General features: G+C 46.5%; 1 protein-coding gene, 1 long non-coding RNA gene and 1 pseudogene across 2 annotated transcripts in view; 2 read left to right on the top strand and 1 right to left on the bottom strand.

Moving 5' to 3' along the window:
• LOC120842149 overlaps nt 1–1,127 on the bottom strand; it is a 7,006-nt gene extending 5,879 nt beyond the window's left edge. The window contains exon 1 of the long non-coding RNA XR_005715880.2: nt 1,093–1,127. This is a non-coding gene — a long non-coding RNA (uncharacterized LOC120842149). The remainder of the gene's footprint in view (nt 1–1,092) is intronic.
• Nucleotides 1,128–46,975: 45,848 nt separating this feature from the next.
• Nucleotides 46,976–47,641, top strand: LOC120842148 (annotated as a pseudogene).
• A 10,132-nt stretch (nt 47,642–57,773) lies between these two features.
• Nucleotides 57,774–133,083, top strand: LOC120842158 (neprilysin-4-like). Its single transcript, XM_040213186.2, has 9 exons — nt 57,774–57,821; nt 91,051–91,177; nt 99,367–99,520; nt 103,136–103,207; nt 106,357–106,483; nt 111,465–111,530; nt 111,627–111,713; nt 117,526–117,602; nt 132,984–133,083. The coding sequence occupies exons 1-9, from the start codon at nt 57,774–57,776 to the stop codon at nt 133,081–133,083; spliced, it is 858 nt and encodes a 285-aa protein (XP_040069120.2).
• The last annotated feature ends 11,096 nt before the right edge of the window (nt 133,084–144,179 follow it).

The following is a 144,179-nucleotide window of genomic DNA, read 5'->3' as shown; positions in this document are numbered from 1 at the left end:
CCCTTCTTCGCTCATCAATTTTACATATAAATGTACTTTGTGTATTTTCTAAGATCCTACAAAATTTGGGAATGGGCGCTTAGTGTGGTGTGGGCGGATGCACAGTATTCTACAGTACTTGCACTTTTTCGGATGCTTCGTATGGTCTCGAAAAGTTACTTATTCATCTTCGTTTGAAGTGCAACAAAAAACAAAGATTAATAAGTTACTTTTAGAGCCCAAAGGAAGCTCCTGAAAAAGCGCAAGCAGACGTAATAAACCTGTGCACCGGTAAGATGACGGCGGCGGCACCCCAGAGCACACAAACTTGCACGACGACGGCGGCGCCGCCGTGCAGAAATGCACTAGCGCGGCAGCGCACAGTGCTTAACATGCGGCGGCAGCGGGTCTCCGCGGCTTCGGCGACACAGCGCGGCGGTGCACAGGTCTAACACATGACCAGCGACGGCTCTCACGGGCGCCAACTACAAATTCGTTTTGCGCCATAAATATAGCTCTAAAAATTGTATTTTTTCGTTGTAAATTTGTTCTAAAGCAAACTTTTTCCATCAAGGCTGTTTTAAAAAAAAAAAATTTTTTTCCTTTGCATGTGTTTTTTAAGGGTTTAAGGAGCTGCAGTACCTTCCATGTCATTGAATCTTATGTAGTAGTATATGATTCTAAGTCACAAGACTAGGTTACAGAAAGTAACAAGAAAGAGGAAGACAGGACGTCATATTGTTTCATATTCTAATTTTTTCATCAGTCCCGTATTAAAAGGTTTTCATAATAAAACTTGCACTTGTATTTTATCTACACTTCTCTTTCTCACAATGTCCTGTCTACCAAATGGACCAGCGAAGTAAACTCCCCCCACCCCCCCCCCCCCCCCCCCCCAACATACACACAATGCACAATTGAAATTTCTGGACACAATATTCCACGAATGTATTGGGCATCTGAACCAAGCTGAAGAAAAATTTTTGGTCTGAGGAAATAGAGGGTTACATAACTGAAAAACATAGCAGTAGCATACTTCTCACTTTAGCACGTGTAGAAGAACCATTCATTTCTATTAGAAAGGTAGAAAAGACAAAGGCTCAGGTTACTCACCGACAGCAACTACCAGGAAAGCAGGGGGGGGGGGGGCATGATTGTGGAGGCAGCTGGTCTCCAATGCTTGTGCCTTTCTGAAAATTGGAAGTAAGACTTTTAAAGCAAAATTACCCCAACTATTGCCACAAAACATTCTTTCATTCCATTTCTCATATCAAAAAAGTTGGTATGAGGAACTTTGCCAAGCTGACACAATGCAGATTCTGGTATTCATCTGCGTCAAAAAGCTTCTGTCAAATCGTGTCTAGAACGACGGAAGCGCTTTGCATCTCCAATGAACCGTTCAGCCAGCAAGACCTTTCTTGTAGGGGTGTCACAAACCAGCCGACGTTCGAGTTTGACCAGGTTCGACTTTTTCCAACTTCTTGCGAAAAGTTAGAAAAATGTTCGACTGCTGTTCGCACGCGCGACATGCTGGCCAGTTGGCTTCGGATTGGATGGTGATGGCTAAGGGATGAATTAAGGGCAGCACCTATTGGTTATTCCAGTTAATACAGTACAAAAAAGTAAGTTATTAACTTGTTCAGTAGTTAGAGTTAGTTTCTTTTATTTGCAACTGTTTATAAAATTAAAATAACCTTTTGAGTGAAACACAATTTTTGTAGACCTAGACATGCTTGTATCATGGTCTTGCCACGCTGTCCACAAAGTCGAACAAGTCAGATCTGGTTAAAAGTTTCGAAGGTTTGTCGAACCGGTTTGACCCAGTCGAACCCCAACTGCTCGACCTAAAAATCCGGTTTGCCAAAAGTTCGCGGCACCCCTACTTTCTTGTGGCTGTGCTGTATTGAGGGCGCAAGCACGGAGTGAGTGAAGGCGTCTCCAAATGCCCCGTGGCGAGCCCAGGACTTCGTCGCTTCTACGCCAAAGTCTCCTCGAGTAGGACTACGCTTGTGTTTTAATCATGACTTTGTTTAGTAAAGCTAATGGTGCTTCGCACTAAGCCTATCATTGTGTTAAGTCTCCCTCTGCACATAACAGTGGCGCAGAGTTCTTTTCTTAAAGTAGAAAATGTTGATTTCGATTTGTGACAACTGTGTCACAGTGTGATCGCACAATGTTAGAGTTTCTCAGCAGTGTGGGGCCGCGAACATGTTTGGTACGTCCTGCCTGTCGTTTGTGAGTGTGCTCCTTTGTGTGGATCAGTTCGTCGTATGAATCAGCCATCAATGAAGAGTGCTGTTCATTTTTAACTTGATATAAATTAACTGAGCAGCACCATTTTGTAGGATGGCTAACCCGCCTAAAACCCCCTGATGTGTTTGTGTTAGTTTTGGAACTGGCGTGTAAGTGCCAGTGCACGAGGCCCATGCAGCACTTGTAAGCAAATGGCAATATAGCCCTGAAAGGAGAGGTACTTAGAAGTGAATTCTTTGCAGCTCGGCATAAAGCATTCTCGCCTCTGCCTCCTTCATAAAGTCGACTATCATTGCCCTGACCTCAAGAACTCTTTGTTATCACCTCCGGAATAAACATCATCTTGTATTTCCATTCCACAAACGCATTCAATCAGTCTTTCCTTTCCCAAGCCATCTGCGACTGGAACAGCCTACCATCCACCATCGTAATCCCAGAAGTATTTCTAGCAAGCTTACGGATTCATTTTTCGTGTTAAAAGTATTTTATTGCCACTGTGTATGATTAATGAGCTTCCTTTTCTTGTTTGTCTTTATTTGTATAACAATGGCACGTAAGTGCCAGTGCACGAGTTGCACACTGCTTGAATCCTGACCATGCCCTTAAGGTGAAAATAAATTAAATGAAATGATTGGCAACACAGCACTCACTCGTGGCACGTCTCTCTCGCATTCGCACAATAAAGGCTGAAACGCATGTAAGCGGTTTAGCAAGCAACGAGACGAGCAACTGAGACTTGTCACTGTAGCTCGGTTTCTGGATTTCTAGAAAAAGTCGCTCAATTACTTGACTGCTTGCTCCCGTCGCTTTCAAGCGATTACCTTGTCGCAAGACTGACTGAGTGATAGCAAAATGGTTGCCATTGCTTGTCTCTTCGCTCGCTCAATCGCTTACACGTAATTTATACTTTTTGGCTGTTGGTGCTTGAAAAAATGTAAAGCGTGAATTTTATCAAAGGCTTTGTTCTCGCTGACTCTCAGACTGCTGCGAAAACTTTGGGTTCCAGTGAAATAAGACCACGTGATTTCTTACTTTGCTTATAAACTGAGGAGGAAAGCTGAGGAGGCAGTAGCTTGAAAATCAGCTCATGGTCTCCTCAAGTTGTTTGGAACACCTTTTTTTCTGTTTTCTTTGGCACTACTCAATGCGCGTTTTTTTTTTCTCCCGACCTTCACAATAAAGTATTGCCAGAGGGTTAGTAAATGAGCGCTACATATACAGCACTTTGTATAAAAAGTCAGTGCCACAGTCGAAAAATAACTCCTTATACTCTTCGCAAGCAACTTCACCAATACAGACGGTACTTCCAAAGGCGCAGGTCACGCAATATTTCGAGTAGTTTCCCAGGACGAAAATCGAACTTGGATCCGACCTCCCACAGTGGAAACAAACGGGGTGCAAATACGAGCGCTAGGACGCAAACTGGTACCTTCAGCAGTCATGGGTTCCGCAAAACACACCGCCTAGCTAGGTGGTACCAAGCCGCCACCCGATTTGCAGGACTCAAGCCTTGAACACCGATCTACGAGATAAAGCTCCCCGATCACTCACCAAGCGCCTCGCTCGGCGCCCCACGCCCCCGTGGGACCTTGCCTCTGGGTCCGTTCCCGCCATTTGACTGCTCGCTCAGTGACAGGTCGGTTCCGGTACTTCCTTGGAAAAAGCTTGAGGGTCATCCAATGCGCAAAGAATGTGTGCGACAAGGAACCGCACACGTCCGCTTTCACGCTGCCTGCACACACAAGAACACGCCATACACGCTCCGAAAAGAAAGGGCTGGAAAAGTACTCACCAAGTAGACTGAAACCCACAGCTGGCTCTATGGGCACGCCGGCACCTGGGACACTTTGTTTCTTTCAGAACGTTCTTCGATGTTTTCCGTAAGCCTAAAGGCCTGAAACCGCCCGAAATACGGTGGCCCGAGAGTTTGCAGCTTGGTTTGTTTTTGATTTTGGTGACGATGGCGATGGCGATGCGGCGACGTTCGCTGGTTTGACGACAGGTGTTACGACGAAACTCATTTGACGCAACGTAAATGTTCCTGTTTTAATCGACTTACATTACAAATTTTAAACATAAATAAAAACTGTTTCAACATTTATATATTTATTTGTAATAAAGTATGCGTGTACTAAACTAAAGCTTGGCCTGGCTCAGCCTCGTTTTATTTTAACAAGGCGGCGACAATCGTCTCTGTTCGTGCTCTGTGCCGTGCTGGTCGTCCTGTTATCCACCTCTTGCGATCCGCATCAGCCGCAGGCGTGCTGTCTAAGTATTGTGTGCCCGCCGGAAAGAATATCCAGTCTTCTCGGAGGCAAGGCTGCAACTAGGGCTTCTCGGATAGTGGCTCGGACTCCGCGAGCCTCACGTCGTCTGCTTGGTTCCTGCACGTTTCCGGCGTCAAATCCCCCAGCCTCGGCCTCAGACCTACATGACCTAGCTGGTGAAAGACAATCTACGACAACCCGGCGTCTTTGGAATGCGATTACTACGATTAGTGGCTCTTAAAAACTCGGTAGCCCCCCTTCAGTGGTGAGCTCTTCGATGTGAATGGTGTTACCTTCACAGTGTCCCGACGCTCCGAACGGTCATTCTACAGGTGACGCTGCGAGACGCGAGCCTTCTGTGTTGCTTCAACTCTCAGTGTAATTCTCAAAATGGGCACTTGGTCCCGAATAAGCTGATGCACCCTTACTCACTCTCGAGACTCATCCCACGACGGTTCTAGCGGTACGTAAAACGTGGATGCACGATTCGGTTTATGGCGGTCACCTTGTCGATTGATACGGTGCTTACAGAAAGGATCGTTCTAAGAAGTGTAGAGCTGTGCTGGTCCTGGTACCTTTCCGATTACCCTTTTGGCGACGCCGTAACCTGGAGTATGAACCTCCCACAAGCATGGCAAGGTGCTGTTATGCTGCGAGTTCTGCCCCGCCTTTCGTGAAAGCTGAGTCCTACGGCTTGCCCAGCGAGCCACTGGTGCTCATTAACGTGAATTAAATGTGTGCATACTAGAAGTCTTGAAGTTGAGTCGCTCAGAGTGCAGTACATACCATGGAACCATTTCCAGTGGCCCAAGTGCTGGACAGTTCCGTGAGACAGTGTGCACAGTCCAATTGTTCTCAACATATTTATTAAGCATAATAATGCCTCTCTGCAATCGACTCCACTGCTGTTACGGACAACCGGATGTTGGTGCCGCTTATCAGGTGGCCCCAGAAACCACGAGGGTTTGCAGAACAACATTGAGAAGGTCTGCAATAAACATTCAGCTACATTTCTTCTCACAGCATGTCAACAATTTTGTCCAAAACGTGTGGAACACTGAATTTTGTACTTCGCATGCCTAGTAGAACAGGCCATAACACACTTAGGTGCCTTTCACAGCCTTGGTCCTGCAACACCTAGAGTACTGCAGCTTCATACAAAACTCCAATGAGGTTTATCTTGTAAGATCAGTTGAAAGTGTTCACCAAAGGGCAACTACGTATGTTAAAATTTCTTTACCTTGTATATTGTATATTGTGCTTGTGTCCTGTGTCGTATCTATATGTGGTATACACTGGATGCCATATTTGAGGTGACTGCTCGTAATGCATGCACGGCAGGGGAGGGAGGAATTATCTTCTCAGCAGGGCTCTCCTTTGTGTGTTCCAGACTCGCCCAGACGGTCCTATTCTCTTTTTGAAGACTAACCTGTCACTCAAATTTCGTACAAGAGCAGCTTTCCGCTCTCAGTCTTCCGTGGTGGTGCGAAATGGATGATGCGACGTCAGTGCAAGGCCTGTAGGCATGTTGGAAGCTTGCCAATAGTGCAAGCTCAGCATTAGCGAGCTCAGCTATGACCGCTAGTGAATAACACTTATTGCATATTGTCAGCATCCCTTCTGTCATTCTTATTAGCCTCCTGCCGTCCGTGAGCATGCCGAAGTTCCTATGCACATTGATTTATGCATTGCGAGTGTTCTGGCTTCCAGTAATTGTGTAATATAATAATTAGCTAAATATTGAATTTCAAAATAAAGTGCATATTTTCATCCACCTTAGACTACTTCTTTTTTTACTAACTCAATTTTGTATATGGGTGCTGATTTAGGATTTTTGATTAAGCTTATTTCTCATTTATATTTACATATATATTTTCCGGCCCTCCAGACAGCAACAGATTCCCAATCCTTAGCCAAAACGTTTGGTTGTAGGCCGATGAAAATATCGATGGGTCGTAGCTTGGGTGGGTGACCTTGTTCTGCTTCTCCTTCCTGGTGAAGTGTTTGCTGCATATTTTGGTTTGCTGTAGGTGTCCTTGTTCCATTGTCGCTAGAAACATTTTATTGTATTATTGGTCAGCAGCTTATAGCAAGACGTGAACTGCAAGGTGAGAAACGCTTCTTAGAGTAGAATAGAATAGTTTATTATAGGTTTCTTTCAAAATACATTTTCGAGAATCGTTGCATTTATGCTCAAGTCGCACCCAGCCCCAGGTCGCGCGGCACTCTGCCACGTACAGCTTCGAAGAGAAGCTGGGAAAGCCATAAAACTTTGTGCCGTGCTAATTTTTGTATCTAGTGTTTCATCTAACCACGCAGCAACTGTTCTGGCTTTTTTAGTGCGGAATAGCCATCTCAGAAACTACACCGCTAATCCACTACTACAGCTGCCGCTGCAATGTACAACCAACACAGCGACTGCAGAAGCTTCCCGATTAAACCGACCTGTTTGCCGCTAGGGGTTCCCTCCGTGGTGGGGGCTTGTACATATTATGTCTGCTCGGTTCCTTATGTATCCTCCATCCCTAATGTGACAATATTCAAAAATATTTTTAAACCTAAAAGTACAGGGAGATTCGCCGGTGAAAGTGATTTAAGCGGCGACATTGCTGCAATTTCTCTCATTCGTAACTGACTGCTTTTGTCAAAAATGCTCTGCTGGTTCCCCAGTCTAAACCTTGCCCACGACATGGCATATTGGTGTGATATTGATGTTTTAGATGAATGAAAAACGTGCCCCCAGTAAACTACCAAGATGCTGCTACTGTAGCCAATGTACTATATGGGTCTTATGGTTCTCTATGGTTTTAACATATAGAGTCCTATGGGTAGATAGAGTTCATACCGGTTATAATGCCACGAGTGTCACCGACGAAACGCACTCATGGCCGAATGGTTATCGTCTTTGGCTCCTATGCAAAGGGCTCAAGGTTCAATGCCTGGGAGTGGACGCACCTTTTCGTTATATCTGTAAATGTTGAGTTCTGGTAAATTCGAGAACCCTGTTGCTTATTCGAGGTTAGAATGTTCTACGCACCGAACCTTCTATGCCAATTTTCCCAGACCGCAAGACATTCTTCTTCAATTGAGTCATTTCTCTCTGCCTTGGACAGTGTCCGACTTGCATAGGCGATGACTCGCTCAGTGCCTCCTTGCACTTAACCCAGTACCGCCCCGAGTCCTGCACTACTAGCTTCTGTGTGAATCTTGGTTTCTGCGTCCTATTCAAAGGGTCTAAGAACAGGAGAAGTCTAGAGTATTCGCTTCAGCCTGCAAATGCCTGCTGTTGCTCCTCGGCCCATTCAAACATCTCGGCATCTTTCGTAAGGTTTGTGAGCGGTGCAGAAATCCTTGCGAAATCCCAAACAAACGTCGAAAGTAGGCACAAAGTCCAAAGAATCTTTGCATGGCCTTTTTGTCTGTCTGCGCTGGAAATCCCGCGGCTGCACGAGTTTTCTTGGGGCCTGGGCAGACGCCAATGTTACTAACCATGTGGCCTAGGAACATCAACTCGTCAGAGGCGAAAGAACAGTCTGACGGCTTGAGTGCGAGTCCGGCGGACTGCATGGCTTGGAGAACAGCTCGGAGTCGTCGCAAGTGCACGTCGAAGTAACTTGAAAACGCTATGACGTCGTCGAGGTCGACAAGACTGGTCTGCCACTTCAGTCTCGCCAGTACGGTGTCCATGACACGCTGGAAAGTTGCTGGCGCCGTGCATAGTCCGAAGGGCATTACTTTGAACTCCTACAGTTCATCCGGCGTGACGAAGGCTATCTTCTCTCGGTCGTGTTTGTCAACTTCGATCTACTAGTAGCTGCTCTTCAAGTCCATCGATGAAAAATACCGAGAGTGACACAGCCGGTCCAGCATTTGGTCGATGCAAGGAAGTAGATAGATATCTCTTCGTCACTGTGTTCAGCTGCCGATAGTCCCCGCAAAACCAAAGCGTTTCGTCTTAACCAGTACTACTGATGAGGAACACGGATTGCTTGAAGGCTGGATTATATCGTTGTTTCGCATTTTCATGTACTTGATCCTGAATGACCCCCTTTTCTTTTATGGAGACTTGGTATTGTGACCGATGCACAGGGAGCACGTCATCCTCGGTAATGATGCAGTGCTTCTCAACGGTGGTGGCTTTGCTCACCTTCGATGACGTCGCAAAGCAATCCCGGTATTCGGCGAGGAGGTTAATCAAGCGCCGTCGTTTCGGGTCTGGAAGCTCGGGTCAATGTCGAGCTGTGCGGGAGACATACTGTCTTGCTGAGGTGACGAGGACTCTTCAGTTTTTGCGGTGATTTCGGCTTAGTTCCAGAGTTTCTCGACATGGCCCACAGTGATCTTTCAAGGGGTGTTGCGTTTCTTGTCGGAAGTTCGTCATGAGGACCGCAGTGCGCCCATCCTGAAGTTCAGTTATTTCTCCTGTGATGCCTATTCGTTTTCCCAGGAGCAATTGAATGTTGCCTTCCAGAACAACTTCTCCGCAGGTAGCTGAATCTGCTACGACAAGTACAGCAACATGATAGTGGCGGCAGGTTCACGTGGTCGGCAGATACTCGGATGGTGGCTGACGCTGTTTGGGGTTTTTCTGAAGGCGGAACAGGTGTCCGCAACGTCAATCTGTTCTCTCCAAGGTCGATGACGGCGCCGTATTCACACAAAGTCCATGCCGAGAATGACGTCTCTGGCACAGTCTTGTAGAACGACAAATTTTACAAGACACGTCTCGCCGTGAATTTTGACGCAAGCAGTGCATCTTTTGACAGGCGTGATGTGTCCTCGAGCGGTTCGTATCTGTGACCCATCCCACAGCATCGTCACTTTTTGAAGGCGGTGAGAGAGTCTCCCACTCAAAACTGTGTAGTCTGCTCCGGTGTCCACAAGTGCTGATGCGTCGTGGCCCTCAGTAACGTTTAGGTTGTTGCGCACTGTTGCAGGAGCGTCATTGCGATATGTGGCTTCGGAAGAGTGGATGTGCTCCTGCATTCTTGGAGGCTCTTGACTTCAATCGTCTTCGGCAACACCACCTCCAGGCGTTGCCGCAGCTAGTTTTCCTGGCTCCGGAAGTAGATTTTGAGTGGGGGGGCTGAAGTCAAGCATTTTGTTTTTGCATATTTTATTATAGGAGACAAGGGCTGCAGCCAAATTTCTGTAATTTTATTTTTACTTACTGTTTATTAAAATATCAAATATTATTTGCATGACGTTCCTTACTTAGCATGTGCAATCACTTTTCCTTCCTGCTTTATAAGAACAGTAGGGAGTTTTAATGGCTCATACGGAACACAGTTGTGGGTCAGAAATGCACACGCGTAGAATGCAATACAGTTGAACCTCGATTTAGCGAAGTCGCCGGGACCCCCTAATTATTTCGTTAAATCGGGAACTTCGTAAAGTCGAGAAAGACATTCTTCGGGATAGGCTGTGCGGGGAATCCGAAATTGCTCGTTAAATCGGGTTTCGTTAAATTGAGGTTCAACTGTACTGCTTTTTTGCGCATGCACATTCTGACCCTCAAAGCTTTTACGTACGATCCACCAAAACTCACTAATATGGCAAAAACACTTACGCACAGTGCTTCAGACAATTTTAAAATTCCTACGGGGATACACAGCATTGCAAAACTGAGTTTGCAGAGAATCACGTTTATTATTCTTGAAATGCTCATTCAAAAAGACATCCACACTATGAAATGAACAAGTAAACCAAGATAATTACATATATACAATGACATCTTAATGCATATTTTGAAAATGTGCACAAAAGCGTGCTGAAGGAAACAGATCCACATGTAGGCCCCAAAGCCACGTGCGTTGATCGTCTCGAAGAAGACTAAAGGTCGCCAATCGCTCGGCGGTCCTGGAGACAAATTTTTTGATGATGTCGTCCAGGTTGAGCTCAACACTCTTCCTTTTTGAATGCGCAAAATGAGGAGGCATGTTAGCCTCCCCTGAATCATGCGGCTGCATAGATGCATTTTAATGCGGCATAAGGCACTAAACGAGAGCTCCCCCGAAGCGACAGATGCAGGCTCAGAATGAGGAAGTTTCATATATTTTACGACTTGGTCCAGGAGGTCACGAATTTCGTCGGATTTTGCCTGTAGTGTCCTCAATATGAAGTCAATTGTGAGGGAATCAAGGTTGCTTAAAAGAGTCGGCAAAAGTAAAAACTGCGCAGAGTTGGGCCAGGTCAAATCACATGCATGCAGCTCCTAGGGCCTTTTTCAGGTCATCTGTAGTGAACTGTCTTCCCCCATCAGCGTTAAAATGCTCTCTAGTTTTACTAGCCTGCTTCATACCAGGCTATTCAAACCGCCGTTGAGTTTCACTCGGAATGCAGTCTATAGCCTCCAAGTACTCCTTCCGTAACGCTGCCTTGCAATCGAGTACAACTGGTAAAGAAGGTTTGTTGCTCATTTTGAGCCTTTTTGGCGTTTTTGTTGGCTTTGCGCTGCGCAGGTCCTTCAAACTAGCCGCATTGCAGTTGAGCTCGCGCAGTCCCACAACTCTTCAAACGCGACATCAGACCGCAGATGGGACATTGCCTCTGATACCTGCGGCGCAAAACGTTGAACGTTGCAGTACCCTCGCAGGCTCTTCGCATGGACCGAACATAGCTATAGAAATGTTTATTCCTAGCAGTGTTTCAAACATTTTCAGAAGCCTCCCATAACTGTTCAAAATGGCCCTGCTGTTGTCTGCAATCGAATATTCTGTTTGTAGCAGCTCGTTCAGTGTCTCCTGAACTACGTTTTCAGCGAACCTTTTCATTGACTTCATTCTGACAGTCCACCTTGTTGGGCAAAGCGGAAGAAGGTTATTTGGCGTTGATCCGGCCTCTTCTGCCGCCTCGCTGACTGGAGTAATTACAATAGATGAATAAACAGCTTTGCGTTTCTTTGAAGTCGGAGGGGGGGCCTCAGCCCCGTCCTGAGAAATCTTGGGGGGAATCTGGACCCCCCCTGCCCCCCCCCCCCCCCGGTTCTGGAGTCCCTGGGATACAGGCTCTGTCGTCGGGGTCGTGGCACTGGACACGCTGAACGTCTTGGTGATGGTGAGCGGGATTCACAACAGAGAGGCGGTGGATTCACAACAGAGAGAGGTGAGGATGGCTAACATTGGAGGTACTCTTGGATGTTGTGAGGGTGTTCGCCGTACCTCGGGCGTGGTCGTCCAGGTCGAACCCACGCAGCCCAAGTCGGCAGTAGGAGCATCCACGATAGATGTGGTTGGCTTCCTTGCAGATGTAGCAGAGCGGGCGTCGGTCGGCTGTTCGCTACAGGTCAGTCTTTCTTGACAAAGCTTGTTCTCGGCGGACGTGCGCCCAATCTTCCTGGTGTCGGGGATACTGCGTGGCGAGGGAGCTTCATGTCGGGGGGCTGCCTTGTACGGACGCGGAGGTGGTGGTGTTCGGCAAACCACTGCGGCGTAACTAATTGATCAGTGATCTCCTCCGGTGCTGATACGGTGACAGGAGCCTAAGGCTGGAATGCTTGGTGAACCTCCTTTCGCACGACTTCGGTGAGTGAGAGAGAGGACGGGCGATCAGCAGCGGTCTTCCCGGACGATGTCGCAGACAATTTCCCGAAGTCTGTCGGCACCGGTACTGGTTAGGTCCAGTCGGAAAGATGTTACGATTGGAGAAGCAGTCACGCCAGCAAGTCGATGGTAATGGCTTGCACAAGACGACAGCGCGCGCTCGATGTTGCTGGCTGCAGTCACAAGACCGTCGACGGCTGTCGGGATTGCGAACGAGGACTTTGAAAATTTCACCCTTCACGCCATCCTTAAGGACGCAAAGTTTCTTTCCCTCAGCTGCCTCTGGATCGGCTCGGGTACTGAGGCCCATGACATCTTCAAGAAAGCTGGTCATGATATCGTTGAGGCCCTGCACCCTTCTATTTGGAGAAAGTCCTCCGTTCACTGTCGATGGTGGTGGTTGATGAAAGTTTGCTTCAATTCGGTGGGCAGGACTTCCATGTAGTGAAAGAGGCTTCGTGGTTATCAAACCAGTGCCTCGCAGTGCCTTCAAGCGAGAGGTAGAGGTTGTGGAGGCACTGCTCAGTCATCCATTCGTTGTGGCGGGCTACGCTTTCATAGTGTTGCAGCCAATCCTTGATGTCCTCTTGGACCTCACCGAAGAAAGGCGTTGGAGTCCGGGGTGCGATAGGCACGTATACGACGGCGGGGCAACCGGGGTCTGCAACAGCTGGTTGTCCATCGTCGGCCTCGTTGGTTGCGTGTTCTTGAGTGGCAAAAGTCAGAATTCCGGGGTTAGGCCTTGGGTGCAGCGGCTTCCTTGGGTCTTGGTAGTTTGTGCGGATGGTACTCTTGAGTGGGGGACTGGGCTTTGGCTGTGAAGCCTCGGAGGGGTACGCTTCATGGGCTGCGTTAGCCCGCACCTCCACCAGAAGTTCACGAATGACGATTGATGTGGCGATGAAAATTGAAGCAAACTAAACGATTAATGGGGCAAACTTGTGCCCAAAACAAAATAGAAAAAGACTAGCGTCGCAGGCGGCGATGACGGAAGAACCGCAGGATCAAACGCGGGTGGGGCTATTTTGCGGCAGCTGGCACAACAGCCCGGGGAAAAAATGCCAGCAATTTCGGACGGCGCGTGTATCACTGGAGATCGTGTTAACCCCCCCGCCTGCGTTCGCGCCGCTTCGCAGCGACAGTCTGCGGCTGCTCATTAGTGGGCGTTCGCTAAAACGTCATTCGATCAAGTGAGTGCCTCCCGTCCTCCACTTACCGCTTAGTTCAGCAAAGTTTCGTAGACAATATTCGTTTTTTTTTTTCATTGTTAATTGTAGAAAACAAGTGCTGTAAATATCGCCAAATGCCTCAGCAAAAAAAAAAAAAAAAAAAGAAAGAAAGAAAGTTAAGCGTTGCAGGGGACTCTAAACCCTGGCCCGCTGGCCAAATCCGGCCCGCGGAGGCTTTCTGACCGGCCCGCGGCTGGCCATGGTGCTTATATTGAGCTCCGGCCCACGGCCCGCTACCAGTATAGGCCCGCTGCTACCAGTGCGGGCAGAAGTGCGCGTAAAGACGCGACGGCGCGACGAGCACCGAACATACCGGAAAGAGAGAACACCTCATCGTATTTCTCGCTCGACGCCGAAGCGAAAAAGGCATTTTGAATGCTCGGTTCACACGAAAACTGACAGTGCGGTGGAAGCTGCGTGTTCGCCGGACCAATCAACTGCATGTCTCTTATCGCCAGATCTCGCTCTCCACTCGTGAATAATATGCAGAAAGGGTGTGATCACGTGGCAAAAGACCGGGAGTTGACTGGTTTAGCGGGTATGCAGCTTTCAGTGCACTGTCAGCTTAGGGGAGGACGGAGGATAGAAGAATCTCGAACGCGGCTCCAGCCGCGCAAGCGGTTGTTGGGGGGGGGGGGGGGGGGGAGCTGTACGATTCTTCAGCAGGCACTCTGTGGGAGATATGTGGACATGTCGTGTGTTTTAAAAGCTGTGGTTTTAGCCGTGAATTACATAAGGTCGCATGGGCTTAATCATAGCCAGTTTCGTGAATTCCTAAAAGATGGTGAATCGGAATTTGTAGACGTTTGGCGTGCGATGGCTGAGTTGCGGTAAACTGCTTTCGCGTTTTTTCAACCTTAGAGAAGAAATAAGGAAATTTCTCGCAGACAAGAAGCGGCCCCAACCGCTGCTTTCGAACAGTAAGTGGCTTTGGAAATTGTCGTTCTGTGTAGACCTGACGGAGCACGTGAATAAGCTGAATGTGAGATTGCAAGGCGAGACACGTCTTATTCATGACGTATCCATGGATATTAAAGGATTCAGGGTACATTACAGCTCTTCGAAAGACAAGTGTGAAACCAGACCTGGGATCATTCTCCTGTTGTGCAAAGCTCCGTACAGAAACTGATGTGGAATTCCCCTCATTCTTCGCAATGGAAATCCTCAGATACCTTCAGAGGCAATTTTTCGAACGGTTTTCTGACTTCGACAGGAGAGTTAGTTTGTAGTTTGACTTACAGTTTGTAGTTTATTCAGAATGGTAGTTTGACTTACAAACTACATTCTAAAGGAAAACTACAAGGTAGGAAATTTTATACAGTTTTACAAATCCTTGGGCTCTGAGCAATTTCCAAACCTGAAATAAACTGCTTTTTTGCACTACATACCTTTGTGAGCAGACATTTTCAAGGATGAAGTACGTAAAATCCAAATACAGGGCTAACGTGTCTGTTGAACACTTGAAGTCCCTCCTAATTATTGGCTCATCAAGCTTGAAGCCGCAGTTCAGTGAAATAATAAAGCCGAAGGATCAGCTACGCCGCTCACATTAGTCCTGCACCTCATGTCCGAGTAAATGTGTCGAAATTCTGATGCATTCCGGCTCAAATACTGCTTGGTGTTTTGTGGCATATAGTCGTATGTTGTCATCATCAGGTTCACCGTGCTTAGTCTCCTGCTTCATATCTGTAACTACGTTAAAATTCCTTTGCGTTCTCGTGTATATTGTGATATGAGTCATGTGTGATAACTATTGCATATTGTCATCACAGTTTTACCGTTCTCGTTAGTTTTTTTATCTGTGCGAATATTCCAGAGTTCATATGCGCTTTGATTTGTGCCTGGTGGGTTATCTGGGTCACACTTGAAATAAAGTATATGTATTAATCCACCCTTGATTGCTTCTCGTTTTTACTCTAACTTGAGTTCCTCTATTTACATGCTCGTCAGGGCTTATTAATATTGTTTTTAATGATTTATAACATGTATTTGTTTTCCGGCCCTCGAGACTGCGAGAGGTCCCCAATCCGGCCCCTTGGCCAAAAAGTTTGGAGACCCCTGCGTTATAGGGATTTGTCACAGAATTCGACTATTATTATTATTATTATTATTATTATTTATTTATTTTTTGGATATCTCGCGAGGAAGCGCATCCGATCGCCGGACGCTCCTTTGCCCCGCGCGTTGAGCGGCAGGGTGGTTCGGGTCTCGTTCGCCTCGCCCGCTTTCTGTTTTATGGACCCCTGGCCCCTCCCTCGTCCCGAAGACATTTCTCGCGAGGTTGCTCCGTTTCACCTTCCGCCCGAGCACAGGGAACGCTAGGAGCCATCCCAGCCAATGTGGCGTTGAGGGAGATTTCATGCGACCTTGAGCTCCCTGTGTCGCCCCGCCCCACCGGCAGGTCACGCGACTTTCTCCCGGCGCCGGATCGGCTGGGATGGCTCGTGGCGTCCACTGCGCTCGGTCTGAAGGTGAAACGGAGAGTTGGTAGCGATGGGCGACTCGCTTCCCGGAATGTTGGGAATAGCTTCCAGATGTCGGAGTGGGGGTGCTCTTTATGGTTAGCTGGGGTAGGCTCACTGCGAGGCTTGCCAGTGTGACGTGTTTCTTTTTTTTTTTTTTATGTATTTTGTTGTTACAACTGCAGAAAAACATTTTTTTTTGGGGGGGGGGGGGCGAGGGAAAGTGGGTTCTGTAGCTAGAATTTGGGAAAGTGAGGACCTCGGCTTGATTCCGAGCCGAGTCAAGGGAGTGTGCGCGAAGACTTGGCCGGGGGGTGAACGCAACGCGAAGTTTGGGCGGGACTGCTGTAGCGACGGAAGGCTGAGCGCGGGAGGTGTTTGGGCTCCCTGGTCCAAGCGCTGCTTTGGGCGCCCAAGTGTGTGTGCGTTCGTGGGTGAGTGCCTGCGCCGAGGAGCCACGCCGACAGCACCCAAGCGCACATCGACCTCCCGAGTTCGGTCGACATCGCAAGAGGCCGCGTCACCCCCATATCACTCACTCACCGGACTCAGGTTCGCGCCACTCACCCCCATATTACTTTGTATAGTTTATCGCCCTTTTAATTGTTTTTTTTTTCTTCCTTTGAGTTTGCAGAAAATGTTCTTTGAACGAGCGCCGTGTTTCCATGATAAGTCGCGCCTGAGCGCTTTCTCTGTGGGGCGGTCCGTTGTGCCTCGCTGTCGGGAGTTTTGTTTGTTTTGTTTTGTCTATCGGATTTTCAGTAAACCTTCCTGTGGTTGGAAAGAAAGGAGTCTGTGTTGTTCCTTCTTCCCTCACTGTGAGTCCGTCACCAGGGCGTAGACCTATCGTCCGGTTAGCGGTCCTATCAAAATTATAAATTTGTTTGCATAGGATATCTTTTTTTTTTTTTCACCGAACCTGTAACAGGATTGAACCAGTGTCGCCAGTGTTCTACTGATTATGAAACAGACACCTTACCACTGCGCCACTTTACAACTTCGAATTGCTGTTTTCACAATTTGTTTTATACGAGACCGATATGGGACAACGGCCGGCATTTCTTTTCCCTGGTGTGCCAGCTACCAGCAGAATATCCACTTCCAATCAAATGCTGGGGCGAGACTTGTTGGGGAGCGAATGACGCTGCACGCGCTGCGCTTCACGCGGCTGACCGAAGTTGTTTTTGTTTTCTTCTTTTACTCTAAACCGCCGATCTATCAAGATCGGCCACGCCGAAAAATAAGGCACAACGACGACGACGACGAATAAACGCTCAGTCTTGTGCCAACCAGCTAGGCGGACATGACTCCTTCATTTTGTCTTCCGAATTTACTTCATTGGCGACGAGGATGAACCCAATGTCTGAAACCGGTCAACCCACCTCGACCAAGCACACCATGGCCTTCTCTGTTCCCCAGTTCAACGAGGGATCAGATAAGTGGACCACCTATTTGACACGCTTGGAAGCGTTCTTCGAGGGGAATGCAGTGACCGACGCGGTGCAGAAACGAGCGTTGCTCGTGTCCGCCTTAAGTTCGAAGACAATTGAAGTCTTGCAAGCGTCCAGTTCGTCGACAGCGGTCAATTCGCTTACATATACCGAAGTCGTGGAGCGCTTAGGAACGTACTACGCACCGAAACTGAACGAAATCGCTGAGAGCTTCAAGTTTTTTAAAAGAGATCAGAAGCCAGACGAGACCGTCCCGGAATACTTCGTCGCGATTCGCCGTCTAGCCGAGACCTGCAACTTCGGGGACATTCGCGAACGCCTTCTCCGTGATCGCATCGTCTGCGGAATCACCAACGAAGATGTAAGGAAGTTGCTGCTCACGAAAAGAGACTTAACGCTACAAGTGGCCGAGGACATAGTGCTCGCCGCGGAATCCGCTACCGTAAACATCGCAGCCATGAAGCCGACGCCGGAGTCCGATATCAACGCGGTTACACAAGGCCCACATCGCCGATCGCCACTTCCTCAGAGCTCCCGGAGGCGTACGACGCTAGCCTGCTCACGCTGCGGAAGCTCCACGCACGACGCGGAATCGTGCAAATTTAAGAGAGCCTCGTGTCATCACTGTGGTCGGGTTGGGCACATTGCCAGGTGCTGCCGAGACCTTACTACTCCCAGGAAAGGGGGCCGTGGATTCAAAGTCAACCACGAACCTGGAATGAACGCCGTCGAATACAGCGACAGCTTATCAGGCGAGGAAGGAAGCTTGTTTACGCTCCAATGTTCTCACGCTAGGTCTGACAACTTGGTTGGTTTAGTAGAACCAGTAATACGAAAGTTTGTTTGGGCTGGCGTGCCCCTCAAGATGCTCGTGGACACAGGGTCTCCCGTGAGCGCAATTCCCCAAGACGTCTACCACAAGTACCGAAACTCGTGGCCGAAACTTCAGAAAACGTCTGTTCGTTTGTCGTGTTTCCTTGGAACATTGCCCGTGTTAGGCGAGCTGAACATGCGCGTGAAGTACCAGGACAAGACTACAGAGGGTAGTCTTATTGTGCTCGGCTGTTCAGGTCCTTCTTTGTGTGGCCGGGACCTGATTACTGACATGAATGCTCGCGGAGTTCCTGTCCTTAGTCTTTCAGGCGCTAGAACGCCTACTTCCACTCCTGCCGCCGGACCCGGAGCACCAATGGACGATCGGAACCTTCAAAAGCTACTCGAGGAGTTCTCGGATCTGTTTGAGCCTGGACTTGGAACCGTGGAAGGCCCGCCGGTGAGTCTGCTCGTACGCCCAGACGCGCAACCCAGGTTCGCGAGAGCAAGGCCTGTACCTTACGCGCTACGCGATAAGGTATCCAATGAGTTGGATCGCTTAGTGGCCGAGGGCGTGTTATCTGCCGTGCCCTATTCTGCTTGGGCTGCCCCGATAGTGCCGGTCGTTAAAAAGGGTGGTGACATCAGAATCTGTGGGGATTTCAAGCTCACGGTAAATGCGGCATGCCATACCGAACAGTACCCATTGCCTGTTATCGAAGACATATTTGCATCTCTTTGTGGTGGTGAGGTCTTCAGCACGTTGGATTTGAAAAACGCGTATCACCAGCTTTGCCTTGACGAAGACGCGAGACAGTTGGCCGTGATCAACACGCACAAGAGGTTGTTTTGCTACAATAGATTGCCATTCGGCATCGCATCCGCACCGGCCGTCTTCCAGCGCAGAATCGAGTCTATTTTGAAAGATCTCCATGGAGTACAAGTTTACCTGGACGACGTTCTGGTAGCCGAGAAACATGGCGAGTCAACGCTGCGGCAAGTGCTACAAAGGCTGCGGGAGTACGGGGTCAGGTTGAACAGGGACAAATGTAAGTTCCGTCAGAAAGAGGTCAATTACCTGGGTCACAAAATAGATGCCGCAGGTCTTCATCCCAAGGAAGAGAACATGGAAGCAATCATGCAAGCCCCTAGACCGCAGAACGTTATGGAACTGAGGTCATACCTCGGTCTCATAACGTATTACAGCAAGTTCCTGCCGAACATGTCGACCCTGTTAGCTCCGCTTTATGCACTGCTAGTGAAAGGCCAAAAGTGGCAGTGGTCTAGCGCCGCCGACAAGGCTTTCGAAGGTAGCAAAGCAGCTTTGAAAAACGCAAATTTTCTTGCCCACTTTGACCCCAGCAAGCCTCTAAGAGTGGAGTGTGACGCCTCGCCTTATGGCATTGGGGCGGTATTGTCCATTAAGGTTGGAAGCGAGTATCGACCGATCGGGTTTCGTTCACGTACGCTATCCGTAGCCGAGCGTAATTACGCTCATCTCGAAAGGGAGGCTTTAGCTCTGGTTTTTGGAGTAACGAAGTTCCGGCAGTACTTGCTGGGCCGCCATTTCACGTTGGTCACCGATCACAAGCCGTTGATTGGCCTTTTTCGTCCGGATCGGCCAATCCCATCGATGGCCGCCGCTCGCATACAGCGTTGGTCGTTGTTACTGCGGGCTTATTCATTCGATCTGGTGTACCGAAAAGGAACTGAGAACCTGAATGCAGATGCCCTCAGCCGGCTGCCGTGCTCAAGGGAAGGTGAATCATCAACCGAGGAGCTGTCGGAGTATGTTCTTCTGATGGAGCAGCTCGATGAAAACTTCGTTTCAACGGCAGACCTGCAGCGGCTGACGGCTGAAGACAATGACTTAAGGCAGGTCCAAAAGTGGGTTCAAAGTGGGTCCTGGCCTCAGAAGAGTCATAACGGGAAAATGACCCTAAAGCCATTCCTGGAAAGGCGGAGCGAACTAACCACCTCGCACGGCTTGGTATATTGGGGATCTCGAGTCGTAATACCGCAAAGGGCTCGGAAGACTGTACTTGCTCTCTTGCATGAAAGCCACCGCGCCGCATCGGCCATGAAGGCGTTAGCTCGGTCCATTATATGGTACCCCGGAATTGACCAAGATCTGGAGCGTATGGTCAGTCAGTGCACGAAATGTGCCCAAGTTTCTCCAGCCCCACCGGCCAGAGATCCTGTGCCATGGCCGGAGACGAACGAGAAATGGTCGAGAGTGCACGTAGACTTCGCCGGCCCAATAGACGGGTTCATGTTGTTAGTTCTCGTTGACTCTCATAGTAAGTGGATTGAAGCAGTTCCACTCAAGTGCACGTCAGGGGAAGCAACCACGTCCGCGTTACGCTCTATCTTCAGCCGATTCGGAATACCACGGACTGTGGTTTCCGATAATGGGCCCCAGTTCGTAAGCGCCGAGTTCCAACGATTTTGCGAGCGGAACAATATCCGACACATTTTCTCGCCTCCCTATTTCCCCCAATCAAACGGACTCGCGGAGCGAGCCGTCCGCACTGTAAAAGAAGGGCTCCAACGGCTTAGCAGGGGCAGTATGGTGACACGATTAGCGCGATTTCTGCATGAGTATCGTCGTACACCCGGCAAAGACGGTTGTTCCCCATCTCAGCGTTTACTCGGCTACGATATACGTTCACGTCTGGACGCCGCCTTGCCTCCATTACCCACTCCTTGCAGTCAATCGGAAGCTAGTCCCTTTCGCCCAGGTCAGCCAGTGTGGTTCCGAAACTACGGTCCTGGCGACAAGTGGAGCCCCGGAATCGTAAAGGCAACAACTGGTTCCCGCCTGGTGCAAGTTCAGTCCCCAGGCGATGGCAAGGACCACCGGCGCCACGCCGACCAGCTTCGCCGTCGTGATCCCGGTGACGCAGCTACTGAGCCTCCCGCGCCAGCACCCGCTTCCGAGACTGTCCCACCTGAGGCGGCTTCCGCGCCAGACCCCGCTCTTGAGACCGTCCCACCTGAGGCGGTACCAGCATCCGTGTCTCCAACTCCGCGACGATCAACGCGAAGTCGTCGCTCGCCATCACGTCTCTTCTACAAGGGGAAAGGAGTGTTGGGGAGCGAATGACGCTGCACGCGCTGCGGTTCACGCGGCTGACCGAAGTTGTTTTTGTTTTCTTCTTTTACTCTAAACCGCCGATCTATCAAGATCGGCCACGCCGAAAAATAAGGCACAACGACGACGACGACGAATAAACGCTCAGTCTTGTGCCAACCAGCTAGGCGGACATGACTCCTTCATTTTGTCTTCCGAATTTACTTCAAGACTGACCCCGGCTCGCAACACGGAGCTCCTTATGTACACAAGTGGGCTCCTGAAAAAATCAGCGTAGGAGGTTCGGCCCATAGAACATTCAAACAACAAATAAGCAACAGGGTTCTCGAATTTACCAGAACTCAAAATTTACAGAAATCAAAAACAACAAATAAGCAACAGGGTTCTCGAATTTACCAGAACTCAAAATTTACAGAAATCACAAGAAGGCGCGCCCGCTCCCAGGCATCAAACCTCGAGCCCCTTGCGTAGGATTTAAAGATGATAAACATTCGGCCACGAGCGCTTGGTCGGCGACGCGCGTGACAATAAGGTGGAATTGTTTGCAGTCATATGAACGTAAACGGTTGAGTATATAGTACTGGTGCGACCATATGAATGAATATAGTTTTGTATGGGCTAGACTATACAACCATACGGAACCACATGTGTATGGTATGGCTCGGTATGGTTCAGTCATATCCAACTATACGGAACCATATGTGTATGGTATGGCTCCGTATGGTTCAGCCATATCCAACTATAAGGAACCATATGTGTATGGTATGGCTTCGTATGGTTCAGCCATATCCAACTATACGGAACCATATGTGTATGGTATGGCTCGGTATGGTTCAGCCATATGGAACCGTATGAATCCATACCATGCCATACGGTTGGCCATATGGAACCATATAGATCTATACTATTCCATATGGTTTGCCGTATGGGTTCATATAGTTTTTTTCAGTAGGGCAGGAACGCAATTTACCATTACCTACAGGCTTTTACAATTATTTTGATGAGTTGCTGTGCTGCGTAGATGCAAGATAATCGCACTTGATAAAATTCAAACTAAACCAGATGATAGAAGAAAAGCAATATACATGAATGGCGCAGACTAACAACTGTGTAATTTCTTTCTCATCTTTCTTCTTCCACACCGTATTTTGACAAACAAATTGGCCGTTAGTTGTTTATACAGCAGGAGAACATGCCAGAACATTGCGCAATTGTCACCTACTGTAGATAAGCAATTTAGCCAGTGCAGTATGACTGCTAGCCTAGGGTCTTTAACGTACACCAAGTAGTAGTGATACACGACCGCATGCCGGTACGATGCTCATCAACATCGAAAAGGGCAGGGGTGGGGGTGAATCCACGATCCTGGGTTCTGCAGCGCGAGCTTTCGCTCCACCTGCACCCTATTCTGAAAAAAAATATATATATATTGTGGCTGTGTGGCGGTGTGGGGGGAGAAAGATGAGAAAGAAATTACACACTTGTTAGTCTGCGCCATTCCTGTATGTTGTTTTTCGTCTATACTCTGCTTTAGTTTATATCTTTATCAAGAACGTTTTTCTTGCATCTATGTGGCGCAGCAAACCATCACAATGTCTAGTCAACTAGCCCACATACAAGCAATGTTTGTATAATTAGCATGCCTGCTGTTACTATTCTTATTTGTCATTTACGATTTAATAAAAAATTAGGCTGTATGTATGTTGATACTGCCTAAAACTTGGTCTGCCTCAACGGGGAAGATTCTCCCAGGTGTAGATGAGAAATTTAGCCATGCAGTGCCGTACAACCGCTAGCCTGGGGTCTTTAACGTCCATCCCGCAGTAGTGTTACACGACTGCACGCCGGTACGATGCTTATCAACATCGAAACGGGCAGGGGTGGGGATTGAACCCAGCATCCTGGGTTCTGCAACGGACCTTTCGCTTGACGTGCTCCGAGCTGGTGTGCGCTAGCCCAGCCGGCCACCGATCCCCCGATTCAAATAAAATATAAAAACCCTTCACTGCGGAGCGTAGGGAAAAATCGGAGCTACGCTGGGGAACTCGCCGCCGCCGGGGGGGTCGGAAATGTAAGAGGGGGAGTGGGAAACTCGCCGGGGCGGAGTCAAAAGAAGCTCCTCCCCTCCCTCGTGACGTGGCATCGGAGAGATTCCCGCCGGAGGCGAGCTTAGCCCCCCTGGAAACGGTCGTTGCCGGAGAGTCGCAAGCGTCATGCTGCTCGTTTGACTTCCTTCGGGTGAGTAATTCTGTCATATTGGCGCTTTTGTTTTGGGTGCATTGCGGGTGGGAATAACGAGCCATCAATATTTTCACGCCGGCTGTGAGATGCACGAGCTTTGCATGTAGAGTGGGAGTGTTCAGCTGTAGTCCGCGGACGCGGTCGCTTCCTGGATCTGCTCGTTCAGCTAGGACAAAGCGTCGCTAATCGTTTGCCCTGCCGTGAGCCGCAGGGCTGTCTTTCGCACAAAACACTTTTAGCGGGTTAGGGTGTCCCAATGTGTACGCGTCTGTCTTAAGCTGGTGATATCAGACCATTTTCTGTCCGACGCTTTTGTCTACTTTTCAATTTCGAACGCGCGATCGTTCTTCTCCCAGCTCGAGCTGCTAACTTTGGCAGCGCTACGCCGGCATTTTATTACCGGCAATTTCCTGGTATTTTATTCGTGAGCGTACACTGTCGACATCGAGTACTACAAAGGATGGCATTACCCTCCCTAAGGCAAAGCCAACATAAAGGCACCCTAGCTGGGGCAGTCAGTGTTTGTAAGCTTGGCTCGCCGATCTCTTTCTCGGTGTGCACTCTAAATGCTTGAGGTTGACCGCCCGAGAGCGTTGATTGACAGAAACAATGTTGGCGATTTTGCGTTTGTTTGCCTTCACAATTCATTACAGCAATTTACACTGCAACGTTATGTTGTAGACATCGTTAGCGTTGCAGTGATTATGAACATTTTTTTCTCAGGTGGGCGGCGAGTAAAAACCCATAATGTGTGTGTATGTTTGTGAAAAGGGCAGGGGGATTGGACGAGCACAAACAAAAAGAAGAAATAAAGGTTTTTTTTTCTTCGCGTGTTCGCGTTGCGTCGGCGTCGCGGCGTCTGGGGGAAGGGTGTAGCGGCGGCCAGGGAGTACATTTTTTTTTCTTTTGTATTTCTTTGGCGTACTGTTTTGTTCGTTATATTTTGACGGTCGTGCCGGCACAGCTACCGGCTTTTCTTTTCTTTTTTTTTTTTTTTGGCACCGACCGTGTTTTTGTTTTTGGAGATTTTATTTATGATGTTTATTATGGTCTTTGTTTTCTGTAGCTGGCTGAATATTTTTTTTCTGTGTCGTGCATCCGCGAAAAATATATAAACAGAAGTTTGCTTTTTTTTTTCTTTTCTTTCTTATGCGCTTTAGGGCTAGTGCGTTGACTGTGGGCGTTAAATGACTGACCGTTATTAACAATCTTGTTTTCAGAGTGAGGCAATGGCAGCGAACGTTGACATGAAGGGAATCAGGCGGGGGTTCCGCTCGGATTGCTCGTGTAAAGAGCTCTACCGGTACCCTCTGCACGGTGGAACGCACCACCCTGAGTGGTGAGCCTACTGCGGCCACCCGCACACGGTTCACAACGAACTCGGTAATTATTAACTTTTTGTATTCCGGTATGTAGGTAGGCTCTATTTACGTTCTGTTGGCATATGCACTGCTTCTGAAAAAAAAAAAAAAAAAAAAAATGAATGGCTTGCGGCGAAATATTTACAGAAATGTAATTTTTTGTTTGATTATGTTGCTTTCTAAAACATGCGCTAGATCACTTCTGCAGCTTCGAGCCGCAAATGCAATCCATGCTTTCCAAAGCACATGGGGCTTCTAAAGTTCATCTACTACTAAATGCGTTTTCGTTTTGTCTTGGTAATACAGAAACAATTGATTCTCGTAAATTAATTAAAACTGCAGTCTATTCTCGTACCAAAACTTAATAGTAGCAGAAGTTGCGTCATAAGCTAATGTCACTCGCTATTTCATCGCATACAGATTGGGTTCCGAATCTTTGAACTGTTTGCACATTATTTTCGCATTTGTTTCCTATCGCCTGCTTGATAACAGGTGAAAGCGCTTCATTACCTTTATTCTAATTCCCACCCTCTGTATTTAAAGGAAAAAAATATGGTCTTTCATTCAGCTAAAGGTGGATGCACAACTTCGGTTCCATAACACGATTGTCACCATGCTGGGAAACCTGGAGGAGGTAAAAGGGGCCTTCTGCGGAGACAACCCAACAACATTCTTGAACATTACGACCATCCTCCGGTCTCGATTGGCCAGAAGTTCTTTCATCACCTATGGTATGTGAAAAAGCGAATGCAAAAATAAAAATCTAAGTTTGACGCTGACGCAATTTTTTTTTTTTTTTTTTTTAAGAATTGTTGTTTGCAGGACGATTTTACCCCTGGCGAAAAAGTTCCAAGACCCAAGACTTTCTTCGGTTCGGAGAAAGGGTTCGTTTCTGGGAACTGGTCAGTGAAACTCACCGCTAGCACGACTATGGAGGGGGCACTAGTCATGTGCTTATGGGTGTATTACATAACGGGACTCTCCTACCCCGTGGCATGTGGACAAACCCTTGGACTCCTCTAGGGTCTGCTCGTTGAAAATAAACTGTTTCGATTCAGTTTATGTCGGAGAAGCTCATAAAATCGCTTATGGCCGTTCAAAAACAACAGAAATTCTGAGGTTCTGCTGATGGCAAGAGACGCCGAATAATTAGTTTTTAATGCTATGAAGTAGGTAACTACGCTCTAAAAAAAAGCACAGGAATCTAGTTTCCCGAGCCAGCACTTGGAAAGTCAATCACCGTAACTCACGGAAGCAGCTCAGCGAATCACGATGTCGAAACATAAGATTAGACCAAAAAAGCCAGTCCGAGTTGTGACATTAACCAATGCAAAACATCACGCTTGTTGTGCTTAATGTCGCAACTCATTCTTTTTTTGTATAATCACATGTTTCGGCATCTACATTCGCTGAGCTGCCTCCGAGAGTTATGGTGATTGTCTTTCCAAGTGTTGTGCGGGAAAGTAGACGCACGGGCTTTTTTTTAGAATGTACTTTTCTTTTTGTGCTATCCGCTAAAAAAAGTTTTTTTTTTTTCCAGCACGATCGTATTGTTGTTGTTTATGATAGGCAAAATGAGTCACTCTGCAGCACGAAATTTTTTGTGGGATAGCTTCCAAGAAACGCCGATTTCTGGCGTCGTTCTAAGTCTTTTTTTTATTCGTAAAAGCTACCAGAACATCGTTATAGAATTATTATTTTGATGAAGACATATCAAAATATTTTCTTGTCTCATGGCAAATAAAACAGTGTTTACTCTTAAAGATTGTTACTGTTTTCTTTAACACATTGATTCCGTTTATCAAACAAGATATACAGATCAAATTTCAATTCTGCTACGCAGCACAAAATAACTTTGGTTAAACCATATCAGCAAAAGTGCGAGAAGTGCAGTGCAGCATGTCACCTGACACTCAAAACACGAAGGAGCAGAAATTGTACGATACAATAACAGAGGTAACTTAAAGCCGGGGTCACGCTGCTTATACATCATTCAAAATACATTCTGCAGACATGTTCCAATGCGAGTCACCGCGACATCCGTGCTTTGTATGCCACGTGACAAAGTAACCTCTTGATTGGTTACCTCGTGGCGTACGAAGCGCGGATGTCGAGGCGACTCGTTTCGGAACATGTCTGCAGAATGTATTTTGTATGAAGTATAAGCAGCGTGACCCCGACTTAAGGGGGACTATGCCCCTGCATTTTAAGCGGGCCACCGTCCCTCCGAATTTAAGAAAGAAAATATCTAAAAACTGTCCCTCTTAATTAAGGGACTCTGACCTCAAATTTAAGGGAGACGCCGCCTCGCTTACTTTAAGAGGGGTGGTGTCTCACTTAATTAAGAGGGAGCATCTCCATGTAATATTAAGAGGTCTGTCGCCCCCCTTAAAGTTAAGTGGGAAAAAATCGAAGAAATGTCCCTCTTACTAAGTGGGACCGGGCTTAGAGTGTGAGCGACGATGGTTGTGCGTGGAGAAACAAAAACAGGGCGAACATCGGCTGATGCACTAGGCAAGCACGAATTAAATTAGGCGTTCATACAAATAATGGGTCTGAGAGTCGCTGCTACGCGATATTCATAATCTCAGCTCTCGAGTCTTGGACGTACTCGTATCACCGGACCTACGGCTGCCCGAACCACTCGCATGCTACAAGCCGACGCCCAGCTGGCCTACAACCGCCAGCACTGCAATGCCCAGTGTACGTAGCACGACTTCGGAACTTCGCTGTGTATATGATGTCGTTGTTGACTGATGTTCCCAAATTAAAGGCAGAAACGGTGCAGCAGGCAAAATGAACGAAGCAGCCAAAATGCTTGTCGTCCTTGGAAGACTTAGATACAGGGTTAGCTCTTGGTGTTATCCTTTAACTATATTGGGATGCGTGGGTGCAAAAATTCTGCTTATCAAACTGCGCGCAAAAGGCCTCCCTGTAAAAAAAAAAAAATTATGCGCGACGAGGAGACATTTTTTCATCAGTCTGAGAGGGAGGACGTCGTCCTATTGCTCCCATGCTTCTCAAATCCGCTTGGGGGCGCATCAATAGAAGGGAGGAAAGCGCGCCTTTGCTGCCTTTTTTTTTCCTTTTTTTCTTAGAGGGTCGGAGACATGAAGGCCTGCTTTTACGAAGACCGCCGTCCGGCAAACGCCGGCGCCAACCCCCGGAGTTCCACCATGGGGTCGCCTGACTCTCTGCATCACCGGAAATTTGGTCGGATCACCTGCATGCTAAGCAAGCAGGGAGTCCTCTCTAAGCACTCGTGTCTGGCCTGCTAGAATTCAGAAGCCCATGGCGGCCCCACAAAAACAAACAGTCACGAAGACCGCTGACAGGTTCTTTAATCATTTCTTTGCTTTCACCTTGTATACCGGGTGATTCAAGGAGACGGCAGGCTCTTTAAATCGACCGGAATATTCGGTTTCCTAACCTATCGCGCTACGACTTTGTGCAGCGTTGCCCACAGATGCTGCATTTCTTTTTGTAAAATTTGCAAGAAGCGAACTTACCTGAAGAAAAAGTAAATAAAGAAAAAGGCTCAGCTCCTATGGAAACGCAGCGACGCCACCGGTCTTCAAACAACACGGCGCCGTTTCGCACGGAACACAAGAGATGGCGCAACGAACGCCGCCAACGAACGAGCATACGGCGCCGAGAGCCAGCGTTTCAGCAGACAATCTTTTCGACTCAAAAGCGGAGCGTGTTCCGCGGGCGGCGACAGTCGCAGAAACAAAAACAGGCGCGATAACCACAAGAAACTGCAGTTCCTTGTCTGCTAAATACGCCGGCTCTCGGCGTCGTCTGCTTGTTCGTTGGCGGCAGTTGGCGTCGCGACCGCTTGCGCCATCTCTTGTCTCCCGTGCAAAACGGCGCCGTGTTGTTTGAAGACCGGTGGCTTCGCTGCGTTTCCATAGGAGCTAAGCCTTTTTCTTTCTTTACTTTTTCCTCAGGTAAGTTCGCTCTTCGCAAATTTTACAAAAAAGAAAAAAAAAAAAACACCATCTGTGGGCAACGCTGCACAAATTCGTAGCGCGATAGGTTAAGAAACCGAATTTTCTGGTCGGTTTAAAGAGCCTGCCATCTCCTTGAATCACCCGATATTTAACCTATACTCGGCGGTAGGCAAGCAGATGCATTCGAGTAAAGGTTTTTAGCTCTCTACTTTGCCTGGGCCACTGTCGGGTACGCAGTCACTACTGTACAAATAAATCACATCACTTATCACTTATTAGTCTCAAAGTCGGAACCAAGACTGAAGTTGCCGGGATGCCTCTATCTCGAAGTTAGAATCGAGATCCTGCTTAATTTGCCTCCAATGTATGATGTCGGCCATCTCCGGGCAACTGATGTCAGGTGAGGTCTGTCTATGCAGCTGTTAGACGTTTACTGATCACTCTGGTCAGTTTGATTAAGTTTTACGTCATTTTCTCCGAAATTCACTGACACTCGGTATGACCCATAAAAGAATGGGCCGAGGGTTGATGAACGGGATCCCAGTGTGCAGTACACTGTCACCGATCTTGAAGTTTGGCCGTTCTGCACTTGTCGTCGTAGTGTTGGTTGGCTCAATCCTGGCTCCTTTCCAAGTTTTTTCGTGCTCTAACTTATTTTCTTGCGAGTTCACAGAACCTCGACGCTGTTTAGCTTCTAATCAACGTCGGGAAAAAATGGTTGATCGGGTAGATGAGATTCATATCCGTGCATCAACTCGAACGGAGCGTACCGAGTTTCGTTGATAATGCAATTAATGCAAAGGTGCTAGCGAGCTGGACAAGAAGGACGAAAACAATCCCTGGAGATCATTGTTTCGGTCGCAAACCAGTCAGCTAGCTATGTTTGAAGATTTGTGTTTGTCCTTTGTCCCCCTTGTTCCCCTTCTCGAGGCATTATTTTCGTCATTCGGCTTACCGAGTCGAGTTTTGCCTGACAACGTTAGCAGCGAAGACTGATTCTGGGAGTATGTTGCTCCAGTCAGAGTGTGGCGCGATGATCTTTCGAAGTACATTGTTTAGTACTCCAACGGCCAGATCCACCAATCGGTTAGCCTGAGGCCAGTACGACATAGAAATCGCATGTATGATACCGGAGCGTTGATGTTCTGCAGCTTTCCTCTTGTTGACAAATTATTCGGCTGGATCAGTCACTATCGCCTTGGGGACACCGAATCTCGGTATCCACCGGTTCATCGAGAAGTCCAGGTAGGACACTGTAGTTGCCGAGGGCACTGCAACTGCGTCTACGCAACGTGGGGTGTGGTCGATCTTGGCCTCCAAGAGCTTTCGCGCGCTCTGCTTCGGCCTATCCAAACGCTCGGCTGCCTAGCAGAAAAAGTGAGCCGAACCAGTTCTCCAGGTCTCCCTCCGCATGCGGCGCTTAGAACCAAACCAGAAACGAAAACAGAATCACCTCAAAGCATGCATCAAAGTGTGACCTCGGGGCATGAAGCTTGCATCGTCATTGTTCTCATCAACAGGATAAAAAAAATGTAAGTCGATGTAGCAGTAGTAGTAGTCGTGGTTTATTGTAAGGTGAGAAGGGGGTAGAAGCAAGGCGGAAGGGTTAGTCTCCCAGCGGTGGGGTCAGCTCAGTTTGCTAGGGGGGTAGGGGAAACCAAGAGTGGTTGTTGGAGAGGTGGCACAACAAACACTATGATACACTATAATACATTATGATACACTATTTACAGTGTGATGTAATCATAAACAAATTGCGTGGTTACTTTTGATCTTAGTCCTTTCCTCACGTATTAAAGGCTGCTATAGCCTGCGAATTTAAATAGTGAACCAGTGCTCTTTAAGCTTTTGATCTCGAATGCCGCGAGCCTGTTGGGACCAGGAGTGACTTGGTGTGGGTAGCTGAAATATTAAGCTATTTGAGGGTGGTCACACGTGTCTTTCGGTGGTTGTTCACCGCTCTGCAATGCTAGAGAATGTGTTCGGTGTCCTCCGTGGTACCACAGACATTGCAGGCTGAGGATGTCTGGCGTTTGATGAAATGCAGCCGAGAAACGGTTCGGGCGCAGCCTACCGTTATCCGATGAAGTAGTGCGTGTTTGAGCCTGCCGAAGCTTTTCTTGGGGATTGTGCGCGGCGGCGTTTCAGCCGCAGTTTCAGTGTCAAGGTGAAGTTTCTGAATGGCTTTTTGAATAAGGCTGTTTGACGAATTATATGGATGTACGGAGATTGTCGGTGTGACATCCGAATGAACAGCACGTGCGAGAGCATCCGCAGTCTCATTTCCTGCAATACCAACGGGGGAAGGGATCCACTGAAACTGAATTGATGCACCTTCCACAGCTGCCTTCTGCACTAGGTGGGCTATAGTGCGAGCTAGCGGAGATGCTCTTTCTAGGTTCCTGAGTTGTCTAAGAGCTGCTTGGGAGTCGGAGGAGATGACAAAATGGTGTAGCTCCGCACGCTTGAGAGTTTCTTGTATGGTGTTCAGGCAGATATCTAAGCGACCTTTTGTGTGAACTCCGAGTTGGGAAATGCAGTAGGCAGCTGTTACGGAATTTTCATGTATGCTGCCATCTGTATGTATATGCGTTTTTCCTGCGTGATTTGTAGTTATCAACTCTTCAGCCATAGACCACGCTACGCAATTTGCGACCCTATCTCGCCGAGCCAAGTGACGAATACTGGCCAGTATTTGCTGATGATCTTCGTCACAGTGAGGCGGAAGTGTCTCGGCAACGTTAGAAGGATAGCCGATGGTTGAACGAAATGATTCATCCGTTCTTCCAAAATAGGAATTATGCGTCGCTATGACGCCTTCGATGAGTTGGGTTGTATTATATGCACTGTGGAGGCTAGTGAAATGTCAAAGCACGCGCTCGCGTGCTTGATGCCGTAGTGGGGAGTCGCCGGCTTCTGCGAGTGCGCGCACATTTTGTGATGAGCAGGGCAGGCCAAGGCAAAACCTTAGCGCCGTTCGGTGGAAAGTTTCACGAGATGTCCATTGTGGCCTTGCTCTGTGAAGTAGGGGAAGTGCGTAGAACACCCTGCTTACCATGAGACCCCGATAGAGCGTCAACAGTGATGATTAGAACGGACCCCAGCTTTGACTCGCAATGCGGTGAAGAGCACCACATAGTTTACGAGAGTCTTTCATGACGTGCTTAGCAGCAGGGCGCCAGCTCACTATGTCGTCTATAATGACGCCAAGGTATTTAGCTTGTGTCCGCATTCGAATCCGTTCTCTTAGCACGTGAAGTCTTGCGAATTCGGAACGTAATCGCCCTAGTGGTCTGTAGGTGAGTGCGGAGTTTTTAGCAGTAGACAATATTAGGCCAGTGTGAAAGAGGATTGCCGAGGTGGTGTTGAGAGCCTTTTGGAGTTGTGCTTCAACTGTTGCTGAGAGGAGCGTTGGACCAGAACACCACAGTACGACGTCGTCGGCGCATATTGCACATTTGACTGGAAAGATAGTTTCCTTTGGAAAGCAGGTGGGAGTGTTGCCATGACAACGTTGAAGAGTAGCGGGCTGAGGACACTTCCCTGTGGCACTCCTTGTGTGTACCCGCATGGCATACTGAAATGCCTGACCAGTCAAACTTCCAGCGTTCGTTTGTTTAGAAAAGATCGAACAAAGGCCAGGCCTGACCACCCACCCCGATTAATTGCGATCTTTATATTATTAGGTCGTGACGAAGAGCAACAAAAGCACGATGCATGTCCAAGAATACGTCATGTAAAACATGTTTCTGTGCTTTGGCCTGTTCAAGAGAGGAGGCAATGTCTCCGGTGGCATCTGCTGTGGATCGACCTCTTCTGAACCCCTAAAGTCCGAATGGGAACGCGTTTGTATGTTCAAGTTGCCAGGTGAGACGTCGGTGAAGCGTTCTTTCTATTAGCTTGCAGGTGCAGGACGTCCGCGATATTGGGCGATATGAGGACAAGTCATTCGCGCGTTTTCCTGCTTCCTTTACAGCTATCACGGTCGATTGCAACCATGCATCGGGTAGTACTCCTCTTTGCCAAATGTTGTCGAAGTAGGCTAGTAGTTTGGGTCGGTCTTCTCCCTCGATGTTTTTTAGGGCCTGGTTAGTTATACCGTCAGGTCCTGGGGCACCCCATCGACGGCAGTTTGACAAAGCGTAATTTAACTTTAATAATGTGAAGTCATCATCAACTGACACTTTTGGGAAGTGTGAAACGGCAGGCCTGGGTCCAAGAAAAACTGCCTGTGGTGAGTTGATGTGACCGGTGTGAATTAATTTACAAATCGTTCTCTGAAAGCAGTGAATGAGATTTTGTTTTGATGTCGATTGCTGCGAAGTGGTCTTTAGGTGGGACTGCAGTGAGTAGGCATTCGACTGTCGTCCATGGAAGGCGGGATCCAGCGTCAGTGTCTCGAGAATTTCTTCTCTGTTGTCATTGATGATGGCCAAGTTGTACGGTATATCTGCGAAGCTTGGCCTCAATTCGTCGTGATGTTGTCCAGTCTTGTGGTCGCTTACTACGCCTAGCTATTCTTCGAGCTGGCCGGAATGCGGCGCGAAGGTTAAGATATGTCATATCTGGGACTGGTTTTGTTGTTGGAAGTGTGGTGAAAAAAACAGGCCGGAGACGGACGTTCCAAAACAACGTTCTATTTCAGTGGTGTCTCGTCAGGAACTGCTCTTCGTGAGCTCATGAGCGTATAGCTAGGGCGCGCGTCTTTTTCTCTTTTTCCAGTGCCGAGACTGGACTCGCTTTTTGGTGTGTCCGGTCCCTACAGATATGCCCCCATTTCAGAGGAGGCAGGACGAACGATCAAAACACACAAACATCCGGGTGCCAACGAAGCTGGCTTTTATCTGTCATCTGGTCGATGTCCGGTAGCGGTATTTGCTGCACAAGCACTTGCTCAATATGTGCCGGCTTTATTCTTTCCGATGCAACGGTGTCGTTCTTGCCGTTGGCACGCAGGACAAACGTGTCGCTTCTCTTTTCGACGACTGGAAAAGGTCCGATGTAATGTGGGCGCAGTGGCTTCTTTTGCGACTGTCGTACGATAGTATGAGTGGCGTCTTGGAGGTCCTGGGTGACGTAGGGAGACTTTGAAATTCTTTGCCGTGTAGGCACCGATCGCAAATTGATAAAAATTTGCTTCAGATCTTCTACATAGTCCAACTGCCTTTGCTGTTGAAGCAGTTCCATTTAAAAAAAAAAAAAAATCTGATTGCAAGTGAAGTGCAGTGCCGTACACAAGTTTGGCGGTGCAGCATCTGATATCCGCCTTTAAGGCTGTCCGGATACCAAGAAGCGCAAGGGAAAGATGACAGACCCAATCCGAGGGACCGCCCTGAGCTGCAAGGGTCGATTTCAAATGTCGATAAAATCGTTCTACCATCCCATTCGACTGTGGGTGGTAGGCAGTTGTTCTCAAACGGTTGGTTCCGAACAATCGACTGAGCTCGGCAATGAGTGCCGATTAAAATTGTCGACCCCTGTCGGTGACAATTTCTGAGGGGCATCCAAACCGGGTTACCCACGTAACGATAAACGCCTCAGCGACGGTGGCGGCGGTGATATCGGGCTGTGGGGTTGCTTCTGGCCATCGTGTGAATCTGTCGAAACACGTTAGGATGTAGCGCTGTCCCTGAGAAATCGGTAGGGGTCCTTCCAGGTCCAGATGTATCTTGTTGAAACGGCTGTCAGGCTGTAGAAATTGTCGACTCAGTGGTACCAGATGCCGTTGTACTTTCGCGCACTGGCATGCGATGCAGGAACGCACCCATTCACGAACATCGAATTTTATCCGGGGCCAAACGTAGCGGTCGCACATGAGCTTCTGGGATGCTCGTACACCCGAGTGCGACAAGCAATGAATGCTTCGAAAAGCTGCCGTCGCAGTTCACGTGGTACAAAAGGCCTAGGCGTTCGTGTTGACAGGTCGCAAACCACGGTGGTGCCTTCTGGAAAGCTTACATCCCGCAGTTGCAGTGATGTGAATAAACTGCGCAGGGCATGCAATTCCTCGTCGGTGGTCTGTAGACGGGCCAGCAACTCCAAGTCTGCAGCAGAACAGGCTGGGTGTTCACGGTGTCAATCCGGCTGAGGACATCAGCGGGGACGCTGTCTACTCCTTTAACGTGCCGACTGTCCGTTGTGAATTCGGCCAAGAAGGCTAGCTGGCGAATCTCATGTGGTGTGTAATGGGACCCGGAATCGCTGATGCCGTAAGTTAGGGGCTTGTGGTCAGTCCAGATGGGAAATGACCGTCCTTCGATGAAATGTCGAAAGTGTCGTACAGCCAAGTAGGCAGCCAATAGCTCACGTCCGAAAACGCTGTAGCGCGTTTGCGCTGGCTTGAGCTTCTTAGAAAGAAACCAATCGGCCGCCACTCTCCGTCGACTTTTTGTTGTAGCACCGCTCCTACGGCTGTGGCAGATGCGTCAGCCATCAGCGATGTTGGGGCACCATGCTTAGGATGTACGAGCATTGTTGCTTCTGCAAGTGAGTTCTTTACCTTGCCGAAAGCGCGTTCTGCATCTTCGTTCCAAGGATGGGACGACGTTTTTCGCTCTTGTTTCGTTAGGAGGATCTCAAGATGTTCGAGCAGTTTGGCGCAGTTTGGACCGAAGCGTCTGTAAAAATTTACCAAACCGAGAAACTGGCGAAGTTTGGTGGTCGAAGTCGGCCTCAGGAAATCTTTGATGGCTTGTACCTTTGATGGCAATAGACGAACGCCCGAAGAGTCAAGCCGATGACCAAGAAATTCCAATTCCGGAACTTCGAGCACACTTTTCGCGGCGTTGATGACAATGCCGTGGCTGTGCAGTCGTTCGAAGAGTAGGTCTAAGTGCGTCGTGTGCTCTTCCGGTGACTTGCTAGCTATGAGCAAATCGTCTACGTACGCGAAGACAAAAGGTGACCCTCGTGTGACTGCGTCGCTGAACCGTTGGAATGACTGAGCCGCATTTCTGAGGCCAAAGGGCATGCAAAGAAATTCAAAAAGTCCAAACGGTGTTGTGATCGCTGTTTTCGGGATATCTTCGCCGGCCATGGGAATTTGGTGGTACGCCCGCGTCAGATCAATCTTCGAGAAGATCTTCGCGCCTTGTAGGTTCACCGTTAAATCCTGGATGTTAGGTAGAGGGTACCTGTCCGGTGCAGTGTTCTTATTTAGGGCACGATAATCGCCACATGGCCGCCAGTCTCCATTTTTCTTCGACACCATGTGTAATGGAGACGCCCAGCTGCTAGACGAGGGTCGGATGATGCCGAGGTCTAACACGTGCTCAAACTCTTGGCGAGCATCCCCGAGTTTCTCTGGAGCTAGGCGGCGGGGACGACAGTAAACCGGTGGTCCTGTCGTCACGATGTGGTGCTGTACGTCGTGCGAGACGGGTTTGGTCCAATCAGATAACTGAGTAAGGCTCGGAAACTTACTCAGCGAGGTCTTGAACGCTTCTTTCGGCATCGTGCAGGCAGAGGTGTACACTGCATTGTCGTCCGTTGCGATACCCTGGATGGAAAGTCGCGTGGTGGAGTCTATCAGTCGCCTGCTTCTAACATCCACGAGGAGCTTGTAGTGGTTGAGACAGCCCGCGCCGAGAATTTCTTGACTGACGTCGGCCACCAGGAAGATCCACCGGAAAACCCGTCGGAGGCCGAGGTTATGGGTGATCGACCGTTCTCGGTAGACTGGGATGGCGCTGTTGTTCACTGCGCGCAGAAAATAGATCGGTGTCAAGGAACGGTCGGAACGCGTTGCTGGAACTGCGCTGATCTCAGCTCCGGTGTCGACGAGGTACCGGTTCTTGGTGGCTCGGTCACACACGTAGAAAAGGCGACTTTCGTCGAGGCCCTGACCACTCGTCGCCTCTAGAGGTCGGCCGGCCTGTTTCCCTGCCATGAACAGGGGCGGAGGCAATGCCGGGCGTTGGCACCAAAGCGGCGGTGGTAGTAGCAGACCCCGCAAGGGCTCGGTAATCGCGTGTTTTCGACGCGTGTACGACAAGGTGTCGATTCGCCGCGTTTCCGACGAGACGTCGAACGTCTGCGAGGTGACTCACGAGGGTGGGGGGCGTGGCCTCGTGTAGCTGCGACGATGGTCTCCTCTAAACGTTGGCAGAACTGCTCGATGTTGGTCTGGGGAGGCTGGCTGTTTGCGGCCGATCCAGTGTCCAGGAGTGTTGGTTGCTGTGGAGCCACGGTAACATTGGCGGCCGATGGAATGGTTACCTCAATCATGGCGTCCGCCAACGCGGCAAGTCCGGTGAGGTCCAACGTTGTTGCTTTTGCCAAAGCCATCTGAACATTCGAAGGCAGCCTTTGCAAGAACAGCTAGCGGAGGAATACGTCGTCCAGATTGTTAGCGCGCTCTCCAAGAAGCTGGGTCATACGTCGCAGCAACTGACTTGGCCGCCGGTCCCCGAGCTCTTCCGCCGAGAGAAGCTGCTGCACGTGGGAGCTTTCCGAAATCTCGGTGCGCTGGAGCAGTGCATTCTTCAGTCGGTCATACGTTGTTGCTGGAGAGGGATTTGCAAAAAAGTTTAGACTTCGTCGGCGGCCGCTGGTGAAAGAGCCGAGACGACATGGCGATACTTCCGACCTTGTGTGGTGACCCCTGCGAGGTGGAATTGTTATTCCGCTTGCAAGAACCAAACTCGCGGATTGCGGTCCCAGTATGGTGGAAGGCGGACTGCGGCTGCTGCAACAGTGGCTCTCGCGGGTCTGAAGGCTCTCCTTGCTGCATTTCACCCGTTCTAGTTGGCGATCACGTCCGGGTCACCAAATGTGGTGAAAGAAAAAGGCAGGAGACGGACGTTCCAGAACAACGTTATATTTCAGTGGTGTCTCGTCAGGAACTGCTCTTCGTGAGCGCATGAGCGTATAGCTAGCGTGCGCGTCTTTTTTTCTTTTTCCAGTGCCGAGACTGGACTCGCCTGTCGGTGTGTCCAGTCCCTACAGGCGCAATATTTGTTTAGTGGCGACTTTGAAGGCGGTGATTAAGGTGTCCTCGATTGCTGGAGGATTTTGGCTTGTTAATATCGTGCTAAGAGTTACGCGATAAATATCCCAGTTGATAATGTGATGCGTTCTGATGTTCCGTGGGATGGCCATGATGGGGAGGATCAATATGGGCACGTGGTCACTTCCCCATGTGTCAGGTTCTGCATTCCATACCATCTGTATTCCGGGTGATATGAATGTTAGATTGAGAACACTTTCTGTTTTAAGGAGAGGACGAATGAATGTTGGCGATCCGTTGTTCAGGCATCTTAAGCCTGGATATTTTGTTACATCAATGAGCGAAATTCTCCTTTGCGTGGTTGCGTCACTTCAGCAAACAGGTTGGTTCGCATTAAAACCTCCATACCATAATCAGGGCCAGGACAGCGTTTTCTGGTCTTTCTTATTTCATCTACATCCCATCGTTGGTGAGGACGTATGTAGCTTGAGAAAACAGTAATATCATGCTTGTCCATTATTATCGCTATGGTTTTTATGTTCATCGTAAAGAGTGTTTAAGTCACTAGGGTCAATTTCCATTTGCTTGAGGCGACTCTGCACGAATATAGATGTCTAGACTTCTTGTCGACGTGCGGTGTCTCACTGTGATATTGGACGTATGGGGATAATTGATGAGGTCCTGGTTGCAAATACGTTTCTTGAAGAGCAAGAACATTTGGTCGACGCTCCAGGAGGCCGCGACAAAGTTGGGCAAGTCAAGGTCGAAGAGTATTAACATTCCACTAAATGATCGATGGAAGCATCCTGATACGACCTAGCGCGACCGGCGCGCGCGAAGGGGATCCTGCGGCATTGCTATCAGACATCGCTGTGTTGAGAAGTTTTCACGATTCCGACGATAGCTATCTCAAAGAGCACCACTCCTTGTAAAATTGTCTTCAAGGTGCTTGGCGGAATTTGTGCAATGGCGTTCCGCAGTGCAGAGAAAACAAAGCATATTATGCTATCGGCGGATGTGGCTGATTTTTGCGCCTGCTCCTCAGACACACGCCTACCAGAAAGTACATCATTGTAGGCAAGGTTTCTCTTTGGTCTAGTTTGGGTCTATTCTTGTTGATCCTTCTTCGCATCTGACTTTCCTGAGCTTTCTTTATCAGTGGATGGAAAACGTTAAGAAGGGATATGCATTGACCCCAATGTAGCTCTTTTTGACGAGCCTTAGGTTGTTTTTTTTTTCCTGCTTGCACATGGGAACGATCTGCGCGCGTTGTTTATTTTTGGAGCGCAGGACATTCTCTTTGAGCTTCAGGCAATTTACGTTGCGTTTCAACAAGCTTTGGTATCTGAATGAAAAATTTTTTTCTTGAAAGCGCTGCCAGGAGTACCTTGCAATTTGCATAAGAAGCAGGATGGTCACCGAGGCAGTTTTTAACATTTGGTGGAAAGTGTACCAGGGCATTTTTTGGTCGAGTGCAGTTCTCCACACCTCTTGCATTTTGTTTTCCCCTTGCAGCACTTTGCAATGTGGCCGAGGGCCTGGCAGTTGAAGCACCTTGGAGGTGCCTCAATGTACTGGGTTACCTCGTGCTGTGTGAAGCCGAGGTTGACCTTGCCCGGTGGCTTGGTGTTTGGAAGGAATGTTAGTACTCCCCGCGGTCGGTTTGTTGTGCCACGTCTGTTGCATTTTGGCGTCGCTGGTAGAGCCGACGAGCGGCGATCGCACCAGTTGGTCCCAGAAATTCGTTAAGATCATTATCAGCGTGCCACTTTGGTATCTCTTTGATAAGTCTGAAGTTTTGTGGGTACGCTTTGGGTATTGTTGCTTGTACTGCGATTGCTCAGAGGGAGTGCACTTTGAGAAGTCGATGCACAGTCGGTACTTCTGAGACATCAAGTAAAAGGCCTCCCCTCGTTGCAAAACGATGTCTCACGATTGGCGTGCCAGCCAGTGTCTCTTCTTCAACAGACAATTTCAGCGAGTTTTGTTGGTGCAACCGCTTGTCCTCCTGCACGGGCGTTAGAAGAACTGGGACTTGTGTCGTCCTCTGTCGACGATGTTGCACTAAGGTCAACTCAGAGTCCTCTCTGACTTCTGTCTCTTCCAGTTTTTCGTAGTGGTCGTTACAGATATCTCCTCATAATCACCGTCTGTCTTACGTCATTTAGTGTGGGGGCTTACTTGTGTTCCATTTTAGGTATGGTCTGATTCGGTAATATCCGAGGTCGGGGGTGGGGTATGTCCATCGGCACAGGACATACCAGGTGTACTCCTGTCTCGAAAGGCCAAGCTTGACTTGAATGGGAGACCTAAATTTTCGCTTAGTAGAAGAGCGTGTTGGTTTAAGTAGTTGTGTTGTCCCTGTTTTAATTGTTTATTCTTTCTTCATCCATGACTAAATTTTCGCATCGGAAAATTTAACGAGAGAAGAAAAAATGGCGGCCTAGTCAGATCAGTCGATGCCTGTTGATTCGTAATTTTTATTCGCTGCTCCGGTCTTCGTGCTTTTTCGCGGAATGATACCTTACAATCGAAAACATGGTGTGTGCCACTGGTCCGGCTGACTGTCTGACGGTGGAAAAAACACGTATTACGCCCAGCTCTTCTTCCGATCTTGCATATCTCAGAATGCAGGATTGGAAGAAGAGAAAGCCAGCTGGACGTGAGACGTGTTTTCCCCACCGTCAGAGAGTCAGCCGGACAAGCGGCACACGCCATATCTTCAATCGACAGGGTGGCCACGGTGGTCACGGTGCTCGGTTACGAGCTTGACCACAAGCTGGGTGACTTCAGATCTCACTTTCGCGAAGACCGCCGCCCGGCCAACTCCTTGCGTCGCCGGAACTTCGGGCAGCTCGTCTGCAAGCCGGGCATGCAGGGGGCCCTCGCCAGACGCTCGAGACAGGCCTGCTAGAACTCAGCAGCTCATGGGGGCCCTACAAAGACCACCGTGCTAAAAGCCGCTGTAAGTCGAAAGGTCCCTACGCACATTTGCATATCAGCGCGGTGCGTTTCTTAGCTGCAAGCGGACTCGTTGCGTTGTGAAGAGCGTTTGCGTCATGCTTGTACACACAGTTCCGTTGACACGCAGTCAACCGCAGTCAAGAGCCAATAAGAACGCGCTATCGTCGCTAGTGCCTCTCTAATAGCGATCGAAATTCATGTCAACATGGCGGCGCCCGGCGACAGTGTTGAAGTGTTCGATCTTGGGACAATCGCGTTGGCTTCCTGGACATTTTGTCAAGCTTGAACCGTCGCAGCCCTGGGAAAAGCAGTCCCCACTGCTCCCCAAGTTTTACGAACGGAGAACCGGACACGCCTCGCCGAGTGGCATGGGCGAACACCTGACCCTCCTTTTCTTTTTCGGCTTCTGGTTGGTCTGACACAACGCGCTGCCGTTACTGCCGAGTCAGAAGTTGAACCGGTCTCTACTTCCATGCGGCGCGTTGCGAGGCGTTGTTGTTGTTGTAGGCGTCGTATGGAAAAATAAGGGGGGGGGGGGGGGGAAGAAGACGGCCAATTGTGTACGCGTACGAGGCGAATTTGTCACTGGCTCTCCGGGGGCTGCGCGACGAAGCACTCGTACCGCAAACAAACGCTTTTCAAACGCGTTCAAACGCGAATGTGCCTATGGGCTTTAACGCTCTTTACCCTCTTGAACCGCAGCTTAAACCCCTCACCCTCGTCCACAAGCTCCATTTAAACCATCGTCACAATTTATTTTAAAAATTTATCCCTGGAGTATTATCTCATCATCATTTGACCTGTGCTGCAGGAATTCACACAGGTGAGTTGCCTTGCTGCGGTGCTATCACTATTTAGTGTGAGTCTATACTTTGACGTGCCTTCCCTAGTTTGATTGACTCGCCTTCCTGTTTTTAGATAACAGCTCTTACGCGCTCGTTCCCGTGTTTCGCGGTGCCGCCGTCGCCGTCGGCTTAACCGTGCGCGTTGCATTATAGGGTCGTCACAGACGTATACACCAATTCAATTCCTCGCTGAATTTAGCAAAATAAACTGAATTGGTGTGTAGGCCTGTGACGTATCATAATGCAACACTGCGCATTCAGTTTCCCCGCTAAATATAGCGTGGAATTGAATTGGCCACGGGATATCAATTTACCCGCTAACGATAGCGCAAAAACTAAAACTGAAAGCATTTGCGATCCTTTGGATTGTTGGAGTACACTATTTGTGGCTGTGTAGACCACTGGCTGGGCTGACGCTGCACAATCGGCTGGTAGGTAGGGGACTGTTTCGGTTCGGTGGAGGATTGAACCTCCAAGATTCATCGCTCGGTCGATGAGCTCGAGTACAGACGTGCACTTCTGGGTAGCCAGGGGCGCGGTCCATTTTTCGTCTTGAACCACTGAGAATCAAAGAAATGCGCTCTTCGGGTCCGAGTTTCCGCGGGGCGTTCTCAAGCATAGCGTTTTTCGCGTACATGCGCTGTACAAGCGTCTCGTTTGGTCGGAGCTTGCGCTCGTTCTGATAGTCCACAAACTACTGGAGCGTCATTTTCCGTTCGGATCGTTCGGCTATAACGTGCTTCCATGTGTCCCAGTCGTGAATGCGAGTTGCGTACGACTTGTACGGCTTGCCAATGTTATTGATACCAACTAGTGTGGGAGACAACGAGCCACGCTGAACGTGGATAGACGGCCCCGTGAGCGGCGAGGAAGAAGAGAAAGGGACGCTCGTGGTAGGTGCGCGTGGACAGAGTTCGAGGGGCCGTGACGAACGAAAGAGGCGGTGCTGAACGAGCCCAGGCAGGACCCGGACCACAGGGCAACCGTGGCCTTCCACAGCATCGACGGCACAATTTGAGTATTTATAAAGTGTTTGTCTATCATAGCGCTCTTTGTGTGATTTCCTCGGAGCGAGTAGAACTCGGCGTGATCGGGAATTGGCAGGCGACCCACATAACTGGCGCCCAACGTGGGTCCACGTTGGCATAGCATGCCAACGTGGACCACCGTTGGCATGCATACCACATAACTGGCGCCACTCCTATGCATAGCAATGCATAGGAGTGGCGCAACTGGCTGTGCCCCGCGCCTTAGATCCCTCCGCTTTTGAACAGAGGCGCAGAGCAGCTAACGCAGGCTCTTCCAGGGCGCGTCCCCGTAGGGGAGGCGGCGCAGCCGACCACCGCGGAGTTGCGAATCATTACGAGGGTTGCGGGAACTACAATGACCCCCGGCGCGACACTGCTTCGCGTGATGGTAGCGGCGGACGCTCAACACACAATGGCAGGAGACAGGTCAGGTGCTATAAATGCAATCAGCTTGGGCATATCAAGCGTCAGTGCGCATGGACGGCAGCTCCCCCGCATGGGTCTCAGGGAAACGGGAGAGGCCGGCGCCACTAATTGGACTTCCCGACTCGCGGTTGCCGGCCGCTGCCGAGGCCCCTCATCAGTCTGCCAACGGGGCTGGAGTTGCGGTCAGCGACAGGTCGGTGTATGCCCCGTCGGCATGTCGAACTCAGGGTTTGACATCTGAGAAGGGGCCGTACGTGCGCGTCGAGATCGGTGGTAACATTTACTACGCACTAATTGACACCGGTTCGACTCTTTCCCTAATCGGCGACAGAGTCTACGAAGACTGCCGCCGACGAGCACATCACGTGAGGGAAGTTTCCACCACGCTTCGTTTAGCAGCAGGATCGGCTAGGGCACAAAGCGCTATACGCCTCCACCTTAGCCTCGACGGCAGTCGAAGGAGGCAGCGTTTTCTGTATCTGCCAGGCATGCAAATCCCTGTGATCTTAGGACAGGACTTCGTCTGCCGGGAGGGGATTATCATAGACTTGAAGAATAACGGGTACCACTATAATCCGTTGACTCCCCTTATCCCCTTTGTCGTCCCACCGAGTTTCGGTCAGGACACAGAAAGCTCACTCGTCGGATCACGAGAGGAGCAAACATTAGCTGCGCGAGTCGTATCGGGAAACGTCGAAGCGATTGTCGCTTCTTACAACGGGCCGGTAGAACAACGGCGTAGGTTAGCAGACGCCTTGCATCGACACGCAGCTATGTTTACCGAGAGGCCAGGATCGACACAGCAGATGCTAGACCATGGGGTTGTAATCCCAGACCGCTGAGTGCGCACAAGCGAGCTCTCCTAGATAAGGCTCTCAATGAGATGATAGACACAGGGGCCGTGAGGCCGTCACAGAGCCCCTGGGCTTTTCCGGTAGTCTTAGCGCCAAAAAAAGACGGTACCGCTCGTCTCTGCGTTGACTACCGCCGACTTAACGAGATAACACGAAGGGATTCATATCCCTTCCCATCTATTGAGTCCATCATGTACTCGTTGGGTAGCGCGAAGGTTTTCACTACCTTGGATTGTAGCAGAGGTTTTTTGCAGATCCAGGTAGCACCACACGATGTCCAGAAGACGGCGTTCACCTGTCACAGGGGTCTGTTTGAGTTTATTCGCCTTCCGTTCGGATTGTCTAACTCGCCATCGGGTTTCCAACGGCTTATGGACATCGTGCTGGGGGACGCGAAATTCAACTTTGCCATGGCATACATGGATGATGTCGTCGTATTTTCAAGGTCATTCGAGGAGCACCTAGCACACCTTGAGATTATCTTAAGCAGAATGAGCAAAGCGGGGTTAACGATTGATCCAAAGAAGGTCCAGCTCACGGCGTCAAGGGTCAACCTCTTGGGTTTCGTCGTAGATGATGGTACCTTGAGGCCGAACGAGGATAAGTTGAGGGCCATTCTTGATTACCCACCACCGCGCGACGCGAAGAGCCTTCAAAGGTTCCTTGGAATGGTCGGTTTTTATCGGCAGTTCATTCCAGGGTGCGCTGGACTCACACGGCCACTGAACCTGCTGCTCCACAAAGGCTCGAGATGGGCCTGGGGCGGAGAACAAGAGGTAGCTTTCTCTTCCCTCACGAAGGCGATAGCAGCCACGGCCAGCCTGTGCCTGCCAGACCTTAACCGTCCGTTCGCGGTACAGACCGACGCGAGCGACTACGGGGTCGGTGCGGTGTTATTGCAAGAACATGACGGACAGCTGCGCCCGGTGGCATTCGCCAGCCGAACCCTTACACCGCCAGAACGCAATTACAGCGTGACGGAGAAGGAGGGGCTGGCCGTCATGCTTGCTCTAAAGAAATTCGACCTGTATTTAGACGGGACCACCTTCGTCATTCAGACAGACCACGCCGCTCTCACCTGGATTCAAAAGTTGAAAGAGCCGGCGGGTAGGTTAGCTCGGTGGCCACTCACTTTGCAGCGATACTCCCATACTGTCGAGTACCGAAAGGGCTCCACCAACAAGGTTGCAGACGCACTTTCTCGGGCGCCCCATGATAGTGGTTGGAAGGAGGAGACGCAACCAGGGGATTGCGAGAGACAAGCTTCCCGCGCGGCCGCTTATAAGCGAGACAGCGGGAAGGGATCGTGCAACAGGAGCTCGTCGCAGTGTTAGGAGGCCGCACGAGGGAACAGAGGATCGTGGCTTGGGGTGAAGTGGTGAGCAAGGAAGAGCTTGTCGAGGCCCAAAAGGCAGATGGTTTTTGTCAGCGGGTGTTGGGGAAAATTGCGGAAATAGCAAGCAACACCGGAAACGCTGGCGGTCAATTTAACGAACATATTGATTCATACCTGCTGGGTCAAGACGGCTTATTGCTCCGCTACATTCCAACAATCGACGACGAGGAGGGGAACGACTCTCCGTTCAGGGTGGTGATTCCTAGGAGGCTACGGAGGCGGTTTATCGGATACTTCCACGACTCGGCTTTGGCTGGTCATGGCAGCGGCAGCAAGACTTTTCAAAAGTTATGTCGCGTCGCGACCTGGCCGGGGATGAGACAGGACACACTCCGATACGCCCGTAGCTGCCCAGCCTGCCAGAAAGCGAAGCCGCGAGGGGGAAAGCCCCCAGGCCTGATGCAGCCTGTAGTGAGTCACTACCCGTGGGAGATGGTTGCTTGCGACATCATCGGCCCACTTCCAAAAAGTCCCCGTGGGAACCAGTATTTATTGGTAATAACCGATCATTTCTCAAAATGGGTGGAGTTACACCCGCTGAGGAAGCTGGTCTCGGAGCGCATCTGGGAGAAGTTGTTGGAAACTTTCATGCGCTTCGGTACACCCACGTGTCTCATCAGCGATAATGCTAGCTATTTTACCAGCAGAGTGTTCACTGACTCCTGCTTGGCGCTAAACATAAAGCACAAAAGGACGACACCATACCATCCTCAGGCTAATATCACTGAGAGAGTGAACCGAAACTTGAAGAGCATGCTGATCACACTAACGGAGAGACACAGGGACTGGGACGAACATATTGTCGAGATGGGTTTTGCAATCCGTACGACCGTGAACAGATCGACTGGGTTAACGCCTGCGCTTCTAAACTTGGGTAAGGAGCTATCGTCTCCGCTGGAGAACGGGTTACGAGATAACCAAGGTTCGACAGAACGCCCACTCTCTAAATACGCGGCGGAGTTGAAAGTTCGCCTTTCGAATGCGTTGCACGACGCCAGAGAGAACCTCGTTGCAGCAAGGATCGAACAGGCGGCCCAGTACGATAAGACTCATCGTCACCTGGAGTACAAGGTGGGGGACTTGGTCCTCAGGAGAACCCATCCTTTGAGCAATGCAGCGAGCGGATTCGCAGCCTCACTTGCTCCGAAGTGGGAAGGGCCCTACGTGGTAAAGGCACGACTGTCACGTCTTACCTACAGGCTCGCTCAGGAAAATGCGAGCGAGGAGTCTGGCCCGGTCCACATCACAGACCTAAAAAAGTACCATCTTCGTGATCGGGATGACGATGAACGAGAACAAAACGAGGAATCCTCCGTTCCGCGTGACTCTCGCGCGCGACCGGCAACGCGGCCTAAGCGCGGTAGCCGAACAATGCGCGAACCCGTCGGTGAGAGATCCGATAGGTGCTCTGCGCGGCGCTATAATCTGCGGCCTAGAACTTGATCTAATCTTTGCAAGATGTTAATAGAGCTTGTTCTGTCCAGAAATGCCCCCCGGAGGAACCAGAATGGGCGGCGCCATCCGGGAAGGCGACCTTCCACTTCCCGGGATACCGGCGGAGCCAGCCGGCCCAACTCCCAGGGTGGTCAGCCCTTCCGGCAGAAGACCAGTCAGCCCAACGCACCGGGTGGCCAACCCGTTCGGCAAGAGAATGGCCAGACAAGCCGACAGGGTGGTCAACCCGGTTGGAGGGGGAACGGCCAGACCAACCAACAGGGTGGTCAACCCGGTTAGCAAGGAGCAAGACGAACCAACCGTCAGGGTGGTCAACCTGGTTGGCACAGACAGGGTGAGCAATCCCGACGTCGACCACGTCAAAGAAGGCCGGGCGGCGGAGACGCGGAGGACCGGTGAGTCCCAGGGACACGCTGAAGGACGAGGTGCTGAAGATTATGCCGGTGCAGAAGCAGACGCGTGCCGGCCAGCGCACCCGCTTCAAGGCTTTTGTGGCCATTGGGGACTTCAACGGCCAGTCCTCCAAGAGCTCCAAAGAGGTGCCAGTCCTGCCAAGTGCTCCAAAGAGGTAGCCACGGCCACCCTTCAAGCCATCATCCTGGCCTAGCTGTGCGTCATCCCCGTCCGTAACGGCTATTGGGGAAACAAGAGTGGAAAGCGCCACACCGTACCGTGCAAGGTGCGTGCTGATGCGGCTAATCCGGCGCCCCGCGGCACAAGCATCGTGTCCGCCCCAGTGCCCAAGAAGCTGCTGCACATGGCGGGCATCGAGGTCTGCTACACCTCGGCCCGCGTCTCGACGGCCACGCTGGGCAATTTCGCCGAGACCACCTACCTGGCCATCCAGCAGACGTACAGCTACCTGACCCCGGACCTGTTGCGGGAGCGAGAGCTCATCAAGTCCCCCCACCAGGAGTTCACCAATCACCTGATGCACGTCCACCGCCACCAGCAAGGCGGAGATGGGCGACTTGGAGTCCAGTGACTCGGTCCAGGGACTCCGGATGCTCCGGACCCCCCCGGAGTTTGAGGCTTGAGGGGAGGGGAGTGTGGGAGACAACGAGCCACGCTGAACGTGGATGGACGGCCCCGTGAGCGGCGAGGAAGAAGAGAAAGGGACGCTCGTGGTAGGTGCGCGTGGACAGAGTTCGAGGGGCCGTGACGAACGAAAGAGGCGGTGCTGAACGAGCCCAGGCAAGACCCGGACCACAGTGCAACCGTGGCCTTCCACAGCATCGACGGCACAATTTGAGTATTTATAAAGTGTTTGTCTATCATAGCGCTCTTTGTGTGATTTCCTCGGAGCGAGTAGAACTCGGCCTGATCGGGAATTGGCAGGCGACCCACACTAGGTATCAATAAAATTGGCCACTGCACATCATATGAGTACCTAGGACTTCATCTCTGCAGGGATCTCGCATGGAACAACCACGTTAACGAAGTCGTCCTAAATGCTAACCGCACACTTGGATACTTAAAACGTAACCTCAGACTCTGTTCCACCCGAAGTCAAAAGGCTAGCCTACACAACCCTGGTTCGTTCCCAAATGGAATACGCATTATCGATTTGGTTACTATTTCAAAATTATCTCTCTAACAAACTAGAAAAAAATCAAAACAAAGCGCTAAGGTACATTCACTCTGACTACTCCTACTACACTAGTATCACTTCACTTCGTAATCGGTCTGATCTCAAAACACTTTCTTTTCGTCGAAGGCTCTCCCAACTTGCCCTTCTTCATAAAATATATTATCACAATCCGCAGATAAAAATGGCCCTTCTCAGCGTCCCAGATCGAATTTCCTCTAGGGTTGACAATGTGTGTAAAATCAAGTTCATCTGCCCATCTTCCTTGTTTTTCGCAAATTCCATGCTACCCCTTGCTATTGATGATTGGAATTCATTTCCCAACGATATTGTATTGGAAAATACCACATCTAAGTTTTGTGAACTTGTCAGTGTTTTTTTGCATGAAATTAACGAGTTATAAATTTGTAGTGTGATTTGGTAACTTATTACCATTTAACATTTGTACCATGTTTTATTCTTTTGTTTTTGTGATTTTTGCTTTTGCGTTTAAACAAGTGTCTTTTAACTTACCCACCCTTGTGTAATACCCAGACACGGGTCCTCAAGGTAAGTAAATGAAATGAAATGAAATACCAGATGGGTTGTTTTGTTACCATATTTCCTTCTGCAATTTTGTTAAGACTTCTGGCACGCGTAGAAGACGTACATTTACTGGATTTTTTCGCACTATAAATTTAGTAGTGAAGATAGGGAAGTTTAATCCCACACATCAAACAACAAAATGGCCAGTTTATGTCATGCAAATATCACATGAATTGACTGCTAGGAGATATCAATTTGCCCAGAATAACATTATTTGTAACATTGACTGTCCGGTGTACAACTTCTACAGAACATGTTTTTGTTGACCACACTTATCTTTACATTGAGATCTGCATCTCAAAAAGCAAGAATGTATAACTCTTATCATTGGCGATGTCAAGGCCGTCACCAATAGGTGGCGATACCTAAGAGATACTTTTGGCGAAAAGTGAAAATTGCGAAGATGAAGAGTGGTGGTGCAGCTGGGAAACCGAAGTCCCCACGGATCCACTTTAAGCAGATGCTCTTCATAAAAGATTTCGTGAAAGGACGCACGTAAGTATAGTAATGTTTTTTTTAGTGTGGTTGAAATACAAAAGCCCATGCCAAGAAGTTGCTTTTTAATCTTTCTCTTATTTGAAGCAAGATATTCAAGGTACCCACCTACTTGTTTCAATATTTTATATTTCTCTAGCACCATGAGCAATATGTATGATTTAAGACCCGCAACACCCACAGCTCCCGAAGAAAACTCTGTGGACGAGGTCCTGAGAGGCTACGATGAGGAGGAGGAGGAAGAGAGAGACCCATCTGAGCTCCTCTTGACCATGGTGTCTTCTAACAGAGACGGCAATACCTAACCTTTCTCCCATTTCAACCCTCCCTTCCACTTCGGTTTCTCAGTCACGCAACACTCAGTCTGCCTCTTCTGCTCCCGGCCGTTCCCTGCCTTCCCCTCAATCCATAGCTGCTGCTCTTTACCAACCCAACCCAACTCCACCACGCAATGCTCCACGTAGAAATAACACACCTAAACGAAGACACAACAAAGATGTCATCATTGACAGCATATATAAGCAACTTGAGAACAAAATCAGTTTCACCGAACACTTTTTATTACCTCTTACTCCCCTCGTAGACAAAGTGTCTGAGGACCTACACGGGCACTGGATGAAGCATCTTGTGGATGTGATCACACAGGACCAAAGGGGAATGGTCCCAACTACCCTGATGCAGGTTCGAATGCCTGAATATGACACTTAAAATTATGTTCAACACAACTTTAAACCCATGTTTATTGTAGAAGAGTAGTAAGTTGGGCGAGTTGGTAAACGTTGAACATGGTTAAAATCGCGCACAAAGAGACGAGGACAAACGAGGAAGGAACACAGAACACAGACAGGCGCGCCTGTCTGTGTTCTGTGTTCCCTCCTCGTTTGTCCTTGTCTCTTTGTGCGCGATTTTAACCATGTTCCCATGTTTATTGGACAGATACAAACACATACGCACCTCTCTTAGCCTCGTTGCCACGTGCACTGGTCATATGGCCCTAGTAATGCAAGTTACATATAATAAAGAGTGCTTAGGATGATAGCATCTGCTGTTCCCTCGACTGCTTTGCATGGCGGGGATTTAGCACTCCTAAGGGAGAAAAGCAGGTGTGCATGTGTGTTTCAATGCCCAATCCATCAACTCATTCATTGATGGAAGACTTCACTGAAGAGCACAATATTTATACATGGCACCGCAATATAGCACACAAACAATGATCGAGTTTGCCACAGCTTTCTTTAATCTTTTCCTAACTATTTTATGCAACAGATGCGCAGAAAATGTCCAATAAAATCTTCGACTTGAAAATAATTGTTTTGAGACTAACATTGGAACCCCAGTAAAACAGACCTTTGCAGAAGCAAAAAGTGACATATTCGTTTAAATTACTCTATTTAAATAGCACAAAGTTGAACTGCTTGTTGCAATTACAAAATAAAGTAAAAAAGATTCTGGCAGTAGAAAACAGCACAAGCAATGATAAAGAAATGGATTTTCAACTAGTGTTAAGTGTAAAGAATCGTAGTGAAAGGACTACATAAATATTCAATACATCTTAAAACACAAGGCGGTATGTCGTGCGCAAAATCCCAAATACAAAAAAAGGCCCTTTCAACTGAGCTCGTCAAATTTGCAATGAAATATTTTACCCCTACTGCTAGATGACCTACTCTGAAGCCCGATGGCTTCAATACATATCACAATTTTACATCACTCAACTTCATTAATGACTTGTCTTCATAGCGTCGAATGGCACAGTAGAGTGAATCTAAGTAAACCGCTGACTCCAAATATTAGTTGAAGTGGATTCGGAGCAGATCGGCGACGACGATGAGAAGGGGGAAGCGATGGAGAAAATGATGAGAACGATATACGGGAAAATTGACGTTTTAGATTAACCAACGAGTTTGTTATAGAAATCTAGGAATCATTACAACAGTTATAGCTTTTAACTACAGGATTTCACCGTACAATGATATATCTCATTATCTGGAGGTTGATATGCCGTGCCGTACAAATGGCAACCAGCGTATAGTTTTGAAACACCGCTGTTAGAGGGCACAGAATTGCTAGAAGGATCTATTGCATCGCAGAGTGCACTAAAAAAGTTTGCAAAAAAAAAAAAAAAAGCATGAACATGGCCCGAATTGCTTAGCGCTGCAGTACAGCATCTTGCCAAGAAACATTACCTGCAGGACTATTGAAGTACTGCATGTAAAGGTCCCTGGCATAACGGGCCGTGCGGACAAAGTTCCGAGCTAGAACTCTGACCACTTGCATCGGTGGCTGCACAAGGAGCTTGCACCACTGGCCGCCTTTTCTTTGTCCAGCTGCATTGATGTAATCGGCGTAGCTTGCAGCGCAATATGTGTCGTGTCGCGTATGTTGACCTATGAGAAAATTGTGCGGGACGCAGAGAGTTTTCACTAGCTCCTCTGCATTCCGCGGGTTTTTTCCGAGCCTCCTCTCGAGAATCTTGCAGCGAGTCACCAAGATGCCAAAAGCATTCTTGGCGCATGTCCTGTTAGGTGTGACAAAAGCAAAGACCAAGGTCATTTATTCAAGCACCGTTTACACTTGGTGATAACCAATTTTTTGCTATGTAGGGCGAGGCAGGCCAAGCCTTCCAAGTTACCTAACGAGAGCTGGACAACAGAAAAGAAAGGGAAGGTAGAGACATTATCCCCTCCTCTTCTCTTTCGTTTACTTGCGTTACAATAGATGAGCATCAATGAGGAGTAAGAGCGAAGGGAACTTTCATTTGTCCAACCCTCCTCCTCCCTTTGCTGTCAGTCGTACAGGGTGTGGAGCCTTCAACGCTGTGGAACTACGCTAGCCTTGACAACGTAACACAAAAACTTGGCGCCATTAAAGACATGTTAGCATACAAACAAACCTTCCCAAAGATTGTGTAAAGAGTTTGAATTACGGACTTATACAGTTTACAATGTTTGCATTAGAATTTAGAAGTAAGGAATTGACCTCGAAAAAATCTGGAAAAGATAAACAATTTTTTGAATCAAAAGGCGGTGCAAGGTATTACATCCCAGATTGTGGGTTCCCAAATCGGGTTTAGAGGAACTCGCGTGGTTCCCTAGACTGCCCATATGTCCTAGAGTTTCTGACTTTTCTCGAATAGCCCCACACCCCATGAAGTGTATTTTAATACGAGTACAGTTTAAGCATAGCTCGGTTGCGCAGTGAGCAATGACGATGATGCAGCTACTTTTTTTTTTCGTTTATTGCAGACCGTATTTGCACAATTCTAGCTTACACCTTTTTTCACCTGTCTGAGTTCAAAATTGTGTGCATGTTACAATCAAAGCTCAAGATTAGAAAAAGAAGAAACTTGTTGCAGGTCAGTTAGCGACATCGCCATGGATACAGCGCACTTTTATTCTAATTTTGCTTGTCTAGCGGCCTGCGCGCTAGACAAGAGAGAATTATGAACATTGGAGTTGGCAGGTTGGCATGTAGGCACTAGTATCACAGCAACTAGCCTTACTGAACTTTAAGTTTGTGTGCACTTGCTCGGCTGAGGTGTTGTTTGAAGATTTGCTTTTTGACATCAACTCCACGTCCAGGGTAAGGCCTGAGAAAATCCAGCCTGAGCTGGAAGTCTTCGTCCCCCACGAAGACACAAGGTGCAGGCTGCCTTGCATTGGGCAGCAGTAGATCCCTGGGCAGCCCCAGACGGCTTTCCTCGAGTAGTCCAAAAATGGACTGCTTGAGGTCTCCTCCATCGCTCTGTTTTACGTAGGCACCGACATCCACGATCACAAACTTGTAGTCGCTGTCGACTACGGCAGGCAGCACGATGGAGTAGGTCCCCTGAAATTTATAGTGTGTTATTCACAGGCAGTGTGCGTAGCCATGAAATATTTAATAAAAACAAAACATTATTTTAGGCAATGTAAGAGACAATAAACCTCCGAAATTGTTTTCCTAATTTTCAACAGTTCGACAGTAAGCAATCAGCAGTTCGAATTGAGCCACATTATGTCTGCTCTGTACTGAAATCGTTAAAAATCTCTGTGATCCAGTTGACTGCCTTTAGGATTGGGAAAAGTACAGAGAAAGGACTAGGAACTGTCTACAGAAGACACCATGAAACCTTCTGCTGCATTACACCAGTAGGCTTATCAATAACTGCATTTAAACAAGTACCAGGCTCAGGGGTTTATGCAATAAGTAGATGCTAAGAAAACTGTAAGTATTGCCACAGGTCATGCAAAAAAAAATATGTGTTAATGAAAAAAAAAATTTTTTTTTGCAAAGTTATTTTTATTGTGGAGCAAGTACTATGATGGATGTACCGTAAAATACCGAGCCTGTGCCCTCGCTTGTGTGAGCACCCCCCTCCCATTTTACGAAAAGTGTTATACTTTTGGCAATAACTGCATAAGCACCCCCGCCCGCACCGCCACCGCCCTCGGTTTCCGTCGAACAAACTGACCGTAACCCAGCGGTGGTTTTTTGTTCGTTGATAGATTTCTTTTGGTAACAGGATTCTTTCATATAAAATAGATATATATGTGATAGTTTAGCTTTGCCCTGGGCTCTTTCGCTGTGGCAGTGCTTTGAGACAACATGAAGTCAAGCGAATCCAATCCAAGACGGAAAGGAACCTGACACCACACCGCCATTCTCTCTTTGCCTGCGTCAAGAGCTCTGGTCTTTGTGCGCTATGCCTTCGTATACAGTGCAGAAGAAAATCGCATTCGTGGAGTGGCATCAGAAAAATGGCAGAATGTGTATTTGACTTTGTACCATTTCAAGCTGGACCGTAAGAGAATGCGCGAGCGGGAGAAGAGGTATGAAGTTTTATTACAACAAAACTTTGGAAAGAGTTTCGGTGCAACATCGCAAACATGAACCAAACAATGGTTCGAATGGACACGCCTGCGAATAGAACCAATAACTTCATGGGAGCCAGAACAGTGCTAGGCAGGGGTTCACGGTTGCTTTGGGAGCCTGCGCGTATGGCCACAAGCTACCAGTGTTCGTCATTCCTAAAGAGCCAAGCAGGAATGTCCCAGCAAGTGCCTTGATCAGCCTCCCTATACCAGGTGGGAGCCTTTTTGCTTACGACTTAATGATTGAGGAATGCTACGCATTGAGAGGCGCGGCCTCACAATGCGTAGCATTCTTCAATCATAAAGTTACAAAAAGGTGCTCACCTGGTATACGGAGGCTCATCAAGGTTCTTGCTGGGATTTTCCTGCTTACCCTTCTTTTGCTTCGTTTTTTCATCCCTAGCGAACGTGTGCGGTGCGTCACAGCTTCCAAGAACGGATGGATGACAACCGCAAAGTTCCAGGAGTGACTAGGGAGGATATGGGTCCGAAACATTGACGACGTGCTGCGACTGCTAGTGTTAGACCAGGCGTCCAAACGTCAGACCCCGGCGGCTCACAATCGAGAAGTGCGATACTGACGTCGTGTACGTGCCAGCTGGATGCCCCAGTCTGCTTCAGCCCGCGGACATGTTCTGGAATAAACCATTCAAGGCCAGTCTTCGAAGGATCTGGAAGGCCTTTATTAAAAAAAAAAAGGACTCCAAAAGGCAAAGTGCGACAGCCTTCATGGCAGAACGTCCTGGACTTCGTAGCCGAGGCGTGTTCTTCCGCCCCGTAAGGACCTGCCGCGCGTTTATTCAAAGGGTGTGGCATCGCGAACGCAAGTGACGGGTCCGAAAAGGGCGATCTGCACGAGCGGCTCTCTGACATTGGCGACGTTGTCCCTGAAGACCCCGACCAGTTGAGGACCCAATGTCTGGATCTCATTTTTGGCTCGAACTCCGAATAATCTTATTGCGGATTCGACAGCGAATGATGCGAACGGCAGACACTCTGTTATGAATCTTTCGCAGATTAAACAATGAGCGTTATTAATTAAACTTCTTTCTCTTTTAGATAATGCAGACTGGCCGTTTCGGTTTCTGTTTTACTGGCCGCCATTTTGCGAACGCCATTTTGAATTTTGGTCTCAGACCAACCAGGGGCCCCCTCCATGTTTCGGAGGAATTTATCTCTAAATATAGGGGGGGGGGGGGGGGGGGCGATTGCCCAGCATTTTACGGTAATGTAAACACAGACAGCAAGGAAAAGCATTAAAATTCTATCCCTACAAAATGATATGAATCAAAGAATGTAACATTAAAATTGAGGCATACCTTGTAGTTGAAGTACATGCTGCCAGATTTCACAGGAACTTGTATCATGATGGGCTTCCCATCAACAGCGCCAAGGCAATCCTAGAACTGCCAGCTCCTGCTGAACCCCTCGGCAACCTGAAGCCACGCATTTCTATCTGGTTTCTGGAAAGAGACGATATACAAAGAAATTAAAAGGCTCAGTTGGAGTTCCAAAAGTTTCCATGCTTAATAATATACACACACTGCCTATTCCCCAGCAACGGGTTTTTATTATATAACATTATTGCAAAAAATTAAAATCGCTGTAAAAAGAAGAAACCTTTGAAGTCAAAGAAAACTAGTATAAATACTTTCTCCGACTATTGTTTTTCTTTTCGACTTGAGAAGTCCTTATTTTTTTTGCTCCAAAATATTGGGTGTAACACTGTGATTAATTATAAGTAGCTCTTCTACACGCTTATTGTAATTTCATAAAAAAATGTCGCAATTTTCAGCCGCTGAGAGCGGATATTGAATTAAACACGTGAAATTAATTGGAGCTCACGTTTCAATGTAATATTAAATATATCTTGCGACTTCATAACTATATTAAAACAAGGACACTTATTATTTTGGACAATATGGTTGTATCGTAATTCATGTCGTCATCGCAGTTAACGCACACATGCAAAAGAGAACATATATTAAAAACACCATTAAAATTTTAAAAATATGGCCCAGTTTGTTTGTAGTTTCGATACATAGCTGTAGATATTATGAGTTAGCTGCAAACAGAAGGGTTACAGTACCTTAAATTTCTTTGTAGGTTCGCAGCTGCGTGACTAATGATTCCTTAAGTAAAATATTTCACTACATATTAAATATGCAATTTATAAGCATATATGTGTAATATGCTAGATATTAACGCGTTAATTTCAATATTAAATATTTCTCAAGCTCAAATTCAATTTAACTGGGTTGGCCGAAACAAACTGATTAACCAGACGACAGAAGTCAGTGCGAAAATATTGGTGGCATACAATAAGCTCATTGCGGAAACTGCGAAGATCTTTATGCCAAACTTAACGAATGAGAAGCTGCAGCAATTTTCTGAGACTATATTGCAGTTTGAGGCCACACTGGCAAGGGTAATATATAACGCCTTTCAGTAGTAAATCTAAAGTGTATCACTTATCTTCCGTTGAAGTAAATTATTTGTTATTCAATTTGAAATTTCGTAATTGAGCCATGTGGTTTTATGCTTTTTCTGAAAAAAAGCCTTTAGATGCCAGAAAATTTAGACGGATTTTACACTTTTAATTTTTGTCTCTGTGTTCAAGACATTTCACAAAGCGCTTACCTCTGTGCATTTGGGGAAGTTTTAGAACTAGGTATCCAACGCGATACATTTTAGCTTGAACAAACTATCCATAATTTTACTTTTTTTTCTTTTCAAATTGTCTCTGCGACACACAAAAAAGCTTGTATTAAAACAAACGCTAATATTTAGGGCTGTAGCCGAAGCTATAACAGTTGGTACTTCTCAACAGTGTGCCTAGGTAAAATGCAGCGAAGCGTTGTTGTTGAGTTCGTGTAAACAGTGTTCCGCAGTGCTAAAAAACTAGTCCAGAAGTATGATATTTCTCGCCAGTCCCAGTAAACATGTTTATCAAGATGTGAATTTAATTTAAAAAAAGCTTTCTTCGTAAACTAATATTTATATTCACGCCTTTTTGATGAAGCTATTATACGAAGTGGAATGTATGATATTTTTTGACTAACAAACAAAATATTCTTCCCTTAATTTAACACACACTTTCTTATCCCTCCTTCATAAAACTTTCCTCCGTTTTTATATCGCCACATGGCCTTAAACACATTATATTGACAAGTGAAGGGGAACATTCATTAGGTAAACATGCTCAGACAAAATGTTTATAATCATTTTAAAGCGTGGAACACTTTCTCACAGATACCTGACTACTCAGAAAAAACAATTCTTCTATTCGCTTTATTATTCAAATGGATATTACCAAAAAATCAGCCAGACGGCAAAAAAAAAAAAAAAATAGGCGAACATTTACATATATTAGTGCGGCTTACGTAGGAAACCTCGTCGGAATTTTACATTCACTCCAATAATCCCCCCTTGTTGTGTGTGAGTGATCTATGAAATTATTCCTGCGAATTCCAATCTTAATTTTTGGTCAAAATGTTCCTGCGGGCCTATTAATGTGATTCCATGCCCCTAGCATGATATCACAAAAAGACAAATAAAAAAAAACACTTGCAAAAAAAAAGAGAGAAAATTCGGGTAGATCTCGAGAATATAAAAATAAAAACCCTTATTCGCTTGCTTTTTTTAAAACTTTCTAAGCACTTTAAGGCGCAAGAACACAGGCGTATCTTCTCAATGTACAACGAAATGAACATCTCCATCTTGTCTGAAAAGTACCGAAAGGTAAGCGGAAGGCGAACTGTAACCACCTTTTTTCACGATAAAGCAATCTCAACCTTCATAAAAGTGTAGTACACTGCAGCGCCTCTCCTAGCAATAAGTTTATTGGAATTAGCAGGAAACTACATTGTACTTGAAAAATTCAATCATTGATCAGCATATTGATATTGCGCAACAACGTGTACTTAACTATAGGGTGTTTAAACGTCGGACCGTGCTATGATAATTCATTCATTCATTCATTCATTCATTCATTTATTTTTCGTGCTCATGAACGGCGAGTAGCCTATGTAATGATGCACAGAGTCAAAAGAAACACACATAAGAAATCAACAGCACATGCAACAGCTAATATCTATTATGGGGGAACAGGAAATAGGTAACAGTTAAATATCAACCAGAGAACACCTAAACGCTTGAACACGAGTTGAAAATGTCGATGTCGATGCTGGTTGTACTGAACCTGTTATAAAAATGTTGGATGCGGTTCATGGGACTGGAGAGGTTGATTTTTTGAACTGAGAAAGTGGGATTAACCCTCAAAAGCACTCGCGGTACATATATGCTAATAGCTGATGTAAGGGTCGAACAGTCAATGCAACCATGAACACATTTATACAAAAATACTAGATCGCGCTCAAGTCTTCTCGAGCTTAGTGTGGTACAATCACATCGTCGTAAAAGCCTGTTATACTCATAATAAACACTGCGGCCAATATAGCGATCATATACAATACGGAAGAAACGTCTCTGCACGTTTTCGATTTTTGCTTGGTTTGCATTACCAATACAATTCCAAACAACAGAACTAAACTCAAGCTTGCTACGTATTAATGAAAAATACAAAATGAATATGCAAGCTGACGAAGGGAATTCACGTGTTATTCTCGAAATAACACCTAGCGTCCGATAGGCAGCATTTGTGATGTTGGAAACATGTTCATTGAATGACAAAGATGAATCAATATATACTCCTAGATCTCTTGTGCATTCAACCCTACGCAGAGGTAGGTTCTCAAGATAATAACAAAAACTTACAATTTCCAGTTTCTTAGAAAAGGACATAACTACAGTTTTTTTAGGATTTTGTGTTAACAAATTGCGGCAACACCAATGATGCACAGCATTAACATCCTCCAGTATCATTTCACAGTCATAGATGGATGAGACCTGCCTAAACAATTTGATGTCGTCAGCATATTGCAAAATATGTGAATGGCGGACACAAGAACCAAGATCATTTATAAAGACATTGAATAAAATTGGTCCTAGTATGGACCCCTGTGGCACACCCGAAAATGACACATAAGGTTTAGAATGATGTCCCATTATACGAACGAAGTTTTTTCTTTCCATCAGATAGTTCAAAAAAAATTTGCAAATCTGGTTATTGACTCCATATGTCCCCAATTTATGGACAAGAATTGAATGATTAACGAAGTCCAACGCTTTCGATAGATCAAAGTATACGGCGTCTACCTGCCCACGCTGATTGGTAATCGGCGAAACGAAGTTTAAAAATGATATTAGATTGGTCTCTACAGACCTGCCAGAGAAGAAACCGTGTTGTGAAATGCTAATTTTACGTTTAAAAAATTGTGACAAATGTTCAAACAAAACGATTTCATAAACTTTCGAAAATGCACAAAGCAAGGATACCGGCCTGTAATTCTTTACGTCATCGGTCTTGCCACCTTTGTGAACAGGCACAGTGACAGAATTTTTCCAAAGCTCAGGAAAAGTAAAACTTGACAGAGACAAGTTGAAAATATGAGTTAATATCGGCGTAAAAATGGAGGAACAACCTTTAACAATAAAGCTTGGGATGCCACCAAATGCCATTGATATCTTGGGTTTTAGTCTTTTTATCGCAATCTTGATTTCAGCGCTTTGAAAAGACGTTATCGAGAGGTTATCATTAAAATTGCTACTATCATCTGGCGTGCATGGCGTAGCTTGGTTTGAGGAGTAGACAGATTCGAAATAATCAGCGAATGCGTTTGACACACATGCAGGTTCATTCAGCACTTTACCAGATGCGTCACATAGGCTTATCGCAGGAGAGGACGTGGTCATGCGATCATTGACATACCGCCAGAAATACTTGGGGTCGCGGTTTAAGCTGCGTTCAACTGACTCTCGATAAGATTCTTTGTCCCTCTTGATTAACACTTTAGCTAACGCTCGTGATTTGGAAAACTTATTATACCAAAACTGTGTTTGTTTAACCTTATATTTCCTATGGTAGTGCAGTTTTTTTCTAAGCTCGGACCTAAGCTCGTGCGAAAACCAATGAGGATAGCGGGATGAGTGACGACACTTTTTTGGAACAAACATTTCGATGGCGTTCGTAATACAGTTAGTAAGTAACTCAACAGCGCAATTTACATCGGTTGTTTCATATACTGGTGCCCAATCAACGCTATCTAAAAATCTGAAAAGGCCAAGATAATTACCCCTATTAAAAGCGAATGATTCATAGCTTGTATGCTTTGATGTCCTGAAGGAAGCGTTGAAGGAAGCGGAGAAGGGAACATGCCACTCATCGGGGGGAACAAGGGGCTTAGAGACCGGTACGAGGGTATGAACATGAAAGTTCACTAAAGCGAGGTCCAGTACGTTTCCCGCCGGGTTCTGAAAACTATTTAACTGATTCAATCCTAGATAGTTCACAGAATAGAGTAGAGTATTCGCCTTAGATGTTACACAACCAGAAGATGAGAAAGGGTGCTCTAGATTCCAGTTTATATCAGGGACATTAAAATCTCCTAGAATAAGAATACGGTATTTGTCGACGTCTAATTGATCACAAAGCAGGTTCATTTGTTCCGAAAATCCGGTGACATCAAGGCTCGGCGGGAAGTAAAACGTGCCAATGAGCAAGTTGGAGCCGGCAAAAGTTATTTCCACCCTGACAGATTCACCGCTAAATTCAAGGTCAAATCTCCGTACCGCCTGCAAATGTTTTTTAACAGCAATGAGTACACCACCCCCGAAGTTCGCCGACATGCCTTCATAATTCCGATCCCTACGAAATACAGTATATGCTGGAGGAAAGTAATCAGATGATGAAAAAGAGCAGTTCAACCATGTTTCGCTTAATGAAATTATGTCGTAATCACTCACTGCAACATTTGTAAAACATGTATTGGCCTTAGTACGTAGTCCACGAACGTTTTGATAGAATACAGAACACTTCATAAAGAAAGAACACTTTTTTTTTTTTGTTAGGACGGCACTGCAGCTGGAGTGTCTTCATCAACCCGTAATGGCCCAAAAAATTGTCTGAAGAACGAACCCATGGGCCAAACGTCATCAGTATTGATCTTTTCAAAATCCTCCTCATTTACAGAGATGTGAAACGACGAGTAGCTGTCATGTTTGGCTTTCAATTGAGTACACTTAAATGACTTATCCTCTAAGATGGGAGCAAGCACTGCCTCAACATCACTACACACGGTAGTTGGGTGAAGGCGTGAAACAAAGAGTGCTTTACGCCTTTGCGGCCTTGGAGCGGAAGCCAGCTTACTGTTTGTACACGATCCCGAAGAAGGCTTGACCCTCCGCTTTCGTTGAACAAGTGTGAATCCATCAGCATCTGTTGCTGCAGTATCCTCGGTCGTTTGGCGCGATGGTCGATTGATGGTTGAAGCGGTCGGGTAGGACTGCACAGGTTCGTTGCCACGCGTATGTCCGTTCTGGCTTCCTGGTTTATCGCGAGCGCCCTGTAAAGCAGCGATGCTAGTCGAATCTTTGCGGGCGGCATCAGCAAAACTTGCGGCGCCACGGGTTTGTTGGGAAACCAGTGGTGGTGTGACGTCTTGGGTGGTCAAGCGACGCAGCAGTTCCGTGTTCCTTGCGAGATGGATCTGCAAGGACGCGTTATCCGCCCTGACAGACGTAACTTCTTTCACAAGAGCGGTTAATATTTCACAATGCAGTTAATATTTTTTTATATTTATGTGAACATATTTGTTAAAGCCCTATTGTAGGAAAAGCGTTCAGCTGTATGTGAAGGTCTTAAAGGGATATTGCAACAAATTGTTGACGCTTATTTTTTATCTATGTGTGTTCAAAGGAGCAGTGTCACATCAGACACACCATTTCCTTGTTTAAAGAGCCATGAACAGGAATTTTAAAACAAATTAGAGGAGTAGCAAAGAGCACCTGGTGGATGTCACTAAAGCATCGTTTGTAATGCCCGTCTAGTAACCTTGACAGGTAGTGAAGATAACTGTCTTACCTAGAACTACATATGCTTTGAATCTGACGTCATTCAGACAGCTCTGCGGCCAGCACAAGAGGAGAGGGGAGGGAGGAACTCCCCACTCAACGGCACTGTCTTTTGTGCGTCCCAGACGTCGCTAATCTCCATCTGCAAGATTATAGAAGATTAGGCCGTCACTAAAAATTCACACAAAAGCAGCATTGCGGTTAGTTGCGGTGGCCCGATCGCTGGCGTGCTTCAACCACTTTGGTGGTTGGAAAGGCAAGAACATCCTGAAGACGTCACCCTCGCCGCAGTTTTGCTCTCCCGATATATACTACGTCGTAATTGCGCCGGATGAGGCGTACTCGCCACTGGCTGCTCTCCCAGCGCTTGCCAGGGCGGGCCGTTTCAAACGAAAACTTAAGCCATTAGGCTCAAAATACAAGCGCGCGATAATCATTTACAGATATTGTGGATCATATGCAGGCTATTTCTGAACACGACGGGTATATTTCAAATTTCGTAGAAGTATCCCTTTAACTAATTTTATTACAGATATAGAAAATTTTTCAGCTCGAAGGGTGAAGAATGCCGAGGTTTGGCTATTGTAAATTGTACAGCTGTCCGTTTAAAGGGATACTTCAACAAAACTTGAAATATTCCCGTGGTGTTCGAAAATAGGTTGAATATGATCCAGAATATCCGTAAATGACAATTTGAAGTTTGTGTTTTGAGCCTAATGGGCTGTATTTTTCGTTATAAACGGCCCACTCTGGCAAGCGCTCGGAGAATAGCCGGCGGACACCATGTGACATACAACGCAATCATGACGTAGTTCATCTCGGGAAGTGTAAAGCTACGGCGAGGCTGACTTCGATATGATGGCCTAGTAGTCGTTTCAGCCACCGAAGCGGCTGCTTTTGTACGAATTTCGAGCGACGGGCTAATATTCTATACTCTTGTAGGAGGAAAATAGCGACTTCTAGGTCACACAAAAAGGATTCTCGAGAAGAGGGGAGTTCCTCCTTCCCCTCTTCTCTCGTCGTGGCCGGAGGCGAGACACTCACCGCCACTAGCTGTCAAGGTTCTTAGACGGGCATTACAAACGAGGCGGCAGCGACAACCACCAGGTGCTTTTTGCTAATTGTTCAATTCGTTTTAATATTCCTTTTCGTGTCTTTACTAACAGGATAGTACTGTCTCTAATCTGATACTGCTCCTTTGAGCATATATAGACCAAAAAATAAGCGCCAATATTTTGGTGTAATATCCCTTTAATACCGAAGCATGGACGTAGTAAATATGTTTCTCTTCTTTTGTGAAAAGTATGCGAAAACTAGGTATACAGAATACCACAAACGGCAATAAAAGATGTCCATGCAAAAAAATGAAAATGATCTTCCTTAAATACGCTTTACGAATATATATATATATATATATCAGTGTGTCGAACCGAAAAAAATACGGGTTCGGTTACGGTTCAGGTTAAGGTAAATTAATTTTGTTCCGGTTCAGTTCCGGTTCGATTAATTCAATCCGCGAACCGGTTCGGGGCGCTGAACCGGTTCGGAAATTATAAATGACAAATTACAACATCAAATTAAATTACAAATAAAGCATCTGAAATCAGCACATACAAAACGGGATACATCGTAGTATAAGGCTCAGGGATTTCTACCAGGAATGGTTTCTTTATGTGCACTCAAAGGTTACCTCACCGACGTTTACGCATTCGGACTTCATCTAATTGGGTCCGACGCAGTAGCTGTAAAATCCGCGACCTCCTTACAAACACACTTACAAGTAGAACTCGCTAACTATCCCGCTACCTCGGCGTGTAAGCAATTGAAGGAACAGTGGGGAGGAAGTACAGCTTTCTTTATTTGAACTAGCCTTCGGTAACTCAAATTAGACCCTTAAAGAAGTTTTCATTAAACAAGATACGAAATATGAAAAACACTTCACCGAACGCAACGCCAGAAGTACGTAATAGGATAAATATTAAAATAGAAGAGTTCGCTGTCTCACAAATACATTAGCTTCTAAGTGCCTATACGAAACCGGATGCATTATTATCAAACTCCACAGCCTTTTCTTTTCTCATTCCGATGGAAGCAAGCTTCAAGAACTCGCGCGTTCTAGAAACGTGTTATGAAATGAGCACACAGCAGCATTTAGGATTTACGAGATTGTAGAAAAATGAAATCCCGTGACGCGATTTTTTTTTTGCACAGCCTTTTAGATCTTTTTCTTCCGTGCAAGCCGCGACCAGCGCAATACTGGTTCATATGTCAAGATTCATGGATGCAGCGTTTCTCAAGATTCATGGATGCAGCGTTTATATTCCTAAGACTGAGTGGAGAAGAAAAATAAGTAAGCGTGGTGTGAGTCAGTTGACGGCACTTAAAAAACAAATGGCATTGATAGCACATTCATTGTCAACAGCGCGTGGCCGAACCGTTTTGACATGAGCCGGTAACCGTTATTTTTTTTTCCGGTTCAGTTCCGGTTCGGGTTCATCGCGATAACAATATAACAGTTCGGGTTCGGGTTCAGTTCCGGAAAAAATACCGGTTCGGTTCCGGTTTTCGGTTCGGTTCAGTTCCGGTTCGACACCCTGATATATATATATATTGTCACGGGTGGTGACCAAAAGAACAATACATAAACAGAAAGAAATAAACGTTTAATATGGCCAACTTGTGCCAAAAATAAACGGGTACAAAAGATAATAACAAAGCGTCGCGGGCGTCGAAGTCGGCGTAACAGCAGAGTCGAACGCTGGGGCGAAACTGACTCCGCTCGCTTTGCGGAATCTCTTGTGTACCCTCGTGGGTTCCTGGATCGTTCGGTGTAGAAGGTTCGGCGCGTAGAACATTCTAACCTCGAATCAGCAACACGGTTCTCGAATCCACCAGAACATCACATTACAGTGTCAACAAAAATTAGTAGCCGCAGCCAGGAATCGAACCTTGGCCTTCTGCGTGGAAGGTAAGCGCGATAACCGTTAGGCTTTTTTTTTTGTCTTTTTTTTAGCTTTTTTTTTATTAAATAAGATTCATTTATTTACAAAGTAAAAAAAATGGGTGAGTCGGCGGCTTGCGACTGCCCCATGAGGTGTAACAGTTCCGAATACATTCACAGTCACATACACTTGCATGGGCAGTACAATTCAACAGTGGGCCAAAGAATAATAACAACCGACAATACTAACACAGCACTTGTTTTCACTGACTTGTTATGTGGTCATCTCGTTATTTTTAATCGGGATTTAAGAGTTTCTCAAACGTCGCTCTCAGGGAACTCTATCTCCTTAACTAAAGAGGTGACATAGTTAATTCCTTGAATCAAATACCTCCAACCCGAATTCTATTTTTCTTAACCCTGTAAATGAAAAAGAAGTTATCACTACAATTATAAATTTAAGCAACAACAAGGCTAAAGACGCTGATGGATTTCAGATAAAACCAATTAAGCACGCTGTTGAACTTCTTGCCCCTTACATAACGCATATATTTAACCTTTGCCTCAGTCAAGCTGTTTTTCCTTGAAGAATGCAAGTTGCCCATATAAATGTGTTGTATAAGAAAGGCGATAAAAATGACATGGGAAACTACCGCCCCGTGTCGATACTTCCAATTTTTTCAAAAGCGTTAGAAAGAACAATTTTAAACCGTTTTATAGACTTTGAGCAGACGCATAACCTTCTAAATGAATCTCAATTTGGTTTCCGTAAGGGACTCGGTACAGAGTCCGCACTGCTCGCGCAGAAAGAACTAATCTTGACCGCACTCGAGGAAGGAAAATTGGTTCTTGGTATCTTTGTAGATTTAACTAAAGCATTTAATCATGTAAATCATACATTGCTTGTTCAAAAACTTCAACGTTATGGTTTTAGAGGGAAGGCTGCATCCTTAATCACCTCTTATCTACTTCATCGTTTACAAACAGTCTGTATAGACGATCATTTCTCCGATCCACTTCCTGTTTCTTGCGGTGTACTACAGGGGAGTATTCTGGGTCCTTTTCGTTTTAATATGTATGTAAATGACATCGTCTCTGTTGGATCAGATGTTAATATGATTATTTACGCTGATGATACCAGCATATTTATAACCGGAAATGTATATAATGAGAGAGTCGATAAAGCAAATTCGACGTTACAAAAACTAGACGAATGGACGTGCCAAAATAGCTTAAAGATAAATATAAACAAAACTAAGGCCGTCTTATTTCGTAGTAAAAATAAAAGTGTCATGTTAAATCAACCAATAATGCTAAATTCGACACCCATTGAAGTTGTTTCTAGTTTTAAAGTACTAGGGGTTGTTTTTCAAGAAACTTTGTCGTGGGATACAGATATTAATTCCGTAGTCGCTAAGCTGTCCCAAATAGTCGGACTTGTTTATCGTAATCGGCACATTCTGCCACTAAATATTATGATTTTAATTTATAATAGTTTGTTTTCATCTAGGCTTAACTACTGCCACTTAGTCTGGGCATCCACAACTCAAGCAAATCTACATAAAATACGTCTCACAAAAACGGTTCCTAAGAGTTGTTGAAAATATTCCGTCTTACTTTCACACGCATGAGTTGTTCGTAAAATATAATGTATTGCCAATTCATAAAATGTACGATTATCGGCTTTCTAAAACTTTTAAACAAGAGGTAAAAACTAAATCATCGTTTTTAAAAGGACTAGCTAACTTACAAAGCAATACTACCGCCTACACTACGCGCCATGGTGAGCCTTGGAATGTTAGCACTTACAGAACAATCTACGGGCAAGATACGTTGAAAAACAGACTGCCAAGGTTACTAAATAGATTAGCTGCCGGAAATGTCGAGCTTTTAGATATTACGTTTAAAGCATTGCGTCGTTATTTCAGCCCCCAGTCGACTTTCCTTATGTAAAAAATGCTGCGTAATATTATTAAACGTGAAACTAGTTGGGCATGTAAGTAATCTTTTTATTTTTTATTTTTTTTCTTGATAGTACCTTTCAAGATATCCTACAATTGCGTGGTTGTTACGTAATTTGAGTGTGTTCATTGTTGCTTCTCTTATTTATTCTGTTTATCTTGCTTTTTCTGTTAATGCTGTAATCTGTATGGTATGTTGATAATTTTCTTTTTATAGTGCTGCAAATGCCAATGTGGGGGCCTGTGGCTTTGTCAAGCTGGTCTTGTGACCGCTTTATCCACAAGCCTCCAGTATCATGTACTCTGTATTTGATGCAAATAAAATATCAACAACAACAACAACAACAACAACCTCCATGCGGGTTGACCACCTTCTCTTACCAGAGTGTGATCCATACGAGAACTACAAATTGCGTGTAATCCAATTAGAGTTAATATTTCAAGGCTGAGGCTATGCTGTTGCTTCCCGACATCTAGAAACTTCATGCTACGCCATGTAGGATATAAAGAAATTCCTGCTTCCGCTCGCAGCCTAACTTTGTGCTGTCAAGGCTGACCCCTAAGTAATTTGACAACGAGACAGTCCATGGGATTCCCATGCTTAAGCCGGGCGTGGACATCCATGGCCCCAGCCACGACCCTGAGGATTTTTTCGTGTTGATTTCGCCCCCCGACACACTACAGAACTCTTGTATGTGCCGGAGTGCAAGCCGTAGTTCTGGCCGCGACGTATATACTACGCTCACATCATCTGCGTTGGCTAAAAGTTTGACATGCGACACCGCCAGGCCGGACCCTTGTATATTAACGTCACTAAGAACTGCCCTACAGAGAGGCTCCAACTACAAAGCGAAGGTGTTGGTGACACCGGACACCCCTGTCTGACCGATGAAAAGACTGGGATTGACGTGGTTTTACGACCGTTTACGAAGAGGCGCGTCCTTATATCCTTGTAGCATAGCTTTACATACTCCAATAGTCGCTTCCCTACACCGCAGTGCTCTAGCAATGAGAATAAAAACGAGTGTGATACATTGTCAAATGCCTTTCTTAAATCGACTTGCAGCACAGCTATCGGCATTTGCATTGCTTCTGCAGTTTCCGCGATCATACGCATTATATGTAGATTTGAGCCAATCGTCCTCTTTTTAAACCCGTACGTTTGGTGCTCCCCTACGACCGTTTGCAGGGCGCTCTCGAGGCGCTTGCTTAGTATCTTGGCGAGGATTTTGTAATCAACCGTTAGCAAACTTATTGGCCGATAGTGATCGGCCGATCGAATATTGTCGGAGCTTATTTTCTTTGGTATTAACACTATTACCGACTGTCTCATGGAGGGTGGGAGTAGTTGTCTTTTCAAAATATCTGCGTAGACCGCCCACAGGATCGGCGCTATTTGCTCTGAACATGTTTTGTAGAATGCCGCTCAAGCCCGTCCACGCCTGGTGACTTACGAGGTGCTAATTCTTTAATTGCTTCGATTACTTCTTCAACTGTGATATCTTGACTTACCAGTTCTGATGCTGATTTTTCTACTTGCAGCTTCATTTCAAGGAACTTTTTTGATAGATGTTCATTGAAATTTCGCTTTCCTTTAAATAGCTCCTCGTAAAATTTGACGAGTTCTCGTTCGATATCTTCTTGGCGAGTAAGAAGAACTTCCCCAACTCTTAGGGCCGTCATTTTATTGTTTGTTGCTCGTTCACGTTCTTTCGTTTTAAACACTTTCGTAGGCTCTTCGTTTCGCTCTAGTGTTTGCATTCTACGCCTAATCATTGCACCTCTGTATTCTTCGTCTAGCTTAGATAGTAGCCTACACTTGCATTCTTTTATGTCGTCTCCAAAAGATCCCGGAGTCTGATTTTCGGCGTGAATAAGCGTTTTTAAAGTTTCCGTTAGAACTTTCTTTTCCGCTCTTTTTTCTTCTCGCCTTTTCCTGCCCGACTGATATCAGCTTCATTTTAATCTCCTCTTTTAACGTACAGTTCCCAATCCACGGCATCCATTGCTTGTTTCTGGGTTCCATTTTTGATAAGCCCTTTCACTTCGTTGACCACCTCGTCATCGTCAAGCAGACTTTCGTTGAGTTTCCACGATTGCCAGCAAGGCCCCTGTCTCGTTAGTGCTCTCCTTCCGAAGCGCACGGCGACCAATGCGTGGTCGGAAAAGGCCAGTGGTTCAACGTGATAAGCTGCAACCACCTTTGCTATATCGCTCGACGCGTAAACCCGGTCTAAACGCCAATGACAGTTTCCTTGCAAGTGCGTATAGCCGGGATCGGGGGCGTTTACCGCCCCAGTAACATCTTGCAAGTCATGCACTGTAAGGAGTTTCCGAAGCACCGCCATACTCGAGCCCTGCCTCAGGCCCTGCCAGGAATCTTTTGCGTTTAAAATGCAATTAAAGTCGCCGCCCACTATCACCTTGGCCGGTGTGTCAATGTACTGCGCTAAGTTGTCAAAATAGACCTTTCGTTCTGCCGGATCATTCGGAGCGTGCACTGATACGACCCGCAGCACATCGCCGTGGCACAGCAAATCCACTCCGCATACTCTGCCGCTGCGATCAGTTTACCATTCTGGAAACACCGAAATTTCCTTATCTTTGCGAATTAGAACTGCTGTGCCAGCTCTATGTGAGATAGCGTTAGAGTGCCGGAAGTGCAAAAGGCGCTCAAAGAACTTAGTTGCGTGCTCTACATGTCGGGGCGTGAGCTTCGTTTCCTGCAGGAGCGCAACATCCGCTCGTTCTTGGAGGAGGGTATTCAGGAGCCATTGCTTGCGCCTCTGGAAAATCAAGCAGACGCAATTTAGCGTTACAACTTTCAGCTTATACATCGTTGAGAAATAATGTGAGCGTTAAAAAGGACTGAGGCAATCAAGAATATAACCTACAGTAAGTTGGGCTAACATCGGTCATCTGTTGGTCCTCGGGCTTTGATGATGCGACTTTTTCTGGCTTTTACCGGTTGCCATGGCGGACGCTGGATTGGCTCGTCTGAGTCGTCCTCGCCCTCGGTGCATTCACTCTCTGCCAGATCCAGGGGTCGCTTTCCAGTGGTTCCCTCTATAACGTCCATAGTAGTTTCGTCATTCTGTCCGTTGTCTCCGCCGCACTTCGTCAGCGATGACTTGGTATCCTCCGCTGCCTGCATCAGGTGAAAATGGATGGTTTTGCTTTCCTTCGTCACCCCTGCCGAAGCTGCTTCCGTTGAAGGCACGGTGAGCGGCGGATACATGTCGCTTGATTCCGCAGTGCTTGAGGATGGCCGCTGAGCGGGTGCAGCGTCCGTGGACTTTGTTTCTCCCACAGACGCCTCGGCCTCAACCTCGTCCATCAAAAGTTCAGAGTTGGGATCCTCGGGCTCCACGTTGGTGACTGTTGCGTAAGTTTGCACGCAGTCCTCTTTGAGGTGGCCAAATCGTCGACACGGATCATAGCGCGGCGCCCGACAGTCTCGACGAACATGCCCATTCCTCCGGCAGCGCAAGCACACAGGTGCCCCACTTGGGACGATGACAAGCGTGTTGGCGTTGAGAATCCGCAGCTGGTGGTGCAGTCGTTCTGTCGTCACGCGGTCCTTGAGTTTTAGGCGCACTCTTCTTGTGGTCGTCTCAACACCACTGAAGTCTTCTTCTCGCCAAGTCTCCCTTTCCACACCTTCCACCTTTCCGAACGGCTCGAGTGCCTTCCGAACGAGGTCGTCTGGGACTTCAGTGGGCAGCCAATGAAGTTTCAGTCGCACTTCGGCTCCGTTTGGATCCAGAACAAGGCAACGCCTACCCTTAACTTGGAGCTCCTTTGCCTACAGTAGCTTGTGCTTCGATGCCAAGGAGTGGAATGTGACCTCCCAGAAGTGGTTCATCTGGTACGGTCCACATGCCTTCAGGTCCTGCAGCACACCTGTGGTCTCGAGTCGTGTCTTGAAGTCCGCAATCCTATACGGCCGTCCGGCGATGTCACAGTGAAGGAACAGGGTGTTTGAAAAAGCAACGCCCCTTGGTAGGGCAGGCATCACAATCTGATAATCCTGGGACACGTCGTCAGCAACAAAACCGCGGCCCGAACGGGCCGTTATCTTCGCTCTATCGGAGCGAGCCATCCTTGAGTCCGTACTCGCTGAGTGCCGGACACAGAATGATGCGATAACCGTTAGGCCACGCGCGCGCTGCCTACTTGGCCAGCTGGTCGCGCGGCATTACTCCCCCCCTTTAAAAGTGCATCGTCCCGATGCAACCCAAAAACAAAACAAAGCAAATAAAAAGGACGGTAAACTAAAGAGTCACTTCGAACACATGAGGTCCACAGTCCTATCGAGCGTAGTACGGCTTCAGTCGCACGACGTGGACGACTTCCGGTCGTGGAGGTTGGCGTGACGAAGTCCGTGTTCCGTCGGGCATCACCTCGTAGTTCAGATCCCCGAGTCGACAAAGCACTTTGAAGGGTCCAAAGTAACGTTTCAGGAGTTTCTCGCTGAGACCGCGGCGGCGAATCGGTGTCCACACCCACACCCTCCATCCGGGCTGGAAGTAGACGCCCCGACGACGAAGGTTGTAGCGGCCAGTGTCGACACGTTGTTGAGCCTTAATCCGGAGTCTGGCGAGCTGACGGACTTCTTCTGCCCTTTGGGCAACCAACTGGGCGTCGTCGCTTGTGTCGACAGCCGGTTCGTGGGGTAACAAAGAGTCCAGCATTGTCGTTACCTTGCGCCCATGCACCAGTTGAAAGGATGTCACTCCGGTGGTCTCTTGTGCGGCCGTGTTGTAGGCAAATGTGACGTACGGCAACACCTCGTCCCATGTCTTGTGCTCCACGTCGACGTACATGGAGATCATGTCGGCGATGGTCTTGTTGAGTCTCTCCGTTAGCCCGTTGGTTTGCGGGTGGTACGCCGTGGTGCGACGATGGCTGGTGTGGCTGAAACGAAGGACTTCTTGCGTCAGCTGGGCCGTGAATGATGATCCACGGTCTGAGATCAGGACTTCGGGAGCGCCGTGCCGGAGGACTATGGACTCGATGAAAAACTTCGCGACTTCAACAGCCGTTCCTGATGGAAGGGCTTTTGTCTCGGCGTACGGCGTGAGATAATCGGTTGCAACGATGATCCATCGGTTTCCTTGCCTCGACGGTGGGAAAGGTCCGAGTAAATCCATACCGATTTGCTGGAATGGGGCAGATGGCGGCGCAATAGGCTGAAGAAGTCCTGCCGGTACTTTTCGCGCATCCTGGCAAGAGCCCTGCTGTAACCAAGGTGTCCCGCCATCGGGTCATCGTGGCAGGCTTGAAAAATTTCTTCTTGAAGACTAGAAGGGACCACAAGCAGACACGCCGTGCTGTTGTCGCTGAAGTTCTCCTTGTAGAGCACACCTTGTCGGATGGAGAAGGTTGGCAGTGTTCGTACAAAACCGCGGGGAACGGCGCTTCCTTGTCCCTCTAGGTGCTCGATGAGTGCTCGCAGCTCAGGGTCGTCTCGTTGGAGTGCTGCCATGTCGCTGACATCCAGAGCGCCGAGGAAACGCTCATCGTCGTCCTCTTTGGTGCAGGAAGGTCCGGCCTCGACTGAGGCCCTCGACAGGCAGTTGGCATCGTTGTGCTTCCGGCCGGACTTGTACACCACGGTCATGTCGAACTCTTGCAGTCGTAGGCTCCACCGGGCAAGGCGTCCGGAGGGGTCCTTCAGATTCGCCAGCCAGCAGAGCGAGTGGTGGTCTGTGACCACGCGAAAAGGACTTCCATACAAATATTGGCGAAATTTTGTTATTGCCCAGACGACAGCGAGTCACTCCTCTTCAGTCGTTGAATAGTTCCTCTCCGCGTTAGACAGCGTCCGACATGCGTATGCTATAACACGCTCTGCTCCGTTCTGCACTTGGACTAGTACCGCAGCCAGTCCGGTGTTACTGGCGTCGGTGTGGATCTCGGTTTCAGCAAACTGGTCGAAATGGCCACGAATCGGGGGCGTCTGGAGTCTTCGTTTGAGCTCGTCGAATGACCTCTGGTGTTCTTATGTCCACTCGAACTTTACGGCGTCCTTCGTGAGGTGTGTCAGCGGCGCGGATACTCTAGCGAAGTCTCGAACAAAGCGCCTGTAGTACGCACAGAGTCCGAGAAATCTTCTCACTGCCTTCTTGTCAGACGGCGGCGTAAAAGCAGCTACGGCGCGTGTCTTCTCGGGGTCAGGTAGGACACCTTTGTTGTTCACGACGTGGCCGAGGAACTTTAGTTCCGCATAGGCGAACCGACATTTTGCTGGCTTGAGTGACAGGCCGGCGGTCTTGATGGCTTGAAGCACGGCTCGAAGTCGTCTGAGGTGTTCGTCGAAATCTCGTGAGAATACCACGACATCGTTTATGTAGACGAGGCAGCTCTGCCATTTCAGACCTGCCAGCACGGTGTCCATGACGCGCTGGAAGGTTGCTGGTGCTATACAAAGTCCCATCGGCATCATTTTGAATTCGTACAGTCCGTCGGGAGTGACGAGGGCAGTTTTCTCCCGGTCACGTTCATCGACTTCAATCTGCCAGTAACCACTCTTCAGGTCCATCGACGAAAAAAATCGGGAGTGGCACAGTCGGTCTAACGTATCGTCCATGCGGGGGAGCGGATAGTCGTCCTTCTTCGTCACAGCGTTCAGTCGACGAGAGTCCACGCAGAACCGCAGGGTTCCGTCATTCTTCTTTACAAGGACGACTGGTGACGCCCATGGACTTCTTGGGGGTTGAACGATGTCGTCGTCGAGCATCTCCTGGACTTGATCTTGAATCACTTTCCTTTCCTTTAAGGAGACTCAATACGACGACTGGTGGACAGGGAGTGCGTCGTCGTCAGTAATAATGCGATATTTCGCCATTGGTGTTTGGCGAACTTTCGATGTCGTGGCGAAACGGTCACTGTATTCGGTGAGGAGATCAACCAGTTGCCAGTGCTTCGGAGGTGGGAGCTCCGGGTCGATGTTGAGCGGCGGCGGCGTCGTGCTCTTCTGCTGTGGCGACGACTTTTCCTCGGAGATTGCGGTGATCACGGCTGGCGCCTGAAGCTCCTCGACGTGGCCCACGGTGGTACCCTTCGTTAGGTGCTGCGGCTCCTCTCGAAAGTTGGCCACAAGAACAGTTGTACGTCCTTCTTGGAGATCCGTTACGCCTCTTGCGACACCAATTCCTTTTTTGAGGAGCAGTTGGACGCTGCCTTCTAGAAGAACTTCACCGTGCATGGCTGCGTCGGTTTTAACGGTGACGAAAACACTCGACCGTGGCGGTAGGTTCACATGGTCGGAGATAATTCGGATAGCCGTTGACGTCGTGTTGGTCTCTACCGGTGGAAAGGCAAGCTTTCGAAGCGTCAACTGGTTTGCCGCGAGGTCGATGATGGCGCCATACTCGCAGAGAAAGTCCATTTCCAGGATAACGTCCCTCCAACAGTCTTGCAGAACGACGAACTTCACAGGGCACGTCTCACCGTGGATCTAGACGCGAGCAGTGCACCTCGCGACTGATGTGATGAGGTGCCCTCCGGCGGTTCGTATTTGAGGTCCATCCCACGGCGTCGTGACTTTTCGAAGGCGGCGGGAGAGCCTCCCACTCAGGACTGAGTTGTCTGCTCCGGTGTCCACGAGTGGTGATGCGTCGTGGCTCTCGATGACGTCGTCTAGGTTATTGGACACCGTTGCAGGGGCGTCGTTTCGATCTCTGGTAGCGTTCGAGTGGGTGCCCTCCGACGTTCGTGGAGGATCTTGGTGTCGGTGGTCTTCGGCAACTCCACCTCCAGGGGTTGCCGCGCCTAGTTTCCCCGGCGTGGAGCGAGGGGTGACAGGCTTTCACGTCGGGGTCGGTGCATCGGCGAAGCTGGACGTCGTGGCGACGGCGATCGGAACTCTCGGCGGGACGCAGGCTCGGGGGACTGAGGTCGTCGCAGGTACTCGTGGATCTCCCGAGGGCGTTCACCATAAGGGGGGCGTGGGTCATTCGGGTGGAATCTGCGCAGCCCGAGTCGTCGGTATGGGCATCGGCGGTACACATGGTCAGCTTCCCTGCAGTGGTAGCACAGCGGGCGTCGGTCGGCCGTCCTCCAGACGTCTGTCTTCCTCGGCGCAGGCTGCTCTGGGTGAACGTGCTGACGTCCATCGTCGTTGCGTCGGGGGTACGCCTGCGTTGATGGGTCTCGTCGTGGCGCCACGGGGTAATGTTGAGGAGTTGGCGGCGGTCGTCGGGCCACTGCGGCGTAGGTTAGCGCCGGCTCATCGGCTGCGGCCACGGTGACAGGGGCTTCCGGAATGAACGCTCACTGAACCTCGTCCCGAACAACCTCAGCAATGGAAATTGAGGCCGGGCGCTCAGCAGTCGGCAGAAGCTTCTTAAGCTCCTCCCGGACGACCTCGCGAATGAGCTCTCGAATGCCCGGGATGCCGTGGGCAAGGTCGCAAGGGACTGCTGAACTGCGCTGACGCCGGGTAGTCTCTGGTAGTGGCTGGCTCGGGCCCGCAGAGCACGCTCGATGTTCGTCGCCTACGTAACAAATCCTTGAACGGTCGTCGGGGGCTTGCGTACGAGTCCACCAAAGATGTCGTCCTTCACGCCAGGCATCAAAATGCGCAGTTTCTTTCCCTCGGTGGCCTGAGGGTCGGCGCGGGAGCTCAGGTGAAGTACGTCTTTCGCAAAGCTCGTGACGCTTTCATTGGGGCCCTGGGTTCTCGACCGCAGCAGGTCTTCGGCTCTGTCCCTTCGGTGTTGATTGGCGAATGTTCGGGTGAGCTCGTTCTTGCAAAGGTCCCACGAGGTCAACGAAGCTTCATGGTTTTTGAACCAGCGCCTTGCAGTTCCTTCAAGCGAAAAATAGAGGTTTTGCAGGCGCTGTTCGTCACTCCACCCGTTGTGGCGAGCGACGCGTTCGTACTGGTTGATCCAGTCTTCGACGTCCTCGTAGATCTCGCCGAGGAAGAGAGCAGGTGTCTGCAGAGCGACGGACAGGACGACGACGGCAGGAGCGGCGGGGGTCTGCGACTGGTTGGCCATCGGCGTCTTCTTCGGCTTGGGCTTGTCCAGCAGCAAACCGTACTCAGGATCCTTTCTCTTGGTGCGGCGGCTGGTCCGAGTTTCAGGTTCCGCGGTGAGTGGTCCTCTCACCGTGCCGGGAATCGGACTTGCACTGCGGGCCCTTGGAGGGGAACGCTGCACGGGCGTGCGGTACCCCGCACCTCCACCAAAATGTCACAGGTGGTGACCAAAAGAACAATACATAAACAGAAAGAAATAAACGTTTAATGTGGCGAACTTGTTCCAAAAATAAACGGGTACAAAAGATAAAAACAGAGCGTCGCGGGCGTCGAAGTCGGCGTAACAGCAGAGTCGGACGCTGGGGCGAAACTGACTCCGCTCGCCTTGCGGAATCCCTTATGTACCCTCGTGGGTTTCTGGATCGTTCGGTGTAGAAGGTTTGGCGTGTAGAACATTCTAACCTCGAATCAGCAAGACGGTTCTCGAATCCACCAGAACATCATATTACAGTGTCAACAAAAATTAGTAGCCGCGGCCAGGAATCGTACCCTGGCCTTCTGCGTGGAACGTAAGCGCGATAACCGTTAGGCCAGGCTCGCGCTGCCTACCTGGCCAGCTGCGCGCGCGGTAATATATATATATATATATATATATATATATATATATATATATATATATATATATATATATATATATATATATATATATATATATATATATATATATATATATATATATATATATAAAGTCAAGCATGCGTACTGCTGGAGTTACTAATTCGAAGGTTATTACGACGGTTCGAGCAGGAACCGCTCTTCACCTGATGACGAGCGGTCCCGCTCGAAATGTCGTATTAAAACTTCGATTAGTTTGTTTTTATATTTACCTTACTTCACCTACATATATATATAAGATTATGCTTTGCTTTTTGTAGTTATATTATTGTTGCGCAAACGCAGCTCATTTCTCAAAATTTCGGAAGATTGCACGTCAATATTTAAAGAACTCCACTTTTTTTTAACTCTCATCAACGTTTTACAGTAACTTGAACTAACTTATCATGGGAAGAAAATCAATATCATATGACCTCCCTAAGCGAAGAAAGAGAAAAGAAAACATCACTCAAATTGTGTTACCTTGTCTTCGTAATCGCGGCTTCGACGCACGACGGCAGCTCTTAAAGCTTGTTCACACTGGCAAGTGGCAGCTGTACCGCGACAACTTTGTCACAAAATCGATAATCACAAGTCGCGAGAAGACAGGTTTGGAGCAGTCGGTTACCGGCTGATTTTGGCGACCGGTCGACGAGTCGCGTGGTGGCTGAACTAACCAGCCGCGCCCCGGAACTGATGTGAGGTGCACCTCGCGTTTGTTTACACTCGGTACGCCATACTTCTCTGGGAGAGGCAACCAACATGTCCGTCCAACGCCTCGGTTCGCAGCCCTGAACAGAGAGCCACAGAGGTCTCTGCGGTGACTCGGAACAGCGCTATGAAAAAATACCCATTTTTTTATAAAAGCGCCACCCCAATTTGAACAAGCGGCCGAAAAAGAACGTGGCCTGGCAGCATATCCGTGCCACTTTTTTTCTTGACAGGTACGTATACGACGCGGTAACTCGGGGGAGTGCACACCGATGTAGTAATGTGCTTCTTTATGCGGTTCAGAAGGACCCATGTCAGCATAACGAGTCTTTTCTTTTTTCATACAGGAAAGACGACGTATTTGCAGCTGTGAGACAAAGAAAATGGGAAAGCAGCGAAATGCGAACCCGAGCTATGGCAGAGAGGACGGAATCGACGGTGGTTCCCGATAACTTCCGTAAAGCGACTCTCAGTCTCAGGTACTGGCCATGTACACAAAGCCATGAAGGTCTCTGCGCCGTGTCGTATCTGCTCTGATCGGAGTATCTATTTCTTTTTATAACAAACAGCACCCATATTTGAACGAGCGGCCGAAAAGGAACACTCCACTCTATCAAAAGGGTATATCCTTACACCACTTGTTAGATATACGACACCCCAAAAATTCACTTGGATGAATAGGCGCACTGCCGTTGTACCGACGCTACCAAATTTCACGAGCGGCTTGACAGCCGAGTTGTACAACTTATTAAAATAGCTAATCTAAGTGTGACTGACTGCAAAGCGTTATCGAGGTTTCGTTGGCTCAACTGAAAAAACAGTTTTTTTTTTTTAGATTTTAATACGTTGGTTGGTTGCGGTTTTAGGGCGCAAAAGCATCTTAGGCAATGATGCGCCAGGTACAAGTTTAATGCGTAACTTAGTTGTTTAATATGTTATATCGCACCGTCATCAACCCTCTTGCTAGAGCTCGGGCAGTCAACTGGACGTCAGCGGGCTCTACGTTGAACTGAAGTTTTGGGGTGTTGTGTATGGGAAAAAAGATGTAAAAATATACTTTTTTGTGTGTATCTGCCCTAAAATCCGTGGCTTTTAGCTCGGCAGGTCCGCGGAAGATCAAGTGACTGAAGGGTAGTGTAGCGATATGAAAGTATACATCTTTGACAGAAATCTGTCTGGTTTGGGCAAACAATACAAAACTAAGAAACCTAACCTAAGAGAAAAAGACCCAGGAAGACGAAGCGCTGACACAGCCAGTTTGGTCACGAACCTGTCTTTCAGACAACTCTCCCCCTACCAGACTAAAGTTTTGTGAAAGGGCCACGGCTTCAACGTGATCACGACACGGGCGCCTATGCCAAAAATAGTTACCGCGCGAAGGGGGGCATTGCGCGCATCGACCCTAGCGTACGAGAAGGTGTTCAACTTAAAGCGATAGGCATCCTTTCAAAACCTCCCCTACGGCGAAGCCACAGTCTATCACGAGATGAAACTGCTGCGCTTCGGAAGCTCCACAAAGATACAGAGATCGTGCTCCTGTCAGCAGATAAAGGAAAATCGACCGTCGTCCTCGACCGGGAAGGATACGAGCAGTAAGCACAGGATCTTCTCGACAGTCTAGCTTATGAAAAGCTTAAGTAAGACCCAACATCCCAAGTTCAGCGGAGCAAGAACAAGGTGTTGCCTGACATTTTCAGGCAATACCCAGAGTCCAAGGCTCTTCGCTTGCGGCTTATATGTAGGAATGGCTCTGCGCCAAGCTTTTACGGACTATCAAAGACCCTCATACATAACGTCCTCTTGTGACCTAACGTAGACATTACGACCTCAACGCGATGAGCGCTATCAAGTTAACTACACGGGACTATAACCACCCTCGTTGGAAACACGCGACCCATGTGCGGAACACCGGCCGCTTCTTTGAACATGACTCGTAAGTAAGACTCAGCGATGATGACACGATGGTGTCTTTTGACGTTGTGTCACTCTTTACCAGCGTCCCAGTTTCCTTAGCAGTTGCTGCAGCCAGCGACGTCCTCGAGAAAGCCGAAACATTGGGCCAGAAGCCAGCCTCAGTTTGGAAGAACTATGCGGCCTTCTCGAGTACTGCCTTGGCAGTATGTACATATATACTTCAGTTTCAAGGGTGAGCTCTTCAAAACAAGTCAGTGGGGTGGCAATGGGCGCTTCAATTTCTGTCACGACGGTAAATCTCACAATGGAAGTGGTTGAACAGATGGCGTTAAGCACTCTCGTCAACAAGATAAAAGACTTAAGGCGCTATGTGAATTATTGTTTTTTCCATTGTGAAGCATTCAGATGTGAGCCCTTTCCTGGCACACCTAAACCCCAAAACACATTCCATCCAGTTCACCGTAGAATACGAGATAGATGGAGTGTAGCCGTTCCTCCATGCTCTGGTGAAAAGGCAAAGAGAGAAGCTGAGATTCATGGTTTACAGTAACCAACAAACACCAGACGCTACCTTGATTTTGATTCGAACCGCCCAGTGAGTCATAAGGCGTCAGGGGTCTCTACTTTCTTGTCTAGAGCAATGACCATCTGCTCGTCGGAAAAGGATGTAAGAAAGGAGGAACAGGCCATCCTTTCTGGCCTCCAAAGAAACAGTTACACAATAACCTTTGCTCAGCGCGTCGCCCGTCGACAGTGTTGCACGCGCCATAACCATGAATCACCGGGTGACACACAGCCCTCCACATCATGCGCATCAGCGTCCCATATGTAAAAGGAACCAGCGAGGCTCTGACGTGCGCGCTTCAAAGAGAAGGTATTCAAGTCGCGCACAAGCCAGTGTCCACATTAGGACGGCTAATGCCAAGGCCGAAGGATCGCCTCCAAAAAGAGAAAGAACAAGTCGCAGTTTACAACATACCGTGTGTAGTGTGACCCGCCGCCTACGTTGGCGAAAATAAATATTTTCCTGAGCACGTGCGCGAGCACGAGAACGATGTGCGCATTTTCGATCGTGAGCGCAACGCCGTCGCCGATCATTGTGAGGTACTCGGTCATCGGATTGACATTACGAACGCGCACGCGATAGACACGGAGCCACATATCCGAAAATGTCTGTTCTTGAAGCCGTGGCTTATTTAGAACAGGTCAGGGAACTTTGTTCCCTCGGTGCCTTACCATCTATTTACGTCCACGACCTGCGTCACGTTAGCAAAACATCAACTATGTAGAAGAAGAGGTCGAAGCTTTCGCTCTCCTATTCCATTTAGTCCCCCCCCTCCCCCCCTCCCCCCTCCCCCCCCTCCCCCTGAAGAAGTCAAGTCGACACCAAAACGTTTGGAACTGATTGTTTCTGAGCTTTTGGTTTAAAATGTGATTGTTCTGTAGTGGAGCGATTGTGCTTGCTTTGTACGGTTCCCAGGGTCCCAGGCCCTTTCCATTGTAGCGAAAACGACGCTTGCGAAAAAAAAAAAAAAAGAAAGAGAAAGCAGTGAAACGCGAAACCGAGCTGTAGGAATTGATGGCGGCTGCCGAGAGCTTCTGAGAAGCGACTCGACGGTAGCGACTCGCCGATCGCTCGCAGTGTGAACGTCGGTGGTCGCTTGTCGCATGTCGCTAGGCGTTCGATTGCTGTCGTTAATCGCCAGTGTGAATGCGCTTAGAAAAGATATTTTTACAACCGCCACAGGCTGCACAGCGGTGCTGCGCTATCCTACGGTATATAACGTCATGCTGTCCCTAGTGTAGCTAGCTTTATCCTTGTGATTTCTTGCGTTATGTCCTAACCCCTTCCCCCCTTCTCACACCCACTTTCACGGGTCATTACCTCAGGAACGACCGTCGGCGGACTCCACCGCTGCCGGCACTTGAGAACTGTATGCACAGCATATCACCCTGAGGTTCAAAGCCCTCACACGAAGAAGGTGTATAGTCGCAAAAAAAGCACGGCGAGGGCATTGGTATCTGGGGACTCGGTATCTTGGTGTTCAAAACTGTGTGGCGACAAACAAAGCAGCTTACCCTTTCCAATGGTGAATTCCCATCGCAGAATTGGAGCGCTCCAAAACCGCCCCTCTGGAGCGTGCATATTCCAATCGCAGATCTGGCTCAAGTTGGTCATGTTCCGCTCGCATATTTGTGACAGCTCAAGCTCTGTGGAACGCTTCCAACCGCGCCGAAAACGCTCCTCAACTTCTGGAGATCTCCCCGAAGTCGACGGCAGCGCGTCACTGCACATGCGCGTCACGGGCCTAGCATGTCCGGACTTGTCTGGTCGGTTGGTTGTATACGCGGGAAGTGACGGCCAGTGCGTGCGGTATGTACAGTGCATTGCGTGCCGTAAGCTGCTACCTCGCATGGTCTAGTGGGAGCAGAGAGGGGACTGGAGGTTGGCAAATTGTAAGCGTTGGCATCTGCGATCCCGAGAAGAACAATAAAGAGGACGTCAGAAACTTGATAAAGGAAGCAGAAGTAGCTTTAGGCGTGTTCATTTAGCCTCAACGAGCTGTTTACCTTTTTACACAGCAGGCCACCGGTGACTCCTTGTGCAATATAGAAAGAACAGGTTAGGCAACGACCCTGCAAGTGATGGTTTCATACCTACGCGTGTATAATAATGCCTTAGCAGCGATCTTCGCTCAATGATATTTTAGTGAGTGCGCAGGCGAGCTGGTGGAAATTAACCATTCTGATGTTAGCCTGAGACTGAGGCAGGAAAAGAGGAAGTTTCAAAGTAGAAGAAAAAGGAACAGTCGAGGATACGTCTCTACTTAGAGACGTATCCTCGACTGTTCCTTTTTCTTCTACTTTGAAACTTCCTCTTTTCCTGCCTCAGTCTCAGGCTAACATCAGAATGGATCTTCGCTCCGCGGCTGGCACTCTGCGTGCCCCGCAGCTCCGGGGAGGTGAATGTGGATCTATTCCTCTCTGTTTCTGACATGGACTCCGTCGCTTCTCGCTCGACTTCTGCCGGATATTTCGTCAGCTGGTGGAAAAAAAGAGTAGTAGTTGGTCATCTGATATTTTATTCAGCTCGTTATGTTCGATCTCAGGCAAGTTCAAGCGCGGCCATTTTATAGCACAGATCGTCTCCGGCGAGTCGCTCCAAAGGTGCCACTTTATCTTCCACTCGCCGCCTTGGAGTGGGTGCCACGGAACGGTTTTTTTCGTCCCTTGCAAATTTTGCTAACCGATACGGATCTGCCAGTGGAATTCACTATAAGTATCCGTACGCACCCAATGTATTACAGACATAACTTGATCACCACAATTGTTTTGTTTTTTGGGGTTTCCATGTCAGTTGATACGTTGATGGTCCAGGTCATATTTTGTATCTTTCTGTATAATATCTACTATATGAAAGTCATGTCCCTGCGAGAAGCACTCAGCAATGCATAATGAGTGTTTCAAGAAGCGGAGGCCAAATAATTCCTGGGAAAGTACGCGTCGCACAGAAAAAAAGGGTTGATGTAATATTGCTTCCTGCCAACGTGCAAATTTAGTACAAAGATAAGTGGTCGATCCAACTAGTTAAATAATTATTTCAATATTTCACTTTATAATAAATAATTTAAGTGTAGCATTTCAATTACTAATATGGTCGGCATAATTGACGACTATGAAACCCACCTACGGTATAAAGATATCAGGACTGCGCTACCTTTTACGGCGCTCCGCGAAATACACTCAATTTGGACGTGTTAAAAAAAGAAACGGGGGGGGGGGGGGGGGGGGGACAACGAAAGGGAACAAAACTATAGAGCGGAACCACTGAAAACGTCACTTCTTACAACATACGATAAACCGGCACGACTACATAGCCCTTTGTCGGTTCTAAAAAATGTTTCTTTGGAGCCGACGTCATGCGGCGAAGCCCTCCTAACGAAGACATGCTAGTTCACTTTGAGTAAAGGTTTGTGTTTGTTTTCTTTTGAAGAGGTAATATTACTCAATGTGTTTCCATCAAAAGTTAGTTGAAGTCATTGTAAACGGTTAAAATATGTTTAGAAAAGGTGATTTTTTTTTAACCATTTCGTCGTTTACCCTGAGACTGGGGTTTTTTTTTGAAGAGCAGAAGAAACAGAAAAAACAGACAGGTCTCAAACTCAGCTACACGTTTATTTCAAAAACTTCCTCTTATATAGTTCGTTTTCGTCGTCAACAACCAATCACATACGACTTGTCCTTTGCACCGTGACTTGCACCGTGACAAGTCGTATGTGATTGGTTGTTGACGACGAAAACGAACTATATAAGAGGAAGTTTTTGAAATAAACGTGTAGCTGAGTTTGAGACCTGTCTGTTTTTTCTGTTTCTTCTGCTCTTCAAAAAAAAACCCCAGTCTCAGGGTAAACGACGAAATGGTTGACTTCCACCAGCTAGCCTGTACTTTGACTCTTTTCTGATTTTTTTTACTTTCTTATTGAAAAGCAATCTTGACACATTTGCACATTAGATAAATTAGCTGCGTTTATGCAGTACTAACAAAGCTACAAAATGACTAAGCATATTATTCTTCTATTTTTGTAAAACGAATTTAAATATTACCATTTTGGTATATTTTACGTCGTTTTATAAGAAGCAGTTCTTTGGTAAACGATTTGTGAATGTGACTCTAAAACTTGTTGATTTGACGAGAGTCTCCATTTGTTGCATCGGAAATGTTTATTTCGGAAATGTTGATCGTAATTTCTTTTTTTTTTATATTCTTTGTACATTTTGTAAACCTTTTATAATATAAGTAGAAAAATATTTACGCGCATGGCTTTGGTGTGAAATTTACGGCTGTGCATATTACCATAGCGAAACAATGGCAATCTACTCCGACTCGAGCTTCTACATTACATATATATTCGAAAGAAAATTAGCCACGGCTTTAGCATATAGCTGAATGCTCTTCCCAAAGAACATGGCCTTGATATATATGTTTTACATTGATATACAAAATATGACCGGGACCATGACTGGAAGGTCTGACGTAGAAACTCCCAACACGAAGGTGAATCTGCTTTCACGGACTATTGTGCAAGACCTTAGTAGATCAGTCCTTAGATCTATCCGAATATTTTGGAAATTAATGACACTCAGTAGTTTTGAAGAATCCCGCGGATAAGCGTGGCTTACATTTACATGGCATACCTATTTAGCCCAAGAAGCTAAAGGGTTTTTCTTGAAGCTTGAAGTCAAGAAGCTGAAGGGTTTTTCTTTTTTGTGTACTTAACATGCAATAAAGATTATTATTATTATTATTATTATTATTATTATTATTATTGATGTTGGATGAACACCCCAAGTTCTATATCTTATTGCCCCAAGCGATGGAAACTACTGCCCAAGGATTATGATCTATATTTAAATAATGAAAAAATTGTTTAACTGCCACACAAAAATTTAGATTTCTCAAATGGGTATTTGTGGTCTCACTACACCAAAACGAATGCGTGGTAACACGATAACGTACGAGCTTTTTCTCGTTATCGCACCGTCAAGATCTCTGTCTGAAGTGATTATTTTGATCGTACATCGTTGCACGCACAAAACTCTTAATCGAGCACTGAATAACACTTTCCTCAAAGTGGTTAGAGACGCTCATGTAAGTCGCCGCAAAAACATCTTCAGAGTATTGCCACTGCTCATTGTTCGCTCACTCATAGTACAGCTATGTAAGGAGTCGAAAGTCGCCATTATGGGAAGAGTTGCAGGAGACAAGGAAAGGCGAAATTCTCATGTCTGAAACTTGAGGGCTCCGTCCACGATATTTTTAAAAGTCAAGTGGCATGATGCATTCGCATAATTCAAAAAGCATGAGTTTCACGAAGGCCATCACTACTTGCTTAAAAAATGTGACTTGTGAATCCTCACAACTTATTCGCCTATATGTGTTATCACATAAGCACAAAAAAAGCGCTAAAACGCGTGCTAAATATGTTTTTCCAGCTTAATTATTTTATGCAAAATCTTTTTGACTAGTTGATGCAAAAAATGGGGTTGTAAGAGCCCTTTTAAAAGCGAAAATGAAAAATCCATGTAACATATCTACTCCCTCCAAAGTGGTGCTAGGCTGGGGCTTACAGGAGAAAACGGAAGACGTCTCACATTTGGAAGGCAGTAACTAAGTTTGGCACAAACTTATTTGTTCTATGCTGTGAACGTCAGTTTGTCTTCCCGGGTGCTGAAGCGCCGGACATTGCGAATGCACGTGTCGTTTTGCGCCTCATTCGCACGCCCTCTTCTGCGAAGAAGATTCCAAACGAATCTACGCGCTCACGCAGGTAGATTTGACAGCGTCAGACATCCTAAAACAAAAAAGTGAGAAAAAATAATTATACTAACTTTCTACTTCTATAAAACAGAAAAGGTCATCTAAAGTGTATTTTTAGTGTACTTATGTGTAAACCGGATATATTCCTAGTGTACTTCGGATTGTAGTGGTATGGTTCACGCTTCGACCCTTTCTGGAATTAAAGAAGTCAATATAATCTAACAGTATAATTTAGGTATATTCTAGTTTGCTAATTGCTATTATTTTAGTTTGCTTTATTATTTGTTGCATATTTATTTTATTATAATCTTTGTTACACTTTAGGACGTGTTCAATACAAGTCAAATATCCGTTTAATGTAGGTATAGTTTATTTTTTTTTCTTTAAATAAATGAGAACTGCCGTAACCACGCTAGCCTCGACAATGCGGCACAAATATATTATCGCCGAGTACAGAGCAATGAACCGCTATGTGCAGGACTTCTGTCTGATGGCTATGACGGAAACAAGGGTTATCAGCGTTTTCTTGTACATATTATATTTCGTTTGCTCGTTTGTGTTTTCTGCTCGAACATGCTGTTGGAGGCCGGCTGCTCAACAAGCCGTTCCATTTGACCTGTATTCTCGAGAGCCAGAATCGCGCGAATTGGGAAATCAGCTTATTATTAAAGGTAAGCTCTGAAACTTCACAATGTGAAGCTGCCCAAGTAGCACAAAGTAAACTCCAAAAGGGAGGCCATCCGGGGTCCCACGTCGGTTTTGGAGCTCTGGCCCATGTTGCGCTTACTTGGGCAAACCAACTGGGCTGCCTTGGGGGAACCCCAGGGGGTCTCTTTGGGCAGCCCACATGGGCTTCCCTCTTGGACCCTCAGTGGTTCTGCTTCGTGCTTAGTGCCTTATGATGAGTAACACCACTTGATGAGACTCTCATGAGCCGGGCGCACTTGTCCTTCAAAATATCGTTTGGATTTGTTTTCTCTATAATCCGTCGTGACCTCGTCTTCAGGCTGCTTTTGTTTTTCCTGGAGGTACCCTCGCTCCCGGTCTGCTGACTTGAACACGTGCTTGGTCGCTGGCTGATGTCTGATGTTCGAATCAGGTGGTATGCATTTGACGGGAGATATTCTGACCCTATCCTCACAGCATAGCACTTATTTCCTCATCTTGCTTGGAATCACAAAATTTCTGACCAGACGTTTTCTTTTTTTTTCTTGTACGGTAAGGTTTTGTCGTTCTTGAAAATAAGGGCTGATCTCGATAACCACTTGGTCCTGGCTGGTTGGCCATCCATTTTCGGATTACTCTTTCAATTTTGTATAAACTGGATATTCCTCTTGTATCGTTCTCGCCTCGTTCATGTACTCGTGCGGTGCAGACTGACCAGAAAACCACTTGCACGTATGCTTCGTTTTCCTCTTTTATGTTGCCTGGTCGTTTGACAGCGACCTCGACAGCGTGTCAGCTGTTCAGAGATCAATACCAGGCACGTGTGAGATTGTGTAACTAAATCTCATCAGTCGTAGCTTGAACTGCTGCAACTGTGTTCCTAGAACTCCTTCTGGGAACACAGTCTCAACATTTCAAGCTCTCAAAATTTTCACATGCCAAAATCACCGTTTACGTCTCTTTCTCAATCTAAGCGTATTTTGTCTCCATGATGCTCAGTCTTTTCTAGCAGAACGCTACTGGTCAAATGTCTCCCTTCTTCTCCTTTTTCATTAGCACGGCACCTAACCCATATGTTAAACCATCTGCTGAAAAAACATTTTCCTGTTCAAGATCATGCAATGTTAGGGCCGGTGCCTACTGAATGTCCTTCTTTTCCGCTTTCAATGCTGTTTCTTGCATAGTGTCAGATGACCATTCGTTTTTCTTTCTGAGAAGGCCACGCAGAGGCTTAAATTTCTCGGACAGGTGGGAGACGAAACGCCCCGCTTGGTTTGCCATTCTAATGAACTGTCTCACTTCAGTCACTGTCATCGGCGATATGGTGACGATGGCCGTGACCCTCTTTTGGCCAACTTGACACTTCGCTAGCTGATATGCCCCAAGAACATTATTTACTTCTGCTTGAATTCCCATTTGACGTTGAGTCGGACACCTGCTGCTTCCAGCAGCTTCCAACAGCTCCTTAATCCTCTGTTCATGCTTTTCTTTTCTCGTGTCAGTGACCAGGATGTCAGTCATGTCACATAGGACTCCCGAGATTTTTTGTAGGACCTCATTTATCCTTCACTGAAGGTACTCAGGCGCAAAACAAAGAATGAATGGCATTCGTTAAAAGCAAAATCAACCAAGAGGCTTGATGAGGTGGTGAGAGTTTGAGACTCCTGTCCCAACCGGACTTGCCAGAATTCAGACTTCGCATCTAGTGCCAAGTACCACGACGTGCGCGACAGCCGTCTCAGTGCTTCTTTGACAGACAGCAGAAACTAGCTTCTCTCGTTTATTGTTCTGGCTCGGCTGGATTAAACCCACGCAGATGCGTAGTTCTCAGTTTGGTTTGAGCACTATCACTATTGCAGAACACCAAGGTGTAGGCTCTTCAGCTTTTAACGCGATAGCGTTTAGGAGACCGTGTCGCGAAAATCCGGCGGCGGCGTCAGTGGGAACAAAAAATCCCATAACGTAAAGCGTGCTGCCAAGTGTGACGTAGCGTGTGACGTCGCAGGTGACGTCACGTGCGTGTGGTCACACGCGGTTGCGAAGTCATGACCCTTCCTATCGACCCGCTAAATTTGTCGGGAAAATATTCTGCTACATTTGGTTCGAATCCCCCCCCCTGTTTATCCTAACATTTTCTCGCAGAATTTAGGACGTTGAGAGGGTCATGATGTCACAGCCTCATGTAACGTCATGCGCCACGTTACAAGAAAACAGACGTGACACTGCAGACTAGGCCACGCACACACGCTCGCACGGCTTGAAAATGAGTGCGGCTTTATACGAGAAGCCTTTGCGAACAGGAACCGATAACGCTATCGCGTTCCGCTCTTAGAGGCGAAGCTTAAGCATCCCCTAAATTGTTCCTAATAATCCCTTCTTTTTTTGTGCCGCCGACCTGCTCTTCCACTTTCCTCATTAGCTCTAGGGGCACTCGCCGCTATGTGTGGATGGAGACTAGGTTTGCGTCTTTGGCAAGCTTGGTTCTGTATTCTCGAGCCATCTCACCGATGCACCTGAACAACTTGGTATTGCTTGGCCACCTGGTCCGAGACTGTGCACAGGCGTTTATTGAGTATAAAATGGCTGCTTTAATTTCTTTACAGGAGGGGCTCTTCAATGCCTTTCGACCCATAAACCTCCTGTTGTATGGTCTTCTTTTGTTGTACTTTTAAAACACTTTGAGTGGTTGTTCGTTTGCACCAGAGATTTTAGCAGCTGTCTGCCCGAAAGGGTTTCTTCGTTTAGAACAAATTTTGGAGGCATATGGCACTCACGTGTGCACAGTCAATTTTAAACTGCACGGTCTTTCCGATAACTCGCAGTTTGGCTTTACGCGTAATTTTGTCTGCAGTTCAGATGCTTCCAATAATTAAATTTGGCCCTTTATCTGTGTCATTTAGAGTAACCTCTTTTAAGGTGTTCTTACCTTCATTATCGGGCTCCTTGAGGGAAATTTGGTGCCAGTGATATATTTTTCGGCAATTGCCACATGTTGAACCTGCTGCAGGAATCTTTCATAAGCACTGTGTCAGCATCTTCCCAACGTCTGCGATCGAGTCGAGTACTCCCAAGCATTTTAAGGTTCATCTTCCCGCCGCCGTGCGCCTTTCTCATTTTTGGTCGCTCGTTTGTGGAGTGCACCCAGCGTCAAGTTTTTGTTTGGGACTCGCCTCTGGGGTTCGTTTTCTGCCGATGACCGCTTCTTTTTGTCGGTTTAGTGTGTACGCAGCTTTGAGGGTGAAATTCCGGTCACTCTGGAGCTTTTCCGAAAGCGAAAAATCTTGCAATCCGGCGGAGAAACTATCTCGGACAAGTTCTTCCTTCAATGCGCCGAAGATGCAACGCGTTACTAGGCGATGTAGGCTTGTCATGAGCTCTCGACAGGCTCCCCAGGCTCTTGATTTCTCCGGTGGAATGCGACTCGTTCGTAGATGACGTATTGCTTGCCGACAATAATGGCTCTCGAAAGGTTCCGCAACCGCTTCGAACTCTCGAGTTTCGGCGTCGGTCGGAGTAAAGGGGGATAAAATGTCTTCCGCACCGTTGCCGACACCCTACGGAACCGGTTGAAGCAGATGATCCATCTTAAACATTTATCCTGTCGCTTGAAATCGAAGGTTGCCGGCGTCATTAACCCTGTCGCCGGCAACGTAGCTTGCGCCGTTACGACGATTTTTTGGTTCGAAGAGAGTCCCGCTTTTGACGCCATGCGGCATTATTTCGTGATGGCGTTTCGCAATGAGTAACACCACGCGTTACTGACGGTTGCCATGGTGATTGCCATTTTGGACCCTTTCGAAGCTTCGAAAGGGTCATTAAAACAAGTCGAACAAAGATCGCCACGAAGCATCATCGTACTGAATGCGTTGCTCGGCCAATGTGACTTTCATGACCCGGGCGGCGTTGTCCGCTTCTCCATCGACGTGCTGCGCCCCATGGCGACGCTTATTGGAACTTTCGAAACATTATCATTACAGGACACCAGTGGCGTAGCCAGGGTGGAGGCTTATGGGGCTTCAGCGCCCCCCCCCCCCCCCCCCTTCCCGCCCCCAAACCCAGCCGACCGTATTATCACAGAAATTTATTTCGACCCCACCCTCCGCCCCCACAACACGTCATGGATATCCCAGCCACCTCAGCACCCACCGAAATAAATATTGCCTACGTTGTGTGGGCACCTCGTATAGGGCATGTCTACTCTGCGCCCGCGTGGGACCAATGTGGGTTCCGTAGGGGCTACCCCAGCACCCATTGCTGACATGGGCTCCACATGGGCCCCACCACTTGTGCTACCTCGGGGACACACCAGATGAAGCTCAGAACGCACTTGCAATGGAGTGGAAGTATCTACATTTTTTTTCAGGCTCATTAAACGACCATTCACTATTGCAAAAAAGTTAGAGATAAATTTTCTATCTTGCAAACCTTGTGCAAACTAAGTCGTATGGATACATTAAAAATATCACGAGATGTGACCTCCACACGTGATGACATTCCTTTTATATGTATGACATTGAAAATATAGATTCCAATTATTCTGATTCCCAAATTATAGCGATGTGAGCGTTTCCTTTGGCGAAACTTCAATCGAAAATGTTCTTTAGACGGTCGTAAAAGTTGGTACAGGTTCATTTAGAATCATTTGAGCTAACAAATATTTTTCTCATAGCAAGTTTAAAAAGCTTAGAGGGGACAAAGCCCCCATATAATTTGCATATTGGTGTATTTTTTTTGTGGGCATTGTGATATAAGTTTAATTCTTTTTTGGACATCATTTAGACATTACTTTGCAGATATGTAATCTTCACTCTATGTTGCTGTTTTGTTTTCTTATAAAATTTCAGATTGAATGGCTAAAACTGCTCAATAATGAGTTTGCACTTGCCAATATGACACTCAAGGAGAACGAACGCGTGATTGTATTGGAACCTGATTATATCCAGAATATTGAAAAAATTCTGCAAGGAACAAGTATGTAAGTCGGATCATATGGTTAAATTATTATCATGTTTAAATATTACAAAATTACGTGCAAAACAATATGTGTTCCAATTCTCCTTCGGTTTATAATACTTTTTAGGGTGTGCAGCATTTAAAAATATCAGTAGCCTTTATCTTTAAAGTCTTACAATGCATGGAATGCAGTATTTAAGGAGGGATCGCTTAAATTTCTGAAACCAAGTATATACTCCAATAATTGCTTCCTCAAACATAGCTTGAAAATAGTCATCATGGTGTTGATTCGTGGTGTCACCTTGTGCCAAGACGTCACGTGACATTAATTGTCCCACTAAATTTAGCGGGGAAACAGGCCTCGCTTGATCTTAGGTCACAAAACCCGGTCACGTTGCGTGACGTAACGGTGTCACGTGGCCTGATGTCACATGACGCCGGGTCATGTGACAAAACGTTTCCCGCTAACTTTAGTGGGAAATTTGACATCGGAGTTCTAACTTGAAGTCCCGGGATGCTCGATCCACACCTTGGCACATTTCATTTTGTATGAGCATTGTACCGGCGTTGTGGTCGTCTAGCACTGATCTGTGATGCACGTTAAAAAACCCAGGCTTAACCGTAGTACTGCACTCAATTAATTTTTTATGTACAGCGCAAACATCAGTCGCTTATTGGGGTCACCTTTCTGCTGTATAAACAAACGCAACACGATTAAGTGTCATGTAATGCCACACAAGGTGAATTTTCCCTCGCTAAATTTGGCGGGGAAATGTACGAACGAATTAACGTACGGGCGAAGAGACAGATCAACACACTTTTGGAATCAGGGGTTCGGACAAAATGCCTTCCATATTCCAAAAGGGCATGCCTTGATCCAACTCACCTGTACGAATGTAGACTTACCATATGTTTGACAGAGTCGACAGTGCGAGTGGCTGTCACCTGAAGGAAAAAACGGGGAAAGTGCAGGCGAGCTGGTGTAAGTAATACATGATGATTGAAACCTGAGACTGTGGGAAACTCGTGAAGTAGCAAGAAAAAGGACAGACAACGTCTTAAACTCAGCTAAAAACTTCATTGCCTCTATGCCTTATATACCCCCCCCCCCCCCCCCCAACGTCGCCACCACCACAACGGTCGATCATTGAACTACAAACAATACACCAGAATCACAACATGCCGAAACGCAAAAAAATATGTATATAAAAAGAGACGCGTGCCCGCTCGTTTCCATCTTCACCCGTCCACTACAAACAGAAACACAAGGTCGTTACCACCGCGCCCGGAAAGACTTCGACGCGGACAAAGTTACACAAGCACTGGGAACACGGAATGACCGTTTTTAACGTCTGTCCCTTTCCCTTTCCCCTGAACTGAAGCATGCTTTAGTTCAGTTCAGGGTAAAGGGGGGATGGGGCGGTGAAGTTAAAAACGGTCATCGTGTGTTCCCAGTGCTTGTGATAATGATGAAAATAATCCATGGAGAAGTTGAATAAGAGGGACAAAGGACAAACATAAATCTCCAAACACAGCTAGGCTTCCCTCCTCGCTCACCAGTCACCTATCGAACCCGGGACCTCTCCATTACAGGTGGAGCGTTCTACGAACTGAGCAAACCAGGGTTTAGACGTCAGTAGAGCAAACGGGTTTTATCAGCTGCCACCAGTCGTACACCAACAAGGTGAAGCTTGCAATTTATGGTTATAATTATAATTCAATTAAGTGCAAAGGTGCAAGCGAGCTGGACAAGAATGTTGAAAATAATTTCTGGAGAAGGAGAACAAGAGGGACAAAGGACAAAACCACATCTCCAAACACAGCTAAGCGACTGGTACGTGTGTATAAAGCTTGAGGCAATGAAGTTTTTAGCTCAGTTTGAGAAGTTCTCTGTCCCTTTCCTTCCTGCTTCACGAGTTTCCGTATTTAAAACCACGGTCTTAGGTTTCAATCGTCGCATATAACGTGACGGAAAGAGTTTTAAAACCTATAGAACCAGTTTTTTTTATATTTTGTTAGCATTAGTAAACTGGTACATGCTCTGACCTTAGAGTTGTTTGAACTAACCACAGCTCGCAAGGTCGCCACGAAAGGGCGCCTGTGAAGTCACGGTGTTTTCGCCCCTGTATGCACAACACACGCGGCAATGTAAGTCTCAAAGGGACCGACGACGCAGTTTTGTACGATACTGTCGTGTCTCCGCCGTAGTATTAAAGGAGTCATGAAACGATTTTCCAACTTTTTCCTGTTTAGCTTTCCTCCTAAACTCTTAAATCGCGCATTGTACAAAGAGTTTAAGAAAACGGAAATGGAGGAGCCCCCTCTTGCTCAAACTGTCGTTTGTGTACCCGGATACAGTCATTCTCCCCTAGAAGATTAGCCGGTCACTCAAAATTCAGGCAAAAGTCGCTTTCCCCATCCCGTTCATCACGAACCTGACAGTGCTGTGGAAGCTACGTGCTTGCTGGGCCAGCCACACTTTTGACACGTGATCACGCTCTCTCGCGCAAACACACGCGCAGAGAATGAGGTCAGGTGAAGAGCGGGAGGCGAGATCACCCGGCCATTAATCACGTGTTTTTGTATTTACAGTCGTCTGCCATCTTTCATTCGTGAGAATTTAAAATATAATTACTGTGAGCGACAAATACATTTACATAAAATCTGAAGATTGTAGGAAGACTTGCTCTTTCGCTTTTTAATACCAGCCAGTAGACACGCAAAAGAGGCAATCATTATTGGACCTACAGAGGCACCCCTGTGGAGTTCTTGCAGCATGCCCGCGTTAGCAAAATAAATGCGTTTTTGGGAAACACTAACCAGTATAAATGTTACTCAGCGTAACTTTTATATGAATAAAATATTGAACATCATACAACAATATAAAATATAGCAACACGCTCTTTACATTTACATTACATTTACATTACATTTTACATTACGCTCTTTACAGAAAATTAACAACGTGGTGTGAATCTTGGCTAATGACGATTAATCTTGATCAATCTAAAATTATGTCGTTCTCCAGATCAAAAAATAAAGTCACTTACACATACTCTATTTCATCTTGTGAACTAGAACGGGTAGCCACATTTAAATATTTAAGAGTGTTCCTTTCTGCAGACTTATCGTGGAAGTGCCACGTCGACTTTATCTGCTCTAAAGCAAATAGAACATTAGGATTTTAAGACATCTTTATCTCGCAGACCCATATGTGAAACGTTTAGCATACACTACGTTAGTTCAGACGAAACTAGAATACGCGTCCATCATATGGAATCCTCATCAAGTGTATCTCATTAACCAACTCGAAGCTGTCCAAAATCGCGCCACTCGTTTTGTTACTCGGAATTATTCTCGAAAAAGCGTTTCCTGTCTAAAACAGGCCATATCTCTCCATACACTCGACACTCGTAGAAAAAACGAACGGCTCTCTCTTATGCACAAACTATACTACAACCCATGGTCACCTAAAACATTTATTTTCCCGGCTCATCATATTTCCTCTCGCCTAGATCATCCATGTAAAGTCGAACCCATTTTTTCTAGAACTAACGCCTACAAATACTCACCTCTCCCACTATGCATTTCTGAATGGAATAGCATGCCCTCAAGCCTGGTGACGATACGTGACCATAACCATTTTACGCAGGAGCTTGTTAAGTTGTTTGAGTAATCTCTGTATAATGATGTTCTCATTCAATGTTTCCCCCAATTGTTGTGTATTTTTGTAAATTTGACGCACCCCCCTTATGTAATGCTTCACATAGAGGCCCTTAAGGTAATTAAATAAAACGAAATAAAAAAAAAACTCTCGTTGGCCCACAATATGCGTGCACGTCGCGTTAATGCGTTAATTAAAATTAGTGAGCTCATTATTACAGATGGATATATACTGGCGTGCTGCGTAATTGATTAGTGATCGGGCCATGGATTGCAGTTTTGTAATTTTGAAGAACATTCTAAACTTCTCTTTTTTTACAACCTTCACGCGTTTTTACTAGCCGAATAGACATCCCTCAAACGGGTACGGACACGAAATTCCAGTGCTGATTTTCTAGCTCAAATGTGTTGCTTGTTGCAGAATTACCTCAAAAACTGCAGTTTGTTGTTTAATTGAACGATCTTTCAATATGCACCATTATGGATGCATGCGAAGCTAAGTTGGGATGTAATCTGGCACCGTTAAGGGTCAGGCTTACGTACGTAGGTCATGACGTAGCACGTTTCACACTAAGCATCGGAGCAGTGCCGCTCTTTGGAAGTACGCTCAACTGTTTAATGGTACGTATACACCTGAGACGAAATTCGCTGCCGCGGGAGCGCATTCGCTCCAGGCGGCGGCGGCGACGAGCGGGTTGCGTTTACATCTACTTCCTTAGAGTGGCGGCGGCGGCGCCGCCTGCGGCAGCTGTTCTCGTGACATCCCGTCAAATATGAGGAGAAAGCGCGAGATTTTCCGGATTCCGGAAAAAATATCATCGGAAAAAAACGTCCCCGGAAAAAAAATTCCCCGGAAAAAAGTCCCCGGAAAACATGTCCCCCCCCCCCCCCCCCCCCATAAAAAAAAAAGGCTCCAGGTGGAAAGCAGAGAAAAAATGTCCCCCGAGGTTTCTCTATCGCTGGGTTTCCCCTGACTCTCATGGCCTTCGGGCAGTCCTGTCATTGACCGGTCACAAATGGGCTGACCCACCTAGAGGTAGAAAGGGAGACTGGAAGTCAGATAAATCAACCGAAGTTGTCTGTTGTGGGTATTTTGGAAACCAAATTATCGTGTTTGTAAAAACCAACTTACTCAGTTTTTTCCCTATTGTTAAATAAGAATTTAGAACACTTCTAGCCAAAACCAAATTATTGTGTTTGGGGAAATTTGAGAGGTACTTGTGTGCCATTTCCAAATAGGTAAAAAGCGCGACACTGTTAACACAAACAAGCGATCGCTAGTTTTTTTTTTTATTATAGAAACGAAAGGGTTGTTATCACAAATATCCTAGGTACTGAAAGTGCTCATATGGGGATATAATGCAGACGGTAAAATTTTGTTCTCACCAATACTCTTTCTAAGTAAAATGCGAAAATGCGCCGATATCGTGTTCGTGCGAACAGTGTTGCGATGTGTACCTCGGAGAATCGTATATTTCCTTTTTTGAACTCCGTTTTTTCTTACTTGCCACAGGGCGTCTTTTTTAGCAAGGACATATGACCGGACCACCCGAAGGCCATGAAGATCAGGGAAACCCAGGGATAGAGACTGCTTTGAGGACATTATTTCCTTTTTCCCACCTGAGGCCTTTCTTTCTTTTTTTCAAAACATTTTGTTCGTTTTCTTGTTTTTTTTGGGGGGACTTTTTTTTTTTACACCCAGAGTTCCCACCTCGGCTCACTCTCCTGGGCGTTGCTGGTCTTGGAAGAACGCTTACTCGTGACGTAGGCAGCCTCGCGCTAAGCAAAGATGTCACTTCCGGTCAGCGAAACGCTTGGTAGCGGCAAAAATAGGTCCTTGACTTATCCGGCTCGCCGCCGCGTTTTTCGCCCAACGTTTCGCGCCAGTGGCGAAAGCTGGGCGGATTCGCTGGCGGATCCGCAAGTGTAAACGTGCCATAAAGCGGTCATGAAACAATCTTTCAAGTTTTTTTTCTTAGCTTTTCACTTCAACTCACAAATCGCGCAATGTTCCAAGCAGTCCAAGAAGACGGAAAGGAGGGACATCGGACCGCCGTTTGTGTAGCCGGATACCACCATTCTCCTCCTAGAGGATTAGCCCGTCACTCACAACTCAGACAAAAGTTGTTTTCTCTGCCCCGTTCACCCCTAAGCTGACAGTGCAGTAGAAGTTACGTGTTCGTTGGGCCAGCGACGTCATTGCCACGTGATCATGCTACCACGCGCATACCCATCCGCAGATAATTGATATCAGGCGAGGAAAGGGATTCGGCTGATTGGTCCAACAAGTGCGTAGCTTCCACCGCACTGTTGTCTTAGGGGTGAAGGAAATAAGTGAGGTCCGGTCACCGGTGTCGTGTGACGTGCGGTTGGGCCGGTAACGCGCTTTGGTTACAGCGGATGTATCACGGCGAAAAAGAAGAGAGCTTTCGAAGTGAAGGAGGTACAAAATGGCCCGCTGTGTTTGAACATTTTGGTGCCGAAAATCAGGCTTTTGACTTTCTACCTTCTTTCTTTTGGCCCACTAAACGATATGCTATTAGTACAATCCCAGTCTAAATTAATTTATCCCAGCCCAAAATTCGTTTCAGGGGCCCTTTAATTCAGTCGTTAATTTGAATTGGTGTTTAGGTCACGTGACGTCAATTGATATCCCGTGACTTGATGTCACCTGATATATACACGAATTAAGTTTCCCCGTCAATTTCGGCGGGGCAATTGGTGTCCCGGGACATCTGGCATCAAGTGACCTGTATGCGAATTCTGTTTTCCGCCTAAATTTAGCCGGAAAATTTACTTCACGTAGCCTGATGTCATATGACCTAGGTACCAATTCCCTTTCTTCGCTAAATATAAAGGTGAAACTGGTGTCACGTGAGCTGATGTCACGTGATCTTATGTCACGAGGCCTATTCACCAATATAGTTACGCTGCTAAATTTAGCACAAAAAAGACGTCATATTACTCGTCTCGCATCGAAGATTTGACCTCGAATGATATTCTGAATGTGTTTGGGTTGAAATTAAGGCCAGTGATGGCTTCAATTACCTAATAGGTACCTATTACTTCCCGCCCTTTTCAGACCAGACAGTTTTTATCGAGCATTTTGAAGCAATTAGTAAGCAGATTAATTTCGAAAAGTGTCTTGTTCAAATCTACGGCGATTTTAATCTACCGGGCGTTGACTGGTTTGTCTAAACGGTAAAAAGCAACACAAACACATCTACCAAGGTGCATTCTTTGTTATCTTTTATAAACTTCTGTGGTCTTCAGCAACACAATACGATCATGAATAAGGCCGGAAATGTACTAGAGCTTGCTCTTTGTAACATGCCAATTTTAAGTGTACAGCGTGCTGTGAATCACTTGGTTCAAATTGATGATTTTCATCCACCTTTCACTGTCGAGTTTTCCCTCCCGTACAAAGCGAGAGTTCCGTGTAACTCATCAAATTACTGCTTTTCTAAGGGTGACTATTTAAGTCTTTATAGACAGATTGAACATTTTGACAGGGGTTGTGTTCTTTCTATGTCAAATGTTGATCATGCCACCGAAACGCTTACTACAGTTGTAAAAAGTGCTATCGAAAAAGTTATTCCTAAGTGCAAAAAAAAAATTTTGCATGGCATTAAAACGTGGGTAAAACGTTATTTGTTTTTGTTCTGTAGTAAAACCGAAACATTTCCTAAAAATTTCTGGTTTAAAAAAAAAATGTTAAGATATTTTAGCATTTGCTCCGCGCAGCAAGTTTAATGACAACCATCGATAGGTTATAGCCGCCGGAAGAACCAAAATATTCTCTCGAAGCGTTTCTCAGCATAAAAGTAACTGAGGGAGGCGCTCAGCCTTATTTCTCAAGTGAGGTAGTCCCACTGAGCATTGCACGATTGCTGGAAGTGCTGGGTAAGGAGCCACGCCCTCGAAGAATCACGAATATATTTACACTTTATGAGCAATGAAAGGAACACTAACGGGAACTGTACACTTGAGTGCACTTAGCCCTAGAATACCCGCCACACAAGTCAGCGTGGCGCAGGTACTCTCGGCGCTGATGTTGATTTTATCGGAACAGAGGTGTCCCCTTTTCTCCGAGTACACTTGATGAGATCTGTTGCTTTTGAGATCCTGCTCAGTCGTATGTTTTTCGCAATAAGTGCGAACTTCCGCGCTTATTCTACTTTTAACAGAAATAAAAGTTTCCTTATAAATTTCAACTCTAGTTTTTTTCTGCACGTGGGAACGAACAGTTACGAACTGTAACGGATCGTTATTTTTTCGTTCCAAAGCAGATTCGGAACTGCCCTTTTTTATGGAACGAAATTGAAACCAGAACGAGGAACACTTCATTCCGACAACCTTAATAACAGCACATTTGTTCCGTCTAGTTCAATAAGAAAATAATAAAACCTATCAACTCTACTCATAGCAGTGAGTTCTAGACTGCTCGTCAATCATGTAGTGATTGCGTCTACTTACTAAAGACCTTTTATCACCCTCTGCTAAATTCGCTACACAACCGATTTGCATTGATCCTTTTCGATAAGGTTCTTACATTGGTACTTGTGCGATTTTTAAGGAACAGTACTTGGCGCATCACTGGCTGTTCTTCATCGATTCTGAGGTCGACCATACCCCCTATATTTCAGCTTTTCCTGCTGGAGTACTTCAGCCGCCATTTTTCCAAGACGGTGTGCCTTCGTAAGTGGCTTTACGAATTTCATTGGGTCTGTTCTCAAAGTGGCTTCCTATGATACGAAAACGTCTTAATCGCTGCACCTGCCATGTTGTAAACGTAATTTATAACCAAAATGTCAGCTGTTCGGGATTCATCAAACAAATATTGAGGTTGCCATGTTTAAGGGAGTCGCCATTTTTGTTTTGTCTTTGTTTTCCTCACGATTCGATTTCATCACGGGCTTGACAGATGAATGAGCAACTAAGACGCAGAAAACCGCACACAATAACAGAAATCTACAGTAACTAAAAATACACATATATAAGCAATACGAGGGTATATTGTAAGTTTCCGGCATTAATATAAAAATAAAATTATTCTGACTTAGTTTATATTTTATTTCCCATCATATTTTCCATGAAACTCAACACCCTTGGTACAATGTTTCGCGAGCTCCTCTATTATCTTTCAAATGTGACTTCCTTTGAGGGCCCAAAATTAACCAGTGATTATCTCGATGAACGCTTTATTGGTCCGGAATTTCTTTTCAGCCAGGAACGTTATGAGTCTCGCAAACAGGTGGAAGCACGACGAAGTCAGGTCAAGCGAATATATTGGATGAGGAAGAATTTATAATTTCAGTTTTTTGAAACCTTGCTGATCCTGAGAAATGCTGAACCGAACTAATCTGCTTCGAATTGAGAAGATGCGACACACACATTGCATAAAGAATATTTTTGTCCCGTTATGTGCAGTATGAGCTACTTGTTATAAATGCTCCCCCATGGCTTCCATACTTTCACTCATTTTTATTCGACGGCTTCCGAAACAATGCTATTTATTTTATTTACAACTTGTGGTGTGTTATCCGTTTTTGGACGTCAGGAACAAGTCAAACATATTTTCTTTCATTTGACCAAACTGGCTACTTTACACAGATTAATATTCACTATTTTTATTGAATAATATAATATAATTTATATATATAATTTAATATAATTAATATTAAAGACCTTTAATTCAAAGGTCTTTAACAGAATCTGTCATTCCTGCTGAGTGGAAATATGCAAAAGTAATTCCCGTTCATAAAACTGGCTCCCTGCTACTTCCGGTAAACTATAGGCCCATTTCATTACTTCCTTACTGTTCGAATCTGCTAGAACATATTGTTTTTAAACACCTCGCGAGTTACTTAGAAAAAAATTCTTTTTTTCTTTTCAAATCAACATGGTTTCCGTCATGGCCTTTCTACTACGACTCAGTTACTTGAAACAGTCCATGATTTCGCAAATATCCTGAATCGATCCAAACAAATTGACGTCATATTCCTAAATATTTCTAAAGCTTTTGATAGAGTATCACATAGTAAACTTCTCCTTAAACTTAAATCAATTGTTCAAAACGAAGGTATCTTTCGCTGGCTCCAGAACTACTTACAGGACAGAAAGCAGTAAGTACAGATCAACTCGAGTGAATCATCATTAGTCCCTGTTTTATCGGGTGTTCCGCAAGGGTCGGTCCTGGGGCCATTACTGTTCTCAATTTTTATAAACGATTTAACCGCTAATATTCCAGTACGTGTTCGACTGTTTGCAGACGATGTTGTTTTATTTACAGAAGTCAATGAAATAAGTGATCAGATTCTACTAAACACCTGCTTGTCCAAGATGGCGCACTGGTGCGACTCGTGGCAGATGTCATTGAATGTCAAGAAGTGTGTTCGAATGCATATAACTCTTAAATTAAGTCATCTTTCTTTCGATTATTCTATTAATAGTACTTCACTAGCCGAAGTTACTTCTTATAAATACTTGGGTGTTATTATATCGAATGACCTACGCTGGAACACTCATATCATGTCTACTGCGCGCAAAGCACTATCCAAATTATGGTACTTAAGACGAAATTTAAAACATGCCTCTTCCGACGTTAAATTGACAGCCTATAAAACTTTCATATTACCCATCCTAGAATACGCTTCGGTGGTTTGGGATCCGTTTACAAGTACCAACATAAACGTCCTCGAAAATGTTCAAAGAAAAAGTTTACGCTTTATTCATAATAAATTCCAGCGAAAATATCCCGTCTCTGAACTGTACGCCCTTTCTGGGGTGAACTTACTAAAGCATAGACGCATGTTTATGAGATTAAAGTTTCTATTTGATTTATTAAACAACCGGTTCAAAATCGATATCTCTAAATATATTTCACCCGCACCTCAAGATTATCCCATGCGAAGTTATCATTGCAAATCGCTCAAAGAATTCAACTGTCGGATTAATGCATTTAAGTACTCTTTTTTCCCAAGGACTGTTCACGACTGGAACTCCCTGCCAGGCGATATAGTAACAGCATCACCAGAGTCCTCCTTTTTTAATAAACTCCGAGATTTTTGTGATTCTTGTATCTGATGCTCATTTATTATTATTATTTTTTTTTTTGCGATGAATAGTCTTTGTATAACGCTGTTTGTGTTTTTGGATCAGCTAGAACGAATATCCTTGTGCTTGTTACCTGCTGTTTTTTTTATTATTGTTTTTGTGTACACACATGTTGTAAACCACTCCTACCACGTCTCCTGAAATAAGAGACAGTAGTATTAATAAATAAATAAATAAATATGATAACTTTATCAATACTAATTTGCCCACAAACATTTCAATACAAAAGCTGTAAAGCGCGTTGAGAGTCATCTCAATTTAATGTTTCCATCAAGTTAAAGCCTCGTATATTAATACTAAAGAAAGCGCGCGAGATATAAAAAAAATGACCGTGATTGAGGGCACTAATATAGCAGTTCTTTGGTGGGTAGTCACGTGAGGCGCTTTTAAAACTTGCGCGAGATTTGTTGTTATCTTTCTTTAAAGGTGGCAAATATTAGATACACAGAGTACCTTTCTGGAAATAACACGCCCTACAATATTGGTTTTGAAAGGGTGGCACACAAATCAAATATTTATAAATATAGCTAATTAATTAGTACCAAGTAGCCACTTTGCAGCGTAACAAAACGTGTATTGACCTGCTCAATGGAACTGTGAACAAGACTACATTTGTTGCATATATGACACAGCTTTGCTAAAGTATTCGGAAAAGTTATCTCAAACACTGTCCTACACCCGTAGGAGCAAACCATTTTCTTAAGAATAATTCACATAAATAACGTGTCCCGGATAGTCCCTTCATAAAAAGCAAATTTGTTTTGTACACCATTTTTCAAGACAGATTAACGATATTACGGCTACATTACGACATCAAAACCAAAATAAATATACCTGATGCATTTGCAGCGTACCGCATCTTCTATTCTTGTGACCATAGCATTAACTTGGCAAAACCTAAATTATACGAAGTGGTACCTTCTCAATGCCTCTTTGAGGGAACAGGGGCAGCGTCTTCGAAAGCAATCGTGTGAAAAGTCTTCCCCGCACGCTTTGTTCCAGCATGAGCATACACACCCTACTTTGAGATACCTATGCCCGTGAAGGCTCTTTGGGAAGTTCTTAAAGCAATATGGTTAAAATAAACAAAGATATTTACTTCTCAAATCACATATTATAACTCTTCAGGGATTCCACTTTCGAAAACAAAGCTTACGCGTGCTTCAAGATTTGCATCGAATGTTTTCTCTTCTTCAGATCACTCAACATGGGAGCTATTGGAATGATGATAGGACATGAAATCACTCATGGTTTTGACGACGGCGGGAAGTATTCAGTAGAGTTTTATATAAAGTTCTACATAGTATAGTTCAGTTTATATTTTTTTATCTTTCATGGTGCAATTTATGAAGATCATTCTAAAACGTTTCTTAAAGAACCTCAGATAGGTATCAACGCTTCTCAAGTACGGTTTACATCAACCAAAAAAAAATAAAAAATACCCTCACAAGCCTCGGTAAAAAAAAAAAAAAAAAGAAAGCGAAGGAGATGAATACCATATGTTACAAATATTCCTATCATTTTAATATTCGGAACATAATTCTGGCCGGCATACCAGACATGATAAATATCGCATTCAAGAGAAAAGAAAAGAAACACAGCAATTATAACAACAATTATAACACGCTGCAGAAAAGCCAGTCGCCCATACCCTGAAGGCCCGCGGCGTTGCGTCCAATGATGATCAGATGGTTTTGCAATTCCAGCTTGCGGCCGAGCTTGTAACACTGCAGCGTGACCACCCTGTCGATCGAAGGCATGATGTGTGCCACTGGTCCGGCTGGCACTCCGACGATGTTAAAAAAACACGACCTACTCGTACGCCCAGCTCGCTTTCTCTTCTTCCGATCTTGCACTCTGAGATATCATCCAGTGAAACAGCGCAAATACCGGAGCAGCGAATACAAATTACGAATCAACGGAGATCGACTTACGTTTTTCTATCCTAATTATGAGAACAATGAAGATGCCAGCGTCACGCCGAGCGCTCACACTTGACAGCGTACTTTGAGGTGATTCTGCTCCCGTTTCCGGTTTTGTTCTAAGCACCGAATGAGATCTAGAGAACTGACCCGCTTTTTTCGCTGGGCAGCCGAGCGTTTGGAGGGGCTGGAGCAGAGCGCGCAAAAAATCACGGTGGCCATGACTGTGCTAGCTTACTTCGATGTGCTGCCGACAGATGGCATAACGCGACAAACCTCAGAATGCGGCGCCGGCTCCGCGGTGCCTTGACCGACCATTTTCCAACAACGGTGGGCCACTACGGCACTGACAAACGCAATGTGCACGGTGCTCTGGGGAAGAAATATGTAATGCCAAAGCAAGCATGTAAAAACACTAGAGAATTGTGCATTATAGAGAACCGCCTCGGGCTAAAAGACGCGTAATAAAATAAACTACCAAGACACTCATGACTGCTAACGTGTCGAAATACTAAACCATATATATACGTCGCATATTCCTACAACATACGCTGTGCGCTGGGCACGGCCGTGCAGCCTGTCCAGAGTGTGCCCGGGCGGGCTCTGCTGGCTCTGCGGCCGGTCGCACCCTCTTACCGGCGGCCGGCAGTGCGTAATAGAGAGGGCTTCTCTTTCGGGTGGCGTTCCTTGGAACTGTGCCGCTTGCCAGCTAATGGGGTGGCTACTACGCAGTACAGGCTTCGCTCTATGGGACAGCTGAATTTATGTGTCGCATGGCGCGGCTTCTAAAGCTGATAATGCCGGTTCGCTCCGTGGAACAGTAAATGCTTTCGCATTAAAACTTGATAAAACGACGCCTTGCCGCTCATGCAGCAGTATAAAGCGTATAGGAATTTATAGGTTTTATAAAACCGAGGAATCCCTAAACGCTATATACTACTTGCCTGGTTCATATAACCCGAAGACGACGTATACGTCGTTTTCAGGTATATGGACCAGGCAAGTCGATTAGGTAGACCTGAGCATACGGCCACAATACATACGGCAGATTTGTCACGTCTTTCAGGAACAAGTGCTCCTTTTTTTAACCCAAGGAACCAGAAAGGCATGTAAACCCCGTATGAGTAAATTTCGGAAAGTACCGCAGCTAGTCCTCGGCAATCAGATTTTTAAAGCATGCGCTACTGACTGGGGGTCTTCAAAGACAAGCAGAAACAAACGCCAACCGGAAGCAACGTTCATCCCCCCCCCCCCCCCCCCAAAAAAAAAAAAAAAAAAAAAAAAAGTTCGGCGATTATATGTTTTTGTTTACCTCCGCACATTCTTTATAAAAACAAAGCAACTCCTGAATAGACGCGGATGCGTAAGCAGTCTGAAGCTAGCAACAGCCGACGCCATTTTCGGAGTGCCATCTGCTATAATACGTAGAAGCACCAACTTCAGCGCGAGCTCACTGGCTGCCGCAGATCTTTGGTTGATCGTGCCTGCTGGTTCAAACTTTTGTTAGCAAAGGAAGAAAGGTCGCGCGAAAGGTAAGCTTCTAATCCCAGCTTTAGGGTAAACGAAGTATAATGCCAACGCAGCTGCGCTATGTTTGTGCTCTGTTCTAGTCTTTTAGAGAGGCCAGGGTGTAGACAAAGTAAAAAAAACATAGGTATACACCCCCCCTCCCCCCTCAACGTCATCACTAGTGGACCCAAGCAGTGACGCCTAGTATGCGCCAGAATCGCCGCCCATACCTCTTGCAGTGATTCACAGCGAATGCGATGATAGCACACGGCGATGCCAAAACAGACGTGTCTGCCTCCTTGCAGCTATACTCTCGTCAACCTTCGGCTTGTTTCCCGCTTAAGATGAGCCGGAGATCAACTAGCGATGACGTCATGTGCAGGCCTTGTTTTCCAGGAGGTGCAGGCGAACCTCGCTTCACTTCGCTCCGTTCGACGAAAATTAATTTTGATTTCAGTTCCGAGCTTGGCCCAAGACTCGAGGGAACCGCCAAGGATTGAGCAGGCACCGCTTCTCGCTCTCAGGTTCGCTGCAAGCACCGGCGCGTCTGGTTTTGGCTAGCATATCCGCGTTAACTTTAGCAGACTGTGTTCGAAAACTTGCGTCTGCTGTTGCTTGTTTCATAAACTGCGTTCGTGTATGCGTCTATTCAGGAGACTTTTCGTCGTCCTAGTGGCGGTTAGCAAATCAGACGGACTTTATTGTGCGCAAGAAATTAAACTGCGGCTAGCCGAGATCAGGCACATGTTTGGAATCTTTTGCCACTCATTTTTAATGGGAGAAACGCTAAATAGAAAATTTCAAAATTATGACAATCCAGATGTCTACATTTTTCCAGCACCTAATATCTTAACGAGCTATACAAGAGAAACATGTTTATAAATCGTCATTCAATCTAAGCTTTTTGTTTTACGGCAACGCGGGCTAAGCTGTACATAAGATAATAATGCTTACGTTTTTGCCCTGTACATTTCTGCCGCCAGGAAGTCAATTTGATGCTGATGGACAGCTGCGGAACTGGTGGACCGAGAGCGCAAAGAAAAATTTCTTAGAAAGAGCTCAATGCTTTATTGAACAGTACAGCAACGTTACCGTAAAGGAAGTGACCTTGACGGTAAGTGACATTCTTAACATACGTGATCGTTGGATAAAATGATCGTGAATCTTCCTTCAACAACCGAAATAGCACATAGCACCTGGTTAAAGTCGGGGCGGTCCCGGTCTGTCGACATGATCTCACCGGACCGGGGCCGCAACTCCTCACGAGACGAAAATGGCCTGTCCTATTAAGGACCCGCGGCGGGTGATACTTGCGCAACGGCCCCCGGCCGTACAGCGCGAAACACATGTACGACGAAACCTTCCGATCCGACATGCGGACTGCCGGAATGACCTTGGGGGGAGAGAATTTTCGTAGCATCGGAGAGCGTTGAAAACCCTCACCTCGGACCGTCGTATTGCGTGGTCGGACGTCGGATCGGACGGTTTCGTCGTACATGTGTTTCGCGCTTACGGCACAACAGCCGTCCGTTGCTATGTGTGATAACGCAGCATCCTCCTCGAGGAGCTGCCGATCCGGTGCGAGCGGCGATGCCATGTCGGTATCGCCTACCGTTTTCAGATACGCGAAGGGGGGAGGGGAGGAGGGGTTTAGGGGAAGAAGCCTTGACAAAAGGATGCTAGCAGCGAAGTAGGCGCGTAGCAATGAGAGAGTTTAAGTATAATTCCAGGGCACTGTATCACGCAGAATTAAAGTTGTCGAAAAACTTTTTGTCGAACAGTATTCACACTTGTTTAGTTGCCAGGACCCCGAGGGTCCTGGCAACTAAACAAGATGATTTTTTTATTACTGCTGGCGAAGGTAGATAAGCAAGCAAAAGGCCGTCAGACGCGTCCATAACCCTGTCTGATATAATGACGGCGATAGACGACTTGAAGCCAGCGAATCCGCTGGGACCAGATGGGTTGACGGCAGTCTTGTACGCGTTACTGAAAAAAGTAACGGTTTACAATTCCCACTACTATATTGAAAACTATAACTGCATAAAGTAATGAATTTCTGCATCACAACTGTTATTGAAAGATTACCAAAGAAGGAAATGATTACTTTCACGTTACTTTTTTTTTACTTTTTAGTACGAAACAAAGATGCATACATAGGTTCAAGGCGGTTACATTTTGTTTTGCTTTTCTCGTTCACACCTAGTTAAGCTTCAACAGCAGTTGTCGTCCAAGTTCTCGTCACTCCTCTTCCTATGTTTCCTGGCGAAGATATCTGCCGTGACTTTAAAGACCCTCTCGACGGATTCGCTTGAGGGAAGAGCGACGTTGTAGAGCAGGAACACTTTGCGTACCACTTCGTGGCTGCGCAACACTTCGAATGACGCTTTCTAGTATAGATGAGGTCAGTGCAGAAGAGTCGTGTTTGCCTCGGCCCAACTCGGATAGAAACATACCGTACACAGCAAATGAGGCACTCTCAACAGCTCGACGGTGAAAACGTCGCTGAGCACGTTGACATTCTAATCCTTCATATATCTCTGTTGCTGTTGTTTTTATTTTGTTGTTTAGTTGCCAAAAAGTGTCCAACGTTGGTGCATCATAGACGACTGTCCCACGTGGAAAGAGAGAGCGAGTTTTAACGTAAAAAAAAAACTCAACTCAATAATTTGAGCTCTTTCGGAAATATATATTTGATTACTTGTAATTTATTACAAACTATAGTCATGGAACTCAAGCGCACGTTGCCGCATAAAAAAGTAACTAAAGCGTTAAAATATTACGACAGAATGTAACTGCTTACAAGAAATAAGTTATTTGTAGCTCGTTATGTAGAAGTCTGGTTGGCTCCTTTTTTATCAAACGTTTAAGCGTGACCTTTCACTTATATTGCCAGATGTATTTGAAAAGGCATATTAAGAACGGGAATTTTGACCGTTGCCGTGCTTGCGTGCGCTATCAGTCCTGATTCGAAATGCGCCGACCGCGTCAACCTGCGAAGCGTAAATTCTTATTGCCCAATTAGCCTTAGAAATATTGACTATAAAGTATCAATGAAAGTCCTCGCTAGATGGCTCCGACGTGTTATAACAAGTGTTGAGAGCCCGCACCAGACGTTTGTCATTCAGAGGCGAAGTATTTTAACCAACGCCCACGTCGCGTGCATTCTTCTAGTGTGTCACGATGCTGTTGAAGAGCAGAAGGTAGCTACGATACAAATAGATTAAAAAAAAAAAAAAAAAACTTCGACCGGATGTTTTACGAAGTTCTCTTTACTATTCAGGAACATACAGGTAGGTCTGTTATCTAAGATTGCGTCCAAATGGCGTACTGCTATCGTAAGACATGTATTGTAGTTAATAAACACTTAAGTGAACATATCCCCGTCCGATCTTTGGTCAAGTAGGGATGCCGTTTCACAGCCGCTACTGTTCGCACACTATATCGTACTCTTTTGTTTACGTTTTCTTAATGAGTCATGCAGAGCTTTAATAAACGTGCAGGACCTAAAGGGTGATGTATAGCAAACCCCTCAAATCCTTTTTTTAATGTTAGGACCAACAGCCACCCAAATTATTTCTAGACAGCTAATCGCATTTACACAAAATGATCCTACATGATTTGGTACAGCAATTCAATTCAATTCAATTCAAGCTTTATTTTCCAGATATACACTGGAGGGACCTCCAGACAAAAAGCTGCTATGTGAGCAGCTTGACGGGGTCCCACTCCTATACTGAGTGTAGTTTCTGTAGATATTATACTTCCTTAGTCGATCAAATAATTCACAGTCACGTGCCTTCGCAGTAAAACAACTTTCTGTCAAAACAATAATGTCAACTTTAATATATTCAAAATTGAAAAAAAACCTTGCTTTTTTAACAATGCTTTTGATAATAGTGAAAGCACACATCCGTTTGAGATGGGAAAAACACAAGCAATACCTCTCGTGGCCCGTTATTTCGATCCCAAAGCCTGAGATGGGTTACTAAAAGGAGGGTAAATCTGCGCGTCTGCAGCTACTGCTGCTGCGGTGGGACCATTATCAAGAACGTTATCGAACACCGGATCGTAAATGAGGCATTTGTTGTTAACATACATTATATTGCTTCAAAACGTAAAAGCAGCATTTCATAGTTTCGCAAATTCTATCAGCTTCTTAGGCCCGCGACGGGTACTAAGCGAAAAATCTTGATTCGATCATGCTGACACGAGTAGATTTTAGCGATGATCTGGGGAGTAAAATTTTGCCTTTCAGTTATGATGATGTAAACTTTACGACAACAGGTCGACAATTACTCTGACCGTAATTACAGATTGTGTGCGCCCGTGTAATCGCTTCATCCTCTACTTGGACTTTTAGTGACCACCTAAATAAGTTTAATACCGTTTCGTCTGTTTGTGCACGGGTTTCAGATAATATATCAGCAATCCTGCAAAAAACTGAACTATCGCGAGGAGAACGACCTTTTTTTCTTCCAGACGTGTACGAAAATACTAGTCAACTTTTTGAAGAACTTTAATGGAACTTCGTGTCACGCATACTTCTTCATTAAGCAGCGTCAAGGCAGAATTTCTATTTTGGACCTCAGCCAATCTATTTTTAATATTGATTATGGCGGTTTTTATTGACTGTTGGCTTTGTTTGACCTAATGAAGTGACGTCACCATTCCCAACTGAGTTTTGGCGTTTAAAAGAGTGTTCACGCATTACTTCCAGCTTATCGTGAATCTAATTAAATTATTCAAGTTTAGCTTCACATATCGGACCTGGGTGCGACTCAATGAAACCCGAAAACATATGAAGGAGGCCCACCACATCAACCGATTCGCACGTAGTTTTACCAAACACTTGTGAGCACTTAAACATCAGTAAGCACAAATTGCTTATTTTTCCGCGTTTAACAAAGGATTTGAACCAACCTGAACGAACGAGAAGACGCAATGAGTGGTCTGCATGGTCTGGCAGATCCCGTGCTCACTCAAGGCTGGAGAGCGATGATAGCCGTATATAAGGGCGTCCGCAGAAGGCGCCGTCGAAGCCGCTGATGTTGGCGTTGATGGCAGTCCAGTTGCTTCGAGGGAATGTTTCAACAGTAGTTTACCAGGCAGATAAGTCCTGTCACCTCGGTGACACGACTTATCTAACTTGGTGACAGTAGAGGCCTGTGGACACACATTTAAGAAACCAGATTAAGAAAATAGCTTACGCAAAATAAATCCATGAGGTGAACAAATTGTGTTTTTTTTTTTTCTGATACCTCCCATGTTTTCAGCGCATGACAAAATTTCTGTATTTCAAGTCCAAATGTCGCAAAAAGCCTATTTTAGTGGTACGTAAACTATGAGCAAAACTGATTTTTTTTTCTCTCTGTCCTGAGATTACATTTCAATGCGCATGGTGACATCGCCGCTCAGTTTGTCTGTTTCATTACAAAAACGCTTCGACTGGTTCAGCTCTTAAAAAATATGCCCATGTTCCCGAGAATAACATGGATAATTAACGTTCTTATAATAAATGTTCTGAAAAAAAAAATGCTGGATACGTTTAGGTGGTTTGTGTGCTAATAGTATTGTCCGGTAAAATCTGGTAAAATTTGGCAAGATTGGGGTGCTCTCAATTTTTACCCGTAACTCTACAACGTAGTGAAGCACATGTTTGATACAGTCTAGTTCATTAGCAATGCGAACATACATCACCATACTCAATCTCTGAGAGTCTTGAGATACATACAGAGACAAGGAGTGCCTTTATTAAAATAGAAGATTCGGAAAGTTTGAAAATATAATAAGCATCAGAATAATAAATGACTGAATCAATGTCCCATTTCTTAATGACTCCCCCTGTCACTCAGGCATTTTTTCTTTCAATTTACATACCGTTCAATATAGCATGACAAAGTGAGCCAGTCAAAATTCGGGTAAATTGTTGAGTACTTATGTGAAATTAGATGTTCAATACTCGCACATTCTATTTAAATTGATTAGATAGAAGCTATGAGTACATATGCATCCTGCTTCTGAAGCTATGAGCGATTTTTTATATGATTCTACGCTCTTTCGAATGATGTTACAGGTATTTTTTTTTGTTTCAGTTGAACGGAAGAAATACTCAGGGTGAAAATATTGCCGACAATTCTGGCCTAAAAGCAGCGTATCTGGTGAGAAAGTTAGAGGAGTTAAATAAAGCATCGGTGTGCAGTCAATTGATTCAGCTTAAAATAATATGTTGATCTTTTTTGTCCTTTTAATTTAAGGCATTTAAAAAGTTCAATGACACCGACCAAGTGCTTCCTGGGTTAATCTTAACAGGAGATCAGCTCTTCTTCGTTTCAAATACCATGGTAAGTTTTGTTTTCATATTGTTCAAAATTCGTTAAATAATATTTAACAACTGTCGATAATATTCATCTCACCGGCAGGAGTTTAGTGCAAGATCTATTTTCACATTTTGAAAACTGAAACCTAGCGCTTGGAGGAACGTGACGGTGAATGTGAATGTGTACCCCATGACCCCATGCCATTCCAGTTAAGCCGAAAAATAAACTATACATGTTCTAACGCAAGAGAAACCTCTCATGCTTTCATATAAAGGCCAGAAATTCCTACACACTTCGTTTCCTTGCATAATTCAGCCTACTTTTTTTTGTTTGCTTCACTTTCAGATGTTTTTACAAACTGAATGCGGGTCCGAGTTCATCGTCAGGTTGCACTTGAACAGTTTTTTATCCCAGTTCCCTTTTGCCATGTGTCTTTTGACCGTGTGAAAACAAATAACAAAACGGATTTGATTTGATATTTTTTGTTTCTTGGCAAAGCGCAATACACTAAGAGAAGATCTAAATTATGTAACAACTAGATTCCGCAATACTCTTCACAATTTGAGAAAACGTTGAGCATACATTGAGCGTGATTTTCGTTTAATGGTCCGTTAAACTCTGCCCAGGTTATTTACCCAGTTTGACCACTATCGCGTACAAAGTATATTTATTTGAATGCAGTATTAGTTAACTCGACATATAAATCAAGCATTACTTTTTATTATACCTTTTTTATGCAAACGCGAACCTAGTTTTGTTTTTAGGGAACTATTTTCTGCAGATCTATTAAAACACGTTTCAACATTGTGGTCGGTTTGCCTTGCTGCATACCCGATCCGGAGGAATAGTACGGAGCACACGGTTTCAACAAACAAGAAACTACATTTAATGGGACAAGGACGGTTACAATACTAACATAGTAATGACCTCTCGGCGGTCATAGCTATGCACATAGTTATGACCTCTCGAGCGGAACGAGGCGCGCGTGGCCAGGGCCGCTTGCCGCCACCTTGCGGCCGAATGATGGCCGCGGTATTCGGGTACCGGGCAACCGTGTCGATCGGGTCCCCACAAACAGTCGGGCACGTCAATGGCAATGTCTTCGACTTCAAGGGGTGGGGCTCTCTGGCGTAGGAGGTCCGGCCGGCGGCGTTGGATCAGCGCGATGGCCCGCTCCAGGTCGCGCTTTTCCGACCTGTTGATCCGGGCGATCCGATCGGCGTCTGCCCTTTTTTCATGTAACTGGCCGCGGATGTGGGCTGCTCTGGATATCTTCGGTACCCCACAGAGTGGGCAGTGGAGGCGCAGCTCCTCGGTGTATTGCGCAGCCGGCTTGGTGGGGTGGCGGTCCTCGAGGGTCCGACCGCGGAACGGCTCCGGGGTGATGACTGGACGGCAGCAGTTCTGGAGGGCGGTGCTGCTTTCTCCAGCGCAGATCTGATGCCCGGCAAAGCGAAATGTCCCCCGCCAGGACCGTCCATGTGGCCACGTTCCGCTGCGGGCCTCGTCGGCAGTGGTCGCACAAGCCGAGTCCGCCGACCTGTCCTGCTGTGGGTCGGCGTGGCCTGCCATGTCTGATGCGTGGCCATGGTCCGTTGTCGGCCTCGACGACGCGAACCTCCGCGAGCCCAAGCTCCCTGCCCTTCCGACGGTGGGGTGCGGTGCCGGTTGTTGTCTAGAGCCATCTTCGTGAAACAAGAGAGGGCAAGGCAGGTGCTTAGTTTTAGCTAAGCCTTGCTTCTACACCCATGCCAAAAAGTTCAAAATACCGGATCTGAGGTGGGCGCACAATCTTTTCCTCTCTCTATTGAGAAGGTGCAGGTCTGTGGAAGTAGAAAGCTATCCCAAAAATGCGAGAGAGGCGCAGCCAAGGAGACAAAAAAAAAGGGGTTCCTTTCTGTTTGGTGCCACCGACGTCGCAGGTTATTCCAGCCGCCTTGATGGGGACAAGGGCGTTTCCGGAACGGGACTGCCACCAGTGTTGTTCCGGTCCTGCAAGGAATCTTCATCTTCTGCTTGAAAAACTCGTTTAAGATCGTGACATGAACAGCTCTGGTTTCTTCACTAGACTCACAGTGAACTAGGCCAGACTCTGTAGAAAGGGGACTGTTAAAAGCAGGAACGCGAGCTCCTTGCCGAAATTAGATTGGGCAGGAGTAAGACCCGTTGACCGACTAGTGGTCGTATGGATTGCGAATGTCATCTCCAGCAGTTTCGCGTCCCAGTCCTCGTGGCGCTCGGTGTAGGCCACTAACATCATCTTAAGGTTCCGATTTACCCTTTCCGTGATATTTGCTTGCGAGTGGCATGGGGAAGTTCTTTAGTGCTTAATTCCCAGCACCGCGCATGCGTCCACGAATACCTCTATTCTTAGATAGGATGCATTATCGCTTACAAGCTGTGCAGGGAAGCCAAACCTAGCGAATATTTCGAGTAGACACTCCCAGCTTTTTGCGAATCGAGCTACCGCAAAGGAAATAAGTCAACCCACTTCGTGAAGTTGTCGGTTGCCACGAACAAGCACTGATTGCCGCGGGGACTACGTGGGAAGGGGCCCATGACATCACAGCGACAAATCTGCCAAGGGCTCTGGCTCACGATTGGTTGATTGAGACCGGAGGCTGACCACCACGTCTGGCACTTCTGGCACACCGAACAGCTACACCACGTCTGACACTTCTGGCACACCGAACAGCTACAAGCGTTTCGGAGCACATCCTGCCTCATGCCTGGCGAGGTAGCAGTTTGGGACAACTTTCCGTAGGTTTTGCTCCCACTGCAGTGTCCTGCCTAGGCAGAGTCAGGCATGTATCTGATAACAAGCTTACGTAACTTGCCGGGTATCACGGTCCGGAACGCCAAGCCAGAGGGATCGTCGTCGGCCTGGGGGATGTAGGGCAGCACGAGACCGTCCTTGGCTCATCAAGTAGGCGTCGAACTTGTCACTTGGCTGGTCGACTAGACCTCTTGCTGCCAGCCGAGCGGACACGCGTTGGCAGAGTCCGTCATCCAGCTGCGCCTTGCGAAGCTCCTCGCGGCTCACCAATGTACCCCACCGTGAATCTGGGGTCCTCGTGCCATGGCCGCGACTGTCACCAAGCCATGGGTATCATGCGAGTGTTCCTCGGGGAGTGGAGCAGGAGATAGCGCACCAGTAACTTTGTTGGTTGACCCCGGCTGATACACGATGGAGTAGTCGTACTGTTGGAGCGTAAGCGCCCAACGAGCAAGACGTCCAGCTGTATTCTTAAGTACCCTTAGCCACGAGAGTGCTAAGTGATCAGATTAAATTTGAAACGTTGCACCATCTAGGTACATATCGAAGCGCTTCAAAGCATGAATAATGGCGAGACATTCACGTTCTGCGACCCTGTAGTTGCGCTCGGCTGGGGTTTACGTGTGGCTCGTGAAAGCAACTGGCCAAAGCACACCACCATACTCCTGCAGCAAGACAGCACCCATTCCAAAGTCGCCTGCTTCTGTCTGTAGAACGAACGGCTTGTTCAAGTCTGGGAGCTGTAAAGAAGCGTTGTCAATCACGGCTTCTGAAAGGGCTGCGAATGCGCATTCTTGTTGCTCGGTCCAACGCCATTTGACGCATTTTTAAGACGGTGATTGAGCGGTTGGGATATCTCGGAATAGTGTGGAATGAAATCCCTGTAGAACGCATAATTCCGTGGTATCTCTGTAGGCACTTTATATCATGTGGGCTTGGGTATTCCGTTAGCGCGCGCAACTTATCTTCGTTCGGGAGGAGCGTGGTGTTATCTACAACGAATCCAAGGAGGTTAATCTTGGGCGCGGCCGACTGAACTTTTCCAGGATGAATAGTAAGCCTAGCATTATACATTCGCTCAAGTACGATGCAAAGATGTTCGACATGCTGCTCAATAGTTTTCAAGAAAACAACCACGTCATCCATGTATGTCATGGCAAATTCGCTCTTCGAGTTCCCAAATACAACATCCATCAGGCGCTGAAACTAGCTGGGGACTTAGACAAGCCAAACGGCAGTCGCGTGAACTCAAACAACCCTCTGTCGCAGATGAAAGCAGTTTTTGGAACGTCTGATGGGTGAATCTCGATCTGAAGAAACCCGCGACTGCAATCCAGCGTTGTAAACACGGTTATGTTACCGAGCGCGTACATCACGTGGGAAATGCTGGAGAAAGGGCAGCTGTCTCGTAGAGACACATCGTTAAGCCGCCTGTAATTCGCACAGAGTCTGGATGTTCAGTCATTTTTCGGAGCGAGGACAACCGGGAACGACCAGTGGCTCTTCGACTCACGTACTGAATCAGTGTCGATCATTTCCTTGAGCCCCGCAACTAGGAGTGCCCTTTTGTGGACGCTAATCGGTCGAGGGTGGCACCTCCGAGGTGGCGCGTCCCCGGTTTCAATGCGGTGCAGCAGGATATCAGTCTTTCCAGGTGTTTCTGTGAACATCGGTGAGAAAGATTGCAGGACAGCTTGCAGCCCCTGCTTCTGCTGGCTCCTTGTGGGGCACTTTCGCAACGATTTTCGAACACCGGCAGGCAAGACGTCCGCATCCATGGTGAAGTGGGCTGCAGTGGGCGGGTTCCGGATGTCATCCTCCCGTCTGGTAAACGGAGTCAGCTCCGCGGTTGTTGTCCCAGCCGCTATCAGCCACCAGAAAAGTTGAGTGTCATGCTTTCGCATGTAATAAATCTCGGCCCAAGATCATGGGTACCACGATTCCTGGCATATAAAGAAATCGTTGACACCGTTTCTTACTATTAAACCGAGTCTGAACCTTACGGCTCCTCCAGCTAGTGTTGCTCTACCAGAAGCTGGCTGCAAACAAGTTTCGCACTCTCGGAGGGTTATCTTTCTTGCTTTGCAAAGTTCGAAAACGAAATCTTTTATAAGCGAGATAGCGGTCCCAGAATTCGAAAGTGCGGCAATGGGAAAATCGAGCAGTGAAATCGTCATGAAAGGTTCAATGATGTTAGGCTCGGGCTGGATTTGACATACCGATGGAATCTGTGCCGCGGCCTCACAGCTCCCAGGGACTGCGACGGTTGTCGACGAGTGGCTGTCTATTTTCAGCATCGCCGGCCCTAGTAGTTTCCCTGGTTGTTCTGGTTCCGGTCCTTTGCCGCCGTCACGTGCCATCTATTGTTTGTAGTGTCAAGAAGTCTTGGACACTGGTTTTGGTGATGGCCGGGCTGCTCACACTCGTAGCAGCAGTCCGACGACAGTTGTCTGCTTAGGCCACCCACACCGAGATGCCCGTCTGACCGCCTCCAGTGGTCGGGTAAAGAACCACTATGGACAGGCCTCCACCAGGCTTGCGACCGGCTGTTTGTTCCGCTTGGGCGAGTGTCAATCCGGTTTGGCTGCGGGATTGCGACCGCACCATGCCAGTTTTCACCAGCACTTGCAGGAGCACACAGATGAAGATGGTTTCCTTGGGTGGTGATCTGATGACGCCATCGGCATTCGCATCGTCATCGTCATCGTCACTGATGACATTACTGATGACGTCACTAGTGACGACGACGTCAACAGTGACGTCCCTGGTGACGTCACTGATGACGTCATCGTCATTATCACGTGACCTCATAGGGGTCACGTGACCCTGCTGACGTCATATGATCCCCGTGAGGTCACGTGACCATCGTGAGGCGACGGTGACGCCGCTCCGTGGGAGAAGTGCCAGACAGAATGAGGACGCGAAGAGGAGGGAGGAGGGATATACCTTCCCCTCGGTGCCCTTCCCTCCTCCTCCTCTAGAGCTACGCTCTAATTCGGTGTTACAGGGAGCTATTAACGGCTTTCATTTTTTTTTTGCTACGTTTTTTGCATGTTTTAGGGCTGGTGCCAGATGATTAGGAAAGAAAGGCTGCGAAGTGACGTACAATACGACCCCCACAGCCCTACCAAGTATCAGTGAGTGAATTTTCGTTTAAGTGAAACGAGGTCCTCGAAGATGATTCTATGTGTCTTTATAACGAGCATTGTAATTGCACCTCATTCTGCGCTGCATTTTGAAAGTTTATTTAATTTTCATTATGGTAAGTTAGAAGGTTTTCATAAACGCGCAGACGAAAAAAACAAGGAATATTGGAAGTCAGAACCTAGTAAAAAATCCGGAGACGAGGGACGCAAAAAAAAGGTTGACAAGAACAACACCATCTCTTGATTGTTCCTCCTTTTTGGCGTTTTCGCATCTCTGTGGTTTTCCAGTGTGTTCGCTCACGAACTTCACCGCTCAATCATCCTAATCTCTAAATGTTGGGATTCAGTTTTGCCTGAACGTCATTGCAGATTCGTTATGCTTCAGACATTGAGGAAGGACACTCATAAATGTTGCATTTTGTAGTGAACAGTTATTCTTATATACGTGTATTAGAAAAAGCACTCCTTGAATTAAGACAACCGGCGTTTCACAAAATCGCATAGCTTTGTTTCTTGGAAAAATTTACACGTTTCAGCCGCTTCCCAACCGATAATCATGTCGATGTGTTTCTCCAGGTTTTGAAACATCTGTTCTTTGAACGTGTAATCTGCATAACGTACTCAAACAAAACTTTTTTAAAGTTAAATTGGGTTTTGTTTTATCTATATATAGCTTAATCTAGAAGGGGTAACTTCGACAGCTTAACAAGGAACTCAATAAATCCTCATTGCTTAGACAGAATGAAATCAGTATCCCAAGGCTTGGTTTTACTTTCCTTTTGTATGGGTCACATACACTACACACACACCTCACAAGGAAAAGTAGGCAGTTTCTTCATAGTTCGAACTTTGTGAAGCTCATAGAACACAATAATTTTGTACTTTATTCATAGAGTAAGCCGCCATGCACACAGGATCTGACCCCTTTAGTAGCGCTTCAGTGGCAAGAATTGATTCTCAACTCTACAAGGGCAATCACTAGAGTTTGTGCCGGAACTATGTGTTTAGATTTATTAAAGCAGCTGAATTAATTATGTGCACTAAATAATTTATATATATATATATATATGTGTGTGTGTGTGTGTGTGTGTATGTGTGTGTGTGTTTATGAAAGGGAGTAAATTTGCGCGGGCGAGATTGTAAACAGCGTCGCTATTGACAATATATATCTAACTTTTCTTTTTCCGTTGCTGTCACTGCAAACACTCTTCACGTAGTCATAATTACCGCAGAAAAGTGTCCCTTAATATATTTAACTCCTATTCACTGCCTCTTAATTAAGAATAATATTTTCGCAATGACGGCACCAACTCATCGATTTTGTCTCGAGCATCAACCGAATCACTAATTAAACGCAAGCTACGGCCGAGCGCCGACGCAGCACTTCTACACTGTTAGCATGTCCCGTGCATTTGGCGAATATTTGGGGTGAAAAACACGCTATTTACACAAATTACCATAAATTTACACGATGAGTAACGGATAATTCGTTCAGAAATCATGCGAGGTTGTAAAAAACGTGTTTTGGCTCGGTCATACACGCATAACCGTGTAGCCGACCTCGATAACACGCATCGCCCCGGCGACGACCGCGGCATTGCCGGCTATCGAAGCACCGGAATGCTTGGGGACACACTTAGAAAGGACCGTCGAGACAAATGCCGCGGAAAGAAACATGTCTCGGAGACAGATATGCACCAAAAGCAATTGCGCCATGTCGCAGGACGTTGGCGAAACCCGCGCTTACCGTGCTCGCCGCCATCTTCTGGTCGATGGCAATGCGGCTTCCCTCATGTCGCCCATGTTTGTATTTAGCTTAGGGGTCCTGATAACAGTTTCTTAGACACCACAAATAAAGTTATGGGTCTAATTATTCACTCCAAACAGTTAAAATGGATATAAAAAGCGTGTCCTCGATGAGAACACGTGACATTGCAGTTGGTTTCGTTTTTGCTTCAACCTTCAACTGCAAGCGATCTGGCCACGGCGCAAGCGCAACGCCGAGGTACGCTGGAAGCAAGCGCCGGTTGGCTTTCGTTGTTTTTGTTTGACCGGAGAAAATCTGGCAAGTACGCATGGCGCCGCTACTGTTTTGGTTTGACGGGACGCGAGAAGCTTCGCATAGAGCTTCGGAGTTTGCGAGCACATAGTGAAGACGTGACCGGAGAAGTGCCCCTGTGATGTTCCTGGAAGACGGAAAGTCGCATTCGTAATCGCCGTGTGTGCTTTGGAAGCGAAGGGAGTCACAGGGTCCACGAGTTCGCAACCACAAACCAAGGCTCACGACAGCGCGGCGCTGACTTCGGCGATCTCGTTCTGTTCGGTGCAACCCGGCGATGCGAAAAAGAGCTGAAACATTCGTCGTGTGTGGTGCGGTGCTTTGTATTCCGGGTCTGTTTGAACCACGCTTTTAACACGGAGCTCAAATTGTTTGTTGCGTGGTGGAGGTTCAACGGGTACAGTCCCGTCGTCGTCAGCCGATCCGGTCCAGCTGGTCCGGGAGGACGCAGCGAGCGGTTTTAAAAGTAAATCTTCGTTCCGTTTCAAACTGTGGAAGTATCCCGACACATACCGTAAGTAAGAAGCAGCGGGCGTTTTCAACAAAATTACGTTGTTTTAATTGAATAATGAACTCCGGATTGTCGTCTTAAATCTGCCGTTTTTTATGCTTCGTGTTGGACTGCGTTTGCATAGCGACGCACACCGCTCGAGTAGATGATTCGGTCCTGCAACGAGTTTGTTGCGCCAATCATGCGGCGTGAATAAATTAGGGCAAGGTTTCCTACCTGCCCACAGATGCATGTACTGAGACCATTTTTTATGTTGTGAACGTAGTGCTCTTTCTTTATCTTTGAAGACGCGTTGGTGCATTTATTATGGTACAATAACTTGAGAGTTGAGAAATTGAAGAGCGAGCAAGCTTTCTCAACTTTGTCTTTTTCTCTCTGGCACTGCCCTGTTTCAGTTTCAGTAGGCATATCTACTAGCAGGTACAAACTGCTCTAAAGCAGGTAAAAAACGGGAAGCTTAGGACGGTGCGGACTCCGTGTTTTGCGCTTTTCGCAAGGTGACAGGGTAAATGCTTTTGTGAGATATGCGGAATATGCAAGCGATTTTGTTATGCCCGTCGTTTGCGTCTCTCCAGCAAAACGAGTAAGATGATCTACTACAAAGGCGCAATCACAAGGCAAGATTTAAGATAGCAGTCGTTTGCTTCGGTGATCCGTGTAGCTGTATTTTACCCTGCTCTCTGCAACACCGTGTCATGACGAAGAGCTGGAATGGTCACGGTTTGTGCTGGCCTCCCGGTTGACAGAAACCCGCGTCGCCCGCATCGGCACCGGGTGCGCTTGGGCTGTTGATGCTCAAGCCTTTCATCCGCGGCTTGTCGCCAGCTCATCCTGCTGCTCAACGGTGAGGAAGCGGCGAGAGTAACCTCGGAAGTGAATGTAAATCCTCGTTCATTCAGTTATCCGGTGTCAAAGTGTGGAAGATGTCCAACGTGTACTGAGGGCGGGAACTACGAGCGTTTTGCCTTGCTTTTATAACCGAAACCAGACCAACGAGATAACTGCCTTGCGTACTCTAAAATGACGGAAGCAATAAGTTTCAACAGGTCGAGTACGTCACCGGGGATGTAGGCGAGACGGTGCACACTGTTTAAACGCTTGGAGTATCCACGAGTGGTACCAGGAAAGCGACGTCAACAGCTCGCGATTCAGCATAATGCACTGCTACGGGCCCGTGTATCTTCAAATTTCGGGGTGGTGGCAGTGTAAAAAAAAGACGCATCAGTGCCCCACACCAGTGTTCCCGAATAACACCGGTCACAAACTCCCAAGCCCCACCGCTCTTCTCGACACCGACACGACATACGACAACAAACTGCATCAAAACGCCCCAAAAGTGAAGGCGTCTGCTCCCGTACTGCAACTGCTGCAACTAGCGGAAGTGAAGTGTTGGGCGGATGTCCGGATGTCCTTCACAAAAATATATTAAAAAAATGCTTTGCGCAAGGATAATTTTCATTTATTATTGTATACGTAATGACAAAATCCCAATAATTTTTTTCCTATCTGATTCAAGCTAGTCGGACTGCTCATAACACTGGTCAAGCAAGAAAATAACAAAAATTTGAACTTTTTCATGACCGGTTTAAGATTTATTGTTAACATATTGTTATTTATTGCAACGGACTAACATTATAGATTTTGCCTCCATACTTTTTAAATGCAAACAGTTCTAACACACGGCTGTCCATTGCGCCGTGTTTTGTGTATTCTTCTATAAATCTGTAATGGTAAGCGACCAAAGAGCTCACCCGCACATGTCAAGCTTATATGCGCCGCGGGGAGAAATGGATATCGAGCAGCAAGTGTCGGGCGTAGTGTCGGTTGGTGTGTTGTGTACATGTCGGTGCTGTGTTGCCTGCGTTGTATGTAGGGTTGCTGTATAGTCGTGGTCGTTCGCAATGTTAACGGATGTCTTTTTTTTTTTAAACAGGCTGCTAGAAATCTCGATAGGTGGCGCAAGTTACCGCCCGATTCTAAATAGTTTGCTCAAGTTATTTATCCATGTGAGTTCGGCATTCGTTTTTTTTTCTTTTTTGTCTAGCGGCTCGTTGAAGCTACCGACGCCGCCGACCGCCGACAACGCACGTACGTACCTTTGCAAGTAGCTACGTCCGCCTCTTGGAGACTTTACTGTGTATAAAAGACATCGAACGAGAACTAACGCACCCTGTGTGCTTTCAATTCGGCTGAAGGGCGCGCGGCTTGCTGGGCTCGTCTCTCGCCTGTTCTCGGCCGCTGGCCGCCATGTTTCATAAGGAACACGCGCGAAACGGTTTTGCGGAAGGCAGACGCAGTGTAGCGTGTTAAGTTTACACAGCGTTTCATACTGCATAACTATCATCGCACATCTAGCGTAACAGCAATGAAAACTACCCTAAACTTGTCTGACCGCTCCCTACGTAGAAAAATATCTCGTCTATGTTTATTTCATAAAATTTACCACCACAATGCAAATCTTCGTCGGCATCTGTTAACACAACCATCATACGTCTCATCACGTTTCGACCATCAAAATAAAGTTGGCATCCCTCAGTGTCGCACCTCAAGCTTTCATCAGTCTTTCATACCCATGACATCACTGGACTGGAATCGCCTTCCCGCACCTGTTGCCAGCATAGCCGAGAATGCCGGATTCAAAGCTGCACTTTGCGAATATTTTTTGGATTTGGGTTGACAGTGTTTTGTTTTAACAATGTTCTGTTTTTGGATTTTTATGCTCACCCGCCTAATTACTGTTTGTCTTTGTGTGCAATTAGATGTGTGTGTCCACTCCCCTCTATAATGCCTTCGGGCTCTGAGGGAATGAATAAATAAATAAATAAATAAATGTGTAGACGAAAAACACAGATGGCCTCGTGTAAAACGAACACGTTTCGACGTGTACGCTATGGGACAACGGTTTACACGTCTGGGCGTGTTATTTTTGCTAACAGTGTATTCACCCTGTGTCAGTGCTCGATCGTTGTCCGATGACCTTAATATTTGAGTGAACAAGCCCTACCATCCCCCCCCTCCCCCCGTACCTCTAACCCGGCAGGACTTGTTAGACCAATCAACGGGAGTCCAAAGTTGTTGAACCACATGATCACGGTCTCCGAAGATATTTACGGGCAGAGATTGTGAGCGAAAACGATAAAAGAGTTGTTGTTGGATACGTTTTATTCATATTTAGAAGGGGTACGACGCGACCGGTTTCATGCCTTGTCGTGAAGGGGAAGGGAATAAGGATGCAGGAATGGGAGAGGGGGTGCGAGGGCGGGAGGGGGAGAGGGCTTACAGAAGGCTGGCCAGACCGGCCGTCCTCACGTAAGCCAAGAGTGAGTTGAAGACGCGCCTCTTGACGTCTGTGGGGCCTGTCGGTGCCGTCCAGGCCTCGCACGTCATTCCTGGCGGTGGACCGAGCTGCGCGAGTGCTATGTGCCTTTCCTTTCGCCTTGCCGGGCACTCCCAGAGCAGGTGGCGTAGGGTGGCGAGATGCGCTGAAGACTGGGTGTTAATGGAAGTATCGGGGATTAGCCCGGCGGTTTGACTTGCTTGAGGTGGCGATGTAGAAGTCGAACTACACCGGTCGCATATTGCATACTCTGGTGAACGTAGCCCGAAGCGGGCCAGGCGATACGGTGTCCATGCACAGCCGGTTGTGATTCGGCGTAGCCGGACCGCGGCCGCCCGCGGGTATCCCCTAGGGATGGAGGTCGGGCACTCAGGCAGCCGGGTGGACAGGCGCCGCTTAGTTTCGGTGCGCGGGTGCTGTGGTGGTGAAGGGCCTGTGCTAGCGTCGGAGCCAGACGGCGCATCCAAGGGTCTCTGAAGCGGCTGACCGGCCGAGGGGAGAGACAAGAACGCCCTTGCCAGCCGGTGCGCCGCCTCATTGCCCTCTATGCCCGCGTGGCCCGGAACCCAAGCGACCCTGATGTGTGCGGCCGATCCCAGGACCAACTCGAGTCCCGCTACAGCCGCCCGGATGGAGCAGACCGTTGGAGAGCGAGGGGGGGCCGAAGAAACACATGCCTTGACCGCTTCCGCAGAGTCTGTGTGCAGGATGATCTCGGTGGGAGATAGCCCTCTGGTGGCGGTGTCGCGGAGCGCCAGTTCCGCTTCCAGCAGGATCGCCCGGAGCTCAGCCCCCAGCGAGTCAAGCCCCGGTGGAAGCCGGACACCAGTGGTCGATCCCAAGGACAGGCAACAGGCTGCTGCGGCAGTAGATCCGGATTCGGAATCCGCGGCCGCGTCACAGTAATATCTGCGTACTTCGGGGCCGTCGGCGTTGACGTCACGTTCGTGCGCCGCAGCTTGGGATCGTCGGCGGCCCGGATGGCCGCCTCCAGCATGGGATGGCGTCGGATGCCGGAGGTCAGGCATGGCAGACTCCAAGGTGGAGGGGGTGTGGCTGGTGGTGGAACTCCCTCAACGGGTCGCAGGCCCAGCAACCCGAGAATGGATCGTCCCGGTCTGGACCCTGAAAGGCGGATGTGCTGCTTTAGGCATGCCTCGTGTAACAGGTCTCCAATGGTGTTGAGTCCAGCATGGGCCTGCAGCGTGTCAACCGGCGTGAAGTTCGGCAGGCCCGTGACGATACGCATGGCACGCCGATTAAGGACCTCTAGGTCCTCACGCTGTTTCCTGGTGATGCCTACGTGCTGTGCCCCGTAAAGCATCTTGGCTTGGATGAGGCTCCTAACCAGGGTGTCGAACCGAAATTTTTATCGGTTCGGTTCCGGTTCGGGTTCACGGCTTTCGGTTCGGTTCTGGTTCAGTTCCGGGGAGCCAAAAATAACGGTTCAAACCGGTTCGAACCGGTTCGAACCGGTTTGAACCGCTAAATTGAGAATATATTTTCCGCGTTCTTTTGGCACTATACACTATTTCCGTTGTGAAACGATTCACTATATAGTTTCTTCGATCGTCCGTGCAATTTACTTCTGTTCTTAGGTACCAAAAATATTAAATTCAGTTATTTAATTTTGACGCAAGAGTAGAAGAAAATCTACATTAGCATACATAACGTCGTGTTCATACGACTCAATATCTATTTGTTTACGAGTAAAATATATTCTGCCTGAATCAAAATGTTTAAGTACAAGAGTAAAGAGTCGAGCTTGTTGGTACATACCTGTAAATAGATCAGCTTCTAATTTAGAACTATACTGTATTTTCTTGTCCTTTCTTCGTGTTAAAGTAAAATTCTAAAGTTCAAGCTGATCTATTTACACGGTATAAAATGTTGTCGCGAAGTGTGGTAGGTCGTCTAAAATACCCGTGATTGGTACAACTTTGTGTGTCAGTATTAAAAGTGAAATCATGTCATTGAACTAAGGAATTAATTACATCACAAAAATATGAAATGAGCATGCACCTCGTGGCCATATATCATGAAATAAGGTTTACGAAATACACTTCACAATATATATATATATATATATACATATATATATATATATATATATATATAGATATATATATATATACATATATATATATATGTGATGACGACCCAACTGAGCTAAAAGCAATGAAATTTTCGAAATGTAGCAAAATTTTAGGATAACTCCTTTCAGTCTATCTTTTATAGAAACACCGAGCGGCAATCGAAATGCCTGTTGTTCTAACCAAACATTGTTTACACTCAGCACCGCACGCATGCCACTAATCATGGAGCAAGGAGTAATTGCAATTGTTCACTCTAATATATACGCACCTTCGCACTCGGATCGAATCTGGCCCAAAATAGCGCTTGCCCAAGTGAACATTTTCTTATATAGAATAAGCTGGCATAGCCTGGCTGTTGAGGTTAGTTGTTGACAAGATGCCGGACAATTTAATTTGCAAATGAGCATCACCCTTGCTAATTGATGATTTTAACACGATAGCGTTAACGAGCTCATGTCGCAGAAAAACCGATGTCGGTGGCGTGACTGGAAAATCCTGATGGGTCGATAGGTTCATGACGTCTGAGCTATATACCCTAGCGCAAGAATTTCAAACAACCCACAATGCTTACGTGAAACGTGACATCACGCGTGGAATGAGGGTGATTAAAACATGATATGTAATGCGAAATAAAGGTCACCGTATGTTTCAAATGATTTCACTTTTGAAAGTAATTCCTTTGCCTTAAAGAAAAAATTAAAAATTTTAGGCAGGATTCGAACCCACAACCCTTTAGTTGTGACTCAGACGCTTTTCACTAGGCCACGCGAGCACGCTTGCGTAGCAAATGAGAATGCGATGCAAACGAGACCCGTTGACGCGATCGCGTTCCACTTTTAAAGGCAAAGCTTAAGCGTCCTTCAAAATTCTTTTTTGTTTAGTAAAACCAAGTAGTATTTCACGTTCTACTCGACAAGGCAGCTACTTAATTGGACACTTTCTGACGGTTTGCGTGCGTAATCATCATAGTTCCACCGCGCGCCCCTATTTACTTTCTTTTCGTCCAGCCCACAGACACATAAAACTAATGTTCACCAGATAAAAAAGGCAATAACAGACTTCTATATGTTTGAGAAGTTATATGTGTGAGGAGCAGATAGTTATTTAAATTCGCTTCAAAATCAGAAATGTATGTAAAGCCGTCCCATATCCCTTACAACGTGCCTGTCGAGGATAAAAACGCCGGAAAAGATTGGCAGAACCGCTTACAAATAATTTGGGGGCATTGTAATTAAATATATTTTATATTGATGAAAAAATTTTACTTTATAAAGTTCACATAACCGCTTGAGACCGACGCGGAAGGACGATACTCGAAACTACGCGAGCTGTGGAGTCTACGTAAAAGTGTTTTTCTGTTTGCTGATTGGCAGTGTGAAACATCGGGTTGCAGGGTACGCTAAAAAGGACTCTATGCTCACATGATGAATTGGAAGTCAAATACACGAAATGTTCAAAAAGAGAGAGATAATTAATGTTATGTTTTGCAAAATAATCCCTTCCAGAACGCCTTACTGCAAAAAGAGATGCGTAAAGATGCACGCAATGATATTCATGATTTCACATAAATAGCGCGAAGGACAGACAACAATTTTTGAAATCTTAGTATATTACATTTAATCAGCTTGCATGAGCTCGAAATTTCCGAAATACTGCCTCGGGAGGCAAATGTTATATTCGGTTTTACCTGCACTTGTTTTCGGCCCTCACTTTACAGCACTATGCTAAAATTGTCATGCGTTCTAACATTTCTCTAGGCTGCCATATCTCATCGCGAGACTGCTATAAATACTTCACAAATTTACAATTAGGACATCTATGGCTAGTGTTGCGAACATCATATTTCACCAGAAAGCTGAACTATTTAGCATGGTATGCACGTGACGTTATCACACTATAGGCTGGTGGTCATTCTGATTCCTTCTTGCTGAGAAAGTCGAATTCGACGGTGCAAAAGGCACGCTGCAGGAGGTGCAAGCTCAGTGAAAGCAAAGTATTTGAAAGGCTAGTATTATTATTCTTAGTGCATCGTCGTGAGGAACGGCGCCAGCGTCTGGCACGGCAAAAACGTGCTTTTTGGCAAGAGCGCTTTTCCAATCAAAGTAGTTTCCGGGGTCACGCTTTTTCGTCTGCGCCAAAGATGCAGGGAAGAAGAACCTTTACAACACAGTATGTTTCTAAAACTCCCCCCCCTCCCTCCCCCCCCCCCCCCCGGCCCCACACACAGGCGCACTTCTTTATATAGCGGTGCTGTTAAGGGCTAGTCATGCGTTACCGCCATCTATAAATGGCGACGGCAGCCAGACAGCCAGCTTGCCAGTTGTTTGGTTGCCACCGTCGCTCATAAATGGCGGCAACCCCTCCAGCCTTTCCAGTCTGGCTTGCCGACTGGCGGCCGGCCATTACTTCATTCCCACCATAGTACAGCATTTCTGGCCTTCCATCTTCACCAGAGTGGAAAGGCTGAAAGTATTCCTGAGGAATTGCCTCCTTCATTTGTGTCTGTTAATTCGACAATTTTATTTGACACTTGTTAACCGCAACCTTTCATTGCTTTTATTTTGCACCCCGTGAAGTTTAAAGGGGTCATGAAACGATATCGGGTTGGAATGTGCATGACTTTTCCGGGGCGTACTAGTCCCCTGGTCCAAGTGTACTCGCACAGGGCGCCACTGACTCAGAAGCTTCTTTGCCGCGGTGAAATTGCGAGGATTGAACGAGACTATTTCTTTTAGTCTTGCCTTCTCAAAGATTGATGTCGTAATTGTGGGATCAAAACCACCCGGTTGTCGACAGTCAAGCGTGACTCATGGTTTGGGCAGGAGAACTGTGTGAGCACCGTACATCGGCTCGTGACAATCAATGCCTCGGCGGACACTTGGGTAGTGGCTCGTGTCCAACCGCTGTGGTGATGAGAATAGTCGAACTCTAACAATGCCTGGAGCTCCAGCACGCGTTTTCTTCCTTTAAAACTCCAGCGCGGGGGTATGATTAACGTTGGCGGCATAAGATAGGCACCAGGCCACGTGGCCGCTTCTGGCTACGAGTTGAGGGAATGAACGATGCTCATATTTTTCTAATTTTTTCGGCGACTACCATTGCCTAGAAGAAACAGCAACGCCAAGTTAAATCAGTTATTAACATTAGGGACTGATCCTGAGTAGTATTTTGGTAATGTATAGAAATATGTTATAGCTCATTTAAACAAAATACAGAGGGGTCGAAACTTGGGTAATAACTTGAGAACGACGCTCGTGTGAGACTTACAGCGACTGCCAACGTTCGGCTGTTCCTCTCACGTCTCTAAAATATCTTCTTTTTTTAGGTATTCCTTCCGTACACACGTGTAGTTCTATGTAACGTCATATTAATAGGTCGCATTTAGTCATTTCAAAAATTCTATTCTCGGGGACATCTTTCGGATATACTTCAGCAACAACGAAAAAATGTTTCAATGCCTCAATGATGTAAAATTGGTCTTGCAACATTTTTTTTTTGTACTTTCAATAAATAGTGTTGAGAAATAACCCGTGACGTTGATAGGTTGCGGAAACATTCATTAGTTTTCCCCTAATAACAGATGCAGAAAAAATAAAGGACAGAGACAGCTGTCGATATCTCCTCAACTCGCAATTTGAACAAGCGGCCACGTGATCTGACCCTAATTATATACCGCCAGTGTTCATCACAGTCATGCCCTAGACTGCTAGGGTTTGCAAAGCAAAAGCTTGGGCTGAGCTTCAGATATTGTTAGTGTTAGGCTATTGATTATCATATCTAATTGACATGAGCCGTTACCTAAATGTTTGGCCATGCTGATTGTCATGAACCCGAGCACTCGACTAGGGGATATGAAAATCGCTTACGTCACGGAGTCACGTGACTCTCGGTGCGAAATCGTGATGTCATGTTACGTCATGCTGTCAACAAGGTTAATACATCTAGTGACTTCCTCAAATTAAATCGATTTAACGCAGTGAGTTACGTGACGTCACGAGGCCACGTGACATTACTTGACAACATGTATTGACACCATGACGTTACGTGACAACTTGACACATGGTTAATCATAGTGCCAACAAAGGTGCCATGAAAACCCACAATTTATCATACGTTGCAATTATGTATATGACGATGCGATCAACAGATAGAAATACAGCCGCCAATTGTTTATTCCCATATGTTCATTTTGTGATACTAGCAAAAAAGAAAACAAATATTACCTTGAACCGTTTTGAACCGGTTACCGTTATATTTTTTTTCGGTTCGGTTCCGGTTCAGTTCCAAGATGGCGGCGAAGATTTCGGTTCGGTTCAGTTCAGGTTCGGCTAAAAATAACGGTTCTGTTCCGGTTTTCGGTTCGGTTCGGTTCCGGTTCGACACCCTGCTCCTAACAAGCATGCGTAATGTGTGGGTGTCGGCGCCCCAGTCCTTAGCTGTGGTGCGACGGATAAGGTGCAGCATATGTACTACGGAGGCTTTGGTTTTGCTCAGCCACGTCACAGGTGGGCCGTGCGCGGAAAAGTCGACACCAAGAACACGCAGCACGTTTGTGGCGGTGATGACTGAGCCCCCGAACTTGAGTTCGATGCACGGGGTCGCCTCTCGGTGTGCGTTGGTGTTTCCAAACACGGCGTACTGCGTCTTATCAGGTGACGGAGTTAGACCGCGTTCTATCAAAAATCCGGCGACGATGTCCAGTGCTTCTTGGGCGGAATCATTTTGAGGGCCAACTGGGCCACCCGTCGTCCAGATTGTGATGTCGTCTGCGTAAATTGTGTGGCGGATGCCTGGGATCTTGTCGAGGCGGTGGCTCAAATCCGCCATCATTAGGTTGTAGAGTAGCGGGGAAAGCACCGCGCCTTGTGGGACTCCTAGCTCGAGTGGAGCCGCAGGAGCTTGTGCATTTCCTACTGAGACACTGTAGGTGCGCCCGTTGAGGGACGCCCTGATATACTGGAGGCTTGCCGGTGAGGCCCGCCGCGGATGCGGCGGCCATCACTGTAGGATGTGGAACACTATCAAAAGCCTTCTTCACGTCTATAGCAACCGCTATTTTGATGTCGTAGCGCGGGTGCTTGCCGGCAAGATCCTCAGCGAAGAGGGCCAGCGAGTCCTGCGTGCTGAGACCCCGGCGGAAGCCAGTCTGGCACGGGTGGAGGACGTTGTTTGCTTCAATGTGCCATTCCAACCGCATCAGCGCCATCCTCTCCATAAGCTTCCCGACATGTGACGTCAGAGAGATGGGTCGCATATCTGTGAGCTGTTTTGGAGTTCGGCCTGGTTTTGGGATTGGTATAACCGAGGCGTGGCGCCAGATGGCGGGAAGTTGACCCAGCTCCCAGGACTCGTTGAAGATGTCCAGAAGTTCTTGCATCGCTGCCTCCGGAAGGTTGCGAAGGGCCGGGACAGTTATCATGTCGGGCCCCGGAGCACCATGCAACTTTGTGATTGAGAAAAGTGCGCCCTGCAGCTCTGCCATGGTAAAGGGCCGCTCCATACTTGGGTCCATGGGTTCTTGAGGTGGAGGGAATGAAAATCTAACTTTGGCTGGGTCATAACTCGCTGGACATTCCTGTGGAAAAAATACGGGGCCAGCTTTGCTCGCGAATTCTTCATTGGAGATTGCCAACCGGAGGGCCATGTCTTCTCCAGCTGTTTGTTGACGTTGGTTCTTTGTCATACCACGCTGGAATGGAGATAGCTTCGGTGGTTTTGGCCAAACTGGGTGTGCAACGTGAAGTTAGGATTAAGACGAAACGTGAGCATTTGAAGTACAAACGTTAGTCGCCACGAAAATATGCTCTCCCAGGATAATAGAGCATAACAATGTGCAGAACGAAGTCATGTTACTTCTCGTGTCTTCATTAATTCTGCCTGATTATTTTTATCGTACATGAACTCTCATATAATATTTGGTTGCCTATATTATGGTCTTCGGAACCTCGGTGGCACGGGTGTTAAAACTATGTTACCGGAAGAGTGTTTCATTGTATCGTTAATTGAAAATGTCCAAATGATTTTAACACAATCATTGATGAGTGAATTTGGATAACACGTACGAAGTGCTTATGAGTAGTAAAAATGACATCCCAGTCAGCACGCCGATACTGGGCCAGCGTCGGGGGAGTATTGCTCACAATATTGGCCCAGTTTCGTGTTTCGCACCGCGGCCCAGTATTCGGCCAATATCGGTTAATGATCGGTCTAAAAACGGGCCAGAATCGGCGATATCATCCGAGTTCTGGGCAGAGATGGTCGAATATCGGTTAACGTGGCCACAGCCGCTGCGGTGTCAGCGAACTTGGACCAAGCCAACGTTAGTATACAATTAACCGATCAGTTGGGAAACTGCCATAGAGCCTGCTCTGAAAAAGTTGCACCTAACCGTACTCGAGAACCGAGTTCATAGCGATCGCAACGCCGCCGTTTCAACTGCACTGGCCACTCGAGGAACTGTACGTGGCTTCTATTTTGGCTTTAATCAGCCACTTTAACTCCGAAACAGACACGGTGGATGAGAGATTCAGGGGTGCCACCCCCGACACCCAAGCGGACGCGCCGCGAATTACTGCCGAAGTTGGGATGCGCCTAGGTCGGGACGCGCTACTTGAAATCACCACTGAGACAGGGTCGTGTAAAAACAATATCAATTGTTCCGCAAACCTTGTAAACTAACGATTTTAGAAAGCACCATGGGCCCTCCGTTTTCTACTGTTACTACAAAAAGAGATTTTTTGCGTTTGTTAGTACGGAAAAACCCAGTTCCAGCCGCTGATTATCCGTCGCGCCCTCGGCGCGGCCCGTGGCAACAGCTGCAGCCGCCGCGATTGGCCGGTGCGACTGATTTAGTATCGTTTTAGAAACGGTCAAAAATTCCTAATACCGGCCGATATAGCCAATTCAGACCCGACAAACTACCGGAACACGGCGCTGGATACTGTATATTAGCGTGGCAATGGCCGACCTTAGTGATGTTCCGCCGACATCGGCCACATCATGGTAATACTGAGCCGATCTTTACGATCCAGCGCCAATATCATCAGTATCAAAATTAATTTGCCCTATTTATCCAATCCGACGCCAATATTGGCGCAATACTGTGTGCTCCCTAAGATGTCGAAGTTGTGGTTTCATTTGAGCGTAAGCGACACGAAGGTAGCAGGTTTTACATTTACTTTGGTTTCAGCCAACGGAACACCTGCTGTCGCTTTAGCTTTTTTTAAGCTTTAGCCATTAAGATTGCTATCTTAGATTTAGTTTTTTAATAACTATTCTTCAAGCTTTTTTGTGAATCACAGTTCTAATAAATTAGCCAACCAGATATTGGAAAACGGTTACAAATTTAATTTTATGTTTTATTCTCCAGGACGAACCTTCCAATGGGAAATTCTCCAGAATTCATTGCTGTGTTCGCCTGCAGTGAAGACTCGCCCATGAACTTTAAAAAGAAGTGCACAATGTGGTAACCAAACGCAGGCCGCAATTCAAAATATAAATTGATTTTAATAAAATTGAATGATTTAAACCCTGGATCTCTGGTGCGCGCATACCCACTGGTGCTGCAGATAGCTTTACGCGTGTAAAACATAAATCTAAGGAAACACGCAGAGCATTAATTTGCCTAATTGTCATTTTACGGGCCAGTATTTACCTAACAAGTTGTCGCGGATTATTTCGTTTTAAACATTTTTGTTTTTTATTTTATTGTTTCATATTTGTTTTGCTGCCTGTCGTAGTTTTCAGACTATAGTCAGCATAGTTCGCACGTAAGATGCTCATAAACAGAGCATCCTGAAAATTGAAACGTTTATTGGCACACAAACCAAAAAGAATTTTCATCATAGAAAACTCATCACTAACACAACCTTATATGAACAAAATATGTGATGTCTCGCAATATTGAGCAACTTTAAAAGAAAACTCCTTCCATAGTCCGCACTCGTAGATAGTCAGCACCGCGTAAACTTTCAACTTTCAAACGTGTATAGTCCTCGAACTATATCCCTGAATATAAGGTGCTTTAAAACTTATATGAGCCCTGACTACTCGACACCATCTCTCGATTTAATCTCCGAGGTGAAACACGTGCACTAATCTGTGTATCTCAAGCTTGTAAGCTTATAACATAACCATTTGCGATTCAGTCGTCCGGATCACAACACTTGCTGCCACATTAATAATAATAAAATTATAAATGATAATGATAATAACTATGCTTAATGCATGAACACATAAACCAGGTGCATAAATTGTTTCATCAAAGCCATCTAGGGCTCGTTATGTTGAGCACCACCTCGATGACCATGCTGCTCGTGAAGTCAAACAGAAAATCACAAATGCTAACAAATTTTGTTTCCAAATACACGTAGGTAGTAAAAGGTTAATTCGACATAATTACTCACAGCATGAGACACCACATTAATGTCAAATCTAAAGCAGTGACACACAAAGTATCACATAAAAAAACAGCAAGATAAGATTTTGTCTCCCTCGGTCTTGAGACGGGGCTTAGCAGCTCACGCGAGGTCTTTAGTTTTTTCACTGCCTCTAGGTTAGTTAACTCTTTGTGAAGCTCATTGAAACTGTTTGGTACATAAAAAGGTATTACGCTTTCTCCAAAACCTGTTTCTCGTCTCGGAACCTCAAACCGTTGATTGCTCCTGAAGGACCTACACACACACTTTCGCTTCTTAAGGGAGCTGTCCCAGTAGTTCCTGGTGATAATGGTCTGCATGAATAGAGATTCAAAATTAGGAAACTCAAGTGATATAAAAAAGATGTCTTCTGCAAGAAACTCCGAGTTGTAAGCTACGCTTTTCAGCATACTTTTCAAGACACCATCGATCCTTTGATTCTATCGCATGGGAGAGTTTCATAGTAAAGTAATGCCATACCTTACAATAGTGTATCCCAATTTCTGCATGATAAGTATCCGAATACACATCGGGTCAAACTCCTTAATAGAATACAATGGACAGGCTACTCGCGTCATTCTATTCAAATATTTGCCATCTGCGTTTTCTAAGATAAATCAGAAAGGAACAAATTCCCATGTACTTAGCATCACAAACGTATTCGACATGGACTCATGTACAATCTGCACAACACGACACGTGCAGAATCAATGGCCTATCTAGTCAAAAATTGCTTAGTGGGTTGGGAAAAAGAACAAGTTTTGTTTTTGAGCAATTTATATTATTAGCATTTGGCGTAAACCAATCCAAGAGTGTATAGCGTAATCTTGCAGCATATCTATAGCGATACTATATTTTATATGACGAGATAAAAGCAAGGTGTCCTCTGCGTACTTATAAAGGGTACAGTTCTGAATAGATGATTGCATGTCGTTAACACAAATGTTAAATCATAGAATTAAAAAAAGTACCCTACGGTACTCCCTTTTTCGTACAAGCTCTAGACCCTTTTCTGTCACTAACAAACGTCATCTGAGGCCGGCTAGTTAAAAAACTTGGAAAGAAGTGAAATAAAAGTACCTCACTAGCCATGAATATTCAGTAGTATTCTAGCATTTGAGGACTCACCGTGTCGAATGCCTTGAATACATGAAGAAACAGAGCACGGGAGATTTGATTATTGTCAAAAGTGGTGTTCAACACTTCCGAGAGCTCTTCCAGTAGAGGCAATGTGCCGCGATCTTTGACAAAGTCGTACCGGCAAGATGACATAAGGTTATACTTCTCAAAGAATGACGTCATAACGTGAACAGATGCGTCTCCAAACTTTTTAGACAACAAAGGCAAGATTCATGATGGGCGATAACTTTCAAGCTTTCCTCAATTCCCACCTTTGAATAACGACTTAACTGTTTCTTGCCCTGCCCACACAAATGTGCGGGTTCAAATATACTTTTTTTAGGCTTATCCGACAAAAATATACCAGTTCCAACCCAGCCAGCACGTTTGTGTGGGTGCATGAAACAAATTAGAACGAGTAGTCCGCGATTTGCGCCGCAAGGGGGCTAGTTGCAGCACTTCCGAAATGACCCTTTTCCCGAGAGAGGCTCGCCGGCCGCCTTCGAGAAGTAAGTGCATCATTTTGCTATCTTGTTTGTGTGCATTTTCAAAACTAGGAATTGGGAAGCAACCCTGAGACTCGCTCAACAGCATTAGGCGCGCAAATGGCCCAATCAATATTGTCACGGGTGGTGATTAAAAGAACGATAAATAAACAGGAGGAAATTAACCAAGTAGGGAACGCCACGGGGGCTTTCCCTACTCGGTCAGCTGCGCTCGCGGCATTATTGCTCCCTTTTTGCGGCACAAAACGAAAAAAACAAATTCACGACAAAAGGACAGCAAAATCGTTACCCACAGTTCACAGGTCACTCGTCGACGAGAGTGGAAAGTCCTATCGTTCGTTATAAAGCTTCAACGGGACGACGTGCACCACCTCGGGTCGCGGCTGACGTTTTGTTGATGGTCGTATTTCGTTGGGAAGAACTTCGTAGTTCAGATCTCCGAGGCGTCGGATGATCTTGTAAGGCCCAAAATAGCGCTTCAGCAGTTTTTCGCTGAGACCGCGGCGTCGAATCTGTGTCAACACCTATAACCGGTCGTCCCTGCGACGAAGGTTATACCGCCGTGCGTTGACTCGCTGTTGGTCTTGAGTCTTGATTCTTGTCAGTTGACGAGCTTCCTCGGCGCGTCGAGAGGCCTGTTGAGCATCGTCGCTGCCATTGTCGGTAGGCACCTGAGGCAGCATGGCGTCGAGCATCGTGGTAACTGTCCGGCCGTGCACCAGTTGGAACGGCGTCATTCCAGTGGTTTCTTAAACCACTGTATTGTACGCAAACGTAACATGCGGCAGCACCTCATCCCATGCATTGTGCTCCACTTCGATTTACATGGAGATTATATTGGCGATGATCTTGTTGAGTCTCTCCGTCAGCCCGTTGGACTGCGGGTGGTACGCCATGGTGCGACGATGGCTGATGTGGCTGAGACAAAGGATTTCTTGCATCAGCTGGGCCAGGAAAGATTATCCTCGATCTGTGATCAGCACTTCCGGTGCGCCGTGTCGAAGGAGAATGGACTCGACGAAAAACTTGGCGACTTCAACCGCTGTGTCCGATGGAAGGGCATTCGTCTCGGCGTATCGTGTAAGATAATCGGTCGCGACAATAATCTACCGGTTTCCTCTCGCCGACTTTGGGAATGGCCCAATTAGGTCCATTCTGACCTGCTGGAGGGAGTAGTCGGGGCAGATATTGGCTGCAGGAGTCCTGCTGGCTTCGTCGGAGGCTTCTTACGTCGTTGGCACTCATGGCACGATGTAAGATGTACGGTTTTCGGGAGCCTTGGCCAGTAGTATTTATCATAAATCCGGGCGACCGCCCAGCTGTAGCCAAGGTGTCCAGCCGTCGGGTCGTCATGGCATGCTTAAAAGATTTCTTCTCGCAGGCTGGCAGGAACAACCAGCAGCCAGGCAGGGTCGCTGGTTCCGAAGTTCTTAAAGAGCTCGCCTTGCCGCAGACGAAGCTTGACAAGTATCGGGCCAGGACTTGCGGAACTGAACTTCCTTGACCTTCAAGTTACACTTGTAAAGAAAAGGGAGCTTAAAAGGACCACTAACCATCTTTCATCCCCACGACCCTAGCTTCCTGTGTTAAGAAGCGGTAACTTGAGCAGTTCGTCACGCGGGAATTTGGCTGCTCCCACTGGAGTTGCTCTCCTAATGAATACTTTAGTCCCCTCGTCAATAATGGCTGCCACAAGCCTTCGACGAAATGGACGAAGCATCACTCGAGTAGCTATTTTGGAAAGAAGCCTTGGCAAAACAAGATTTTGTCCCCGGGATTCAGAAATTGTGACTACACGCGCATATTTAGTAAGTGTTTCCGTCCTCGCGCGAAACACATGCGAACGGAATCCGAGCGACACGGAGGCGCCGGGAACGACTACTCTCCTACTGCCGGTCCCGCGTCCGAGTTTGAACTTGCTGCGACGGTTGACCTGTGGTGGTGCGGATGCCTCGTTGGGTAGAGTAGGAGTAGCGACCGATTGAACGGCGAGTTTTGGTGTCTTTGGCTGCTTGTAGAGCAGAAGAAGCGTTATAGGAATTTTATAACGTGCTTCATAAAGCGCGATCCAAACCAACGCTTCTTTTTTCGCCTGTAGGTCGTGCGGCTGCGGATGTGACGCATTTCGTGGCGTTTTTGCTGTTTCCGGGCGCGCTTTCTGAGTCAGAACCATGCGCTTTGGTTTGGACGGGCGAAACTTCGGGCGAGCGCGCACGCAGGCACGAGCGTCGAGCGCACAAGCAAAGTGCAACTGCGACAGACTGGCCGGCCAGACGGCGAGAGAAAGAGAGAGAGATCGCGTTGTCATGTTGGAAGAGAATAAAAGGGGGGGGAGGAGAGGGCAGCCAGACGGCGAGAAACGCGGAGCCGGAACTAGCTTGCCCTCCACCGATTGCCCGGGACACAGGAGCGCCCTACTACGTCACCGCGCGTTTTTGTGCGCGTTGAGAAAGAAGTTGAAATTATCCAACTTTCTTGTGCGCGCCCGGAAAGAGCGAAGAAGCGGCGCGACGTCACGGAAATACGTCACATCCGCAGCCGCACGACCTACAGGCGCAAAAAGAAGCCTTGGTTTGGATCGCGCTTAAGGTCGCAGGATTACCCTGTACGATAGGCGCTCGCTGTCTGACGCGGTCGGGCGCGTACTCGCCCATGTTGGCGTGCAAACGAGGCCTAGCACCTCAAACCTATGCCCGGCGGCAATCAGTTAATCAAACAAACGATGTTACACCAGCAGATCGTTTCGTCGACGCAAGAGTGTCTTAATGCGACTTAGTTCATCGAAAAGTTCCCGTGTTCGTTTCATCGACCAGCCTTGCGACGCTTCATCGAAAGCGTCTTTCCGCACATATCGCCTCGGTCGTTGGCGTGAAGGTACCGGCGACCAAGGCGATGCGAGCTTGACGAAACCGTTGCAGTTCGTATGAGGCCTGGTGCGAGTTTGCGCCTCGAGAGTTAAGTTTCGCCCTTACGCTCTTAGGCGACAGGTATATGGCCGTATCCGGTATGCGTAAATAAACATGTGCTCAATCAATATTATAGTTTCACCGAGCGGAGCGAGGGGTTTTAGTGCGTAGTGTGGACTCTTTGAAAGCGGTGATCGCGAATTCATTTGTGACGTATCAAAGTCCCCTGGGCAAGTCCGCTTTATTTTAAAGTAGGCTTGCGGCGAACGAAATTAAACCAATGATGCAATCCCCGTGGTGAAAATAAAGAAAAAAAGAAAGTCGACGAAACGTTGTAGTAGCACGCGTCAACGAAATAGTGCGGTGCCGCGAAGTCGTGCTCGCGCGCGTTTAGTTAAGCATTACTTGATGTTTTTTTCTTTCTCTACGGGTTTCAGAGTGTCTTGCGGCCCTCTATGTTTCGGCCGATATTGGTCGGCTCCGCGGCACGGATTATCGAGAACTCTCAGCGAATATAAAGGGTGCTGCGATCGATCCAACATGGCGGAAAAAAGGGGGATAGATTTGCGACGGCCGTAGACCGGTAGCGTAAACGTTAAACAAAGCGTGTCGTTCTCTGTTTGTTGCCGTGTGCACTCTAAAAAAAAAAGGAGTCGACAAGTGTCGACTCGACTCTTTTTGGAGAGTATCTGGGTTGTCGCAAACCACACTCTCTATTGAGAGTAACGGTTACTCTTCAACGACGAGAGTCAGTTTAACTCTGCCATGCGAGTGTTCACTTAACTCTTCTATAAAGAGTCATGCCAATACTTTTGCCAGAGTCAGCACTACTCTTTCGAAGTGTAAGTGTGAGAGTTAATTTCACTCCTTTGTGTAGAGTAACTATAACTCCATAAAAAGTGTTGTCTAAACTCTTTGACGAGAATTAATATCACTCCTTTGTGTAGAATAACTATAACTCTATCAAAAGTATTGCCTAAACTCCTTGTTAACGAGTTAATGAGGCTCTCCAAGCAGAGTTACCTTCACTCCTTCATGTAGAGTAACTTCAACTCTGTATTCAAGAGTTACGCGTACTCACCAGGAAGGGTTACCTTCACTCCATCGTGTAGAGTAACTACAGCTCCATTAGAAGTGTGGCCTAAACTCTGTACTTAAGAGTTAAACATACTCTCCCTGAAGAGTTGATTTCACTTTTTTGTGTAGAGTAATGAGAACTCCATTAAAAGTGTTGTCTAAACTCTGTGTAAAGAGTTAAAAAAACTCTCCAGGAGGAGTTGATTTCACTTGTTTGTGCAGAGTAACTACAACTCCATTAGAAGTGTTGCTTAAACTCTGTATTAAAGAATTAAGCATGCTCTCTAGGAAGAGTTGTGATGACCATTTTGAGGAGAGTAAATAAAACTCCATTAGAAGTGTTGCCTACACTTCATACTAAAGAGTTAAGTATGCTCTCTAGCGAGAGTTAATGTCAAATAACAGCACACTTGAGCAGTTTGTGTGACCCCTTTTCGAAGAGTGCTTAACTCTTTAATAGTGTCAATTACTCTCCAAAGAATTGTGTAAAGTACACCCCCGTGTGCCTAAACTCCGTATAAAAGAATTAAACACACTTTTCAGGAAGGGGTCACACAAACTGCACTTAATTATACTCTTATATGTTGTTTTTGTTGTGTTGTTGAGTGCAAGTTAACCCAGTAAAAAGTAACAGAAATGCCTGAAAAGAAAATTAAAAGAACAGAAGTGTAAATTTGGCTGTTTGTTAATAAAAAGTTTGCTGGAAAAAAAGTAAAAAAAAAAAGAAAAAAAAACTACTGGCAATCAGCATTTTTAGCCAGTTAAAGTGTGACCACTGTACTTTTCTTTTTGCAATTATTTTATGAATGTCAATACCTCTCTTGATTTCACTGTAATGTGGAATGCTTTTGGCCTTATTGCAGGAGTTGTTGCATACAACTAGGGACAACTCAAGTATTTTGCAATGAACAGTAGCCCTAAAATCAAAAATCGGCTATGTACATGTTTACAAGATGGTTGCATAGGAAATGTGGAACGGCACATAGATAATGAGCCTGTACAGAGTAGAAAAGTCAGCATGGAAAGAATAAAAACAGTAGAAAAAAGCTTAATAAACCAAGACTTTAATTTCAGCACATGGCAAAAAAACCAAAACTGGCACCTAAATTCCCTCTGGCTAAAAGTTTCTAACTTTGATATCAGATCCAAAGCCAGGACGGACTTTATCTTGTACTTCAAACCAATGAAGTGCCCAATCACTGCGAGTGACCGGCTTGCTTTTTGACGGTAAGATATGTCGTGGACCCAGTGCAGTGCAAGAACGAGCACAGCACGAGCCACAATATCCGTCACCTCAAAGAAGTGGTCCTCCGACACCAGAGTTATGGCACTTGAGTCCTCTTCATCACTGCGCATCACCGGGCAGGTCGATCCGTCGTGCCACTCCTCCTGTGAAGAATGAATGCATAAATGTAAAGTCAGAAATATTAAAAAAGAGTAAGCTTGCTAAGTGCCCTTAGTTAATACCAGTGCACTCATTTGCAAGACAATAGACCATTTTCGAAAATCCCAGGAGCCATTCATAGAATATACTTGAATAGTTGGCTGGGACTTGCATTTTTGCCGATTGAACAAGAGTCCGAACCAAACACTTAGGCAGCACTCATGGCTAGCTCACTCAGCCGCAACCATCCAAAACCATTAGTACCCCTTCTGACATGAACACCTAAAAGAAAAATAATCCACATCTCTCTCCCTCTCTCTCTATTTTTTCCTTTGTATGCAATGGCAGCCGTAAGTGGTTGCATTTATTTATGGCATCCCCAAGCTAGCACCCCCTGCCAGTGGCATCGGGACAAGGGTGCAAGGGGAGGGGGCAGTTGCCCCCCCCCCCTTTTTCCTGACATTTGAAACAATTATAGCAAACAATATGGGAGAGGGGGACAGGGTTTAGCTTCCCTGCACATCACCCCTCCACCTTCCAAATGGTAGCAATTCAGCTGGCCTCTGCCCACAGTGGTAAAAGACATAGCTCTTTTACCACTGTGGGCAGAGATAGTACAAGCGTACCTACGCTTAAGCGGGCTGGATTGTATGAGAGTTTTTTCTGAAATCAAATAAACTTATCTTATCTTATCTTATCTTATCTATATTTATACAGACTTTCCCGAAGGGTAGGATGAATGCAATTTCGTAACATCTGGATTTGTCCAAGTAGACTCGTCCAAGTTTTCATAGATTAGTTAGTGTGAACAATCTATTGTGGTGGTTCAGTGCTGACTGCCGTATATTATAGTTTATTTTACAACTTTACAAAAAAAAAAAAAAAAGCTAGCGAATGCATGTGACATCTCAGTTTGGGGAGACCATTAATTAAAAGTAATTTCAACTCTACAAGGAGCTAATTTGCCATAAAGTACATTTTAACCTTAAAAAAAAAAAAAAAAAAATTATACATACTAAAATGCACAAATTCTAAATATATATATATAAAAGTACCCCAACCCAAGAACACACAGGTTTTGATTCGCAAGAGTTAAAATAATTGATAAATGCCACATGTCAAAACAAAGAATGCATCGTGGCATGCCTAAGCTCCGCCACAACCGACACTACAAGATAGTCAGCAAGCTGTTCATGTGTGCCACCTCATCCTGCAGCTAGCTGCACAAAAGATGTGGGCTCTAAATTTCTCGTTGCATGTGAATGAACTGGTTGCACCACTCTGAATGCATTGCATTGCAAGGTCGAATTTAGAGCTCTTTTTTTCTTTTTTTCAAATAGTAGGAAGGTGAACCTATAAATTGCTTAGGCCTAACCTTGCAACATCATAGTGACCCTTAACCCTTCATCTAACCTTGAAGAGGCTATGAAAAAAAAAAAATATATATATTTTAAGCAGTTTGGTTGGGTGACCGTGTGTCAAAAAATAAATTTTATGCGAAAAAAAATAAAAATTTTTAGAGCAATATTGACGGCAAAAGATTGATTTGAAATTATGCGGGCAAAGTCCATGACATCACAGAATGGTCATTTGCTCTTTCCACCTTAACGTAAAGGCGAAGCCGATCCACCTCTCCTCCGCACGCCCGAATGCCAAGAGAAAAGCAGTTGAAAGGAGGTGACTATTGAGTTAGTTGCAAGGCACCTCACGCCATCAATATTTCTCTAAAATAAAAATTTTTTTTCACTTCAATTTTCTTTGACACGCGTGCCCCAACCAGATTTTTAAAAAAAACTTTTTTTTTCCTTTCACCGGTTTTTAAGAACTGATAATTACAACCTCGCCATTTAAGTTCACACCTATATTTTTATGTTGATTTGAAAACAAACAAAAAAATGTTTTAAGGCTTACGGTATTTGCGGCACAGAAATATGTAGTCATAAATGTACCCATATTGCCTCCATATCATTTACAAGTTAAAAATCAAACCGCTGGCCTTCCTCTGCAGCTCACTAGCGTCAAATGTACTACTAAATTAAGTCGAATAAATACCCTGTTATAGGAAAGAACATGACATTTGAATGAATCAAGAATTTAAAATAAATCAGTCATATAAAAAGAAATCGTTGACTAAAGACAATTACTGGCAAATACATTCACATATCGCAGTGACATAACTGACACTCCACTCGCACCCAACAAGCCGAATCTTGGCAAATAAGGACTAACTCAACGCTCTGTGGCATTCGGCTTTGGACCTACTGGGAGGACTTTACTACAGCACACATCTACCGCCAAGAAGACAGCCATATTTTAACAGCAAAAATGAAATAAACATGACTTCGAACACAAAAGTAACCAATCATAACGTCTTTCATGAACTATTAGAATAAAAAGCACTTACAAATAGCGCTGTAAAGGGCCTTTCGCCGTGGATTACACGCTGGACTTGTCAGAGATTCCCGGTCCAGAGTTAGACACAATCCAAGCTCATCGGATCCTGACAAAAAGTACATTCACTGTAAAAACAAATTCTGTCAAATTAATAGAAATTGCCAGCTAATTTTTGATGCCGGTACAATTACCGTTGTCTTCCATCATGGTCACAGCATTAACTATGTCTTACGTGCATGAGAGTAATGAGGCCCTACGGTTTTCCCCGTAACTTGACCCGTAGAAGCATGGCAGAAAACTGTAACTCTCAGTCACTGTACCGCACGCGATGCACGGATACGGGAATTGTTCCGGCATCAAAAATTAGCTGCCATGTTTTCCGTAACTTGCGACGGCGGGAATCGTTTAAATTAGCTGGCGTGTTGTTCACACCTTGAAGCAACGGCCAGAGCCTGTTGAACTGCGAGCAGCAGTGACTTAACAAAATGGACGCCTCAGTGAACAATAAATATGGCATTTTACTAATATAATTATTGTTCACTGAGACGTCCGTTTTATTAGATCATTGCAGCTAGCAGTTCAACAGGCTCTAGCCGTTGCTGCAAGGTGTGGACAACACGGCAGCTAATTTTTAATGTGTGAATGATTCCCGTTGTCACGCCTGACATGCAGCTCAGTGATTGAGAGTTGCAGTTTTCTGGTGCCGCAAGTTACGGAGAACACGCCAACTAATTTTGGATGCCGGAACAATTCAAATTAAAT

Source organism: Ixodes scapularis, unplaced genomic scaffold (assembly GCF_016920785.2).
Source record: "Ixodes scapularis isolate PalLabHiFi unplaced genomic scaffold, ASM1692078v2 PGA_scaffold12__126_contigs__length_90152505, whole genome shotgun sequence".
In the NCBI taxonomy this organism is placed as follows: domain Eukaryota; kingdom Metazoa; phylum Arthropoda; class Arachnida; order Ixodida; family Ixodidae; genus Ixodes; species Ixodes scapularis.
This window is presented reverse-complemented; position numbering and strand designations above follow the sequence as displayed.

Excerpts from the sequence above, each read along its gene's own strand:
- LOC120842158 (XM_040213186.2), top strand. The coding sequence starts at position 57,774 with ATGTACAACGAAATGAACATCTCCATCTTGTCTGAAAAGTACCGAAAG. Across the intron at positions 57,822-91,050 it reads TGTCTGAAAAGTACCGAAAG|ATTGAATGGCTAAAACTGCT; the intron begins GTAAGCGGAAGG and ends ATAAAATTTCAG. Across the intron at positions 117,603-132,983 it reads CACAGCCCTACCAAGTATCA|GACGAACCTTCCAATGGGAA; the intron begins GTGAGTGAATTT and ends TTTATTCTCCAG.